The 121,896-nt window shown below is 45.1% G+C and overlaps 5 protein-coding genes and 1 non-coding gene across 14 annotated transcripts; 5 read left to right on the top strand and 1 right to left on the bottom strand.

The window, feature by feature from the left end:
- Nucleotides 1-2,269: 2,269 nt before the first annotated feature.
- LOC132587390 (merlin-like) lies at nucleotides 2,270-34,892 on the top strand. 3 transcript variants are annotated; one of them, XM_060259685.1, is made up of 18 exons: nucleotides 2,270-2,460; nucleotides 5,550-5,666; nucleotides 8,721-8,846; nucleotides 11,295-11,417; nucleotides 18,817-18,900; nucleotides 20,624-20,692; nucleotides 21,605-21,687; nucleotides 22,041-22,116; nucleotides 22,402-22,539; nucleotides 23,900-23,974; nucleotides 25,520-25,633; nucleotides 26,370-26,492; nucleotides 26,998-27,215; nucleotides 29,154-29,259; nucleotides 30,837-30,952; nucleotides 31,634-31,793; nucleotides 32,129-32,311; nucleotides 33,845-34,892. In XM_060259685.1, exons 2-18 carry the CDS (start codon nucleotides 5,577-5,579, stop codon nucleotides 33,878-33,880), a joined length of 1,920 nt encoding a protein of 639 aa, XP_060115668.1. In that variant the 5' UTR covers nucleotides 2,270-2,460; nucleotides 5,550-5,576; the 3' UTR covers nucleotides 33,881-34,892. The 3 variants fall into 3 exon arrangements, with proteins under 3 accessions (XP_060115668.1, XP_060115669.1, XP_060115670.1); XM_060259686.1 differs by lacking the exon at nucleotides 33,845-34,892 and having other exon boundaries at nucleotides 2,282-2,460; nucleotides 31,634-31,786; nucleotides 32,129-32,305; XM_060259687.1 differs by lacking the exons at nucleotides 30,837-30,952; nucleotides 31,634-31,793; nucleotides 32,129-32,311; nucleotides 33,845-34,892 and adding an exon at nucleotides 29,591-29,644 and having other exon boundaries at nucleotides 2,282-2,460; nucleotides 29,154-29,297.
- Nucleotides 34,893-36,091: 1,199 nt separating this feature from the next.
- On the bottom strand, nucleotides 36,092-43,187 carry SBDS (SBDS ribosome maturation factor). Its single transcript, XM_060259684.1, has 5 exons — nucleotides 42,644-43,187; nucleotides 41,516-41,645; nucleotides 40,576-40,776; nucleotides 38,637-38,801; nucleotides 36,092-37,229 (listed from the first exon to the last, which is right to left on the bottom strand). The coding sequence occupies exons 1-5, from the start codon at nucleotides 42,769-42,771 to the stop codon at nucleotides 37,101-37,103; spliced, it is 753 nt and encodes a 250-aa protein (XP_060115667.1). The 5' UTR covers nucleotides 42,772-43,187; the 3' UTR covers nucleotides 36,092-37,100.
- Nucleotides 43,188-43,207: 20 nt separating this feature from the next.
- On the top strand, nucleotides 43,208-65,881 carry LOC132587388 (S-adenosyl-L-methionine-dependent tRNA 4-demethylwyosine synthase TYW1-like). The gene is made up of 16 exons (XM_060259683.1): nucleotides 43,208-43,326; nucleotides 44,230-44,369; nucleotides 46,084-46,206; nucleotides 48,305-48,406; nucleotides 49,223-49,417; nucleotides 49,564-49,845; nucleotides 51,144-51,266; nucleotides 53,822-53,939; nucleotides 54,744-54,796; nucleotides 55,669-55,787; nucleotides 57,039-57,148; nucleotides 57,901-58,078; nucleotides 59,073-59,208; nucleotides 60,810-60,920; nucleotides 62,093-62,260; nucleotides 63,683-65,881. The coding sequence occupies exons 1-16, from the start codon at nucleotides 43,323-43,325 to the stop codon at nucleotides 63,902-63,904; spliced, it is 2,184 nt and encodes a 727-aa protein (XP_060115666.1). The 5' UTR covers nucleotides 43,208-43,322; the 3' UTR covers nucleotides 63,905-65,881.
- Nucleotides 54,105-54,175, top strand: TRNAI-GAU (transfer RNA isoleucine (anticodon GAU)). Its single transcript has one exon. It is a non-coding gene; the product is annotated as a tRNA-Ile (tRNA).
- Nucleotides 65,882-70,128: 4,247 nt separating the features above from the next.
- On the top strand, nucleotides 70,129-79,390 carry PIMREG (PICALM interacting mitotic regulator). Of its 7 annotated transcripts, XM_060258962.1 has the most exons (6): nucleotides 70,238-70,310; nucleotides 73,913-74,216; nucleotides 75,661-75,978; nucleotides 76,966-77,057; nucleotides 77,579-77,625; nucleotides 78,999-79,195. In XM_060258962.1, the coding sequence occupies exons 2-5, from the start codon at nucleotides 73,935-73,937 to the stop codon at nucleotides 77,607-77,609; spliced, it is 723 nt and encodes a 240-aa protein (XP_060114945.1). In that variant the 5' UTR covers nucleotides 70,238-70,310; nucleotides 73,913-73,934; the 3' UTR covers nucleotides 77,610-77,625; nucleotides 78,999-79,195. The 7 variants fall into 7 exon arrangements, with proteins under 7 accessions (XP_060114942.1, XP_060114940.1, XP_060114939.1 ...); XM_060258959.1 differs by lacking the exon at nucleotides 77,579-77,625 and having other exon boundaries at nucleotides 70,129-70,310; nucleotides 73,893-74,216; nucleotides 78,999-79,390; XM_060258957.1 differs by lacking the exon at nucleotides 77,579-77,625 and having other exon boundaries at nucleotides 70,133-70,356; nucleotides 73,893-74,216; nucleotides 78,999-79,390.
- Nucleotides 79,391-93,326: 13,936 nt separating this feature from the next.
- Nucleotides 93,327-120,615, top strand: LOC132587358 (myeloperoxidase-like). Its single transcript, XM_060259635.1, has 12 exons — nucleotides 93,327-93,402; nucleotides 94,194-94,290; nucleotides 96,253-96,428; nucleotides 97,394-97,517; nucleotides 98,700-98,829; nucleotides 100,221-100,424; nucleotides 100,970-101,285; nucleotides 101,881-102,041; nucleotides 104,410-104,662; nucleotides 111,623-111,793; nucleotides 117,005-117,242; nucleotides 120,386-120,615. Exons 1-12 carry the CDS (start codon nucleotides 93,327-93,329, stop codon nucleotides 120,603-120,605), a joined length of 2,166 nt encoding a protein of 721 aa, XP_060115618.1. The 3' UTR covers nucleotides 120,606-120,615.
- The last annotated feature ends 1,281 nt before the right edge of the window (nucleotides 120,616-121,896 follow it).

Here is a 121,896-nt window from a genome sequence, read left to right as displayed (position 1 = left end):
ATTCATTCATTCCCTGAAGTGTCTGAGATAAGGAACAGGATTAGAAAACCACTCCTCTAGAATGGATCACAGTAAAAGGTGTTTGCTTTTGCACATCTCTTCTCTTGCTGAGTGTGGGCTTCTTTAACGTTCTTTGATTATCTTCCCCTTCCTTTTGAATTTAGGCTGCATTTAGGGGTAGGGCGGGATATAAATCGAATAAAGTAAAGTAAATCATACATACACTCAGGCCTCATTTTGGGCAGGAGCTCACAGGAGCGGAGCTCTGGAACCTCTAAATTTTATTGTGCTCTTCCCTTCTTACCCCCCCCCCCCAAATACTTGCTTCTGGCCTCCATGGTTCAACCCCCCCCCCCCCCGTGAGAATTTTGCTGAGCTTTAAGATTTGACAAACTTTCTAATATTTTTCCGCACAAAAATGGGAAAATACCAAAGCAAATAGAGCAGACAGATGGAAATCTTCATCATGCCACTGGCCATATAGGAGAAAGTTACCTAAAAAGTATGATGGGAATAAGATTTTATTATGACAATTATAATTCAAGAAGCATTTTAAGGTAGATGCTGAGCTGATATAATTTAGTCCACCTTCTGGTGATGTCAGGGGTGTGTGGTATATGCAAATGAGTTATGCAAATAAGCTGTGCTAATGAGCTCTGGCACCTTTTTTTCTATGAAATGACTCCTGCATACACTCAACATCCCTAAAATGGATAAATTATACTCTAAACTCCATGGGGCAGGGACCTTGATTTTCTTATTGTACTCTGGGCTTTTTTTGTAGCAAAAGAAGGAATTTAGGGAGGGACAGTGGCTCAGTGGTAGAGCATCTGCTTGGTAAGCAGAAGGTCCCAGGTTCAATCCCTGGCATCTCCAACTAAAAAGGGTCCAGGCAAATAGGCTTGAAAAACCTCCGCTTGAGACCCTGGAGAGCCGCTGCCAGTCCGAGTAGACAATACTGACTTTGATGGACCCAGGGTCTGATTCAGTATAGACAGCTTCATATGTTCAAGCCCAGCAGGAACTTATTTGTATATTGGGCCACAGCCACACTCCCTGACACCAGGCCAGCCAGAACTGTGTTCCTGTATGTGTGTTCCTGCTAAACCCACCCCCCCTTCCCGATTGTACCCTACAAAGCACCATGTACATGCTGTATAAATAGCAAACAGAAATACAATTATGATTAAATTCATTATATATAAGTTTATAAGACGCTAAGAAGCCAGTGTCATGTAATGCTTAGAGTGCTGGACTAGGGCTGAAAAGATGTCTGTTCAAATTTCGCTGGTCAGGTGACCTTGGGCCAGTATTTCTCATTCCACATAAACCACCTCACAGTTGTTGGACCGACACTGAAGAGACCTGGCTTCGAATCCCCACTTTTCATTAAACTGACTGGGTAACCTCAGGCCAGCTGTTCACCCTTGTCCTACCAGGGGTGGAATTCTAGCAGGAGCTCCTTTGCATATTAGGCCACACACCCCTGATGTTGCCAATCCTCCAAGAGCTTACAAGGCTCTTTTTTGTAAGCTCTTGGGAGGATTGGCTACATCAGGGGTGTGTGGCCTAATATGCAAAGGAGCTCCTGCTAGAATTCCACCCCTGTCCTAACCTACCTCACAGGGTTGTTGTGAGGATAAAATGGAGGAGAGGAGAATTACCTAAGCCGCTTTGGTCCCCATCAGGGGAGAAAGGTGGGGTACAAATGAAAGAAATAAATCAAACGGAGAAAGAACGGGGAAAAAAAATGCCCTCGATAAATCAGAAGTGGGTGGCATAAGGTAGGCAGGCTTGGAGCATTGGCCTCAGGTCACCGGGCGAAGCAGCAGGGATAGCGTCCCCCCGCCCCCGCCATGCTGTCTAGTTCCCCACATGGATCCTTTCAATCGCTGCCATTCATCCAGCACCGGCAGTGCGCGCGGTGCTTCATAGCAGCGCACTATCAATATTGATGGTTTCACTTTTATGAATAATGAAGAGCCCCACTTAGGGGGGTGCGTCGGAGGGGAGCCCCTCTCGGGCATGCTGTGAAAGTGACTCCGATGATTTGTGTTCCTCGTGAAACCGGATTGAGGAGGGGAAGGGAAGCAAAATGTTTCCCTCTCCGCGTCTCCCCAGGGCTGGCAGCGTGGGAGGAGACTGGGAGAGAAGAGAAGCGCCCAGCCAGGAAATGCTTCGCACCCCTCCTATCACCTGGGAAAGTGAATGCGATTTTGGAGGGCAGCTGAGCTGACACGCTGCCTGCCTTTGGGAGCAAACAAAGGGGAGGAGAGCCGCTGCCAGATCTGTCCTCCGGTGCTTGGTGTTTTTCCCCTCCCAGCTTGGTTAAATGGGCGAAAGAATGCCATCTTTAGGATTAAGGGTTATTTCTCTTAATTCCTTCATTCAGAGAAGGAATTAGAGAGCCAGTTTGACTCCAGGTACAGCGTCTGCGCTTCCAGGGAAAAAACGGAAGAGGTAAGAAAAATCCCTCATTTAAATAGCTGAATTATTTGCAGGGAGACAGAAAAAGAAATGAAACAAAAAGAAATGAGACAATTAAAGGGGGAGGATTATATAGTTAATGTAAGAGTTATTTCCTTTTTAAAAAAATAAAATAAAAAAAAGAGTGCAAAAAACAAGTGCTGTGACCAAGACTCGTGGGCAATAATTAAGTATTGCCAAAGCTTAAAATTACACAGGGTCTCCATTCTTGTTTCTCTTCAATGCACTTTTTTCTAGTCTTGATATAGGGCGTGTTCTGTTGCTACCTTGTTGCTGAAACCAGCATGGATGTGGGACTGCTGTTGTCTGATCTGGTTTTAACCAGTGGTTGTTTGGTGTGTGTGTTTCCTCCCTCTGGCAGACACAGCGTTCCATCCCTGCCATTTCACGGGGGATGCTAGAAGGCGACCTTTCAGGCAGCTGTGTAGCTGTTATTTTTCCCCAACCTTCTGGGCAGCGATAATTGGCAAGAGTATCATTTTCAAAGCCAGCCTCCCCCATCCCCTCCAACACTTCCCTGATGAAAACAGAGACCTGATTGTCATTAAATGCCCTATGAATCACTGCCCAAGTCCCGCCACCATGCTGCTCAGTCTCACTGCACCCTGTCTTGGGGTGTGTTCACACACACTAAATAATGCGCTTTGCAACTGGATTTTTACTGTGTAAAAATAGCAAAATCCACTCACAAGCAGTTGTTTATTCTGCAAAGCCAATTGACTTTAAAACCTAGAAGGCATTTGTTCTTTGGGATGAATTTGAAAATTCAGTTTCCCTCTGGACAGAGAGGTTTCATTTGATCAAATCTTTTGTGCTACCTAAAATTATCTTTTTTTATTTAGGGCCATTCCAATAAATATTCCATTAAAACTTCTGAAAACGTGGCAACAAATGTTGCTGAACTTCTTTGGGAACAACAAAAGCCACAGAATTAAAGCAAGTACACTTTACCGGACAGGCAAAGAGAGGAGGCATAAACTTCCCAAACATTCTACAATACTGTGAGGCAATCCTTGTATCAAAAACTACAACTATGCTAAGGGAACAGGAAGAACCAGACTGGGTGGACATTCTTAATGAATACTCTTTACCCTGCTCTATAAAAGAAATAATCTGGCAGACCCCAAAAGAAAGACCTAGCACAGCAAAATTAGTTCTTTATCTGCAACCTATACTGAAAGAATGGGGCATTATGCGCAAACAGGACTTATCTGAAATCTCTAGATTTTCATATTTTACAAGACAGGCTTGGTGCCCTCCAGGGCAGGCTACACTAGAGGGATGGTGGCTCAGTGGTAGAGCATCTGCTTGGGAAGCAGAGGGTCCCAGGTTCAATCCCCAGCATCTTCAAAAAAGGGTCCAGGCAAAATGGTGTGAAAAACCTCAGCTTGAGACCCTGGAGAGCCGCTGCCAGTCTGAGAAGACAATACTGACTTTGATGGACCAAGGGTCTGATTCAGTGTAAGGCAGCTTCATATGTTCATAGATCCTGGCACACAGCTGGCATAACAAAGCTAATGGATCTAATGATAAGAAATAAATATATATTAAAGGAAAAGAAAGACTTAGAAACAATAATAGGTAGTAAAATACCATGGTTTAAATACCTTCAAGTGGCACATCTCTGTTCTTCAATTAAATTACCAGACATTATGAAATTGCCATTAACTAAACTAGAGATGATACTGAAAATTAGTGAAACACAAATGAGAGGTATTATTTCAAAAATATATAAATTATTAGATTCCAAACACCAAAAATATATTATATCATACCTAAAACGGTGGCAAAAAGAATGTTCTAGTACGCTTACCTAAGAAAATTGGGGTAGAATTTGGAAATCATTTGAAAATACAACAAATATCACAATAATTAAGACCCTTATGTTTAAATTATCGTCCTTCTGGTATTGTATGCCAAAAACAGTTATCATTTAGTAATAGGGATCTTTCACCACTATGTTGGAAACAATGTTCACAAGTTGGAACATATACACACTGTTGGTTATGGTGCCCTAAAATATATGCATATTAGTTAAAAGTTCAGGATAAGATAAATATCACCACTGGTATAAAAATATAGAAACAATGGTATAGAAACAATTCTGCTAAACTATAGAGATCAGTAAAAATTGACTTCAGTATTGGTGAAAAGAATTCCTTTACCAACATTTGCGGCCAAAATAACCATTGCAGCAAAAGGGAAGCAAGCATCCTAATCTGAATCACTGGCATACGAAACTATGGCAGTTTTATATTATGGATAAGTTAACAGATTTGACAAAAACAGACATAGAACTGGAAAACTCTGACTTCTATACCATCTGGTACCCAATTTTGGACTATCTTATTCTACAAAAGGCAAGCCCCAAGATTGTTACATCGCTACAGTTATGGCAGTAATATAAATGATAAGAAGCATTAGTAATGTAATTTATGGAAGAATGTATATCTTCTAACAGAAGCGAGAAGAAATATTATATAGCAGAGTTACAAAGTGTACTTTTAATTGTTTTAATGTTATTTACATCTATGTATTAACAACCTCTGATTACAGAATTGTATATGGTAATACTGATGGATTACTCTACGTCTGTTTCTTGATTATTTGAAAAAGTTCAATAAAAATTATGTTTAAAAAAAAAGAAAGAAAATTTGTCCTACAATGTATTGATCGATAGAGTTCAAAATATATCATCATCCTCAGGGCTTTTTTTGTAGCAGGAACTCCTTTGCATATTGGGCCACATCCCCCTGATATAGCCAATCCTCCAAAAGCTTAAAAGTAAAGGTAGTCCCCTGTGCAAGCACCAGTCGTTTCCGACTCTGGGGTGACGTTGCATCACTGTAAGCTCTTGGAGGACTGGCGACATCAGGGGAGTGTAGCCTAATATGCAAAGGAGTTCCTGCTACAAAAAAAGCCCTGATCATCCTGATGGCTGCAGAGTTCTGGCTTCTGCGATTTCGCCAGGCGTTGTTCACCTGCTTCTAAATGCGTACTTCGCTGAATTATGCAGCCAGATCCACACACATAACCTTGATTCTTCCATTGTTTGGGGCCAGGTGCGGCTCACCTGCTGGCTGACAGACATGTCAATCACAGGACTGAAAAGGAAGCAGCCAAAGACGTTTAAAGTGAAAGTGATAACAATGGATGCCGAAATGGAGTTTAGTTGTGAGGTAAGTTTGTACATTCCAGAATCGAGCGGTAAAGTTTTCCTCCGAACTGTAACAGATGGTGTGGTGGCTGGATTCGCACACATGCGCCAGTTTTCTAGCATGTAGAAAACCGTGGGCTGAACGCTCTCTTGCTTGCTAGTTTTTAATATGAGGAGTTTTATTTACATGTGAAGTTAAAAGGCTTCCACACTTAAATCCGCCCACTTCCCAACTATGAAAGAATTGTTACTGGGCCACAGTAAATAAATTACTGGAATAAAGGATCATTAGATTCAAGCCCTGTAGGACCTTAGAGACAAACCAGAGTTTCGGAGTGTGGGCTTTCCAGAGTAATAAAAGCTCCCATCATGAGTAGGAATGAAGATCTCTGGGTCCCAGCCAGAAAGTGGGGGGAGGGTGTTGTAGCGAATGCTTGTAAAGAATGCAAATGTACATGTTGTAATTGGCTTGATCAGAGCAGAAGAGAAAGGCTGGGGTGGCAGAAAATTAGCATCTATAGTGAGAAGAATCCAGCGCTTGGGGTTCATTGTTCTGAAACTGTGAATCACTTCAAGTGCAGCAATCTGAAGCCCCAAACCCTGCCCTCCTCAGACTCCATCCCCAAATTTCCAGGAATTTTCCAACTCAGAGCTGGCAACCCTAGGGGAGGATGACCTTCAGTCTCCTCCCTCCACATCATTTTCCAGAGCCAAAGCGGCTGCAGTGGGATGGTCTGTTTGCCCCATGTTGGGGCTCGGTGTGTCCATAGGGTTGCCAGCCTCCAGGTTGCCAGCCTCCCGCTTATGCAACTGATTTCCAGCTGGCAGAGATCAGCTTCCCTGGAGAAAATGGCTGCTTTGAAGGGTGGATTCTAGGGCATTGTACCCTGCTGAGGCCCCTCCCCAAACCCCACCTCCTCCTGGCTCCACCCACAAAGTCTCCAGGTATTTTCCACACAGACTGGCAACCCTGGTGTGCTGTGGTCAGGGGATTCCTTCCCCTGACCCAACACATATCATAGAATTGGAAGGGACCCTCAGGATCATCTAGTCCAGCAGTGGCCGAACTGTGGTTCGGGGGCCACATGTGGCTCTTTCACACATATTATGTGACTCTTGAAGCCCCCACTGCCCTGTCAGATGGCTTAGAGAAGGCATTTCTCCAAGCCAGCCAGCAACTTGGAGAATGCATTTAAAGTTAAAGTTGCTTTCTTTCCACCCTTTCTTCCTTCCCTCAAACATTTGACATTCATGTCTTACGGCTCTCAGACATCTGACATTTATTCCATATGGCTCTTACATTAAGCAAATTTGGCCACCCATGATCTAGTCCAATCCCCTGCACAATGCAGGACATTCACAAATACCTTTCCCTAAAATCACAGGATCAGCATTGCTGTCAGATGGCCATGTATCACACACGTTGTCTAGTCTGGCCAAAAGTAGTGCCCCTTCTCCCTTATATCGGGTGGACAACGGTAGCTCTCCAGATGTTTTTTTGCCTACAACTCCCATCAGCCCCAGCCAGCATGGCCCAGCCATCAGCTGGGGCTGATGGGAGTTGTAGGCAAAAAATATCTGGAGAGCTACCATTGGCCACCCCTGCCTTATATAAATGCAAGGATATAACATGGTTAATAATTCTGCTTGGGAAAGACAAGATGTATCCAGGGGACTGAAGTCTTAGCCACAGCAGACCTTGGTATGGGCACCTCTTTAGCATCTAAGATTTCATCAGGTGCTACCATGCAGACTATCAACCATAAGGTCTAGAAATGAGAAACAACACAAATGCACAAAATCTAAGACAAAAAAATTCTTTGGAAATATGAATTTTAAAGGGGTGGTAGTGCATGGAATATAACAATATACCATTACTTGTTTATCACTGTGAATGAAAGAATAAATAACTCTCACAATGAATATAAAACATCTCATTGGTATTGAGTAATTAAATTTTACTGAATGAATTTGTGTTGAGCTGAGTATCTAGGGATATCGCATTCCCCACTTGCATGTGAAATGGATCAGGGCTCTGTACAAAAAAATAATAATGAAAGGCTGTGTAATATCAGACTGTTTTAATTAGAATGTAAGCACCTCTATTAATCAACTCGATTCATTTTAGAAAACAAGTATTGCAAACAGTACCACAGGCTGTGTTTGCATGTAAATATGGAATACATATAGCCCTGGGATACGGCAGTGTTGAGAAAAAGAGGGTGTTATTTAAATTTATTTCATTTCTATTTCACTCTTCCTCCAAAAAGCTCAAGATGGCTTACAAGGTTCTCTCTGTGGTATATTTGTTGTGTATATGTATGTAACAGAACAATCTGCTCCTCCCTAATATCTGTGTGATTTAGTTTGGTCCTGTTGAGTGGCGCTCGTGTTTCAGTTTCCAGTTTTGTATGTTGGCTGAAGATGTTGGTGGTTGAAGCTGTCTCTTTGCAAGTTAACAGCTCATGTTTTGAGCCAGCTTGTCTCTGCTGAATGGACCCGAGAACGAGTGCCTGAATGAGTAATCTAACCTGGGAACCCACAGCCAAGGAGGGACATTTCATTCTCTTCAGCTTTATCCTCACAACAGCCCTGTATGGTAGGCTAACAAAGAAGGACTGATCAAAGGCCACCGATTCAGCTTCATCACAGAGGCCGATTTCGCACTCACCTTATGCCGCTCTCACGTCCGTCTTCTCAGCGTGGCGACCTCCCGATTTCCCAATATTTGCGTCGGGGCTGCAGCAAACGTTGCTGTTTTTGCACAGCAAACAGAAACTGGTTTTTAGCGGTTTTTATTCGCTGCATGAAAACCACGATGTTTGCTGCAGCCCCAGCACAAATAGTGGGAAATCGGGAGCACGCTGCGCTGAGAAGACGGACGTGAGAGCGGCATAAGGGTGAGTGCGAAATCGGTCAGAGTGATGTTTTGAATGGGATCTCGTTGGTCCTAATCCAATACACTAACCACTACAAGAGGCTGGCTTTGTATATAAAAAGTATTATTTATTTCTAAATTCTGGCTGTACAACCGCTGTCTTCAATAAATATTATTTTTCTGCCTTTCTATTCCTAGGTAAAATGGAAAGGGAAAGACTTATTCGATCAGGTCTGTTGTGCCCTGGGTCTGAGGGAAACCTGGTTCTTTGGCTTGCAGTACTCCATCAAAGGGATAATCACCTGGCTGAAGATGGATAAAAAGGTTTGGAAGCCCTCCGTTTTTCAGATTGATAGCATTTCTCAGGCTGAAAGTGAAACCTGAGTGCTGTTTCCTCCCTAAGCAAACAAAGCTGGTGCTGCATGGCGACCTTGAATATGAGCCGGGAAACAAGAGGATGACATCAAGTCCCTTTCATCAGCTTCCCTTATGTGTTTTCTGTTGCATGCAGATTATGATCTTCCCATTTTAAGTATCCCATCCCTGCTGGCTGCTGTATGACACCCTCTATATGCCAGCCTTGGATGGATGGCCCATACAGCCCTACAAGTATTATTACATTATTATTATTATTATTATTATTATTATTATTATTATTATTATTATTATTATTATTATTATTATTATTATTATTATTATTATTATTATTATTATTATTATTATTATTATTTATTACATTAAATTTCTATCCCGCCCTGTCCACAAGCGGACTCGGGGTGGCTCACAACATTCATTTTCACAAGTTAAAAACCAATAAAACATAATTACAATTTTAAATTTTTAAAAAACCATTTCATGGTCCTGTATCGCTACGATGTACAATATAGGCGGGTTCTTCTTTTCAGACGGTGATCACCAAGTACTCTATATGATGTCAGGTGGCAGCTCTCTCTCGGTTAAATATTGTTGAAACAATTCGGTCTTACAGGCCCTGCGGAAAGTAGAAAGATCCCGCAGGCCTCTGGGAGAGCATTCCACAATTCTGGTGCTGCCACCGGGAAGGCCCTGGCTCGCATCAAACGCAACCTAGCCTCCTTTGGTCCAGGGATGGACAACAGATTTTTTGTCCCTGAATGCAGCGCTCTCTGGGGAATATGTGGAGAAACACATATAGACAGATAGACAGGGACCTGTCTATCTGCGGTCCCACAGATAGACAGGTCCCTGACCATAAAGGGCTTTAAAGGTCAATACCAACACCTTGAAATGGAATCGGAACACAATAGATAGTCAGTGCATCTCTTTCAGCACTGGCCGAAGTAGACTCCCATGGAGCCTGCAGCTGTCTTCCTAGTCAGCTCTAGTGCCTGCCTGTCCATTTTTAAATCACAGAGTTGGAAGGCATCTGGGGGCATCTAGTCCAACTCCCTGCACAATGCAGAAAATTTACAAATATCTCCCCCCGCACCCCCACTGCCCCCAGCCCCATGTCCAGAAGACGGCAAAAAACCCCAAACAAACCCTCCAGGATCTGGCCTGGAGAAAATTGCTTCCTGACCCCGAAGTGTTGATTGGCATTCCCTGGGTGTGTAAGAAAGGGCCACAAGAACTAAGCCCTGATCCAACCCTTCCTGCCCTCCCTCTGAGGATCTGCCTAAGTTCACAGAATCAGCATTGCTGTCAGATGGTCTAAGCCTCTGTTTGAAAACCTCCAAAGAAGGAGAGCCCACCATCTCCTGAGGAACCACTCTAACTGTCAGAAAGTTCTTCCTAATGTTTAGCTGAAAACTCTTTTGATTTAAATTTCATCCTGTTGGTTCTGGTCTGATCTTCTGGGACAACAGAAAACAGCTCTTCAAGTACCTGAAAATGGTGATCATATCACCTCCCAGTCATCTCCTCTCCAGGCTAAACATGCCCAGCTCTTTAGCCTTTCCTTGTAGGTTTCCAGACCCCTCACCATCTTTACCAAATCCCCCCTCCCCCCAAGAAGATCAAGGAGACATACAGCTTTATCCTCACAACAACACTGTAAAGTAGGTTAGGCTGAGAGAGAGGCTGGCTCAGGATCACCTTGTGAGCTTCAAAGCAGAGTGGGGATTCAAACTTTGGTCTCCTTTGTCATGTGTTCTAACCCCTACCCTGCATGAAACATTTTGTTAACCAACCTCTCCCAGTGAAAAAAGGACAAAGTCTCAGAAATATTGTGTTGAGAGAGTGGTGAAGAGAATCAATATCCATGAAACCGAGAGAAAAAAATTCTATAGTAGAAATGGGGTGTGTGGAAAGACGTCCAGGTTTGGGGGAAGAACTGTAAATGCTGGAACACATCTGATCCCAGATGAAGCAACAGAAAATCTGAAACACAATCACAAGTTCTTTGTCACCTTGAACTTATTTAAATATGTGATCCTGGGGCAATTAAAATTGTACTGCTGCCTTCTGTGCATGCCCTCCAGCTGCCAGAGAGAGGGATTTCAAAGTGCTTAGGCAACCTGTGTGAAAAATCTCTCCCCATTTCATCTCACCGGGTGGCTCTCATCAAGCCTTTTTGTTTTTCTCACTCCTTGAAACAGTGGGAAAGAAGAGAGTGTTTTTAAACCCATATTGCAAATGGGATGCGGGTCTGAAAAAGCAAGCAAACAGGCTAAAGCCACCCGCGGAGCTGGTGTCTGAGACAACATTAGAAAGAGCAGCTACTCTACAAACATTCACAGCCCCACCTGCTCTCAGCAGAAGCTTGGCTAATCCTATTCCCTTTTTCACCTCAAGGTTTTAGATCAGGAAATCCCCAAAGAAGATCCGGTTTGTTTTCGCTTTCTGGCTAAATTTTACCCAGAGAAAGTTGAAGAGGAGCTGCTGCAGGAGATCACCCAACACTTATTCTTCCTGCAGGTCAGAAGGTATTTCTTTTCCTTAAAGTTGGTTTTGAAGTTTTAGATGAATTTTCTTTCAGTCCTTCTTTTTGGCTGATGTTAGTTGAACACATGCTGTTGTGCAAACCCTTCTTCCCCAGAAAACATTCATACTTTGTCTTAGATGCTACCGCTGTTTCCTCATCATTCCCAAATGTTGGATCATGAAAAAGAAGTTAATTAAAAATTTGAATGTATCCTGGGAGTCCAAAGCATTTGTCCACAGAGGAGGCTGCCTGCTGCATCTCTGTATGATCCGTTGTTCTAGGCATGCCTCTTTCATACCATTTGCTTTTGGTAAATCTACTCTTCTGCATCAGATGTGATTGGATCATTTAGCTGCTCTCAGGGCAGAGCAGAATTTACTGATTTCAAAGGGATGCCTGCCCAGAAAGAGATGGGCTTTTGTCATAGCATAATGTAAAAATAAACTTTTTAAGAACACAACAATGAAAGTGAAAGTTTTAATTCACGAAGAAATGTTTACAATGATTATCAGAAATTTAAAAGATCCTGTTTGATCCCAAAGCTAGTGGCATTTGTGTGCATCTAAGTTGCTGCCGCTCTTGTTCCCATGTGAAAGCACAGAGAGGCAGACAGAGGTGCCAAAAATAGCTTATCTTTATGGTCCTGAAGGAGCCAACGTGTTCAAGAACTAGAGCTGCGAACCGGTAAGACCCTCTTCTGTTGAGCAACCAGGAAGGCCAGATTTTGCCAGACTCTCTCCAGTATCCTCTGAATTCTTCCCTTTCTCTGTGCCTGACCAGAAGTTCTAGATTCCACCCAGGCTCCATTCTCAGCCCCCGGATTCCTTGAAGATTTCCCCAACCCCAGCTCATCCTCTGGCTGTGCCCAGGATAACAGGATTGTTTTTGAACACATGGAGCTGCCTCAGGTTCTGAGGACAGCTGCACAACATATTCTTGTGATCCCGGTCCTAAGGACGCCCAACTGGCTTCAACAAGGGCCAGGGCCTTTTTGGTTCAGGCCCCCACCTGATGGATTGATCTCCCACTGGAGATCCAGGCCCTGCGGGACTTTTCTAAGTTTTGCAGGGCCTGTAAGATGGAGCTCTTCTGCCAGGCTTTTAATTGATCCAACGGGTGCCCCCTGAAATCATCGCTCCCCCCAGCATCTTACCATCTAGGTGCTTATCTTATGCTGAACACTACCAGCCTATGTGTGGCTTATGACTTGTTGCCATTGCTGTGGATCATGGTTTCTGTTAATTCTGCAATTATGAGATTATTTAGTTTGGATGTAGTTTGTTTGATGTTTTGTAAGGTTTTTTAATGTTGTAAGCCGCCCAGAGCCCGCTTGCAGGATAGGGCGGGGTATCAATAAATAATAATAATTAAATTAAATTATACTGAACCAGACCCTTGACTGATCAAGGCCAGGGTATTATCTGTTCAGACTGGCAGCGGCTCTCCTCCTGTATCACTTAAACTGGCAGTGGCTGAGTGCTAGAGCCTCTGCTTGACATCCAGAAGGTCCCAGGTTCAATCCGTGGCATCTCCAGTTCAAAGGGGAATCAAAAGATCTTCGCCTGGGACCTTGGAGAGCAGCTGCCAGTCCGAGTGGACAATACTGCCTTTGATGGACCCAGGGTCCGATTTGGTGTAAGGCAGCTTCATGATGTTCTTTGGCTTGTGAGCTCTGCTTTCCATGTCTTCAACTTGTGTGGTGGGTCTGATACAGAAGATTTCTGCGTTCCCCACTAATTTTGGTCTGTTAAGACAGTTTCATGTGTGCTGAGGTGCCAAGAATTGGACCTCAGACCTTCTGCATGCAAAACTGCACTTATGCCCTATACTGAGTCAAACCACTGATCTGCATAGCTTGACTTCTCCAACCAGTAGCTGCTCCCCAAGATCTCAGCCAAGAGATAGATCTTTTCCTGCTGCCTGAGCTCCTTTTAACCTGAGATACCTGGGACCTCTTTTGTGCAAAGCAGGTTCTCTTGCTGCTGAGTTACTTCCCCTGGTGTGCTTGATTTTACATATTTCGGTTCGGCTTCAGGCAACTCAGCCTCATCTTCTGCTTCTACTTGGAGCAGTGCCAAGCAGAAGTGGTACCTGAGGTATGAAGAATGCATTGGGGAAGCCCCACCTTACTACTGCCTTTGCAAAGTTTTTGATTACTTTTCTGCTCTGGTTTGCCGGTGTGTGGGAGGCTGTGAAAACCTGACACAGGCATTGGGAGAGGCAAGGCAGTGTGGTTTGTTAGGCCTGGGCAAGCAGCAGATTATGTGCCAGGAAAGGGGCTGAAGACCTAAGGGAATGGTGGGACAATCTGGCACAGTGTGGAGGGGCAGGGCAGGCCCTGTCCCGTTGGCAGGAACGTGATGGGCGAGGATGATGATGGGGAAGAGCATGCAGAGTCAGCAATGCTACGCTGAGGGCCGGTTCGTAGGATACAAAGTCCTGCCATGAGGCTGTTGTGTAGGGCCAATTTTGGAGGGCCGCAGTGTGCAGTTAGAAGCAGCTTCACTCTCTCCCCCACCCCACCCCACCCCTTGTTCTTTGCATCCTGAAAGAGATTTGGAGAATTGCTGTTTGCTCTGGTAGGATAACTTACACAACATCACTATTGTTTCTTGTAAGTTTACCACTTGAGAGATAGGCAGAATGTAATGGCTCCCTGGGGCTATTTCAGGTGGTGAAAACTGGCCAGGTGGGGGTTGCTGAAGCCATTTCCATCTGCATGTTGCTGTTGTGATCAGAACCACATCTGCTCTGCATGGCTGCAGCCTGGTGGAATCAGCTCCTTGTGGAGATCCGGGCCCTACCTGAATTAATGCCATTTCGTAGGGCCTGCAAGACGGAGTTATTCCACCGGACCTTTGGTTGAGGCCGTGGACATCCTTATTTCCATCTGCTTGGCCTCTCTTTCCTGTCATGATGCTATCTTTTTTTTAATCTTATCTCAATCTATTATTCTATCTCTGGGCCTAGTATTGATATATATAATGTGCCCAACTGGAAACTGCCACCTGCGACCACTGTTCCCTCTAAGCTGAATTAGAGTGAGCCAGCTCACAGATTTTTAGCCTCCAGTGTCAAGTCGGCAGATTCAATGAGTCGTTGTTGATACAAAGAAACTATTTTATTGATACTGATACTTGAGGCTAGGCCAGTATTGAAAGACTAAAGAGTATACTGTAGATACATTGCATATAAGGGGTACTTCAAAGGAATTCCTAAGGGGGGGAGGATTATGCAGGGAACATTCACACATTGATGTTACCAATTTGTTCTCAGGCCTGCTTGGCCTTGATCGTAGTGGGCTCCTGACTCCCTTCCGAGCCAGGCCTGAGAAGGCACAGATAAGACTTTCACATCTCTCCATTTCAAAGCAAAGCTACACAGTACAGGAAAGGGGGGGTAGGGAGAGTATGAGCTAGCAGCATTTGAATATACTTTGGTTCTACCCAGAATGCTCTTTGTCTGAGCCAGAGTTACAGACAGACTTGACATCCAGTTCACACATTTTTATCTTAGCTCAGGAAGGATGACCCCAGAGCACAATAATGTATGCAGTAGCTCACAGCTTTAATGCCAGTAGCTCACAAAGTAGAATTTTTGCTCACAAGACTCCGCAGCTTAGAGGGAACATTGCTTGTGACGTATATGTTGTTTGTTTTATTGTATCCTTCGGTTTTACCTTGTAGTTTTTAATTGTTTTGACTTTCGTTATCCGCCCTGAGCCCACTCGTGGAAAAGGGTGGAATACAAATTAACAAAAATAAATAAATGTGTTTGGAAGGCACAGAACCCCATCGCATGTCTGAGGCAAAAGTCCTGGTGGTGGCCATGAGGAATTTGTATCATGTGGATTGGCCCCAAGACTGGAATCAGCGAGTTGGTACATGTTTATATGTAATTGCCTTATACCGATTCAGACTATGGGGGCCTCTAATTAGCTAACCAGCCCAATCTTTGGGTTGAGAGATCAAATAGATAAGAAGAAGAGGAGGAGATTGGATTTATATCCCACCCTTCCCTACCCTAAGGAGTCTCAGAGTGGCTTACGATCACCTTTCCCTTCCCCTACCTCACGCCCTGTGAGGTAGACGGGGCTGAGAGTTCTGACAGAAACTGCTCTTTTCAGAACAGTCTCTGTCGGAGTTGTGACTGACTCAAGGTCACTCCAGCAGCTGCATGGGGAGGAGTGGGAAATCATGCCTGGTTCTCCCAAATAAGCATCTGTGCCCTTAACTACTACACCAAATGGGCTCTTTTGACTTGCTAACATCTTAAGAGATATGCTGGCTAGAACTAGTTTCCCCCATGGAATCTTTTGGGTTTTTGTTTTTTAAATCTCCTCTTCCCTGGTTGTTCTTCTTGAACTCTTGGGGAGGAGGCGAGGAAAGGCCATCTCCTTTGGCTTTTTTTCGTGGATGCTTGTCTTCTTGAGTTCAGCCTGCCTCAGCTTGTTTTGACACTGCGGTATGTAATTAGAGGGGAATTTTTCTAGCTCCAAAAGAAACACAGAAAGGGAGGGGGAGGGCAAAGCAACACACTGGAGCTTGCAGGATTCCCTGGCAGTCAGAATCTGAGATCACGCCTGCATTACGAAGGGTCAAGAGCAGGGAAAATGTTACGATCATTTGGGAACTTGGCTGTGCTAGTTCATTTGTTCAATGATTCATCTTGTGTGCAAGAAAGTCCAGTTGATTTGGGGAACGGCAAGAGTTTCCTTAGGACTGAAACCTTTTGAGGTTTAAAAGTGCAGATGAGCAGATACTGTGATTGTGCTGAACTACAGTGTTGAAGCCAATGTGTAATCCAGCTGCTCCAAGGTGGTATTGTTTGAACTTGTAGGTGGGAACATCTGAGCAGAAAGGACATGCATAAATAGGGTTGCCAAGTCCAATTCAAGAAATATCTGGAGACTTTGGGGGTGGAGCCAGGAGACATTAGGGGTGGAGCCAAGACCAAGACTGTGACAAGCATAATTGAACTCCAAAGGGAGTTCCGGCCATCACATTTAAAGGGACGGCACACCTTTTCAATTCCTTCCTTCCATAGGAAATAATGAAGGATAGGGGCACCTTCTTTTGAGGCTCAATCTTTTTGAAACTTGGGGGGTATTTTGGGGAGAGGCACTAGATGCTATACTGAAAATTTGGTGCCTCTACCCTAAAAAACAGCCCCCCCCCAGAGCCCCAGATACCTGTGGATCAATTCTCCATTATTTTCTATGGGAATAAATCTCCATAGGGAATAATAGAGTTCCCAGCAGACATTCCCCCCCCCCCCGCTTTCTGATGACCCGGGGGGGGGCTCCAAACCGGGGGATCCCTTGTCCCCACCTGGGGATTGGCAATCCTATGCATAAATATTTTTTGTAAAGCCCCAGTGTGTATGAATGCAGAAGGAGGAGGCAACAGGTCTTCTCCTGACATAACACACATCCAATAGAACTATTCTACAAAGCATAGACCCTCCCCCCACCCCCAAGGTTATGGGCCCATTCTAATGTAACAACACATGGTAGGTGTTTGGAAGTCCTTCAGCTTGTGTAGGGTGGCCAATCCCCAGCTGGGGGCAGGAGATCTCCTGGTTTGAAGGCCCTCCCCTCACTTCAGGGTTATATGAAAGCGGGGCGGGGGGAGGGAAATATCTGCTGGGCACTCCATTATACCCTATGGAGACCAGTTCCCATAGAGTATAATGGAGAATTGATCTGTGAGTATCTGGGCCTCCGGAGGGGCTGTTTTTGAGGCAGGAGCATCAGATTTTCAGCATAGCATCTGGTGCCTCTCAGAACATCCCCCCCAAGTTTAAAAAAGGTTGGGCTAGGGGGTCCAATTCTATGGGTCCCCAAAGAAGGCGCCCTTGTCCTTCATTATTTCCAAGTGGAGGGAAGGCATTTAAAACGCATTTGGAGTTCAAATGTGCTTGTCATACCCTTGCTCCTGGCTCCACCCCCAAGGTCCCCAGATATTTCTCGAGTCAGACCTGGCAACCCTAAGCTTGTGCACTCTGCTTTTCGTGTCCCCAACTTTTATGTTGGTTCTAATACTTCAATGTGTCCAACAGATTTTGGACTGATTTGGTCTCTCGCTCAGAAACCAGGGTTCCCAACCATGTTTTCATCTTGCTTTGTAATCCTGGTTTGTAGACAAAAACAAATTGTGGCCTATCAATTTATTTTCCTGATCAAGGGATGGGGGGAATGTGAGCTGTTTGGCTTGCCAAGCCTTTCTGCTGTAACGACAAACCCTGTTTTTGTTTATTATGTGTGAATGCAGCCTATAAGGCGTTTGAGATGCTGCAGTTAAAAAAAAAAGATGCTGGTTAGGGATGATACATGGTTGAAGTTGATAAAGTTGTGAACTGTTTGGACAGATGGAGATGGGGTTTTTTTTGCCATAGGATCGATTGGCTGTGGGTTCAGGACAGAGATAAGGGAATGTTTCTCCACACAACACATTTTAAAAGAAATAAATAATAACTGATTAATGTAGGTGATTGGCTATCACATGCACCCTTATGCTAATAGCCACTTGCATAGATTGCTTTAAAATACTAGTGGAACAAATTCATGGAGGATGGTTCTATCAGTGGCTCATCCTTCTAAATCCATTGATTGAGGATTGCAGTGTGTTTTTTTCTGCTCTTTGATTAGCCTTTGGATTAGTGAGCCTCCACATGCAGGGGCAGTCTGCTGCTGAGTGCCAAACAGTTAGAGAGGCCTGTAGAGAGAGCCAGTTTGGTGCAGTGGCTAAGTGTGTGGACTCTTATGTGGGAGAACCGGGTTTGATTCCCCACTCCTCCACTTGCACCTGCTGGAATGGCCTTGGGTCAGCCATAGCTCTTACAGAGCTGTCCTTGAAAGGGCAGCTTCTGTGAGAGCTCCCTCAGCCTCACCCACCTCACAGGGTGTCCGTTGTGGGGGGAGAAGATATAGGAGATTGTAAGCCGCTCTGAGTGTCTGATTCAGAGAGAACGGCGGCGTATAAATCAGCAGTCTTATTATTATTCATGTTCTGCTTATGGGTTTCCATTAGGGGCATCTGGTTAACAGCCTCTGTTGGAAATTGAATACTGGATGAGAATGGTCCAGCAAGCCAATCCTTAATTTTGTGAGAGGAGCCCAGCATTCTTACTGTGTGGGAGTAGCCAGTCTTTTCTTAATCTTTTTTTAATTTTTATTTTCTTGCGCATGGAACAGACTTTAAGAGCTCTAATGGGAAATGCCTCTTGGAAGAGAGTTACTTCGGGATCCACCTCAAGTATCCTGTTTACCGCAGAACCTTTTCATTTTTAACCCTAAACGGTTATATGACAGATGCCAAGGCAAAGTCTGGGCATGTATTGCTTTGTCTTCAAGCCTCGGTTTTCTTTCTTTCTCCCTGCTCTGTGCCTTAGGTTAAGAAACAAATACTGGATGAAGAAATCTACTGTTCTCCTGAGGCTACAATTTTGTTGGCTTCTTATGCTGTTCAAGCAAAGGTGGGGCTTTAAAATTGCTGGGTTGTAAAAAAAAATGCTCTACATAATTATAGGGTGTTAATTGATGTGTAAAAGCATGGCTCCGGAGTGCTGGAAAAGCAACAGGAACACAGACATGGCAGTTTGCTCCTGATTCTGCACCCCCCCCCCCCGTCTTTTAATATGATTTTTCTTTTAAAAAGAGCGCACCCCAGTGAAGGGATCCTGATATGTTTCAGTGTAGTCTAAAGAAAAGGAGTCAGGGGCATGCCATTAGCTTCTTTCTGACCTGAAAAGAGGTTGTGGACTCCAGAGGCCAGATCTACGTTTGCAAATTTGAATCTGTTTTCTGGCAACCAGTGGTCCTAAAACTGTTTTGAATAGATGGTGTGGTGGACATGTCTACCTCCAACCTGCCCCCTAAAAGAATCCCTGAGGCATACTAATGGAAAATAAGCCAAAAGAATATCCATACAGTTCATTATTTGGATCAGAGAAGCACAACATCCTGGCATGTCCCTCCGATGTACAGGTTCAGTCACTATATGCTTTTGAGCATATCTTCTTAACCATGAAGACCAGGAACTCTGCAATTCTTTAAAATGAACTGAGATGCTCAGAGAGCCAAATTTTATAGCCAGTTGCTACACTCTGCAGGTTTTTTGCACTCCTGTGGAATCACAGCTTACACACAGCCCTGTTCATTATTCTCTCACGCCTCTTTGAAGACTATTACCATAAAGTTTCTAGCCATTCCTAGAGCTTTCCAACCTTACTTCCAGGTTTCCCAAGAAGTGACATTGTGGCACAGTCAACATGGCCATCCCCCAGTTGCCAGGCATGGGCTGGCACCCCTGTGTTATAGCAACAGACTAATGTAAAAATAGATTCTGTGAATCCCAGCTTTCATTTTATAAATAAGTCTCTATCTCTTTCTGTTGCAAAGATCTGCCTTTTCCTTTATATCTTTGCAATGAGTGGAGATAGAGGGGTTGGGTTTTTTTAGGAAGATGAGAACCTGAAATATCTATCATTACAACAATATAGCACTATAACAATATTCTAGTGCCAGTTTGTTAAAGATAAAGAGTCCCACAGTGACGGTGGGAGGAAATGGCTGCTGTGGGGACAGGGTCAGGGAAAGTGGGTGTAATGTACATGAAAAATTCAGATTTTCCTGCCTACACAGCAGCCATCCAGGCATTATTGCATTCTTCCCCAAAACTTTGGATCAAAGCAGCTTTGAGAAAGATCAGATCAAAACTGGGGAAATCCCACATATTAACAGGAATGCACTGCATGCTGTAGAGAAGCAGAGGGGAAAAACCCTTCTCAATAAGCATTGAACTTGGGGCAGATAACCTGTGCAGAAATATCTATAATTCACTTCAATCTAGATGGGTAGCCATGTTAGTCTGTCTGTAGCAGTAGAAAAGAACAAGAGTTCAGAAGCACCTTTAAAGACTAAAAAAAATGTGGCAGGGTATAAGCTTCCACAAGTCATTGCTCACTTCTTCAGACTCGTGAAACCTCATATCCCTCCACAAATTTTCTTAGTCTTTAAGGTTCTGCTGGACTCTTGCTCTTTTCTACATTCACTTTATCTATTGCTGTGAATTGCCATCCAGTTCTTCTGGATGCTGAGGTATCTATTTTCCTGTTTGCAAGGGCGTACGTACGCCACAAATGCAAGATCTGTTTTGTGAAAGGGCTGTAGTCCTGAAACTTTCTCTTTCTATTATAGTATGGTGACTATGACCCCGAACTCCACAAACCAGGCTTCCTAGCCCAGGAAGAGCTCTTGCCAAAGAGTGTAAGTCTGTTTAAATTCACCCCTCAAGTCCATCAAAGCCTTCAAACAGTATTCCTGGAAAAGTAGTTATGCAGTTCTTCCAGGAGAAGATCAGTGAACCATCCTTCCTCAAAACATGCCAAAAACCAAATACCTTTATTGGCATGGAAATAAAAAAAATACAGCATGGTAAATTTACAGAGAGTTTCAGTTATCCTCAAAACATGCTTGCCTGCCATTGCTAGGGTGATCCAGGACAGGATTAGGCAACAGAAGCACCTATTTGCAAAGAACAAGAGGAGGTGAGCATAGAGAGTAGGACTATAGTTGGCCACACACAGTTGGAGCAAACCAAACACAAGAGGTGCCTTCAGGGCTTCTTGGAAATTAAAGTACAAGCACATCATGGGGAAAGTTTGTAGCCTAACCCTTTGCGTGCTTTGCTAGTTTATCTTGTGCAGGAATTATTAATTTAGACAGCGGTCCCCAGTGTGGTACCTGCAGATGCATTTCCTGATATTCTCTTGCTTCCTGAGTCTTGGAGTAAATTCAGAAGGTCTTGTTGGAAATGGAGTGTCGGAACAGGTGACTCTTTGGTTTGCTGCAGCAAGTGAGGTTCTTGTTTAAAAACAATCAGCCATCTTTCAGCCTGTGGTAAGACTTTGGAAGAACGTAAGGAGAGCCCTGCTGCATGAGACAAGTGGTGCATCTAGTCCAGCATCCTGTCTCACACAGTGGCCAGCCAGTTCCTCTGGATGGCCAACAACAGGGCATGGAGGCTGAGGCCTTCCCATGATGTTGACTCCTGGCTTTGGGACTCAGGGGTGTAGTGCTTTTCCAAGATATGTGGGTGTGGGGTGGGGCTAAGGGGGCTCTGCTCCAAGAGAAGCAGCCTTGAGATTTGACTGAAAGCACTCTCTTTTCTTTGTATAGGTCCTCCGTCAGTATCAAATGACACCTGACATGTGGGAAGACAGGATAGCTGCCTGGTATGCAGGACACAGGGGTATAGCCAGGTACCGGCACACCTTTTGCTAGGATCGTATAGTGGGTGGTGGGTGTGGTCCCACTGGGCAGCTAATTCCTGGGAAAAGGACATCCTGTACCTACTTAATGGTCTCCTAGAGGATCATGCCTGCCTCCTATTTGTATAGCCTTACCTGGATTCCATTTCTCAGTCACCTTGCAGTATGACAGACAGATGGGAACCTGGGAACAGAGTGGTTTTTTAAAAATGTAAAAGCTTGAGAATGGTGGGGCTATAAAAATGGAACACAGCTGCTTCCAGCTACCCAAAAGAAGTACAGTTCTTAAATTTTCTGGATTGGAACTTGTATTTCCAAACACAGTTTCTATCCCCTTCCTCCAGGTATGAAGCTGAGATGAACTATTTAAAAATCGCACAGGACTTGGCAATGTACGGGGTTAATTATTTTCCCATTGTTGTAAGTACAGATAGCTTTTCTCTTTTCATGTCGTGCACCTGTCATGTTCAAAAACCTACCTCACTCACAATCTTTTAGTATTTACACAGTGTGGACCACGTGCAAAGTGCCATACAAAACCGATAAACCTATTCAGAAGTCTTAATGAGAAAGACAAGAGATAGGATGGGGAAAAGCTGTTCTACCATGTAATGGCTATCTGGTTCAGCTGCCCCTTGTGGAGATTGACCCCAGGTGTGTCATAGGTTTTCACTCTGGTCTTGTATCTACTACTGTCCTTTGCAGCAGAAGAAGAACCACATGGATTTCCTCCTCGGTGTTGATGCCAAAGGGATCCACGTGTACAGCATCAACAATCGGTTCTCTCCCAACAAGTCTTTCAAATGGAGCAGCATTCGGAACATTTCCTACAGCGAGAAAGAGGTAGGAAGGTGTACCAAGATGGTGTCATGGGGAGAAGGCGCTGCCGGGACAGTGGATTTATGCTGCCATTGAGGGTGGTAGAGTTGGAGTCTGACCAATGCTGCCCTTGTAGATGCTTCTGCTCTGGGGCATCATTTGTCCATTTCAAAAGGTTCTCGGGAAGGAGAACTTCTCTGTGGACCATGGACCATGTTTTATTTGTTTGCTATAATTATGTGCTCTAGAGTCATAGTTCTCAAGTTAGTTTATGCAGGGAAATAAAACCATAAAACTACTCTAAAATGTAAAAGGGCTCTTCATACAAAGTCTTCCACTGATAGAGCATCTGCTGGGTGTACAGAAGGTTCCAGGTTCAATCCCCAACATCTCCAGTTAAAACGATCAGGTAGCAGGTGATGCAAAAGACCTTGACCTATGGGGCCCTGGAGGGCCACTGGCTGTCGGAGGACGCAACACTGACCGTGACAAACCAAGGGTCTGATGGTACAGGGCAGCCTCATGTATTCATGAAAGGAACCAGATCAGTTAGCTCGAAGGAGGACTTCCTCAATTGGACTTAGGGTTGCCAGGTCCAATTCAAAAAATATCTGGGGACTTTGAAGGTGGAACCAGGAGCAAGGTTGTGACAAGCACGATTCCATCACATTTAAAGGGACCAAGTTCCTTTTAAATGCCTTCCCTACATTTGGAAATAATGGAGGATAGGGTCATCTTTTGTTGAGCTCATAGAATTGAACCCCCGGTCCAAACTTTCGTGAATATTTTGAGGGGAGGCATCAGATGCTATACTGAAAATCTGGTGCCTCTACCTCAAAAAACAGCCCCCCCTAGAGCACAGATACCCATTTATACCCTATTGGAACCAGTCTCCATATGGAGTGCCCAGTAGACATTTCCCTCTCCCCTCCCCGCTTTCTGATAACTCTGAAGCAAGGGGAGGGCCTCCAGACTGGGGGATCCCCTGTTCCTAACTGGGAATTGGCAGCCCTAATTGGACTGGGATCCAGTCATGGCAAAGAAAGGGCCCAGCTGCTTGCTCTGAGGGACCCATTGGTAGTAGTTGGAAGCTGGGGAGCAGAGGGCCTCTTGGCTGATCCAGGCCTGATGAGGATGCACCTGTCTGCTTTCTGCCTTCTGTCTGGTGGCTCATTGTTGGTACTCGGAAGCCAAAAGGAGAGAGTGTCTCAGATGGAACTGGGACTAGGTGGGTATTATATCTTGGGAGGGGATTGTCATTTCTGGTTGGATCTTTTCCCTTCCCTGGCACCAGTATGTCTTGAGGTATGTTTGCCTATTTGTCCTTGTGACTTGTTTCATCATGAGATGGACTACGCCCTCTTTTCTCTCTCTTCCTCTCCAGTTAACAATTAAGCCTATTGACAAGAAAGCCGAAGTCTTCAAGTTCTTCTCCTCACAGCCCAAAGTCAATAAACTGGTGAGGGTTTTCTGTCAGCTGCCGCCCTGCGGGCATCTTTCTGTCACACTGGGAGGGAGTGGTATAAAAAAGCCAAGTTCCTGGTGGGCCATTGAAGGATAAAGTAACACACTGGAATGAAGGGGCAAGTGATCTGTTGGTGCAGTGCTCTGCTTGGACCTGATCCAGGAGGCTACAGTGTGATCAGGGGCAAGTCATTTACCTCTCAGCCTTTGTCCACCTGTCAGCAAAATATGAATAATTGTGTCCTCACCTTGAAAGGGATAAGTTATAGGAGTTTTTCTTCTTCTGAGTGACATTATAACTGTGAACGGAACTTTCAGGTAGAGAGGCAGCAGACCTCTGGTTAAAGTTAATTCTTTTTTGAAATTGTATTTCACTTGATTTAATTTATAGCCCATTGCATCCCAAGGACTTGGAGCAGCTTGTGTAATTCCATAACTCCCTGATATTCCAAATCACCCCAGTCTTATCTTCTTCCCCCTGGACACCTGAAAGCCAATTTGAACAAAGCAATCTTTGCAGAGACTTTGGCGAGTCTTCAGGGGGAGGGAATTCCAGGGCAGAGAGGCAGCCACCAAGATGCCTCTCTGCATGTCTGATGAAAAGACAATCGTGCTAGGAAAAGTTGAAGGCAGCAGGCAAAGAGGAAGACCCAGCATGAGAGGGATTGTCTCAATAAAGGAAGTCATGGTCCCCAGTTTGCAATCACTGAGCAAGGTTGTTAACGATAGAATGTTTTGGAGGTCATTAATTTATGGGATTGCCATAAGTCAGAAGTGACTTAACCCTTCCGGTACAAGGTGCTGGTCATCACCTTTAAAGCCCTATATGGCCTAGGACCTGCCTACCTGAAGGACCGTCTCTCCCCACATGTTCCCCAGAGAGTGCTGAGATCGGGAACCCAAAATCTTCTCGTTATCCCCGGGCCAAAGGAAGCCCGCCTGCAATCTACCAGGGATAGAGCTTTCTCTGTAATGGCCCCTTCCTGGTGGAACCAGCTGCCGGAAGAGGTGAGGGCCCTGAGGGACCTTGCTCAGTTCCGCAGGGCCTGTAAGACAACCCTCTTCCGGCTGGCCTATAACTAACCGGCATAGGAAACTAAATGTAGCTCTATTAGACTTCTGTGTTGTTTTAATTGTTGTTTTAATGTTTTTATATTTTAAATGTTTTTAATTGTGTAAATGCCTAAACTGAATATTGTTATGTTGGATTTCATGTGTTGTGAGCCGCCCTGAGCCACCTTGGTGGGAAGGGCGGGATATAAATCATAAATAAATTAAACAAAACACACGCCTTGATGAAATATAGGGGTTGTAGTGTTCTTTTGGATAGGCTGACCCTAGTACTTCAGGGCTTTGTTAGGGCATCCCCAGCATCTTTAACTGTCTGCAAGACAATAGGGGTCACTGGAGAAATTGAATGTCCATGTACTTTGGGCCCTGCTTGTAGGCTTCCCAGAAACATCTGTGTGACGTCTGCTGGAAGCCCAACCTTGGACCTTTGCTGCGGCCCAACAAAAACACTCCTGTTTTCTTCCTGCAGATCATGCAGCTTTTCATTGGAAACCACGACTTGTTCATGAGGAGGAGGAGAGTAGACCCCATTGAGATCCAGCAAATGAAAGCTCAAGCCAGGGAAGAGAAGGCGAGAAAGAAGGTGACTCTGGGAGAAAAGTTGGCTCCACAGCTGCTGAAAATGCTTTCCCAGTCACAGAGCTCTTGATCAGCTTGCAGGGTTGGGAGGCTAGGGTTGCCAGCTCGGAGCTGCAACATTCTTGGATGTTTGGGGGTGGGGTCTGGGAAGGGGAGGGATCTTAGTGGGCTATAATGCCTTAGAGTCCACTCTCCAAAGCAGCCATTTTCTCCAGGGTAGCTGAGCTTTTGCAGAGATCAGTTGTAATTCCAGGTAGGGTTGCCAGGTCCTGGGCTGCTGGCTGAGATGTAGGGTTGCTAGCTCCAGATAGGGGAACTCCTAGAGATTTGGGGGTGGAGTCTGAGAACAGGGGCCTCAGTAATGTACAATGCCCTAGAGTCCACCCTTCAAAGCATCCATTTTCTCCTGGGGAACTGATCTCTGTAATCTGGAAATGAGCTGTAATTCCAGGGGACCCTCAGGTCTCACCTGGAGGCTGGCATCCCTAATTCCACATGATCTCCAGGACCTACTTGGAGGTTGGTTGCTGTAGAGACTGAGGTGGATGATAATGAAGACTTGATTGTTCCTTGTAAATAGCAGATTCCAGCAGACTAGTCCCTTAGCCAAGGATTGTTGTAAACATGATGCTGGGAAAGCAAAAGCTTACCTACAAAATGTTACACTCACAAGAGCATCTTTCTTAAACTGGGATGCGGCTCCTGGCTATGCCTGACTATTGAATGTTACAATTTTGCAGATGGAGCACCAGCGGCTTGCGAGGGAGAAGCAGCTGCGTGAAGAGGCTGAGCGAGCCAAGGAAGAGCTGGAAAGGCGCCTGTTTGAGGTGGAAGATGAAGCCAGGCAAGCCAACGAGGCCCTGGTGAGCCTTACTGAAGCTGGGCAGCAGGGGTTGCCATGGTGACTCGGCCTTGGAGGTGCTCTGAGTTGGTTGGAGCCTGCGATAACTGGAAGCCAGAGTGCATTTGCTGACTGGAGATGAGCTGTTCAGTTAGCTGGTTGCCATCTATGCTATTCTTCAGCCTTGTTTCCAGGTGTAGTGTTGCTTGTTTCCAGGTTGGGGCCTGGCAATCTCCCGGATCTCTAGATTACAAAGACTAGTTCCCTTGAAGGAAATGGCAATTTTGGAGGGTGGACTCTGACATTTATACATCACTGAGGTCCATCCTCTCCCCACACTCCACCCCAAATCTTCACTAATTTCCCAAACTGGAAGCTGTCATTCCTGCCTTGAGGTCAAATTCTGAAAAGTTAAAATCATTTTTTTTAAGTAACAATTCCCAAATACCATAGATGTTGAAAGCATTTTTTTAAAAAAAGAAAATCTCAAGATTGGTTTAGACTGTCCCATTTTAATCCCTCTTCAGCGCCGTTCAGAGGCAGCTGCAGAGCTGTTGGCTGAGAAGGCCCAAATTGCGGAGGACGAGGCGAAGCTGCTGGCTCAGAATGCTGCCGAGGCTGAGCAGGAACGCCAAAGGCTGGAGCTGGCAGCCCGGAAGACCAAGGAGGAGAAGCGCCTGATGGAGCACAAGATGCGGGAGGCAGAGCTCATTGCCATGCAGCTGGTGAAAGAGTCGGACCGCAGGTAGGGATGCCAGCCTCTGGGGAGACCTGGGGGTCTCATGGAATTACAGCTTACTTTCAGACTGCAGAGGTCTAGGGTTGCCAGATCTTACTGGCAGCTGGCAAGGGGGATTCCTCTCACACATGCAAAGATGTCTCCCGGAAGTGAGGTCATCAAGCAGGGCACATTGTGTGGGGATGCTCTAGTACTGGGTAAAAAACTCTGTGGTGCCATAGAGTTTTGTACCCAAATGCTAGAGTGTCCCGGTGCGATGATATCACTTCTGGGTGATGTCATCGCACTGGGCACTTTGAGCACTGACAAAGCTCTGTGGGGGCAGATTGTGTGCCAGTTGGGTGCTGGCAGATTAAAATAATTCCCAAACAATGAAAAGGGAAAAGGTACAGTCACAGATTTCTTTTTACAAGATGAAAACTTTGCCAGTTAAACTGTTTTCACAGTTAATGACTGAGAATATAATTGGGGTCTGAACTCTCTGCTCACAACCTGAGTTCGATTCCGGCAGAAGCTGGATTAAGGTAGCCAGCCCAAGATTGACTCAGCCTTCCATCCTTCCATGGTCAGTAAAATGAGTACCCAGCTTGCTGGGGGGAAAGTGTAAAAGACTGGGGAAGGCAATGACAAACCACCCCGTAAAAGTCTGCCATGAAAATGTTGTGAAAGCAACATCACCCCAGAGTCGGAAATGACTGGTGCTTGCACAGGGGACCTTTCCTTTCCTAGCATGTGCATGTGAAAGAGCTCTGCATTTGTTTTTTCACTGCACCTTCACCTTCCCACCCCTACAGTAGTTTATACTAAATAACTGAGGCAAGATTTAGGGATGGGCACAAACTCCATTTTTGTGGTTTGGTTCATGGCTGTTTTTCAGCTGTTTTTCATAAAGAGCAGGGGTTTAAATGTCTTGGGAGTCTTTTAAACGCCTCTTTTCTGGTCTCCACGCACTGCCAAAAACTGCATCAAAATTTGTGGAAGGTCATGGTGGCTTTTCAGTTCGCAAACATCGTTTTGTGATCCACTAACTGCTCAAAATTCATGATGAACTTTAATTTATCAGCAGATTGGTCCCATCCATAGTAAGACTTATGGCAATTTTGGCTGGATTGTCTACAACATAGACAAGCCATCCTATGCATATATCGAACTGTAGCACTTTAATCTATAATTTATAATATTTTAATGTGTATTTAACTTAACTGATGAATGTAATGTAATTATATTTTAACTGCCTTTTATAGTAATGATTGTATTTTATTGTAATCATGGTATACCATGTTCTGTGAGCTGCCCTGAGCCTGCCTTGGCGGGGGAGGGCGGGATATAAGAATAAATTTATTATTATTATTATTATTATTATTATTATTATTATTATTATTATTATTATTATTATTATTATTATTATTATTATTATTATTATTAACATAGGCCAGCCACCTTTTCTAATTAAATGGTCAAATTACATCAAAATTCAGAGCAAAACCACTTAATGTTACTGATAATTGACATATTGATAAATAACCTATAATGTTTTTATAGTTCTCTGTTAGGAAGCAGGCCTCACAATGAGTAATAAACATATCCAGGAGCACCCTGCATGATTGTTTTAGTGCACTGGTATGCATCTGTGCATGGTTTGCACTTGCATAACTGGCAGCTATTCACCTCTTTTGCTTCCATTTTGCTAAGTATCTCCAAGAAGCCCACTAGTCCCATGAAAACATTTGCCTGCCATTTCCTTGGCATATCAATGATTCTAGTATTCCACCTACCCTTAGATCTCATTTTATTTTTTTAAGCAATACATTTGGTTCTGTACTGAATCATATTTGCCTCTGGCCTCGGAGTCATTGGTCACAAGTTCAGCCCTCTGGTTTAAGAAATGGTTGTGTATTTGTAGTCAAGGGCCTGTATGTTCATGGCAGTGGTTTGGTTTGGCAGGGCCAAAGAAACCGAGCATTTGAAACAAGACCTGCAGGAAGCCAGGGAAGCTGAAGAAAAGGTCAAGCAGAAACTTCTAGATGTCAACAAGGTTAATCATCTTCCAGTAAGTCTGCAGCACATCTGTACTAGAAAAGAGAGCCAGTTTGGTGTGGTGGTTAAGTGTGTGGACTCTTATCTGGGAGAACCGGGTTTGATTCCGCACTTCTCCACTTGCAGCTGCTGGAATGGCCTTGGGTTAGCCATAGCTATCGCAGGGGTTGTCCTTGAAAGGGCAGCTGCAGTGAGAGCCCTCTCAGCCCCCCACCTCACAGGGTGTCTGTTGTGGGGGGAGAAGATATAGGAGATTGTAAGCTGCTCTGAGTCTCTGATTCAGAGAGAAGGGTGGGGTATAAATCTGCAATTCTTCAATTTTCCTTCTTCAAAAAGTAAACCAGCTTTAAAGTTTGCTTAACTGTCAAGGTTCCTTGGCTTTAAAACCCTGAGAAATACATTCCACTGGGATAGCCACATTAGTCTATTGTGATAAAATAATAACTAATAATGCCATTCAGGGAAGGATCTAAATATATCCAATGCAGTCTGGGTGTGTGATAGTGGACAAAAATATCATGTGGTTCTTTTATTTTATTAGGGGAGGTGTTATGGCTCAGTAGAAGAGCCCTGCTTTACATGTAAGTCCCTGGTTCAGTCTCTGACATCTCCAGTTAACAGCACAAGGCAACAGGTGATGTGAAAGACCTCAGTCTGAGACCCTGGAGAGCTGCTGCCAATCTGAGTAGACAATACTGTCCTTGATGGGCCAAAGGTCTGATTCACTATGAGATAGCTTCATGTGGATTCATGGTTTTAAGTGGAAAATGTAAACTGCCTTTGAGTTCTTTTTTGGAGGTGTGCTAAATCAATCAGTCTCTGCTAAAATAATCCAAGTTTTGAGGATATGTTGGAGGAAGGATGATTAAACCAATTTCAGGTAGTAGCTCCTATGCTGGTGTAAGCTATCTGATATTTGTGGGAGGTCACAACTGCAAGGACAGTAAAGATTCCAGGAAACGACCTGAAACCTTGGGAACTCTTGCAGTGTTTCTGCTTGACGCTGAGATGCAATGTCTCTACCTCAGTGCTTGAGACACCAAAATGCCTATCTATAGAAGATCTATCAACGATTACAAGCCATAGAGTTTAAATGGACCCTCCATGTTTAGAGGCAATATACCTGTCCATGCTAGATGTTAGTAACCGTACTAGTAATAGTGGCAGAGGGGAAGGCTGTCACATTCATATCTTGTTTCTGGGATTCCTGAAGGTGTCCGGCCAGCCTCTGTGGACAACACAGATGTTGGACTAGGTAGAGCTTTTGATCTGGTCCAGTAGGCATTTCTTGTGATCCCTGGATCTTTGGCATGTACTTCCCCAAGGTGTGTGCTTGCTGTGTTGCAATAGCATTTTTAAAATTTAGCCTGGCCTTTGGAGGCTTGGATTCCAGGTAAACTATCAAGCTTTGGGCTTGCTTTTTATGTGGCAATTTATTGTTGTTTTTGTTTCAATATTGATTTTAATTCTTTATTGTGAACAATTCTGGAAGAGCTCTCCGCTCCCCACCTTAACCAAAAAGCAGTATGTAAAAGTCATAAACAAATAACAATGCCCCTTTCTTTCTGCCTTTCTCTGCATGCCACTAAGTGCTCCCCGTCCTCCTTGGCTGACACCAGAGATGCCAGTGCTGACAAAGGAGGTGTGAAGTCGGATTTAAGAGATATTGACTTGAAGAGGCTCTCCTTGGAGATTGAAAGGGAGAGGTAGGAGTGTCATCTAGTAGCAGAAGAGGGAGGAGCTCAAAACCATGCAGTGGAGGAAAAAAAGGAAGTCCTGGAAACCATGTGCCAAGAAGAGCGAGTGATTGAATGCATAAATCCCTTTTAATGCAAAAATTACAAAAGAATTACCTGCCCCAGAGGAAGCTGGTATGAAGGAGGCAGAAGATCATGCAGAGATGCAATGGGCAGCCTCCACTGTTGGGGTGGTAATGAGCTCACCAGAAAGTTTATTGTATAATCGACACAAGATACACTAACAGTTGCCTTGGGAGTGTTTGTCCTAGAGGTGGCTCAGCTCAAACAGCACATAAAACCATGGTTGAAGTAGCCAAGATTAGTGTGATTGCCTGAATGTGGGCCACACCACTAGTTGTGATTAGTTCAGTCCAACAGACAACGATATGAAATTGAGTTATGAATCTGTTTCATGTTTTGTATAAATTCAGACATTCTGACTCGCTCTGTGGTGTTTCCCTCTGAGGCTACTGAGAGAAAGATGAACCCCAGTTTCAGAAACTAACCATAGTTAAAACAATATTTTAATTATTAATAAATAATAAAAAAAATAAAAATGTGTGCAGCATACCTGATGATGTATAGGGTATACTTGATCCTGATATTTATATTCATTCATTCCTTAAGTTTCTTTTCTGTGCCCAACAGGTTAGATTACCTTGATAAGAGCCGGAAGTTTGAAGATCGGCTAAAAGAGCTCAAGTCAGAAATCCATGCTCTAAAACTTGAAGAGAAACAGGCTGGGCTTCTCTCACGCTGGAATGAATTGCTTGGGTCCTTGGACCGGTCTTCCCGGAAAATGTACAAGGTTGAAATGCAGTCAAGCTAACTTATTTTTTATAAGTATAAAGGCAATCAATAATGCATAAAGGCAGTCAGTACTGGATCAGACCAAGGGCCCATCTAATTGAGTATGTGCTTTCAATAGTGGCCGGTCAGATGCCTCCAGGACTCCCCTGGAGCCAAGGGTAGCAATGATTTTCTGATCATATGAAGACCTCTTACTGCCTCCCCAGGACTCTTTTGGGGAGGGGGGAAATGGAGCCATGACAGTTAAAGTGGCTTCATACCAGTTCAGGTTTGTAATGTGGATGCACTTTGAGTTGGCACAAAGCTAACTTCTGGTTGATGTGTTCTTTCAAGACCCCTTTGTGGATCGAAGCCTTTGAGGCAGACCTTCTAGACAGTCTTCAGCGGCCTTTCTTGATGCATCCGTTAAATGTAGATGACAACACCTTACTTGGAACGCCAATAGAAAAACCTTCCCTTCAGACAGATCCGTTTGTTGCCGAAAACGTGGGGACAGGAACCAGAAAGCAAATTAAGGTAACTAGCTTTTTAAAAATTCCAATTCAAAAAGACGTTCACCAGTCAGTGTTCCAGGCTAGGGGATCAAGCCTCAGCCCAAATAACATTTATCCTCTATTTCTCTGCCCCCCCCCCCCAAACACCAATTTTAAAAGTCTGGATTAGGACGTTGGAGGTGAGAAGAGCCCTGTAAGCCCTCACCCCAGTAACCTTTTATTTTTTTTCACAAGAATTATCTGATGGCCAGATTGAGGCCCCTTGACTCCAGCATTCTACTTCCCAAATTTCCAGATGTTATCTTTTGAGTTGGTAAGGCCAGAACTATATAACCTGTCCCCAATTCTTAAGTTTGCTTTGGAGATGTGAAAGCCAAGGGAAAATGGCAAAATTTGAGGAAGGACTAAAATCCCTCCTTTTTGCCCTTTTGGAATGAATAACATTTTACTCCTAAGTATACTGTAGGCCCATGATATGTACGTATACTGTAGGCCACTCTGAGCCCCGTGGTGCAGAGCAGTAAAGCTCCAGTATTGTAGTCAGAACCCTCTGCTCATGACCTGAGTTCGATTCCAGTGGAAACTGATTCAGGTAGCCAGCTCCAGGTTGACTCAGCCTTCCATCCTTTTGAGGTCGGTAAAATGAGTACCCAGCTTGCTGGGGGAAAGTGTAATGACCAGGGAAGGCAATGGCAAACCACCCCGTAAAAAGGTCTGTCGTGAAAACGTTGTGAAAGCAGCGTCACTCCAGAGTTGAAAACTACTGGTGCTTGAATTTGTTTAAATACAATATTGGCTTCAATTAAATTGTGATAATGCTTTTAATGTTAATACATTATTAAAGAGTTGTGTTTTCAGTCCTATAGTTCAACTTAATATCTAAATGCTGGCAGCCCTGCCTATTGTGACTGCATGAGAATATTTCTGTCCAAATGATACACATGTTTACTACAGATTAGAATGTGTTTTTATTTTTCTGTACCTCTAACAATGGTGAAAATTAAGATACAAGCGCTGTAATAGCATAGGATGCAGCAGTTTGCAGCTCTTTCTCAAATACTGGGAACAGTTGCAGTTTTTCTAGTACAAAATAAAGTTGTCTACTTTAAATTCTATAAATACACCTAATAGTATAATTTTATATGCCAGTTAATTTATAAATTATGCAGTTTATTAAGTAGTATTTATAATATTTTGGCATAATATTTTCCATTTTTGAGTTATTATAATGTTTTGTTATTTACTATAATTCAAGAATTATAGTTGGAAGGTACTTCTAGGGTCATCTAGTCCAACCTCCTGCACAATGCAGGAAATTCACAACTACCTCCCACACTCCAGTGCCTGGAAGATGGCAAAAAACCTCCAAGATCCAGTTATGTTGTAAAATCCAGTAAATTCCTGTGACTTAAAAATTTCCAGAAACTGTGCATCTCTAGTTTACCTGTGAATTTGGAAAATGTTTGTATTGTCTCAGTTCCCAAACCAGGTGTTCTACCTTTCAAAGGTAGAAATAACTTCCTTTCCCCTCAGATTGTGATTGTTTTCTACACAGGTTCAGCAGCATAAAACAGACGTGATCTACATTTGAAGACCTGGCGGCTTCTTAAGAGGCTAGACTTGGCACAAACAACTGTTATGTGACCAAACGGAAAGGTTTCTTTTGCCCAAGCTGCTGTCATTTCCATAAGAGGCATCGCCAAATGCTAAAACAGAGCAGGAGTAATGGCCCTGGAACAGCTCCTCTGATCAGACCCAGTTTGAACAGTGTTGTTATGCAGGGGTCATTTTGTAGGAAAATAGGTGGTGGAGCTCATTAGCTTAACTCATTAGCATATGCCACCCCCACACCAGCCAAAAGCAACCCGATGCAAGAAAGGAGAGCCCTGGGCGAGGCCTGCTTGTGCTGTTTAGAAATCCATCCAGCCCAAGCAGGCCTCGCTCACCTGGGGCTCTCCTTGCCCTCCCCCACTCAAAAGGCCAGCAAGCCACCTGCCACCCAAAATCACATGAGAAAGGGTAGCGTGGGCTTCTCCAGGGGTTAATGAGGGCTGCTGGGGGTGTGGCTGGCTGGCTGGTGGCTGCCTGCTCTCCTAATCCAGGGATTGTTATGCAGCTGCACCTACTGTTCAATGGACAAGGTAGATGGGGAGGAGGGGGAACCCTCAAAGGTTCAGGAGCTGTGCTCCTGTGAGCTCCTGTTGAATTCAAGGCCTGCTGTTATGTGATATATACCTACTGGGTGTGTTTATGTGCACGCGCAAATCACAAAACATTGTGTATTTATGTGTGTATTTTCCAGTAAGAACATTCTTGCTAATTTGAAGTTTTCTCACGAAATGGAAATAGTGCTATATATTGTGGTCCCAATCCAGCCAAGGTCAGCATTGACTAAGTCCCAATGAAGCAAGTTAGCCGAACCACCTTATTGTAACAGGGCTGCATTTGGTCCTGTAGGTTTCAAGATGCGCGTAGCTGGCTTTGGGGATTTTTTGTTGGTGTTTTTTTTACAAAAAGAGGTTATGTACACTAAGATTCATGTTTGTAAATACTTCTGCTGTTTATTACAGGGTGTTTTAAAATAAAAGTTTTATTTTATTTGACTCGAGTCAGTTTTAAAGGTACAAAATTTAAACTGCCCAAAGGAACCCCTGGTTCAGGTTAGTAAACCAAACAAAGTAACACCTGCATTGACTTCACTGTGCTAAGTTAACAGCCTCCTTGACTGGATTTGTATCCCACCCTACAACAGGCTTAAGTTGGATGCCACTACTGAAATACAAGAAACTCGTGTTTATTTTTTTTTAAACCAACAAACCATGGTCTCTTATCTATCTGTCAACTGGTCATTTTATATCAACAAACAATAAAATGGGTGCCAGAAGCCTGAAGTAGGTCTGGGCAAGACAACAGGACCAAAACAAATTACACCCAGATCCATCTCTTTGTACCTGTTTCAACCGTCTCCTGGTTTCCCTGGTCAATTGGTGGTACAGCGAATGTGGGCAAATTTCAGGCCGGGAGGTAGCATGTACATGGCCACGTGCATCATCTCCTGATTTTGCTACTGAGTACAGCAAGACAGTTGCTTGGAGGAGGAAGGAGAAGGGCACAATATATATATTGTGTCCTGTCTCTAAAAATCTTAAGAGTTTAATTGGTTCAAGGTCACCTCCGGCCTACACTTTTTGGAATGCTGTGGCTGCAGTTCTCAAGCTGTGTCTTCCAAACAGTTCCCTTTCAAGTTTGCAGGCTTTTCACTCTCACTTTACACAACTCCACGACAGGGAAAAGTCTCCACTAGTGACTCCTCCCTGTCCTAAACGTGTGTGAACTCATTCCAAGGCCAGATTCATGCACACACAGGAAAGAGGTGGTAGTGTGAACTGCATCACTTCAGACTGTGGGCAGAGGAACACATTCCAGAAGGCTCCCCTCTATTAAGAATGCCCTGCAACTAGGAAGTCAGGAGAGGAGAGACAACCTTTCTTTCTGCTGGGTTGGTTTCCTATTTGCCAGGCTTCTATTGATGCAAGAAATCTGCAAACCTGGAATCCACTACCAGCAGTCTAACGGGGGTGGCGGAGTCCAGCCCATTCTTCATCACGCTGTATCAGGAGAAAAAAATGCATTATTCGTTAGCACTGCATATAGTTCTCTATAGTAGCTTCCTGTTGTATGTACAAGACATCTTCGTGAGAAGTCCTGGCTCAAGGGAATGAGCAAGTTAAATGTTTAGTCGAGAAATGTTTTTGCATCTTGATGTGACAAGACTATGCAGAGGAAATTAACACTCTCCCAGTTTTTCCATTCAGTGACTTTATTACCACTTTATAATGCCTTCCACTCAGTGTCTTCATTCATTTGGTTTGTCCCTCAAATCATAAATTGTTAAGATCAAGAAAACAACCCCAAAAAGCTTGGAAGTTTATCAGAGCGCTGACTGAGTCATTAGTTAGATCAAAAGGCCACATAGCTAAGAAATACTGACTTTTATATTACTGTAAACATGCCCCTTGCCAGAAGAAAAATAAATTATCTGGACAACTCTTTCTCAGTTGTCAGTGTTTTAGACCCATCAGTGCTTTGTTACGGCTCCTCTGGAATGAAGAAGGGTATTCTGCTTACCAAGCTCTAGTCCTATGCAGGTCTCTGAAGACCAAAGCTACCTATAGAAAGATGGGCAAACAGCTCTTCCTAAAACCCCAGTCCAGAGGCTCTGTAGTGTGCAAGACCTCCATGTGTCTCTGAGAAGTGCTACAGGCTTGCCTGCAAGAACAGAGTTATTTCCCTTCACAGAGCAGCCTTGTGCAGAAGGTGGCTTGCATAGGGGCTGTGGTCTTCAGGAACCCTAGGCAAGGCTTCTGCAAAGCCACCTCCTGGAAAGTCTGTGCTCCAATTTAAATCTTGTTGCTTATTTAAAAGGACTGCCCTCAGCTGCTTCTCTCAGAGATGGTCCCGCCTCACGGAGTTGCTGCCCCTCTCAGCTGAGAGGAATGGCCCTTTGGCACATGGGACACACTTCATTCGCTGTGGCTTAGTCCCTGGAGAAAGATCCGCAAGCCCCAGCATAATTAAACCAGCTGTCTAGTTCTTTGCCTCTTTAGAGTTAAGCAAGGGATAGCTGTGGTCAGACTGGCACCACACCCCAACCCTGGTGAATCAGAGGATGAAGGGGGGGAAAGAAACCCAAATCAAACTTTAACTGGAATTGGAAAACTGTAAAAAGTTAAAACCACAATGAGGAGGATGAGGGCAGCCTTTAATACAGTGCTTGCTGGGAGAGATGGGGGGTGGGAGGCAGCCGGATGCTACTCCAGTCTTTCATCCCCTTCTTCTACGTCTTTCAGACTGAGCACTTCCAGGCTCCCTTTTCCCCTGGTTTCGCACCGAATGAGTTCGTCGATTTCCCGGAAGCAGCCTGGGTCCACGAGGCACACCTGAAACGGTTACACTTGCATCAGACTGTGAAGAATCACAGCTTGCTAATGATCTCCCAGAAGGAGATAAAATGGCAGTGATATCAAGCAACAAGATGACATTCTGCAGACACTGCCTGTGCTAAGCTCTGTGCAGATCCTTCCCCAAATCTCAGCATCTGGCCAAAGGATTCCACAGCAACACCTGGGAGGAAATGTCTCTCTGTGGCAGCAGACCAAAGTTTAGTGTCCTGTTCTCCCAGTGGCTAACCAGATACTTCTAGGAAGCCCACACTGGGGAAGAAAGCAACAACCCAATTTATTGCTCCCCAGCAATTGGTTTTCAGAGGTATACTACCTCTGAGCATATAGGCTCTGGGCTTTTTCGGGAGACATGTGCTATCAAGTCACAACTGTCTTAAGGAGACTCCAGCAAGGGCTTTCAAGACAAGTGGGAAGCAAAAAGCGGTTTGCCACTGACTTCCTTAGTGGTTTCCCAGTCCAAATACCAACCCACCTTAGCTTCCAAGATCTGACAAGACTGAGCTATATCATGCCACCTGCCCCCCACTGGGCTTTTCTGGATAGCATAAATTCATCTCCCCATTCTAAATAAACAAGTGTCCTGAGGGATTTGACCTTGGGTCCACAGAGTGGTAAAGCTGCAGTACTGCAGTCTGAGCTCTCTGCTCACAACCTGAGTTCGATCCCAGCGGAAGCTAGATTCGGGTAGCCAGCTTAAGGTTGACTCAGCCTTCCATCCTTCCGAGGTCAGTAAAATGAGTACCCAGTTTGCTGGGGGGAAAGTGTAGATGACTGGGGAAGGCAATGACAAACCACCCCGTAAAGAAGTCTGCCGTGAAAACGTTATGTGATGTCACCCCGGAGTCGGAAACGACTTGTGCTTGCACAGAGGACTACCTTTACCTTTTACCACCTAGTTCAGCACCGTGTAACCACACTGGTTCAGCAACTACCCTCAGGAAGTCGCAAGCTGTGCACAAAGGCAAGAGCTTTTCCCACTGCTCACTCTTAGCAGAGGTATACTCCAAGCCTGCGTTTACTGTTTCCCTAATTTCTTCAGCAGGCTCCCCCAAGTCATCTGCATAACTGTGGGAGACCCGTCTGCAGCTGTAAACGACAGGTCACAGGGTAGACCTCAAGAGCACCCAGTTCTTTTGCTCAAGTTGCTTCTATGGGCTCATGCTTAAGGCTAACTTTTGCTGGAAAACTTATGTGCATGCTGGGAGTAAGCTCTCAGGGCCCTGAGAAGCATTTTATCCTGAGCCACCTTGCATACACTTGTGCTGTAAACACAACTGCTCATTTCAGGCCTTTAATATTCTGGCACAAACCTCCTCTCACAATTTCCCTCAACAGAAAACTTTTTTTGGGGGGGGGGGGGCGGGGAGGGGAGAGACATCTTACAATTTCCAGCTGTTCGTCAAAATCTTCACTCTCGATGACTTTGATGAGTGGCTTCAGCTTCTCTTTCAGCCTCTTGCCTTCTTTCGGAGGGAGGAGGAAGCGCAGCCTCATGTGCGCCCGCTCGATCTGCATGGTCTCCTTCAGCTGCTTGATCACCTCCAAAGCCTGCAGAGGCATCCCGTCAAATTTAAGACTCTCTCACTAAGCTAAAATTCATCTGATGTTACTCTTTAAAAATACATTGTAGCCCAAGTTTAGTTCCCATGAACAGGAAGTAACAGGACAACGCTTTGTTGTTTTCAGTGCACCTGCCTGGAAGGCTTCCTGTCAGGAAACAGGAAGCTGCAAGATGCAGAAAGATGAGGGTGCCACTTCTAACATGGTGTGGGAAGACCAGGAGTATCCAGAGATCAGGATGGGACCTGGAGCTACCTAACCAACTTTCCCCCCTCTTTAATTAGAGCCCCTGGCCCCAACTAGCTGGGGTTCAGGCTATTTATTTTATTTACACATCATTTTTAAAAACTCCAATGGGGAACCAAAGTGGCTTATTTATCCCCTTCTCCATTTTATTCAACATGTGAGGCAGATCAGGTCAAGGGTGTGTGACTGGTCCAATGCCCAAGTCACTCTGGCTCTTGTTCTACGTCCCTCTCCGCTATGAAATTTCAGAGTGGTAAAGCTGCAGTACTGCAGTCAGAGCTCTCTGCTCATGACCTGAGTTCGATCCCGGCGGAAGTTGGGTTCAGGTAGCTGGCTCAAGGTTGACTCAGCTTCCATCCTTCCGAGGTCGGCAAAATGAGTACCCAGCTTGCTGGGGGGGAAATATAGATGACTGTGGAGGGCAATGGCAAACCACCCTGTAAAAAAGTCTGCTGTGTAAATATCATGATGGGACATCACTCCAGAGTTGGAAACGACTGGTGCTTGCACAGGGGACTACCTTTACCTTTTTAGGAAAGGACTTTGTTAGGGATTGTTAACTTCTGCAACGTTAGTACTGCATGAGCTAGAAGCAAGGTATTTATTGGCACAATGCAGATCTGTAAATGACTCTTAAGTAAAAATACTCTTGAAGTAAAAATGGTATGATGAAAATAAAGCATTCTTCCACATAAGAAAAGAATAAGAGTCCAGTAGCACCTTAAAGACTAACAAAATTGGTGGTGGGGTATCTAGTCCACATAAGAGCAAGAGACGCATTTCCTCCTCCTGAGTACAACCCAATCAGCTATCAAGGAGTTCTTTCAAATGTCTGGGTCTGGAAGGATTACATAAGGAATGCTCTCTCGGACAAACTACGTGACACGCTGCGTTTACTTATAAAGGTGTCTTAGATTACTGTCCTGTAGGAGCTTCTTGAAGCATACTATCTTCCATTTGTGGCTACAGATTCCCTTCTTTTACAAAAAACCCCAAAATAAATAAAACTGCTACTGGGGAACTGGAATTTTAAAGCCTTTTCCCACTAAGCGTCATCTTGTAAAAGATTTCCAAAGTCAGAGATACATTCAGTCTTGCAGGTATGTTGGGTATGAAAAACAGAAAGGATATGGGAAAATACAAAATACACACCGAGTACTCAGCCACGGCATACCTCTAGGTACAAGCTGGTATCCTTTCACAGGAACACAGGAAACTACCTTGTAATGAGCCAATCCATTGGCTCATCTGGCTTTGTGCTGTCTGCTCTGGCTGACAACAACTCTCCAGAGTCTTAGGCAGAGAAATGCTTTCCACTGTAACCAGCTACTAGAGATCTTCTGACTAGAGAATGAGTTTTCTGCTTGCAAAGCAGATGCTTTAAAATCTTTGAGACACTGTGACTGACCCAATCACTAAGTAAGATTTGTGACTGAGCAAACATACGAATCCCTATTGCCCCATTTTCAGCACCCCAATTATTGCAACCATGGTGTCTCATGTGGGGTATATTTACCTGCTGCTTAGTGCTTTTTCCTGGTTTGACTGAGTAGTGAATGTCCTTCATGGCTCTTTCAATCAGGATGACTGTGTAGGGCCTCTTTGTTTCTGGGTTAACACACTTTTCAGCAACTATAGTTGCAATATCGCGAAACATCTGCTCCAGCTGTGTCTGCCGCTCCTTATCAGATACTTGCAACTCCCCTTTTGATAGGATCTGAAAACAAGGCAAACCAAAAGAGAACAATCTTCATGTGCTGAAAGCCTTCGGAAGGAAGCAGATACAGCCTCCAAGAGTTTCCATACATGCCTACATTCATTTCCTCATGTAGCACATGCCTAAAGGTGATGCCTTTTGTTGCCATTGTTTCCAACAATGTAAGAAAAGCTGCTGCCATATCTCAGAAGAGTCCCTAAAACTGACAAAGCATGCCTTTAGTTGTACAAAGTGGAGAGATATAACTCAGTGGTGTAAAATCAAACAACTTGAGGTTGTCAAATTATGGAACAGTTAATGACGAAGAATATCTGAACATTCCACCACTGTATATGTTTATTTTGCTTGTCTACTGTGAAGACTATAAACTGTTGTCAGCTATCCAAATTTTATAAGTGCACTGTGATCTCTGTGTGAAGAACAGGGCAGATGATTGAGTGGAGACTGATGACTGTGCATAACCTCCAACACATGTCCCAGTTCATACTTGTGTAGACTGGGAGCTTACTGGTGCAATCCCACTCCCATCCTCTTGCATTTATCCTACCCCTTTCAAAATTTTGAAAAAGGGCTTTACTTTACGCTTTGGTCTCCCGCTGTGTACATAAACGCTCTAAAATGTACAAAGATAACCTTTTTATAAATAGATCTCTACATAAGCCTCCAGGTGGCATGCATGGTGTTAACCATCAAGAGATGATGTACCAGAGATACAAGGAATCCTCCCCATGAAACTTACAGTCTTGCATATTTCTGTCTGGTCATCTGTACCAAATGCTTTGACAAGGTCCTCCTTCTTTGCCACTTGTCCTTTGGAGACATTCACGAACACGGTATGGGTCTGCAGGACTTCATCCAGATCCTTTTCACTATCAAGAAAGATAATCAGGCATTTACTAAGAATTTATTTTTGTCAATATATATTGAACAGATTTTTTTAAAAGGGGGGAATTGACATGTTTGTGTATAGTTTTACCATTTATATATTGCTATACATGCTTAAGGTTTAGGAAACTGGGGTGGAGATTATCTATGCATTTCAGGACAATATGCCTGCGCAGAACTTGTGTTTTCCAGTGCTAGCCATACTGCTGTCCATGCACAAGACAGACACCAATGCAGGGGCAGGCTTTATTCAAGTCTCCAAATATCCTCCAGGCCCTCAATGGGTGACCCTCCCCCAGAGGTCACTATGACTTCAGGTGCAGACACACACATACATAAAACACACACAAAGAGAATTGCTCTTGAGAGAAGTGTGGCTGACGCAAGGTCACCCAGCTAGCTTTATGTGGAAGAGTGGGGAATCAAACACGGTTCTCTCAGATTACAGTCCATGCTCTTTAACCACTACACCAAACTAGCTCTCAGACCAGAAGACCACAAATGAAATTCAGGGTTGCTATGCAGAGGCAGGCAATGGTACCCCACATCCAAATGCTCATGAAACATCTGAGGAAGTGAGTCTGAGTCCATCAAAACTTATGCTAGAATAAACCTCTTCAACAGTCAGTTAATCTTTAAGATGCTACAATATTTCTAGTCACTGAAAAGCTACTGGGCACCAAAATAGAGGAGGGCAAAGTAGCATGGCGGTGTGGCCTCAGGAATGACCATATGAACGTAGAGATATTACAAGTAAGGAATTTCCACCCATAGCAAAAACTCTGCGCAGCCGTTTGTATCGCTTCAGAATCACTCTGTATACGTTCAGAAATTCCGCTTATTCAATTTTTATGCCCTCATGTGACAAGCCCTGGACACGCCCTCTGCACATTCTCAGGAACACGCAATTGAAAACATCAGCAGGGCCAACTGGTCTTTCACCCCCCCTTCCGGTCCAAGACCAAACGCTTCCGGTACTCACGCGCCGCTTCGCCAGCCCATGACCTTATTCCGGTAACAGGCGATCTCAAAACGCTTCCCCGCCCGCCGAATCCGCACCACGGCCACATTTGTGAGGCGGATTTGGTTGGTCGGCGTGAAAATCGACATCGCGGTAGGGGAAGGCGATGCTCCTACTGCGCCTGCGCGTTAACTGTAGTCTCTACCGCCGAAGCACCTTTAGTCCCGCCTACTAAAGATTGAAAAACCAATAGGCAGGCTAGGCTCAACTCTTCTCCGTTTCCCAAATTATGACGGTTTCGCCAACATCTCGCGAGACACATGAACAAATCTCGGTGCGCTATTTCTAAAGCTGGTCCGTGTAGAAAAGAAAGCTGTCGTTTTTCAGGTTCCGGAAATAAACGTTCCACCCTTGGAAACGGGCGGTTTACCTATAGTAAGCCTTGAAGAAAGCAAGCGGTTTATTTCCCAAACCCAGGTTTTTTTAAAATCATCTGAAAGTAAACTCTTTCCATGCTCCCTAACAATGGGTCATCTGAAAGGACTAAGGGAGTTTACCCGACATGCCCCACGAGGCAAGATGGCTCCCCTCATAAGCTGTTTTGGACGTGCTGGGAGCGCTACTCAGGAGTCGCTTGTTGTGCCTGGCAGCGGAGAACGGATTGTGGTGCTTTAGGCTGCTGCTGATTGCGTCCGGAGACATGGGTAAAAAGGTGGCGAGGAAGGGGGCTTCTTTGATCCTGGGCAGGTTTGTTTTAGAGTCATTTAGGATTGCCAGCTCCGAGTTGGGAAATACCTGGAGACTTTGAAGGTGGAGTCTGATGAGGGTGGGGTTTTCACAGGGAAAGGACTTTAATGAATGTAAAGCTATAGAATTCACCTTCCAAATTGGCCATTTTCTCTAGGTGAACTGATCTCTGTCACCTCGAGATAATCTCAAGAGATCCCCAGCCACCACCTGAAGGTTGGCATACTTTTGAATAAGTGTGCAGATTATTCTTTTTTAACAGTCCTGTACTCGGATGTCTCCTTGGAAGACCTTCTTAATGAAGGTTTAGAAAAGAGAAAGAGTCCAGTAGTACCTTAAAGTATCTGTCTTGATCTATCTCAGTGAAGGGTATATGCCCCAATTTCATACTTGTTTACTTGGTAGCACTCTATTGCACTTCCTTACTACTGAGTAAGTTGTGCATTAGATCTCTGGTGGATTTTCTGTATGTTTTCTTGGATGGAAAATCCACTTAAATCAGTAGGGTTTATTTATGCATATGTAAGTTTCACAACACTCAATTTCAGGAATACAGCTGCACATCCACATGCCTACTCACAGGCCTCCCAGAGGTCAAGTGGATATATTGGAGGCAGTCATGGTTAGCACACTGGCTACAGTATCAGGAAAGTTCATAGTTCAAATTAGATCAGTTTGAAGGAAGACCCCTTTTACAGCCTTTTAGGAAGGGGGTTCTAAGAAGAGTTGGCCTTGATGGAAGAAGGAGGAGAGAGTTGGAAGTTTGATGGTAACAGCATTAACTGGGACGCTTAAGCCTGTTGTGCTCAGAAAGCTATTTCTCTGGGAATTCTAAAGGATGGCTTTGCTTTTTCTTTCAGATGTGACCATGGAGACCTGGAATGGCCTTGGTGCTCAGCTGATGTCCTTGTGGCTGAATAGATTTTATATTTACTCCTGTGCTGCTTTTGGATTCAGCCTTTGGCTCTGCATCCAGTTCATCACAAAAGCCAGAAAACAGGTACTTTGGCCCTTCTTATGGGTGTCAGGATTTCCCCAGTGAGATGAGTCATAGTAGCCACCAAACTATATTTTATTTTTCAGTTGAAATAGACAAGCTCCTTGGGGGTCCAGTTTTTTAGAGCTAACTCACTGGGCCCCAATAAGACAGTTCATTTTACATATTGGAAAATTTCTACCCAATCCTTTCATCCTATGCTGTCTTACAACAGTATTTAAGGGTCAGACTAGACACTGCTGCATCCATGAGTCTGCCATGAGGATATGGCTCCATTTTAACATCTTGATTTTTATTGTCAGCTATTTGACTCTATTAGAAAGGTCATTTCCAGCAACTGGCGATTAAGGATAGGGTCTGTACAGCTCTTCCTTTGCAGTCTTGTTGTGACTTTGAAATTTACTATCAAAAAAGAAGCCATTGAACTGCTGTACTTTTCCTTTCTTTTAATGGTAACTGATACTTTGAAAGCTCATTGATTAGTAATTTTTCCAAGGTTGTTGAAGGCAACCTAAAAAAAAATTGAGTTGAACACCATCATGGTCCTGCAGACTCGTGATGTCTGTGCATTTGTATATGGGGTCAAAAGGACTAAATTTCTCCATGTGTACCTGCTCATCCTCTTAGATAGGACAGCGAGGTCTTTGGTGGGGTCTCATTCACCTATCAGGTGAGTGCTGTGGCAGTGAGAAGGTATTTTGTTTTCCATAATGCCTTCAGTTTTATGGAATCTGAAAACAAGTGAGGAAGAGCTCCCTTGCTTTCTTCTGCTGCTGGGCATTTGGTAAATGAATCTGTTGTCTGTTTAAATTTGTTCTGGTGTTTAATTGTGGTAAAGCTGCAGTACTGCAGTCGGAGCCCTCTGCTCATTATTATTATTATTATTATTAATTAATTAATTAATTTATTTATTTATATCCCGCCCTTCCCAACAAGTGGCTCAGGGCGGGATATAACCTGAGTTGGATCCCAGCGGAAGGTGGTTCAGGTAGCTGGCTTCAGGTTGACTCAGCCTTCCATCCTTCTAAGGTCGGTAAAATGAGTACCCAGCTTGCTGGGGGGGGGGGGGGGGAAGTGTAGATGACGAGGGAAGGAAATGGCAAACCACCCCATAAAAAGTCTGCCGTGAAAACATTGTGAAAGCAACGTCACCCCAGAGTCGAAAACGACTGATGCTTGCACAGGGGACTACTTTTTTTTTACCTTTATCACATGGGTATCTTTTTGCACACATTGTCAGTCTGCTTTGAACTCTGACAAGAGGCCTGGATGCTTGTAAGTAAATAAAGACATGTGAAGTGGAGTTTATAAGCAGGCATTCCAGGGACAGGGTCCATGCAATGCAGTGTGAGGTGAAAAACAGCAGGACACCTTGGCAAAAGCTGTGTCTTGTACAGCTCCTAGCATGGTGGTGAAAAGTGCTATCTAGTCATAGCTGACTTATGGCAAGCCCATAGCGTTTTCAAGACAAGGGATTTTCAGAGGTGGTTTGCCATTGCCTGCCTTGGTGTGGTGACTCTGGTGTTCCTTGGCGGTCTCCTCTCCAAATACTAGCCAGAATTGACCCTGTTTAGCTTCCAAGATCTGAAGAGGTTGGGCTAGCCTGGGCAGTTCCTGGCATTCTGGCTGCCAAATGAACATATCATGATATCTGTTGATCGGAGTGAGATTTAGCACAAGGATTTTGTTCTCTTTTTCTCTTCTGTTTAATTCACAGAATGCAAAGCACCTCCAAACGGTTTCCAAAATCACTGAAGATGATCTTGCGAAAGACCAAACCAGGGACCGCCATGTAACTGGGGTGAAAATTTTTTATGGCTCTCAGACTGGAACAGCAAAGGTGAGTGTTGGGTTAAACTAATGGGAGGGGGGGGGAGACACTTTTCTTGCATCCACATCTCTCCTGTGAATACATCCAGATATGCATGAGGTGGCTATTCCTTTTGAGGGGAAGGCACTTTGTACGAGCTCCGAAGCACTTTTTGCAGCGCTTGTATTTATAGTGAAATACCAGATGTGAAAAGGGACTTTGATCCTGGGCCCAGATGGTGCCTGCCCAAAGTAAACCCTGTGCATCAGCAGCCTGGGGTTCCAGGAACACCCCAAGTTTATGATTCTGAGGCACAGGGGAAGAGGTTCATCTGTGTCTCTAGAAGGACTAGGAGTTGGGTATTGAATCAAGTATATATATATATATATATATATATATATATATATATATATATATATATATATATATATAATTTTTTTGACCACTGTGTGACACAGAGTGTTGAACTGGATGGGCTATTGGCCTGATCCAACATGGCTTCTCTTATGTTCTTAAGTAAGAAGATTGCCTGCAAATAACTTAATCTGAGGCTTCAGACCAGAATCAACAGCTTTATAGGGCTTATTGGCACCTTGTGACACCTGACCCCCTTCAAGCTAATAGCTGTTGCACTGACCTTTCTAGTGCTACTGCCATGGATGACTAGATCAGGCCGGCAGCTTTCTTCTCCAGCAGAGCTGTTCTGTGTAGCACAAAGAATAAACTGCCTTGCTTCTGCTGCTGGAGTCCCAGGTTCTAGATCCATCATAAGAACATAGGAGCCATCCTGGTTCAGACCAAAGGCTCATCTAGTCCAGTATTCTGCTTGCACAGTGGCTAGCCTGTAGAAAGCCCACAAACAGGAAGATTGCAACAGCATCATTCTGCCTGTGCTCCCCAGCAGCCGATTTAAAAAGGCATAATGCCTCTGGTACTGGAGGAAACAAGCATCCATCATGATAACCCAGTCCCCCATGGATTTGTCCACTTCCCTTTTAAAGCCCTCCCAAGTTGGTGGGCATGACCACATCCTGTGGCAGCAAGTTAGCTATATGCTGGGTGAAGAAATACTTCATTTTGTTTATCCTGAATCTCCCATCTTTCAGTTTCAGTGGATGACCCCAGGTTCTAGTATTACAGGAGAGGAGGGACAGTTTCTCCCTGTGCACTCTCTCCATGCCATGCATAATTTTATAAACTTCTATCATGTCCCCTTTTACATGCCTTTTTTTCTTGGCTGAACAGGCCTAAGTGTTTTAACTGATCCTCATTGGACAGTTGCTGTAACCCCCTGATCCTTTTGGTTGCTCTTTTCTACGCCTTTCCAAGATCTACAGTATCCTTTTTCAAGTGCTGTGACCAGAACCCAACGTACTTTATGATCTTCTATAGGAGCATCCGAAATTCATTGCAGCTTTAAAGCAAGTCAGTGTGGACATGGCTGACCCACTTGCTTTAGAATGAAAACTGTTTTTGAACTGAAATTACCTGCAGTTTTCTTTGGCACTTCCTGCAGGCAAAGCAGGTGCTCTGTCACTGAGCTGTGCTATGCCTCCTTCTCAAGTTGCAAGTCCAGATTCTCAGGAAAGGGTCAGGGCATTGGATGTTCTCCTTGATGCTTCTTAATCCAGTGTTCTTTGCAGGGAAGCCTGCAAAGAGGGCACAAAGGCAATGGTTCTTACCTGAACTTTGGCTACCAGCACCTGCCTTAGAACATGGTGGTTCCATTTCACCACCATGGACAATCGCCACTTCAAAATCCTTTATATTTTATTGGGAGCCAGTTATGGAGCTGTTCTCCTTGAACTTGGCTATACTCTTATTTTTCAAAGACCTTTATGCATTTAGCTGTCATCTTGTCTTGCAGCCAGGAGTTCCATATGTTAATTTCACATTGTTTGCTAGAGGCCTTGTTTTCTAGTCTTTTCTGCTCAGAACTGCTTGCCAGTAAGTTTGAGGACTGATTCCAAGTTCTGCTGTTGTGGAAATGGGCTTCTGTGGTATAACCGGAGGCAAAAATGACAAGGGCTTCTGTGGTATAACCGGAGGCAAAAATGACAAGGCCCAGCTTGTGGGTCTCCAGCCAGCCTTCCGCAAATAATCTTTAGCTTTTTGTTTTCCATTTCAGCGGTTTGCATCCATTCTTGCTGAAGCTGTGGCCGGTCTTAATTTGCCAGCAGAAGTCATTGACATGAGAGACTATGATCCGGATGACTCTCTAGTGGAAGAGGTTTGTGGGTTTTTTTTTAAAGTATTTAGGTATTTATATCCTAGCTTTCTCCCAAATAGTGAACGCTGTGGTGCGGAGTGGTAAGCTGCAGTACTGTAGTCCAAGCTCTGCTCGCAACCTGAGTTCGATCCCAGCAGAAGCTGGTTTCAGGTAGCTGACTCAAAGTTGACTCAGCTTTCCATCCTTTCAAGGTCAATAGAATGAATATCCAGCTTGCAGGTGGTAAAGTGTAGATGACTGGGGAAAGCAACGGCAAACTACCCCATTAACAAAAAGTCTGCCAAGAAAATGTGATGTGACGTCACCCTATGGGTCAGTGACGACTGGGCGCTTGCACAGGGGGACTACCTTTACCTTTTCTCCCAAATGAGGGGCCCAGAGCAGCTTTAAAAAAAGCATTATCTCCTTCTCTATTGTATCCTAACAGCAACCACCACTCTGTGAGGTGGCGCTGGCTGGCTGGCTCAGGCTGCTGATCTCCAATAGTAACATGAGGAGCCTGCAAAGTTGGTTCTGCCCCCATCTCCCTTATGCCAAATTCTAGTTTGGGGCAGGGACCTGTCTTCTCAGACTCTGTAATGAAACTGCCCTTTAAGACTTCTGGCAGTTTTTGTGCAATTTCACCAAGTGTCGCTGTGCGCTTCATGCATTTCTACACAGTGAGCGAGTGAGTAAAGGACTGGTTGCATTTTTGTAAGGAAAAAAAAGTGAAATTACTCTTGGTGCATTCTCGGCTCCCAGAGGCTTTCGTACAAGCTCACGATGGGCTGGCCTACTGACAAACTAATGTCTGTTTTCCTCCCGCGGTCTCTTTAGACAACCAGCAAGACCGTCTGTGTGTTCCTAGCGGCCACGTACACAGATGGGAAGCCAACAGACAACGCCGCCTGGTTCTGCAAGTGGCTGGAAGAGGCGGCAAACGACTTCAGAGTCGGCAAGAAGTTTCTGAAGGGTTTGCAGTATGCAGTCTTTGGGCTGGGCAATTCCTTGTACGCTGACCACTACAACACTGTGAGTCCCTCGGGAGTTCACATTTCAGAGCACTGGAGGAGTCTGGGACAATATATGCATGAATTGAATGCCCTCCACTGAGTGCCGGCCACTGCTTGGCTTCAGCTTGCTTGTGTTTTTCTCTCTCCTCGGGGGGCGCGCCGTAGGTGGGCCGAAGCATCGACAGGTGGCTTTGGATGCTGGGGGCCAGCCGCATCCTGTCCTGCACCAAGGGTGACAGCAACGTCGCCAAGAGTAAGCACGGCAGCATCGAGGCTGACTTCGAGGCCTGGAAAGCCAAGTTCCTCGCTCGTCTCCAAGACCTTTGCAGAGGGCAGAAGAAACCCTGCAGTGGAAAATGCAAGAAAGGCAGGTGCAGGTCCAAAAAGAAGGGGAGCCCCGAAGCATCAGACCAGGAGCAAAGGGCCTTGAGGCAAGAGGAGAAGGAGGTGTGTATGTCTGGTCCCAGCATCTCCAGTTCAAGGGTTTCAGGGAGCAGGAACTGGGAAGACTTTTCTCTCCTTAGACCCTGCAAAGCCAGGCAGAGTAGACAAGGCAGAGTAGACAGAACAGACTGTCTGCACCTAAGGTACATTTACACTCACACACAGTTGCACGTGGAGCTGCCTTATAGTGAATCAGATCATCGATCTTGATCTCAGAAATTAAGCAGGGCCAACTCTGGCAAGTACTTGGATGGGAGACCTCCTTGGAATACCAGGAGCTGAGGGGGAGGCAGGCTGTATCAAGCCACTTCTCTGAACTTCCTCCGTGCCCCAGTAGCGGTCACAAGAAGTCACCATGACTTCCAGGCATGCACACACACCATTTTTTTTAAAAAAGTCAGTAATGTCTATTGGGACTGGCAGTAGCTCTCCAGGGTTTCAGCTAGAGGTCTTTCCCACCAGCTACTTCCTAATCCTGGGATTGAACCTGGGACCTTCTGCATGCAAAGCAGAGGTTCTTCTGCTGAGCCCAAAGCCCTGCCTTCTGATCTTTGCCTTCCTTTTCAGGAAGGACTGTAGGTTGGCAGAAGAGGTTTGATCTCTGGCTAGTAAGGCTGGGGAGGACCGTTTCCTGCTTAAGGACATAAGCAGAACCTTGTTGGATTAGGCCAGTGATCTATCCAGTGGAGTATCTTCTTTCACAGCAGCCAGTCAGCTGCCTCAGAAAGCATACAGCTGAGGCCTTACAGCCTAGCACCGGCATTCAGATGTTGCTGCCTCCGTATATGGGCTTCTTAGAGAGCCACCTCCAGTCAGAGCAGATGGCACTGACCTAAGTGGATGAACGAGCCAACTCAGCAGAAGGACAAGCTCATGAAAGGACCCTTTGCCTGGAGCGCATCCCAGGTTCTACTCTTGGCATTGCTAGGTCAAGCATCTCAGGTGCTGGGAGAAGAGCTTCCTTAGCCAGAAGCCTAGGGAAAATTGTTGCTGACTTGAGTAGACAAGATTGTGTGGGGCATACCAATGATCTGACGCAGTGGAAGGCAGCTTCTTGGTTTGCCCCCACCACAACCCCCTTTCGAGGTAGGTTTTTAGGAAACCGGTTGATGTTTTGCCTACAGCCAAGGCAGATCTGGAACCCAGCTTTCCCAGGCTCAGTTCTTTCTCAGCACCCTTCAGGTGTTGGTTTGGGGAGCTTGGGCAAGGATTTTAAAGCGCTGCCGTCCAGAACACTTGGCAGGAAGCTCTTTAATCAGAGAATTATTCCTCTCCTTTCTCTCCGTTGGTCCATGATGCAGGAGGAAGAACTGTTTGAAACCACAAGCGAGGAAGAGTCCGGCAGCGAGGACGGAGGTGTAGGCAGCCCTGTGGTCGACGTGGAGGATCTGGGGAAAATGGTGGGCCACATGAAGAAAGCCCAGGTGACCACTGGCGTGTCTCAGTCCACTTCATGTTGTTGAAGATAATTTTTGTGACGTTAGGCGGCAGCATCTGCTTTATGGGCTGGCTTCCGTACCCGCAAATGCTGTGAACAGCTGCTGTCGTTCGCAGCCTGTGACATACCCTCTATCGATTAACGGTCCGTTTCCGGCTTTCAGAAGGTGACAGTGGCTAGCAAAGCATGCACTAACTTCACTTCAGTGCTGCTTGGCTGAGCAACTCACAAGTGTCCTTCATTCCAACTGTCGTTTTGCCCCTTCTTGCACTTTGAGTCTTTTATGCTGCGGTTCTTAATTGGCTTTCTTTGGCCTGCCACGTGCCCACCCGCCCCCTTTTCTCAATCCCACCTTCTTCTTCCTGCTAATAAACCTGTCTAGGTTCAGAGCATTTGAAAGCAGCTCCAGGCTCTTCTGCTGCTCCGTGACATCCAAACGATCCAGCCAGTCTGTGCTAGAAACCCGCTTTGGGCATCCCGGTAAAGATTGCTTGAATCTGTTGATGAGATGAATAAGAAATCCTTACAGGTGTGTGCTGGTGTCTGTCATTAGTTACCCATCATGCTTGGAGCAAGATGGAGGCAGAACACTTCCTCGATCTCTTTTCTGGTCCTCAGGGCTTGGACCATGTGTGCATTAAACTTTGCATCCCTGGTCTTGGCTTGCTCTCACAGTTTTTTTCATTTTTAGAATTACAGTGGTGCAATAATAGGCTGTTGTGTGCCTCCTTGGATCTCCCTTTGGGTTGGGAGAAAAGTGGGATCTTATTTAGCACTTTAGTAGCATTTCTTGTGTTCAAAGTACTTTGCACATAGTATCTTTTCACCCAGACCACAACTGTAAGATAGGCCAGTATTATCCCCTTTTTTCTGCTGGTGGGGGAGAGTGTGTTTGTATGTGAGAGACAGGGTGCATTCGCACGACACTAAGTGATGCATTTTGCAATTGGATTTTTGCTATTCACAGTAAAAATCCAGTTGCAAAATGCATTATTTAGTGTAGTGTGAACGCACCCAGAAAGAGAGGCTTGCCAGAGGTTGGTGTTGCGGGATTTTTCATGTCCCCGCAGCAACACAAACCCCAAACCTGCACTTAACCAAAACAACCTGCAGTTATCAGAAGGCTAATACATGCTCACCAGTAAGTTTTAAGACCTCATAGATAAACTTTATTAGACTCCAGTTTTAGAAAAGCAAAACAGTTTATTAGACTCCAAGTTTCTCCTTTAGACAGAAGGCTTAAAATATATGGATAGAAACAGTTTAGATACCATTAGTACATTTCAGTTTCTCCTTTAGACAGAAGGCTTAAAATATAGGAAAGCAAAACAGAAAACAGTTACAGTCAAGCATAAAGCATAGTTCTACAATAAAGCAGAAAACATACTGAAAACTTCAGACTTCACCCTGTTAGTTACATTTTCCCATTTAAAATCTAAGTCCCAAGTTCCATTTGTTTGACCTGATCAGCCTAGGGACAGTCTCCTGTCTCTATTCAGATCAGACTTGAAATTAACAAAGGCTTGTTAATTTCTGAGCTGAGCAGTGTGGAGGTCCCTGCCTCTCATGCCATCCAGCTGCTTCTGCTCCAAAGTGCAGGGTTTATGAAGGCTTGAACCTTATCACTTATCTCTATTTCATCTAATGTTATGAATTCCAGAAAACTCCAGCTGCATTTTAATATAAACAATAATATTTGCCAAATAAAAACATTGCCTTCAGTTCACTTCTGCCTTTAACCTACTTATACTACAGATGGCTTGTTCTCTTGCTTCCTGCCATAACATATAAGGATCATACCAAATAGGGAGATTTCTATCCTCAAAAGACTCTCAACTTTACCCTAGGTTTTTTTTTTCCTCTTCTGCTGATCTGTTAGCAATATGAATGCACGGTAGTGCTGAATAGCTTAGAACTGAAGAGCACTTACTGCCCATTTAATAAGAGTATGGGTACTTTCAGAAAGATTTCTTGTAGCCAGTTTCATAAAGAGTATGGTTAAGATCATAAAGAGGGCCATCTTAAAATAAATTCTGCCACAGCTGGCAACTGAGACACGATTTGACCTTGCAGCCTCTTGGGTTGCAATGCAGGGTCTCTCCGCCATTATGCCACACTGGGCATCTCTGCATCTTCCTGGCGGGGCTCTTGCCTTTCATAACCCCCCCCCCCAAAAAACCTTAACTGCTTAATCATGCAAGTTTTAGCAGGTTACGTTTGCATCTTTAGCAGGTTTACATTTGCATCTGAGTAAAAATGGTAGTTTTGAAGAAAAAGCAGGTCGCCTTCGTTTTTAGATGGTGCTCATGTGTGTCCCAGCAGGTGCTGCTCTAGAAGAAGCATTCCTTCCCACGGGAGAGGTGAAGGGAATACCTCTTCTACAAAGGTTCTTGCCAGCTGCGGTTTTCACAGGCTTTTTTCTTTTTTTAAAAAAACAATTGCTTACCTGAAAGATGATCAGAAGTTTTTATTTCATCTATTTAACACAGATTATTCTGCCTAAAAACTGTGGTCCTTTGGGTTCCTTTTTTTGAGATACAGAGAGAGCGCGAACTTGAGGAAGAGGCTTCTCAAAGAGGCGGATCACAGCAGGCCACTGGGGAGGATGAGCGGAGAGAGATGATCACGCCGGCTCTTCGGGAGGCGCTCACGAAACAAGGTGATGGACCCTCAGGATAACTGCAGCATAAGGTGGCAAATAAATCAAGGGGACAAGGATGTTGGTTGCCTGCCGCAAACTGAGATGAGGGCTTCCATCATTACTGTCTTGTACTCTGCAATCTAGCAGGAGGTTCTGCTTAACTGGAGTGTATGTGTAGGGGAGGGACAGTGGCTCAGTGGTAGAGTATCTGCTTGATAAGCAGAAGGTCCCAGGTTCAATCCCTGGCATCTCCAACTAAAAAGGGTCCAGGCAAATAGGCATAAAAACCTCAGCCTGAGACCCTGGAGAGCTGCTGTCAGTCTGAGTAGACAAGACTGACTTTGATGGACCGAGGGTCTGATGCAGTATAAGGCAGCTTCATATGTTCATATACATAACCTGCACTGAAGAATTTAAACATTTGCCCCTAGTTCACCCAGGTTTTGAATTCAAATTTAAAAGAGAAGGTTTAAAAGAGAGATGTTCTGCACAAATTGTGCACATCTTGTATTAAGAGGCACATGGAACCATGAACATGGAGGTTCCCTGTAGCCATTATGTCCATTGCTGGTCTTTTCCCAACTCTAGCCTGCCTTAAAAGCTGTCTGGGATAGGGGACATCATCTCATCTTGTGGCAATGAGTTCCAGGGATTTCCAGGAACAGTTTGGGCGCTTCTTGCTGAATGCGGATAAGCCTTTCTAGGCCTAGAGGTTTGGGCAGGGGATCCCAGCAGATTGCTGAACTGCTAAAACTGCTCACCTGGAAGTATTGTGCAGCCCGGTTCTCTTGGACTAAAAGAAACCAACATCTCTCGATTCAGGTTACAGATTGATTGGGAGCCACTCTGGGGTGAAGCTTTGTCGGTGGACCAAGGTGCGTGTTCTTTTTCCAGACTGTTTCGATATTTGCGTGGATTGTCATGTGGCTGAGGGGCAGGGTAAATATGCACAATATAGATGCCAGGGATGCTGTTTGACAGCTACATCCAAAAAGATGGAGTGCCACATCACATCGGAGTTCTGCGGCTGAAACTCCCAAGTGTCGTGTTTGGTCCTAAGAACCAGTTGCCAGAATTGGAGGCTCAGTGTGGATTGTTGTGCTTCTGGGAAAGAGGGGGTTAATCTTGCTCCCGCCGTTACACTCTTTTCCCCAATAGAAATTGCCCCTCCTTGGAATGCTACCTACCTACACATTTTTATTCTGCCTCCAAGGAGCTCTGAGTAGCATTCAGGGTTCTTTTCCCCTCTCCCCCACACTCGAGTTTTGTGCTTGCAGCAACCTTGTGAGGTGGGTTAGGAAAACAGAGCAGCTGGGCCAACAGAGCGACTGGCCCAACATCACCCAGTGTGTCACCCATCAGTCATGGCTGATTTTGGGGACTTGAACCCAAGTTTCTAAAATCCTACTGGCTTGAAGGAGCAAAGATTTGCACCTGCTGGGGCCTAAAATAATCCGGGGGTGGGTAGGAGGGGCATGCATTTGGAGACAATGCAGCAGAGGAGAACACCGTGGTCCCCATCCTGCTCAGCAGCATGGTCCCAATCCATGTCGGGGAGGGCCTGCAGCTAATTATTGCATTCAAACATCTGGAGGTCCAGCTGTGGAACTTCCACTGGTAATTTGGTCTCAGTGGATTCAGTAATGAGCGGAGATGTTAATTGAAATCTCAGCTTTAGAGGGGCGGGGTGGCGTTGTTGAAAATGGCTTTTTAAACGTCCATTTTTATTTCCCTCTTCTGCCGACAGTCGATGCTTCGAGGAAGAGGAGGCTGCTACAAGCACACCTTTTATGGCATTGAAAGCCACCGCTGCATGGAGACCACGCCTAGCTTGGCTTGTGCCAATAAATGCGTCTTCTGCTGGAGGTAAGCGGATAGGTGGCTACCAGAGAATCTCCCAAGGGCTGGACGGCCCAAGCCCTCAGTTGAACAGGAAATGAGAGGGTAACTCCTCCATCGACTGCGTATGAGACCTGATTTCAGTATGATGTGGGCACGGTAGAAAGGGCCTTAGTCATGGAAGAGCATGGTGAGGTAAGGGGAAAGTGCCTTTGCCTTGCCAACATCTCATATAAATTAACCCTCCTTGTATTCTGACTCCACAAGTTCCATGTCATGAGTTGGTGGGCTGGTCTGGATATATCTGAATAGATACATCTCTGCAGCATTGTTCCCAGGGTTTGTACACAATCAGCTCTGACGGTGCTCACCCGATGACCCCAGGAAGCCCACCAGTACATCAAGAAGTTAACAGCTCTCTCGCACCACTTTTCTCCACCCCAGCAGCTGGTATTTAGAGGTAGACTGCCACTAGGAATGTGGAAATTTCATTCTAAGTGTCGACTAATAGCTGTTGATCAGTCCCTCCCTGACTGTGTCATCTTCTTTTTGAGCTGATGGCCATCACTGAAGCATGTGGCAGTGAAACTAATTATTCTTTGGGTGAAGAATCTCAGTGTGGTATAGAGATTAAGAGCAGCGGACTCTAACTTGGAGAACCGGGTTTGATTCCCCACTCCTCCACGTGAGGCCTGCTGGGTGACCTTGAGCCAGTCACCATTCTCCCTGAACTATGTCAGTCCACCTGCCTCACAAGGGGCCTGTTGCGGGGATCAGGAGGAGAGGAGATTGTAAGCCTCTTTGAGATTCCTTAAAAAAACAAAAGAGGGTTATAAAAATCAACTCTTCTTTTGCCTGGTGGAATGGCCTTGGGTCAGCCATAGCTCTCGCAGAGTTGTCCTTGAAAGGGCAGCTGCTGTGAGAGTCCTCTCAGCCCACCCACCTCACAGGGTGTCTGTTGTGGGGGAGGAAGATAAAGGAGATTGTGAGGCACTCTGAGAGTCTGAGATTCGGAGTGGAGGACGGGATATAAATCCAATATCATCATCATCATCATCTTCTGCCTTGGGTGTTCTGATGCTTCATTTAATTGGGTGGCCCAAATCCCAGTAATAAGAAAGGATTAAGGTGCATCGGCAGGCACCTATTCAGCCATGGGTGGGAGCAGGATGCTGGACTAAGGTGATCTCCAGGTCTGACCTGGCAAGGCTGCTCTTACGTCCTAATAGAAGATGCCATAAAACATGCACTTTTATATTTTAAAAAATTTGTTTTCAGACACCATACCAATCCTGTGGGCACAGAGTGGAGATGGAAGATGGACCAGCCTGAGATGATCTTGCAGGAGGCTATTGAGAACCACCGGAACTTGATCAAACAATTTAAAGGTAGTGTACAGCTGCTTGACACGTTAGCCTTTATGAGGCTGGTTCATGTGTACAGGAGTCTCTGAATGCCTGCAATGGCCACAGGTTCTGACAGTCATTGCAGGCACCTGCAGCAGGTGAGCCTCCTCCTAGGGCTCCTCCGGCCTCGGATTCCATTGAGAAGAGAACCACTACCCAATCACCCTCCTTTTTCTTCTTTCTTTGGTTGCCAAAATGAGCCAAGGAAATTGCAGCTTCAGCTGTTTTCTCCCTCCCTTCTCTCTCAAGTTCCCATTTTATCCTTTCTTTCCTCCTTCTTAGTAAGAGCTTGCCATCCTCTGGTTGCTGCAAATGAACATCAGATTGTCTCCTAGAAGGTCCTGATTTTTTTAAAAGGAATGCAGTGAATTTGTGCTACCGTCTGAAGAAGTCGTAAATACGTATATTTTCACAATCTGCATCAGCTTGTGTAGCGATGACCAAGGAAGCATGCTTTGTTTTAGCAGTGAGATGGTTACGGTGTCAGATTAGAACTGGGGAGATCCAAGTTCAAATCCTCCCCACTCGGCTGTGAACCTCACTGGGTGACTTAGGAACTCTCCCTCACAGGGTCGCTTTGAAAATAAAACAGAGAAGGGGAGAACAATGTCTACTTTGGAAGTAGGGTGGAATAAAAATATGATAGCCCATCTATCTTTCTTTCTCTTCTCCTCTGACCCACTTTTAAATGACATTCTACCTTCCAATGATGCTTTTCCCGTTCTGCTTTGCAGGTGTTCCGGGAGTGAAGGGGGACCGCCTGGAGGAAGGGATGTTTCCCAAGCACTGTGCACTGTCTCTGGTCGGGGAGCCCATTATGTACCCTGAAATTAACCGATTCCTCCGGCTGCTACATCAGCATAGCATCTCAAGTTTTCTCGTTACAAATGCACAGTTCCCAGTGGAGATAAGGTGAGCTCTTGAAAATGGTGGTGGTTCTCGGCAGTTCCCACAACTCTGTGGCTCAGGGATACAAAGCAAGGGACTGTGGCTCAATGGTAGAACCCCTTTTCTCCCCTGGTTTGCATTGACAAATCACTGAGTTCAGTCCTCAGTTTTCCAGTGTAAGGATCTCTGGCAGCAGCAGATCTTAGAATTCAGGGGTGTCAAACATGCGACCCAGGGGCCGAATCAGGCCCCCAAGCAACTGGCTCTTGTCTGCTTCTTTCTTCTTCTTTCTTGCTTCCTTCTGCATCACAATTTGCTTTGCAAGGCTTGTTCAATCGCACAGGAGCTACAGAGCAAAACCTCTATTTTCTCCATTGCTTGATGCTCTTCTACCTTCTGGTCCCCCGGGGAGGGAAGGAAAGAGCCAGAGCTTCCTCTGTCCAGTTCCCAGGATCCCATGGGAGAAATACAAAGAAAGCACCTTTAAGACCCAACAAGTGCTAATGTTTTAAGTTTTTTTTTTTTAAAAATGTAGTTGTGTTTGTCTGTGTCCTTTGAAAAGTTTATATCTCTGCTACCTAATCTTAAATAGGTAAACACATGGCCTGGCCCAACATGGCACGGCCCGACAAGGTGTCATTTGTGTCAGATTCAGCCCTCATAACAAATGAGTTCGACACCCCTCTTAGATGCTGCTGTCAGTCAGAGGAGACAATACTGTGCTAGAAGGTCTTGTCTGTGTGCACATATTCCTGGTTTAAACAAGAAGGCACTGCAGCTCTGTGGCAGAACATTTGCCTGATACATTCAGAAGTTCCAAATATCTCTAGTTACAAAGGGGGATGCAATGGTTTGATCTTCAGAATAATCTCTGGGTGGTGTAGAGAGCTATCTCCCTTTTTTCCATCTCAAAGAATGTTTTGAAAAATATTTTTTCATAGTCCCTTCCTCCCCCAAGATTTCTTTGGGCTGCAGCGTCTGGAAGGGCTTAAGCTTTTCTCTCTCTCCCTCTCAAAAGGAACCTTGAGCCTGTGACTCAGCTTTATGTCAGCGTGGATGCCAGCACCAAAGAGAGCCTGAAGAAGATTGACCGGCCCCTCTTCAAAGACTTCTGGCAGAGGTTCCTGGACAGCTTAAAGGCCTTGGCTGAGAAGGTATAAAGTTCAAGGGACTTTGCTTCCTCTCCAGAGATTGGAAAGGTTCAAGTTTTTAATGTATTGTCATTCACATGCAGACAAGTATGAGATTGCAATTTCGTTGGCATCAACACCAGATTTTTAGACTCCTAGATGCCCAAGAACTTGGCACTTCTTCCTGTGTGAGTTCTGTGCTGTTTATTTCTGCACATGTGTATGGGGTTGGATCCAGAGTAGATTTTCTGCTATAATGGAAGGTGTTGGGGTAATTTGCGTGGGTTTCCTTCCCTGCTGTAGACTCTTCTTCAGGTAATTCCCAAAGGGGTTCCCCTGTCCTCCTGGAGCAGCATTTCATGGAGATCAATAGGCGACCACTATTCCACCATTCCACAGCATTGGTATTTGAACCCATCCCACTATAAATGTAGAGCACTGAAGATCACCTAGCATCATCATTGCATATAGTGCTCAAGAAGAACGAACCACGCTATCTTGGATTCTAGGGAATGAAACTGAAACTGGAAGGATTGTTTTAAATTGTGTAATTCTATGAAAATGTTTAATGATTTTATTGTGATTTTATTTGGCACTATGTTGTTTTTATTGTTGTTAGCTGCCCTGAGCCTGTCAGGGGAGGACAGGATACAAATGTAATTATATAAATAGACAGACAGACAGGAAGGGGAAACAGGAAAGTTCCATTTCATGAATGGAAAATTTAGCTTGGATCCAACCCGTAATCTCCATTGCTCCTTGCGCGGCAGCAAAGATTGCACTTTCAATCATATTTGCGGAGCCGTGAGGACTAGTAACTTGTTTCTTTTGTCATTTCCAATGAAAAGTGGATGTTATTCTGCTCCAGGCAATCATATATTCTGCTTTGTGATCAGGAAACAGGGTTGATTCCTGACTAATTTTTCAGTTGATGGAACTTACTTCCATCAATGAAACTGAACTTTCCTAGTCTCCCCCCTACCCAGTTGTAGGCCATTGATCTCCCTGAAATGCTGCTTTTGGGGGAGGTCAGGGGACCCCCGGGAATTGCATGAGAGGCAAATTGGGGACCTGCAGCAGGATGGGGAACTGGCAGAAGAAATGTTCCTTTTTCTCTTGTATTTCTACTATTGTTATGTTGTTTTGTCTAAAAGCCTATGTGCTCCTTTAAAAAAAAAAAAGAAGGTAGTCACCTGTGCAAGCACCAGTCATTTCCAACTCTGGGGTGACGTTGCTTTCACAACGTTTTCACAGCAGACTTTTTTACGGGGTGGTTTGCCATTGCCTTCCCCAGTCATCTACACTTTCCTCCCAGCAAGCTGGGTACTCATTTTACCGACCTCGTTAGGATGGAAGACTGAATCACCCTTGAGCCGGCTACCTGAACCCAGCTTCTGCCGGGATCGAACTCAGGTCGTGAGCAGAGGGCTTGGACTGCAGTACTGCAGCCTTACCACTTTGCGCCACGGGACTCTTTAGGCTTCTTTAAATGATTGAATTGGCAGAAGTCATCTCTCCCCTGCAAGTCGGTGAAATATTTAGGTTGGATTTTTCCCATGGCCCTGATTATCCTTTTTGCATTCTGTACCAAGTGACTCAATTCTGAATGGTGGTGTCTTTTGCAGCGACAACGGACCGTCTATCGGCTAACTCTCGTGAAAGCCTGGAATGTGGAGGAACTCCAGGCCTATTCAGAGTTGGTGTCTCTCGGCAAACCAGATTTCATCGAGGTGAAGGTCAGTTGTTGACTGGCGGGGGGTGGTTCCCCCCTCTCCAAATAGGCACGGCCATCCTTGTGGAAAAGTGTATTTGCACAAGTAAATGCTCCCTGCAGTGTTCCATCGGTGACAAGGGAGGGAGGCTCTGCTTGGCACGAGATGCCCCAGGAGGCTTTGAACTGAGCTTCAGGGAGGATTTGAACCTGGAACTCCCCCCACCCCATTCTAACACTAGTTAGTTAATTAGTCAGTTTATAACCCACCCTCCACACCGAGGCAGGCTCAGCGTGGCATACAGGAGCCAAACGAGCATAGTTCACCATAAAACATTTTAAAACAGTAAAAAAATCATAGTGCTATACATGCAATGGCAAAATGCACCAGAAGATGGCTGCTGTTAGATTGGTGGGCACAACGTTTTAGTTGAAGGCCTGGTGGAAGAGCACAGTATTGCAAGCCCTGCAGAATTGTAAAAGATCCCACAGGATCTTTTAACCACCCTGGCATTCCTGTAGAAAGGTGAAAATATTTCTGTTCACATTGGCTTTCGGTGGTTAGGGGGCGGGGTTTGGTGGGGGAGGGTTCTTTCACTGGCTGGATTTTTATGGCTGTTTTTTTTAAAATTTCCAGTTGTAAATCCTTTTTGTGTTGTGATTTTGTTGATCTTTTTTTTTTGTATGCTGCTCTGAAACCGTAGAGTTGTTTTTCTCTTTTAAGTTATGACTCATATAAGAAACAATAGTTCTCCTCTCCCTTATGCTAACTGTTGAAGGACTCCGATTTGATAGTTTTGGTGGCACGATGCCCATTTTAAAACGTGGCTCTAATCTTTCGTTATTGATTCATTAAAATGCATTGATCTGGTTTTACACTTGCTGTTGCTGGCCTCCTTTGATACACTAGTGTCGCCTTTGGTTCTGAATCCTGTTCCCTGATTTAGGTGGGCAGCCGTGTTGATCTGAAGCAGCAGAACAAAGTTTGAGTCCAGTGATACCTTTTAAGAACAACAAAGTTCGGTTCTGAGTATAAGCTTGCACATGAAAGCTCACTCTTTGAATAAAACGTACTTGGTCTTAAAGGTGTCACTGAACTCAAACTTTGTCTTATTCCCTGATTTGTAAGCTGCTTTAAAAGTTTTAGGCTACCCAAGGCAAGAGTAAGAATGGATGTTTTCACCCTGTGTTCGACAGGGAGTGACTTACTGCGGAGAGAGTTCGGCCAGCAGCCTCACCATGGCCAACGTCCCCTGGCATGAAGAGGTGGTGCGCTTTGTCCAGGAGTTGACGGCCCTTCTCCCGGACTATGAAATCGCCTGCGAGCACGAGCACTCCAACTGCCTCCTGATTGCCCACAAGAAGGTAGGGGTCTGTGTTTGCCCCGCACACCACTCAGCGACACTCACGTTTCCATGCAGAAAATGCAATAGATTTAATACTTTGTTTTAAAATATGTTGCTAGTCCTTATGGATTCAAAGGGTGGGTGAAATGCTGGTGAAGGAGGACTTGGAAGGGTTTTTAATGGTCCGGAGGTAGCATCTCTTATTACCACCTACCATCCTATGCCTAGCATCTCTTATTACCACCACCACCACTCCATGACTTGCATGATAGGTTATGCAAACCAGCAGTGATATGTATATCTTTCATTTATAATTGCTGAGAGCCAGTTTGGTGTAGTGGTTAAGTGTGCAGACTCTTATCTGGGAAAACCGGGTTTGATTCCCCACTCCTTCACTTGCAGCTGCTGGAATGGCCTTGGGTTAGCCATAGCTATCGCAGGAGTTGTCCTTGAAAGGGCAGCTGCTTCGAGAGCCCTCTCAGCCCCACCCACCTCACAGGGTGTTTGTTGTGGGGGGAGAAGATAGAGATTTTAAGCTGCTCTGAGTCTCTGATTCAGAAAGAAGAGCGGGATATAAATCTGCGGTCGTCATCATCTTCTCTATGCAGATAGATCCAGGTGGGCAGCTGTGTTGGTCTGAAGCAGTAGAACAAAGAAGAAGTCAAGTTGCACCTTTAAGTCCAACAAAATTTTATTCTGAATAAAGCTTTGTTGGTCTTAGAGGTGCGACTTGACTCCTCCTTTGTACGCAGGTTGTTCTGCATCTAAATAATGGAACAGTTGTTTCTGACGCAGCTTTTCTCAGTCGCTTATAAACATACTATTTTTGCATGTTGTTATAAGAGCATTACTGGATCAGACCGAAGGGCTATCTAATCCAGCATCCTGTTTCCCATAGTGGCCAAACAGATGCCCCGGGAGACCTGCAAGCAAAGCCTCCTTGTTTATTGATTCTCACAAACTGGTTTTTGGAGGCAAACTGCTTCTGAGCGTGGAGGTTTCACTGAGCTACTGTGGCTAAGAATGGAAGCTGAACATCTCATTTTAACTTGCTTTGGTACTCTTGGGCCCAGTCTTACACACTCAGCCTACTCTACCTCCCAGGGTGGTTGTGAGGATAAAATAGAAGGGAAAATGTTTTAAGCCACATTGGTCCCCACTGGGGAGAAATTGGGAGTATCAATGAAGTTAATAAAGAAGAACACTAGATGTCACTTGAAAGTAGTAAAACCACACGGCAGACAACTGATGGTTGGATCAGAACCCCCAGGTCCCCCCCCCCTCAAACTAGGGTAATATTTGGCAACAGGACTTGAGGCCATTTCCAGCATGGTTCCTGTGGGACTGCACTGCCCTTTATCTCTCTGTGTGTCTGTCTCTTTCGTTTCCCAGTTCTTAATGGTTTTGGAGGTCACAACCATTGCATCTGCTTCCTTTTCAGTTCAAGATCAATGGAGAGTGGCACACCTGGATTGACTACGATCGCTTCCAAGATCTGGTCCGTGAGTACGAACGGAGAGGGGCAGCCACGACGTTCACCTCAGCGGACTACATGGCTCAGACTCCCCCGTGGGCAGTGTTTGGGGCCAGAGAACAAGGCTTTGACCCGCAAGACACAAGATTTCAACGAAAAAACAAGTCGAAGGACATCTCGGGGTGTTGACGACTTCAGAAATTAGCCTTTTGGAACTGATCTTGATAGCTTCAGTGAGTGCTTCACACCAGCATTCAGACTCTTTGTATTGAACTCACCTGAGCCTTGCCAGCCACAGGGGAAAGGAACATGGATTATTTCTCTCTCTCTCTCTTTTTTTGCAAACTCTGAATTGTTTTTCTTTGATAACTTATTTTTTAAAATGTACCCAAATGAGACTGAGGAGTAATGTGCTCAGAAAAAGGCCAGATTTTGCCATTTTTGAGGCGAGTCTGCAAAACCTTTGTGCTTTTGGTCACCTGGGCTGGGATGACTACCGCTTCTTGTTCTGCTTGCAATTCAAGAGGATTTATTGAATGTGGAAAGATTGTCATCATGTAGTCAGTCCTTGGGCGGGAGGGGCCAATGTGTATTGGATTCACACCTGCCTCCCGGAGTTTGTTTTTAAAGGAGAGTTGATACCTCTTAACTTCTTCCAGTTGCAACATCCTAGAATGGCTAGCCCACCACCAGAAGTTTGGTAGAAGATGCTGTTGTAGCAGGAAATCAGAGTAGAAATCCCCACACCTCTTTTGGACCTGTATGCTTGGTTCCTCTGAATGGAGTCTGGCATTGTTTGCACCTGGCTTTGCCATTACACCCAAGGCAGACCTTGAGAATTTGAGGTAGGTTTGCATTTCTGGCACGAGGCAGTCTGAGCAACAAACTCCAGATGACCTCTGGAGACCCCCTTCCCTTTTTTTGAAAAGCTTTATTTTCTACCCCTGGTAGATGGCACTTTCTCAACTTCTGAGGGCCTGTTAAACTTACACCAGTTTAACTGCCGGGGGCATCTTTTACTCACCCTCTTTGGAATCCTGGGAACTGTAGTTTGGTGAGGCTGTGGCTTTATGCAAATCCTTAACTTTTTCATACCACTGTGGTGCATAGGACTGCACTCAACAGGGGCTGTTCAGTTTGGGTCTGTGTTTTGGAGAAACCAAAAGCATCAGAATGAAGGAAGCCAAGGTCCCCTACATGATTTTGCTCCTCCTCCTCAGTGCTTCCAGCATTTGACACCATTGATACATTCAGATGGATGTTATATGCTCTTTGGGACTGGAGGCTGTTCTTTTTTGTCCATACAGTTTGCACAAAGAGATACCTGATTTATTTAGAGCCATGTATAATTAGAATGGAGCAGTCCCATTTTACTATTCTCACCTCCATGGTGCTGTCCTGCCACAGCTGTGGGCTCAGGTAAGGTTGACGGATGCTTGGAGCTGGAGGTGTCTTGCAGATGTTTCCTGCAGTTGCTCGCTGATTCCTTTCCTGGTGATTGGCGGCTGTAAAAATAGGACACACGGCTAGCTGGGATTGGAGCCTGTCTTCATCTGTATTTTTAAAATAAAATTTTCTCCAGGATCAAAGAGTGTCACAGCCAGGGCTTTTTTGGTGGAAAAAGCCTGGCAGGAACTCATTTGCATATTAGGCCACACCCCCGGATGCCAAGCCAGCTAGAACTGCATGCCTGCTTACAAAAAACCCCCTGGTCACATCACCATTCCAGATTAAACCCAGCCTGCCTTTTTTTTTTAAATTACCTTAGTTTTTTGTTTCTAAATTATTGCCTTAATATTTCAAAAATAGTGTTTCCACTTGAAAATCCTTATTATTAGTGTCCCTGGGATATGTCCGTATCTCCCTGCCCCTCCCCCACTTCAAAAATATTTGCTACACTGTAGGAAAAACGAAACATGAGGGAAATGAATGTAATCTGAATTTTAAACCAGCTTTTGTGAATGTGAAACAAAAAATATGAGTTTTTCTTTTAGGACTGAAAGGGCTGTGCACAATAATCTGGCAGTCAGCCCCACTGAACAGAACTTAGTCCTGAGCAAATGTACATAAGGCAGGTCTGTTTTCTCTAATAGTGCTATCGAAGCACAACCTAGGCGTGATTTGACTGCAACAAGTGAACAAATAAAGGTATTGTATATTTTGACATTCATATGGAAATTTGCATAAAATTGCTTTTCCGCCCCTGATGCAAAGGAGCATATCTCTGCAAAGCTGGGAGAACTTTGTAAATGATGTCTAACGAAAAGAAGAAAAGCATTTGCTGCTTTGATCAACACCTGTTAGCAATGTGCTTTTGTTCTTGCGAACAATAGATGCCTGCAACACCCATCCTTTGGCCCATGAATCACACTGAAATAATTTTTTTGAAAAGCCTATGATAAGTGTTGAAAGTGCTCTACAGAACCCATGACGCAGCAGAAGAGCGTCTGTTTTGCATGCAGCAGGTCTCAGGTTCAGTCCCCAAGGTCTTTAGTGGGGTGATCTCAAGACACTGGTGTTGGAGGAGATCTCTCTTTGGGCTTGGTGTCCTGAAAAGTTACTCCCATTCAGAATAGACAGTACCAGGCTAGGATGACCAATCGTGATACAAGATCACTTCAGCGATTCAGGAAAGTCTCAGAGGTTGGGTCAACAGTGTCAGGAAAGACCTTTTTTCAGCTAAAACCTTGCAGAATTGAAACAATACTGGCTCTAAAAGACCTAAGGATTTAGCATAAGGCAACTTCAGATGTTTGACTGCCAATAGTTGTTCAAGATCAGCTGAAGGAAGATGCCCCCATTTTCCACCATTTCATGGATGAGAAATTAAGGGTGTTCTCATTCCAAGGATTGCTAACTTGCTGTATTCCGTATGAACATCCTCTGCAGCTGCTTCCCCTGTGTTGATCTTGGAAGCAACGCACGTTAGTAAATGGACCAGCGTGCTTTTCTGTGGGTGCTAATATTCTCTCTCGGGATGGGTTTCTCTTGGCTCGTTCCTCTTCACGGCACACCTGCGGGGACTTTGGTTTCTGTTTTTCAGCCCTGGCTGTCTAGGGCTGTTCCCCAGCGGTTCCTGACTTTGACCAGCGAGGTCCTTACTCAGGCTTCCCCTCTTCCTGTCACATGTCTGTGATGTCACACAGCTTGCAGCAAAATGGTGCTCAGCTCTGGGAATTCCATCAACAGCCGGAGGAGCAGAACCTTGACTTACTGAGTGGCGGGAGGGAAGGAGAAGTACTTGAGACAGTAAGGGTGAGTGGTTGGCTGAATGCCCCTCTGTTTTCATCCGTGAAATATCAGAAGGCATGAGCTCATGAGCCCAAGAGGCACAGTGCCATCTCAGATAGAAGGAAAACCAGCAAGAAAGCAGTGTATTCTTTATTTACTACTCAAACGACCATTTTCCAAAGAGCAAGCCAACAGGAAGGTCATAAGCTTCTCTGGGCCTATTAAACTGTTTATTTTTTTTTCTTTTTCGAAGCCTGATTAAGCTGTCCATTCATCTCACTTCTGTTGTAAGATAATACATTTACACAGCAATGTGGCAAAGGTTGCCAGCAGCAGGTTAGGAAGCTCCTGGAGATTTGAGGGTGGAGCTTGGGAAGTGACCTCAGCAGGGTATAATGGCACAGAATCCACCCTTCAAAGCTGCTGTTTTCTTCAGGGGAACTGATTCCTGTGGTCTGCAATTCCTATAATTCCAGGATGTCTCCAGACCCCAACTGGAGACTGGCAACTGGCAGCCTTACATGGGACTCCAAATGCTTCCAATTATGTACTCATCTGAAGCACTTCTTCAGCCTCCCCCTTCAAGCACACCGGGGAGGGGCTGTGGCTCAGCGGAGGAGCAAATGCTTGGCATGCAGAAGGTCCCAGGTTCAGTCCCTGGCATCTCCAGTTGAAAGGATCAGGTCGGAAGTGATGTGGAAGATCTCTGACTTGAGACCCAGGCGAACCGCTGCCAGTCTGAGTAGACAACGCTGGCTTTGATGGACCAAGGGTCTGATTCAGTAGAAAGCAGCTTCATGTGTTCATGCCATCTGAACTGTTTTCAAAGCTGCCTCACTGGGCCAGAGGCTATGACTGTAGCAAGAAAGGATCTTTTCTGTGAGATCCTCGTTCTAATGGAAGGAATTAAACATCAAAACTTTTCTTTCCTTTGCTGCCTGAACTCTGGCAGCAGGCAGACAGGGCTTAATCTTATGCCCTTTTTTCTCTCTGCTTTTAAAAAAAACCCTGAAGAAGAGCTTTGTATAACACAAAAGCTTGCATGCCCCATTGTGGATAGTGGCTGACTCTTAAAAATACGGTTGACAGCTCCAGGTTGAAAAATAACAGGATGGGGGTGGGTTTGGGGAGGGGGGGACCTGAGTGTGTAGAATGCCACAGGGTCCACCTTCTAAGGCTGCCATTTACTCCAGCTGAACTGATGTCTGTTGGTTGGAGATCAGGTGTAATAGTGGGAACTCTCCAGCCAACACCTGGAGGCTGGCAACCCCTATAATGTGTTTTATAACTATGCATATTCTAAGCCAATTTGGGTGCGGCAAGGAAGCAAGGTGGCTAATAGATGTTTTAAATACATAAAACCACGGCCTTTTTGTAGAAAAAGCCCAGCAGGAGCTCATTTGCATATTACGCCATACCTCCAGATGCCAAGCCAGCCAGAACTGCATTCCTGCTCCAAAGAAGCCCAGCATAAAACTATACTATCTCTTCATTCTTTGTTTTGGGATATGCCCTGTGTTAAAAGCTTCCTTCCATTGTGACACTGCCCATTGATTCCTACTCACTGCTTCCTGTCATTTAACACAGCTCACTGCTTGTCATTCCTGTCATTTAACACCTACTCACTGCTTCCTGTCATTTTTAATCCATAAAAGGATGAATCTGTAAGAGGAGCTGATCCCTTATCCCATGTCTGCTAAACTTGCTCCAAAGAGTGCTTGTTGAAGTAGCAAGCACGGAGGACTAGAAGCTTTTAGCGAGTGATGCTCGATTTCTGTGTTTCATGCTCTTTTTTGGATGAACTATGCTGAGCAGGCCTTGAAGTCTAAACTAGTGTGATGCCCTTCTGTCTCAAACAACTAGGGTTGCCAACCTCCAGGGAGTTATACAGAAAGATGGCTATACAGAAAAGTTATATTGTAACAAAAGAAAAAACTATAAAAGTAACAACTGTTGATACAAGTCTTGGCTTGCTACTCTATATTTTTAAACAAGCAATTTATTATAAATATTGACAGAAAAACACTGCACACTAGATGCCAGATTAACAACACTGGGCAAAATTACAATAGAAGGTTGATGTTACAGCAGCAGCAATGAATTACCTAGGTAACTATCCATTTCAGTTGCCTTCTTCAGGCTGCAGTATACTAGGTAAAGCCTTTAATTCAATAATAGAATGCCCATTGTTTCCTTCAAATTTATATTTAGACACTCTCCAGCTTTTACAATTGTTGTATAGACAGTTGCAGTTGGAACCTCAGAGATCAACAGTCTTCCATTAGGGGTTACCCTTTGTCAGATTCAAAATGTCTCTGTGCTGTTACTTTTATACAGTTTTTTTCCTTTTGCTACAACCTCCAGGGAGTGGCTGGAGGTTTCCACTATATCATAACAACTGAATTTCAGGTGACAGAATCAGTTCTCCCAGAGAAAATGGCTGGTTTTGGAAGGTGGGCTCTACAACTGATTATAGCCTACTGAAGCCCCTCCCCAAACCCCGCAGCCTTTCCCAACCTGGAATTGAAACCGTAAATATAACTCATCTAATTAGTTCTCAACCGCTATTAACGCCTCGTCGTAAAGAGAAAAACAGGGATCTACATTTAAATTTAATATATGCAAGTGGTGTAATTAAATATAACTAAATGAGCAGGAGCTTGTTCAGAGTGCTTTCGGTTCGGAGTAACTAGAATCAGCTTTCACATTCTAGGTGTTGAGTTTGAATCTCTCCTAATCCCATTGCAATGATGGCCTGGAAGTCACACCCTTTAATTCTAGATGCCCTAAAACTCCCCGGATTTGTTGGGATCGGGGAGCGCTTTTGCTCTTCCCAAGACGCTTGAATTTAATACTGCGTTTTCGCATATTTTTAAAGCAGGGGTTTAAACTCACCGCTCCCTACTTACAGACCAAGCTGGCCGATCTTATGTCTCTTTATTTCTTAGTAAACCCGCTGGGTTTGCATGCATAGCACATAAACGGAGGCGGTAAAGCAGCAAACTCATCTACAGTCAAAACCAGGCCTTGCGGCCTCTGTACATGCCCAGAAGCACTGCTCTTGTTAAATTGACAGTATTTCCGAGATTTTCAACGCCGGAGTTGCAACGTGAGAAGAAACACCACCCGGATCCTCTATGACGTAACCAGAAAGCTCAAAAGCCCTTGAGCGCACGCGGAGTGCCCCTCCCTCCCTTGCTTTGGTCTCGCTAGGATCCCTCCGACCAATCAGGAAGAGGGGGCAGAAACCAGCCAGTCCGATCAAAGCGGGAAGGAGGCGGCGCCTAATTTGAATTCTTTTAAGTAGAAGAAAGGATAAAACGCAATCCCTGATTGAGGTTGCTTGCGTCTAAGAGCCGTGTGGGTGAGTCCTGGGAAGTTCTCTTGGCTTTTACAGACTGTGTTATTAGGTAAACTGTTTTACATACATTCGTATCAATGTTCCCTCTAAGCTGCAGAGTCTTGTGAGTAAAAATTCTACTTTGTGAGCTACTGGCATTAAAGTTGTGAGCTACTGCATAAGTTATTGTGCTCTGGGGTCATCCTTCCTGAGCTAAGACAAAAATGTGTGAGTTGGAGGCTAAAAATCTGTGAGCTAGTTCACACTAACTCAGCTTAGAGGGAACACTGATTCGTATGTAAGGGTGAAGAAGCAGTGCTGATAAATGGCTGAAGGTTGTGCACTGGCTAGGTTTCCCACTAAACTACGTTTTAGTGCCAGCTGCATCCTTATAACATTTTTAAAGCTCTGTTAGCTAAATAGAAAGAGCCCCGTGGCGCAGAGTGTTAAAGCTGTAGTACTGCAGTCCTAAGCTCTGCTCACGACCTGAGTTCGATCCCTGGCGGAAGCTGGGTTTTCAGGTAGCCGGCTCCAGGCTGACTCAGCCTTCCATCCTTCCGAGTCGGTCAAATGAGTACCCAGCTTGCTGGGGGGAAAGTGTAGATGATTGGGGAAGGCAATGGCAAACCACCCCATAAAAAGTCTGCTGTGAAAACGTGAAAGCAATGTCACCCCAGAGTTGGAAACGACTGGTGCTTGCACAGGGGACCTTTCCTAGCTAAATAGAACTCCATGTACAGTGGCAGTCTATCTCTGAATGCCAGGTGCTGGGCAACAAACAGTGGTGCTGAGCTGCTGCATTCAGCATGTTCTTTTGTTATCATGCCAATAAAGGTTATTGTATTGTATTTTGTTGACTCCCCAGTAGCATCTGGGTAACCATTGACAGAAACAGCAGTGCTGACCTAGATGTCCCTACTGCCCTGGTTCGAGAGGGACATAGTACAGATATCCCAAGATGGAGCTTCTGTGTTTAAGGGCAGCGTACCTGATGCTAGGGACAAAGCAGGGAGTGCTCTTAACAACCTGTCTGGCTGACCACTTACAGAAACTGGATGCTGGTCAAAATGGCCCAAGTTGACTTGACTCAGCGATTCTCCTCTTATCTGTTTCTTGTAAATACATGCCTGGGACCGTTATGGTGCAATCCCCTTTTTCCTGCTCCAGTGGAGCGCGTTAATTTGAAACCAAATTGAACTCTTGGGACTGTTTTGAACATAATGATTTAGTCATGATGCAGATTTAATGATAACAGGATGGGTGGGTCTGGATTAGTGCTGGGACTCCCCCCCCCCTTTGGTGGATAACAGAATCAGCCTAAGTGGATTGGTTTTTCACATGGTGGTTTTCCTGATACTTTGTATATTTCTATGTAGTGGGTGGGTGATATATAAAGCTTACATTGCAATAATTTAACGTTTAAGATTTCCCCTTGTAGGAATGTACTCCCCCCCCCATTCCTTTCAATTTTTTAATGGAGAATTTTTGCTCTTAAAAACAGGAAATCTTAACACATGGCTGAATTGATCAGGAAAGATATGGGAAGAGAGGAGTCAGGGAGAAAGAGAAGGGAGCTCTATAGTGCAATCCTAGAGTTATTCCCATCTAAACCCAATGGGATTGCTCTTGAGGAGGGATTGCTTGCCTTTTCTTTAAGAAGAGCTACTTCTGAATAAAAATATCTTGAGCAGTCAATTACATGTTATTGTCTTTTAGGTAACTAAACTGATATTTTTCAATACTGAAACTGTCGTGTTTCAATATGATTTTTTAAAGTTAACTCCTCCTGCCAGTGAGTGGAATGGCAAAGTATACATTCTTGAATAAATGTTTGAGAAAATTTGCACACTCCGAACTTAAGCAAAGAATGTGGCATTTTTCTTAGAGACTCACAGGTTTGTTGGCACATACGCTTTAGTTGGAGGGGCTGTGGCTCTGTAGTAGAGCATCTGTTTGCCTGGCAGAAGGTCTCAAGTTCAATTCCCAGCCCTCTGTTTAAAAGTATCAGGTAGGAGGTGATGTGAAAGACCTCAGCTTGAGACCCGTCTGAGTGGACAATGCTGACTTCGATGTACCAAGAGTCTGATTCAGCATAACTCAACTTCATGTTAGAAGGCCCGAGACCATCAAACTATAATAAAAATGTCCTTTGTCTTTGCTGCCGCAGCACACAGGGCTGGTAGTGGGGCCATGGCATGGCATGGTGGAAAAGCAGCAGTTTTGTATGTAAAAGTTCCCAGATTCCGTTTCTGGTATTTCCAATGAAAAGGAACAGGATGGACATGATGAGAAAGATCTCTGGAGAACTGCAGATGGTCAGAGGAGACAAGACCGAAATCGATAGTCCCATAGTCCAATTCAGTGGAAGGCTTTGTGTGTTTGCCTACTTCTTATTTATTTAACAATAGGGTGAGGGGAAATCCATCTGTAAATTCCAGCGGATAGAATGAACCCCCCAAAATATTTAAAGGATACATGTGTCTATGGCACTTTTTGGGGAGGGACGGTGGTATTGTATAGCCTGATTTCATCAAAACTTGGAAGCTAAGAAGGGTCAATACTTGGAAGAAAGACCACCCAGGATGATCCTGCAGAGGAAGGCATTGGCATATCACCTCTGCTGGTCACTTGCCTTGAAAGCCCCTGGCTGGGGACACCCGGAAGTCAGCTGCGACTTGCTGGCACTTTACACATACGCGGCACGTTTGACAATGTTCTTGAGGCTATGCTCAAACTTCAGTGAAATCTGGCTCACTAAACAGTAGCATTAAGACTCCAGCAGTAACAGGAAAGGAATTATTGGCTGAGTTCTACAGAGCATGCCGTGTCTCCATATGGGACAACATGAGAGATCATTGACTTTAATGCAAACATCCTTTTGCAGATACTTTCTTGCACAGTTCAGGGAAACCTTGGTCAAATAAGGGACTTTTTTTGGCCATGGCTGACTAAGCAATTCTTGACAAGCTTAGACACAGGTTCATAATAGATTTATTTGCCTCATGTAGACCCCCTCTTTTCTCCCTCTGTGAGGACCCAAAGCAACTGAAATTATTCACCTCCATAGACTGAGTTCTTCACGATGAATGGTGTATGAAACTTGGCTGTGGAAATTTCACTGGTAGGGGTGGCCAACGGTAGCTCTCCAGATGTTTTTTGCCTACAACTCCCATCAGCCCCAGCCAGCATGGCCAATGGCTGGGGCTGATGGGAGTTGTAGTCAAAAAACATCTGGAGAGCTACCGTTGGCCACCCCTGACCTACTGGATAGGGCAGGTGATAACCCTGATGAAACATAACCCCGTTCTGTCCATTTCTCTCCCTCCCCCATCTGTGTGCCATGTTGTGAGGCTATTTGTATTGCATTTGTTGTGAATCTGCATTTGGAGTTCTCAGCATTTTTAAAAACATCTCTTTTAACTTTGTTTTAATGCCAACAGTCTCTTTGTATATAGTTCTAGTTTTAACTGTATACTGAGTATGCCTTAGTTTTGTTCATACAGCTATAATTTTTTGTCTGTGTGACTTGGGTTAGGATGACAGGAGTAGGAGGGAAATATTGTGATAAACGTGTGGAATAACAGCTTGAATGGGCTTATTTTCTAGGCTTTCCTTTAATTTGTTAGGAGAATTCAGAAAGCAGAAGTGATGGCGTCTGTGTTTCAAAGTATGGGGTCAACTGTTGGTTGGAGGAGCCACAAAATACTGGCTGACTTTGAGGAAAGTCCAGCACCGGACAGGTTTAGGAAGCGGTCCTCTCGCAACCTGAATGCCGTTCGGATGTCCCTGCGGAAGAGAATGCCCTTAAAGCCGGTGGAGATGAACTTTGATGAGAACCCGACATGGGAGAGCTTGGAAGCCAAGGAAAAGAGTCAAAATCTCCAAGCGCTCACAAGAACAGCCAAAAATGTCTTTGGGACAGTGTCTCAGGTACCAATGATGTGTGGAGAAAGTGGGTGTTGAATGTCGGGTTTGACGCGTGGGATGAGTTGAATAAATTTGTGCATATTCTGCACTGCTAACTTTCCTCATGATTATTTTATGTTGTTGATTTATCTGTGTGGTCTTCCTTATGCACAAAGGGTGCAATTCAGATTTTGCTAAAAGTGATTCAGAATCCCTTATCCCTTCCCCCTGCCCCTTCAGTAGGATACTAACTATTCCTGGTTTGTGGATGGAGAACTGAAACAAAGAGAGCCCAGTTCTCTCAAGAACTGTCCACAGTTGACCTGAAAGCCAAATCCTGCTCTCTAGTTCCAAGCCCAGTGCTAATTTAAGATATGGGACCAACATAGTAGGGAGAGGAAAGGCACAAAATAGGGTGATGCACCAGTGATGGAAGTAAACATGGCCCCTTTGGTTGATAGTAATTGTGAATGCAGCTTCCTCCAAGCCATGAAGTGAGTACCACTGCTGTAGCAGTCCACAATAAGTGTGCTCACGTCTGCAGAGCTGTGATAGACCTCTATCATGTCTTTGGTGGGGTATAAACACTACTTGAGCACAGGTTGTGCTAACATTGGAGGATCCTGGCCTAGTTAAACCAGGCCAAACTTAGCCCAATCTTGAAAGCATGTTCTTATGCCACAGTGTGTGTGTGTATATATAAAATGTTTTGCCACTGTGTGACACAGAGTGTTGGACTGGATGGGCCATTGGCCTGATCCAACATGGCTTATGTTCTTATGCAAGCAGGGTCAACCCTGGTTAGTACTTGAATGGGAAACCACCAAATAGGTCCAGGGTCGCTATGCAGAGGCAGGCAATGGCAAACCAGCTCTGAATGTCTCTTGTCTTGAAAACCTGACGGGGTCGTCATAAGTTGGCTGTGACCCTTTGGCAAAAAAAAAGAGGACAGGAATTGTAGCTGAGAAGCCAATAATCTTCTTGGCCTGCAGAAGGTCACAGGTTCGACCTCCAGCATCTCCAGATCAGGTAGATAGCAAATTATGTGCAAGACATCTACCCATGACCCTGGAGAGCTGCTTCCAGTCAGAGTAAACAACACCAGCTGTGATAGACCAAGGGTCTGATCAGGTATAAAGCAATTTTATGTGTTTGTGGGTGAACAGGGGCAAAGCCCTAAATAGCTAATAGACCTAATACAGTGTAGTGGCTAAGAGACAGATTTGCAATCTGCGCGGTCCCTGGTTCAAATCTCCTATCCGTCACAAAACTCATTAGATGCCTTATGAGTCATTCGCCCTCAGCCTTGGTGCAATCCCCTCTCCCGCTGCAATATGGAAATAATACAGATCTGCCTTACAGGGCTGCTGCAAGGGTTTCAGCAAGTATGTTACTGCCTATAGTATACGTTGCTATATAAAATGTTAAGTGCAATTGTCCTTCAGTATTGACTCTTTCTATATTGCAGAAAATCCACAAGAGCTGCCAGGGCTCCACACAGACTCTGGTGACTGCTTTGGCTAAAGCCTCCATGACTGGTGATGGGGGTTCCACCAGAACCCGGCGCAGCTCTCCTCACACTCCTCGGCGCAAAAGCAACAGGCTAGCTGCCATATCTACCCCGACATCCAGTACCAAGATGGTGCCCGAATCTGACCAGAGGTCTTCTTTTCAATCTGGCTCCCGTCGGCTTAGAGAAGATCCTCGCCCTCTCCGGAGATCCAGGAGGACTGCAGCCTTGAGAAGTCCATATGGTTCTCCTGTCTGCTCAGGCCTCAGGAGGCAAGTTGGGTGTATCTAGAGCTTGTTGGCCCAGAAGGGATTGAAAGAAAGGTGTTGGGGAGGAGGAAACTCTTATGTGTCCTGCAGAAACCAATGAGAAGGGGTATGGCTACCATCAGGACTTTTTTTTGTAGCAGGAACTCCTTTGCATATTAGGCCACACCCCCTTGATGTAGCCTATCCTCCAAGAGTTTACAGTAGGCCCTATACTAAGCTCTAGGAGGATTGGCTACATCAGGGGTTGTGTGGCCTAATATGCAAAGGAGTTCCTGCTACAAAAAAATGTTGTAGGGCTGATGGGAGTGGAAGCAGTTTTTTGCTCAGCAGCTCCTGGGGAGAGCCAGGTGCTTAGTGATTCAGCATCTGCTTGGCTTACAGAAGGCCCCAGGTTCAACACCTGGCATCTCCAGCTAAAAGATGGTAGGTGATGCAGATGCCAGTCAAAGGAGACAATATTGTCATTGTTGTTCCAAGGGTCTGATTCAGTATAAGGCAGCTCTACAAGCAGAAGATCTTTGCATTCAACCCCAGGCATCTCCAACCAAAAGGATCCTAGATAGCAAGGCTGGGAGTTTACTGTTGGAAGACCCTGTGTCAAGTCAGTAAAAACTTCATATCTGAGGTTCAGTGCAATTAGATCAGCCACTGAAGGGAGGTGTTCATCAGGTTGTCTGCTAATAATGTTCTTGGTTCAACTCCTGGAAGCATTCTGGTAGAAACTATGGGGTCTCTCAAGCCTGGCAACCAAAAGCAATTTGGGGTGATTGGGCAGGCCAGTGTGGTGGGGATTAGTCTGGACAGACTTGGGTTCACATCCCCCCCACTCAGACCTTGTGCCAGTCATGTTCTCAGCCTGGCCTATCTCACAGTATTGTGAGGAATGAATGTAGGAGGAGGCAGGATCCTAGACTAGATGGACCATTGATCTGATCCAGAATGGCTGCTCTGAGGTTCATCCCACCCTGCTTCCTTGCCTTTCTCTTCCAGGCAGTTTGATTGTGACTTAGAAATGATCTCCACTGGCATTCGCCAGCTGAAGCGTCTTTCCCATGCCTTCAATGATATCATCGCCCAAGAAGAAAGGTGAGTTGGGCTGAAATCTAGGAGGAAGGCAAGCAGGGTTTCCTTTCCCCAGATGTTCCTCTGCTGTCGACTGGCTGTTACCAAATTATTTTAGTTTCTTGATTGATTAGAAGCATTCATAGACAGCTTTTCCCTCAAGGCAGTCAGAACAAATGCCTCAGGGCTGGCCTGGGGTGCGTCTCCCTGAAGAGTGTGTGAATTATGGCTCTGACTTCTACCAGCCTTTCCTTCATTCTGTTGAGATGGAAACAGCTGTTGACTGTGCTTCAGTGAAACCTACTGAGAACATCAGTGGTTTTTTAAGCACCAACATTTCCGTCACTTTTGGATCACAGACTCTTCCTGTTAAGTGTGTTTGCGGAGAGTTAGACCATTCGCAGTTCTGTCGTATGTTGCACAGCATTTTTATTCTGATTTAAATATTTCCAAATTAGTTGATGACTAAATATAGCGATCCGTTTAGGCAGTTAACTTCTCGTGAGTGTTACATGTTACAAATCCTTATTCCTTCCATCTACTAGTGATATGACAATCTCTCTCATTTGTAACTGAAGATAAAACCATCCAGGTAAAATGTTCTGTTTACTTGCTTGAGCACTCTAACACACACATGTTGCCTGCTTGGAGAAAAGCAGCTGTTCCTTAACAGGAGACATAACTAAGGAATCTAAATTCAGTCCCATAGCCACTTAGTTTACTGTGGTGTTCACAACCCTAAATAATACTTGTGGATTTGATGGTCTCCCTTAGATTCGGCTGAACTGTAACCTTGAAATAAGCTAGTGGCTCTCAAATATTTGCTTTGAGACCATTTGCTATAGAATCATTGTGTACTGCAAATAATTCTGGGGCATGTTTTCAGGCCAGGCCTGGCCCTCCATTGCGGTGAGAAGACCAGAAGTGGGTTGGGCGGCCTCTTTTTCACTGGAACATGGCCGTCTTACTAAGGAACTTTGATAGGGTTCCTAGTATGTCATTTGAAAGTCACTAATCTCAGGAAACAGCTGCTTTTCCAACTGATGCCCCAACTCTTATCTACTAACTTCACTACTCACCAGTTACTGGACTAACTTGGATTGTAAAGCATGACAGGAATGGTAATTCAGTGCCTTGTCTAATAATGGTGTTTTTCCCTACACCAGAATGCACCTGAAATGAAGAGGGAATTCTACACTTAACATTTAAACTTGGCAACTAGAGATGTGATGCCTTCAACTTCAGCAGTTTGAATGTTTATGAACACGTCTTGACATTGTAGTGGGTTAGGGCCTTGCATGAAGCAACCTCCGGTTGCACTGTTATCATTTGTTCACCTTTGAGTTTTTAATAATGAAGAAGTTGTGGTTGATCTATCTCAATTTCAGCTTTGTCCACTCAGAGGTAAAAACCTAAATCCCCAAAGTTACAGCATGGATACAGGACAACATCCTCCCTCCCCTACCATCTCTGTTTGCTTATCCAAATTTATACTGATGCTCAGCATTGGTGTTTACCGCCCCCCCCCCAAAAAACCCACACATTTTATTTACTGGGGGGGCGGGGTCAACATTATGGTTTAAAGCATTTGAAGGTGCTCTATAAATAGATTGCAGGGCCTTTTTTTGTAGCAGGAACTCCTTTGCAAATTAGGCTACATCCTCCTGATGTAGCCAATCCTCCAAGAGCTTACTCTAGGCCCTGTAAGAAAAGCCCTGTAGGGTGTAGCCTACTATGCAAAGGAGTTCCTGCTACACAAAAAAGCCCTGAATATTTGACATTCTATTAGGTGTACTTACTAGCTATTCTGGACATTTTCCCAGTTCTTAGATCCGATGTCACTTTGAAAGCCATTTTCCAGCTCTGAAGTAGGCTGCTGGGTAGGCAGACTGGTAACTTCCCTTTGTGCAGTCCTTCCCTTACTTCTGTGAATGATCCTTTCTGCATTGTTCTCCCTGTCCGTAGAGATCAAGCGATTGCCAACTATTGCCGCATCATGACGCAGAATGTACAGGCTGCGCATTTGCAGTCGCAGAGTCGCTCCCGTTTGGCGTTCAGGAAGAGAGCGTTGAGACTGCAGCGAGTGCTCAGCAGATGGGCCGAAATCCGCTGGAAAAACTACTAACCTGTGAAGATGTGAAGGATGGACTTGTGTGTGTTTGTGAAGGCTCTTTTGTATCTGTGTTTAACTGACTCTACTCTGCATAAGCTTATGTCGAGAAAAGCTAATTTTTTTTATTTTAACTGAAAAGCTAACTTTTAAATTTTTACCTTTGTACATCAATTGTTTGTTATGCCATAATTCTGTATAAATGCTTTTTATAATACATTTATTAAAATATGAAACAAGAAAAAAAGGAGGAATTTAACTGCCACACCAAGAACTCAGATGCTTCTCTAAAGGCCAAATTGCTCTGCAGAGAAACTAGCAAAAAAGTAGTCATGCGTATATGAGTGGATGAGAGACCCAGCATGGGGGAAGTGAAATCCCCCTCCTTGTTTCCTTGATCTGAAATGCTTCCTCACCCAGCAACTTGAAGCTCCAGCAGAGAACAGAGAAAAGAAACTAACAGTGACTTGAACTTTCCAGTGCTTAATTCAGCCATTTCACCTTCCCCAGTCCCACAACACCTGTCTGTATTTGGGGTCTGCTACGACTGCTCTATGCTGTTAAATTACATGCTGACTCTCCACTTATGGGTCCCCAATATTACAAAAAAATTGGGTCTATCCTACAAGATGATTTTTTCTTTTTATTCCTTTCCCACCACCACCCATTTTTCTTTCTAGTATCCTGCCATTTGTCCTAAAATCTGCCTCTGGGGACCTCACAAGCTGAATGTACTGTGGGCTGGAGTTCCATAGCAACAAGCAGAATGAATGCCTTCTTTCCCCTTCCTCTGCTGCTGCAAGTGGAAGAGCGATCCCTGCTGGTTGCCCCAGTGCCCCGTCCTCCGGCAGGTTTTGAATATGAGTCTCTAACAAGCCTTAGAAAAAGAGCTTCAGGGCAAGCAAGCGTTCTCCTTGAAAGGGCATCTGCTGTGAGAGCCCTCTCAGCCTCACCCACCTCACAGGGTGTCTGTTTGGGTTGGGGTGGGGAGAAGATATAGGAGATTGTAAGCCGCTCTAAGTCTCTGATTCAGAGAGAAGGGTGGGGTATAAATGCAGTCATCATCAAGTAGGTGTGGTTCGGAAAGATCCGCTCCATTAACTTGTTCCACAGAATCTTCCACTAGATCAGGGATCCCCCATATGGTGCCCGTGGGCATCATGGCACCTTTCCTGGTCCTACCCAGTGTTTTTAGGACATGATGGGGCTAGGCAGGGTGCTGCCCAGCAGGGCTTCTGATTAGCCACTGACAATCTCATTGGCTTATGCAGAATAAAATAACATTGGGTGGTAGCTGCCATTACAGTCATTTTTTTTCTCTTTAAAAATTACGGTACTTTTCTTGTCCTCTGCCCTTGGGCTTTTTCTCTCATGGTGGTCATTTTGTGGATGTGCCAGCACACTGTGTAAGAATTACAAAGGAGCCTTCATATATTCCAAATAAACTTTCATAAAGGTTGGGGCCCTTTGCACTAGCTCAGGGGTGGCCATACTGTGGCTTGGGAGCTACATGTGGCTTTTTCACGCCTGTGTGGCTTTTGAAGCTGCACTGCCCCATTGGCTGGCTTGGAGAAGGCATTTAAAGTTCAAGATGCTTTCTTTCCATCCCTCCCCGCATCTATTTGCCTTCCTTCCTGCCTTCCTTATCTTGCAACTCTCAAATATCTGACATTCATGTCCTGTGGCTCTCAAACATCTGATGTTTAATCTATGTGGCTCTTATACGTTGAGCAAGTTTGGCCACCCTCACACTACAGTCTTAAATATCCAGGAATTATACATTAGTCTCTCTAATGCGTATGTGAGTGCCAACAAGTCGCAGCTAACTTAAAACGACCCCAGCAAGGGGCTTTCAAGGCAAGTGAGAAGTAAAGGTGCTTGTCCATTGCCTTCCTCTGTATAGCCGCCTTTGGTGGTCTCCCATCCAAGCAACTTTTTTCATCCTTTTTATTTAAACAGAAAAGCTACTGGGTTTGTGTGTTACAGTTATCTTCTGCTACAGCAAAGCACAGATTCGTACAAAAATATATCTGAAAATATGCTTTCCTTAAGTCTCCTCAAATTAATCCCAAAGCTTCCCACTTAAACCTCAGTGATTTCTGCTAAAATTAAATGTAAAATGACAGCCGTAAAAAGGATATAGAAAAGTTGCAAGTAAAGGCATTAAACTCCACAGCTTCACTTATTGCCCTTATTTAAAAATAATACCAGGGACATTAACCCGAAGGGACTGCGCTTGGGAAAGGGCTCTGAGAGAGAGAAGGAAATAATGCAGAAGGGGTTTTTTTAGAAAAGGAAATCATTGACAGCTAAAGTATTTTTTTAAAGGAAATCAACACTGAAAGTACTAATTTTTTAAAAAAGAAATCAGACCTGGTTCTCCCAGATTAGAGTCCACGCTCCTAACCACTATACCAAAATGGCCTTTCTTCAGACAGCTGGATTTTTCTCAGGCCTGGGGATCACTAGCGGGTTGTCATTAGCTGAGTGTAATGCTCTTTGGGGGACATACTGAGAGAGGTGGTCCTGTAGATATGCTGGTCTGAGACCATTAGAGCTTTAAAAGTCAGTACTAAAACCTTAAACCTGATCTGGCACTCAACTGGAAGCTAATGCAGATGGCAGAGCACTGGTTGAATATGTGCCCTCAATGGCATACCCATGAGGAACCACACAGCTGCATTCTGGACCAGCTACAATTTCTGAATCAGCCTTCTCCTGACTGAAGGCTTGGGAGAGGGAGACATTTTTTTAAAAAGCTGGAGAGGAAGATGAAAATAAATCCTGTCAGCTTTCAAATTCTTGCAAATCAGGGGAGTGTTGTTATTTAGCCTTGTTTGGTGGTCGTGTGTGGGGCTCTCTTTGCTCTCCCCCAGCTCAGTTTTAATGCCTTTTTCCTCAGAAGACTGCTCTCTCACGTTCACTGAGGCTTTTCTCTCAATTAAGTGTGCACAGGATAAATGATTGACTTGCCACTCCTCTTATGCATTCTTCCTTGCGCATGTCCCTTTTCTGCTGTTGTTTTTAGCTGTGGATGAGGCTCAGATCCTTCCTCATATGTACAGATGCAGCTTCCTTATACTGATCCTTGGTTCATCAAGGCTCGTACTGTCTACTCAGACTGACAATGGCTCTCCAGGGTCTTGGACAGAGGTCTCACATCACCTACTCAGGGCCAGCCCTAGACTGTCTGGCACCCTAGGCGAGGCTGACTTCTGGCCCCCCCCCCTGCACTAATAACATCACCAAGTCATATGGGGGGCACCCAATTTGGGACCCCCAGAAGGCTAGCGCCCTAGGCAATCACCTAGTTTGCCTAGTGGCAGGGCCGGCTCCGCACCTACTACCTGATTCTTTTTACTGGGCATTCCAGGGATTGAACCTGTAATCTTCTGCATGCTGAGCAGATGCTCTGCTACTGAGGCACAGCCCCCTAACTTCTCTTAATATGAAGCAATACTATAGGTCAATATGTGTGCAGGAGGAAGAGGGCAGCTGTTGCCCACAGATGACTGCCAAGACGGTGGGCATCCTCCCTATGTTCTGATTTCTAATTCCATAGCTAGAGTGCCATTTTAAAAATCTCTTGAATGTTTATAATAAACTGAGATTCATGTACACACCTTTACCGCAGCTGTTGGATTGTTCTACCCACAAGACCGGAAAAACCTTTCTACCCTATTAAATGCCTTTTCTGTTTCCATAAATGCTAAAACATTTGGTTGCTGGTTGGCATTTCCTGTGCCTTTAAAACATCTTTTCTGATATTCTTTAGTACACATCCTTCCATAAAGGCAGCCTGAACCAAGGAAATGTATTTCTACAACAGTATTCAATCTCTCAGCTATTGTAGTCGCTACAGAAAGTCTAATGCAGAAGTCACAGTGGCAAAACTTTGGGCCATTCTTATGGATTTTTGTCTCTTTGAGAGAGTTTCCATCATTGAAAACTGGTTTCTATTTATGCATTTAAACCAGAGGTAGGTGCATTCTGGCCCTGGTTAGTTGTGTTAAAGCCATGAAGTCTGGGCTAACTTAGCAGGCTTGTCCAAGGAATACCTCTTTATCCCATCTTAAACTGCTGTTTGACCTGTATGGCTCAAGCTAGCCTGATCTTTGGAGGATAAGAAGGGTCAGTCCTGATTAGCATTTATGGTTTTATCTGTTTTAGCTGTTTTAAATGTTTATTCTCTTATATGTTTAAATATTGCTTAATTTTATGCTGGATCTATTGTTGGAAGCCGCCCTGAGCCACCCGTGGGAAGGGCGGGATATAAATTCTAAATAAATAAATAAATAAAATGGGAGACCACTAAGGAAGTCCAGGGTTGCAGGCAATGGCAAACCACCTCTGAACATATTTTGCCTTGAAAACCCTACCGGGTTGCTTTAAGTCAGCTGTGATTTGATAGCACTTTCCACTACCAAACTGCTATCTACCGTGTTTGGTGCTCTTCAAAATTCTCACAAAGGCATCAGATAGCAGTATGCCCCAATTTGGTACAGGTGTAGAAAAACCACATGGAACATGGTTCAGATTCTTGAGAATGTTAGTATTTATGTAAAACAACAAGCTTACTTCTAGCTTTTCTGTGTGCAGAGACACCTTTGAAAGTATGTGCGTGCACTACCAGCTGACATATTAGAAGGCTGATTTCTATGTGGTTGGGTGAAGAGTTTGTGTGTGTGCTTCAGTGCCCTACAAAATTCCTAGCCCTCCCCTTTATTAGAAGCAGGATAAACCACCTCTAATAATAAAAGGATGTGTTTGGCCCTCCATCTCTTCTTCTGTCTGGCATCAGAAAATAAAGCCAGGAGCCTCAAAACTGGCTGCTAGTATAAAACAAATGACAATTAAGCATTGTTCTAATGATTTGTGCCTCTGGATAGAATTTTATTTGTGCTATCTTTGTGGAAATTATTTAGCACAGATGGCAGACAGGTCTTGTGGGTTATGCACTTTAGTAGAGTACTGTTTTCTGTGCTGCATTTTGCCAACTCTATCTGCCCATCAGTGGCTCCACCCTTCCAGCTGTGGGATGTTGGAAAATAATGTTCAGTTTGGTCATCCTTGTCTGAACCATTTCCAGCTCTACAATATCCTAGGTGTAGCGACTAGGCTTCCCAATCCCCAGGTCCCAGAGGGGGATCCCCCGGTTTTACAGGCTTCCCCCCTCCCCCAGCCAGCTGGCCAGCGGGGGAAGCCCCACCCCCACAGCCATCATGCACCTCCATGAACAATTCCCATAGGGAATGATAGGGAATTGATCTGCGGGTATCAAGGGCTCTGGGGGGGGCTGTTTTTTTAGATAGAGGCACCAAATTTTCAGTATAGCATCTGGTGCCTCTTCCCAAAATACCCCCCAAGTTTCAAAAAGATTGGACCAGGGGGTCCAATTCTATGAGCCCCAAAAGAAGGTGCCCCTATCCTTCATTATTTTTTATGGAAGGAAGGCATTTAAAAAGATGTGCAGTCCCTTTAAATGTGATGGCCAGAACTCCCTTGAAGTTCAATTATGCTTGTCACACCCTTGCTCTTGGCTCCGCCCCAATGTCTCCTGGCTCCACCCCCAAAGTCCCCAGGTATTTCTTGAATTGGACTTGGCAACCTTAGTAGCGACTGGATACCATACCTGCAAGATAGCTGCTATTTTGTCCATGGGTGGGATAAGTGGGTCTCTCTCTGCCCTGAAGTTCTCACAGCATCACAGTTTTTGTGACTTTTTATGGTACAGAAACTTTCCAAGAGAAGAAGAAGACTGCAGATTTATACTCTGCCCTTCTCTCTGAATCAGAGCAGCTTACAATCTACTATATCTTCTCCCCCCACAACAGACACCCTGTGAGGTGGGTGGGGCTGGGAGGGCTCTCGCAGCAACTGCCCATTCAAGGACAACTCCTGCAATAGGTATGGCTGGCCCAAGGCCATTCCAGCAGCTACAAATGGAGGAGTGGGGAATTAAACTACGTCTTCTTGGGTAGACTCTAGGGGGATCATGTGTTCCCTCAGGATTGTGCAACCCAGAAAACTTTCAGGAATGAAGATTCTGCAAAGAGCGAGTAGGTTCCAAAATTAGAAACAGAGTATAACTCCCTTTCCATTTCTGTGGTTTGTTAGAACAAAGATTTTGGTTTTAATGTTAGTAAACTTTTGCTTTTTAAAAACTAGGTATTATACAACTCAGTTTTTCATTTGAGTCTACCACTCTGCAAAATATTATATGTTAACCTCATAGTTTCCCATGTACTAAAGACAGCAGCGAGCTTACTTAGGAATTTCTTCCTCCCAAGAACAGCTGCAACAATAACAGAACAGAGTGCTTAGGAGCATGAACAGAGTATATTTTTCCTCTCCACCCAGCGGGCACTGCCTGGGTTCAACATATATGGATCATCACGTACAAGGTGTGAAGGCAACAGTTGTCTCATCATTACTTGCAGCTGGTAGTCAACAGGAACTGTGCCTCTGTACATAGAAGGTCCATTCAGCTGTCATGCTGAAGATCCTTGAACAGGCTGACACATTTGCCTAATTCAGGGGTCCCCAACTCTTTTTTTTTTTTTGAGCCTATGGGTATCTTTGGAGCTCTGGCACTCTGTGGTGAACACAACAAAATGGCTGCCACAAGACAACTACTGCAGGAGGCGGAGCTAGGGTTGTCAGTTCTGTGTTGGAAAATACCTGGAAACTTTCTGAGTGGATCTGGAATAGGGCAGGGTTTGAGGAGGGGAGGGGCCTCATAATGGGACAATGCCACAGAGTCCACCCTTCAAAGCAGCCATTTTCTTCAGGGGAGCTGATCTCTGCCAGTTGAAGATCAGTTGTAAAAGTAGGGCTTTTTTTGACTGGGAACGCACAGGAACACAGTTCCGGCTGGCTTGGTGTCAGGGTGTGTGGCCTAATATGTAAATGAATTCCTGTTGGACTTTTTCTACATAAAAGCCCTATGTGAAACAATGGTGACATCAGGAGGTATGGCCTAATATGCAAATGAGTTCCTGGTGGGCTTTTTCTACCAAAAAAGCCCTGTGTAAAAGCAAGAGATCTCCAGGCCTCACCTGGATGCTGGCAACCCTAGGTGGAGCCAGCCACAAAATGGCAGCTACAGCTCACTATTCTGTCTATCTCCAAGGCTCCACACTTCTGTTTGTCCTCAGCTTCTCTTGAAAGGGCCAGGAAACCCTTGAAAGAGCCGGGGAAGGGCCAAGACAAACAGAAGTGTGGAGCCATGCTTGATCCTTGGAGACAGACAGAGCAGTGCCAAATTGAAATTGTATCCCTTGGTGAGCTGCCTGAAGAAGGATTCACTCTGAAAGTGGACAGAAGCAGCAGTCCAGTTGCAGCCACACCAGTTTGGGAACTGCAATCACACCTGCATTGGACTTCATGAAGTCCTACAAACAAAGAAAAAACATTGTATATTGTAAAATGAACTGTAAAATAATTCCAAATTACCGTAATATGTGAAAAATATTGTGGTTTAAAACTTTGTTTTCAATATATGTATTAGTTAAAGCTGTCATGGAGTGTTCTGTTATATACCTTACTCATACCCATGAGCTCTCTGGTTTCACATAGCTGTGACTTGATGGCAGAAAAAAATCGTAATTAAAATCAAACAATCATACTATCTACTCAAAGGCATTAAGGGTGGGATGCGAGTGGATGGGCCAGTTTTAATACTTCTAAGCACGGCTTTTCTGGTAGAACAAGCCCAGCAGGAACTCATTTGCATATTAGGCCACACCCCTTGATGTCACCATTGTTTCAGATAGGACTTTTTTGTGGAAAAAGTCCAGCAGGAATTCATTTACATATTAGGCCACACCCTGACACTAAGCCAGCCGAAACTGCGTTCCTGTGCGTTCCTGCTCAAAAAAAAAAAAAAAAAAAAAAAAAAAGCACTGCTTCTAAGATAGTGTATGTCCAGACCTGGATAGCCCAGGCTAGCTCAATCTCATCAGATCTCAGAAGCTAAGCAGGGTCAACCCTGGTTACTGTTTGGATGGGAAAGCACCAAGGAATGGTATGGTTGCTACACAAAGCCAGACAATAACAAACCACAAGTCAGCTGTGACTCGATGGCAACCACAATAACAAATGTTCAGGCCACTTCTGGATGGAGGTATGAATAGTCACCTCAGCCGCAGCACCGTGGTGAAGAAATGGATAGGAGCAGCACCCTCTGTTGTGTCTTCAGAATTTCCAGTATTCTGACTGATCAATCATCACCTTGGCAGTAGTAAAATTCTTCTTCTTTTTTTTTTTTGCCAGTTCAAGGTTGTGAGGGGTTAGTGTCAGGTGTGTGAGGCTGCTTTATGACTCAAGGCAGTACCACCAGTCCCACATTAATTCATGCTCAGTAAACATTCCCCCTCCCCACAAAAAAGAAACTTCCTGCAGCTGCTATCAGTGACCCTGGCCAATTTTGACTGTGAGAAAGAAAAATTGTGTCAGCAGTGTATAATAATGTTAACAGTTTCCTTTTTCCTTATGATACAATGAAAGAATTTGTCTTCATTCAGTTTCAAAGCAATACAAGAAAAAGATTTAATGATTAATATACCTTTCTTCACACAGTCCTTCAAAAGTGTATGTTAAAGTACCAGTGATGAAAGATCTAACCTTCAGGCATCTGTCAGAATTAAATCCCTTTTAGTACCGGGAACAATACTGGTTGTCTCTCAGGAATTTCCCTCAAAACCATGTACTATCTCATTCATAACTATCATTAAAACGTCTTCAAAATGTTTAGAATGCTTTTTGGTCAGCCCATCTCAGCCTAGTCCCTTTTGATGTGTTTTTTTTAAAATTGCCTGGGATATTTCTTGAACTGTGGTTGTTTGGTTTAAAAATGTTCTGCATTCTGGCATAAACTTTGTAACTGGGATATCTTTTAGATATTCTCTTATTCCTTCCGAGACAGACTTCTTTTTGTATAGTCCTGAAAGAGCATTAATAAATTGTTCTTGTATTTCTTTTTCTGCATATGTGATTTAATCTCCTTTCTTAATACATTATTACTCTTTTTTTTTCTTTCTTTCTCCTTCCTAAGATAATATGCCAAATATCTGCCAGGTTTGTTCATATGTTCAAGGTGCCTTTGTTTTATGAATTTTAATTTTTTTTTTCTGTACATCTTCTATTTCTAGCATATCTAATTGGTTTTCTAAACTAATTTCTGCTAGCATATCTTCATTGGGATTTTTTTTTTTAAATGCTTTTGCTCCAGTCTCTGGATTTTCAGGTAATGTCTTGGTTTGTTCGGTTTGTTCTCTTTTCTTCTTAGTAGCCACTGCTAATAATCGTGAAAGCTTTGTTTGCTTCCTAAACCGTATCTGAGGACATTCCTTCTGTGTTATTTATTTTGAAAAATTCTTCCAGATATTTTTATACAGGTTACAGAGATCAGTTCACCTGGAGAAAATGGCCACTTTAGAAGGTGGAGTCTGCAGGAGTGTCAAATTCATTTGTTATGAGGGCTGGATCTGACAGATAAGACCTTGTTGGACCGGGCCATCTTGGGCCAGGCCATGTGTGTACCTATTTAAGATTAGGTAGCAGAGATACAAACGTTAAAAAGGACACAGAGAAACACAATTAAATATATATTTTTTAAAACATAAAACGTGCTTAAAACGTTAGCACTCGTTGGTCTTAAAGGTACTTTCTTTGTATTTCTCCCATGGGATCCAGGGAACTGGGTAAAGGAAGCTCTGGCTCTTTCCTTCCTTCCCCAGGGGATCAGAAGGCAGAGGAACCTCAGCCAATAGAAGGAAGAGAGGCTTGGCTCACTCTGCCTCCCCCCTTCCTCCCCAAGGGAGGAGCCTCAGCCAATGGAGAAAATAGAGGTTTTGCTCCGTAGTTCCTGTGTGATTGAGCAAACCTTGCAAAGCAAGCTGTTATGCAGAAGGAAGCAAGAGAGAGGGAGAAGGAAGCAGATGACAGCCAGTTGCTTGGGGACCCGATAGGAGCCCTCCGGGGGTCTGATTTGGCCCCTGGGCTGCGTGTTTGACACTCCTGCTCTATGGCATTATATCCCAATGAAGTCCCTCTGCTTCCCAAATCCCATCCTCCCCCCCCCCCACTCTAACCCCAAACCCCTGCTCCATATGTTTATCCAATCCCCTCTTGAAGCCGTCTATGCCCGTAGCTGCCACCACCTTCTGGGGCAGTGAATTTCATGTGTTAATCACCTTTTGGGTGAAGAAGTACTTCCTTTTATCCATTCTAACCCAACTACTCAGCAAATTAATTGAGTGCCCATGAGTTCTTTTATTGAGCGAAAGGGAGAAAATTTCCACGAAAGGAATCTGCAATTGCAAGGAAATGAGGTAAATCTTATAAAGGCCAAATCTGTCATCTCTATGTTTATTTCAAAGTAAACTCTATTTCTTGCTAAATGACTATAAGACTTTGAAAAGTTGGTATCACTGGATCAAGTTAATCAATTTTGTGGAATACATTTTAAAAGTTTTAATTGGATTTTGAATACATATGCAATAAAGTAGAAAAGTTGGTTTTATACCCTGCTCTTCACTACTCAAAGGATTCTTAGAGCAGCTTACAATCAACTTCCCTTCCTCTCCCCACAACAGGCACCCTGTGAAGTAGGTGGGGCTGAGAGAGCTCTGAGAGAACTGTGACTGGCCCAAGGTCACCCAGCTGGCTACATGTGGAGGAGTGTGGAATCAAACCCGGTTCTCTGGATTAGAGTCTACCACTGCTCTTCACCACTACAGCAAGCTGGCTCTAGTCATTATATTGCAGTGTCTGTTCCTGTCAAATCACAAGCCAAATAACCTAAAAGGGAGGAGGTCTGGATGGATATGGATCTTTGGGCTAGTAAAAGCCAGAAATTGGGACTGGTTGCCAGACTGTTTCTGTGTAGAAGTTAGCAGCAACATTTCTATGCTTGAACTCCATGAATGTTGGACCACTAGATTTTTAAATTTAGCTATACAGGTCAACAGCAGCTGTGCTATAGCTTCCATCTGGGACATATTCTGAAGGGAAAGGGCTATAGGGACATCTTGAAAGACTGACATTCTGGAACCTTCCACAAGAAAAACATTTTTACTGGTTTGTGCAAACTGAATAGATTCAGTTTAAGCTGGTTTGTCTTTGTGTAGAGTTTATGAAGCCGGAAGGTTGTGTCCCACTTACACTGTGTTCCCCCCAACTCTCTTCATTTGATGTTTCAGATCTAATCAAAAGTAGAGATTTGGGCGGGATAGACATGTCAAGGAGACAAAGACCATTTCCTCATGCTCAGGTACAGATAGGCTTCCCAACCCTCCCACCCTGGCGGGGGACCCCAGGATTTCCACCATCTTCCCCCGCTCCCCCAAAAAACGGAAGCGGGGGGAGGGGGTGGAAACGGCGCCGGGGAGCATGGCCAGCCACCGCATCCTGGAGCCGGCGAGGCCGCTGCACCGCTGCTGCCCCCTCCCCTCTCACCGCAGCTGCTCCTCCGAGATGAGCCCAGGCTGAGCCCATCTCAGAGGAGCAGCCAAGAGGCGGCAGCAGCGCAGGGGAGGGCGAGGCAGGCCAGGAGCATGGCGAGCCACGAATCTGGGCCCTTCTAGGACCCGGACTCGCGGCTCGCCACGCCCCCCGCCCGCCTCCACCCCCCCTCTGCTTCTACCCCAGAGCCCGAGCGGGCGAGGCGGCAGCGGCACGGCGGCCTCTTCTCTGCTCGCCGTGGCTGCTCCTCCGAGATGGGCTCAGGCTGAGCCCATCTCGGAGGAGCAGCCACAGCGAGCGGAGAAGAGGCCGCCGCGCCGCTGCCGGCTCTTCTCCGCTCACCGTGGCTGCTCCTCCGAGATGGGCTCAGCCTGGGCCCATCTCGGAGGAGCAGCCACGGTGAGCAGAGAAGAGGCATCAGCTGCGCAGCGGCGTCGCACGCTCCGAGACGGGCGGCTCGCCGTTTCCCCCCCTCCCCCCTAGCCCCACCCCAGTGTTTCCTGGCTCCACCCCCAAAGTCCCCAGTTTTTTGGGGGGTTGGACTTGGGAACCCTAGGTACAGAGGGTATTAGTTTTATGGCCCACTGCCCCTCAGAGCCACCCTGGGTTCCAGTTTGTATATACAGCTTTCTTCAGCTCCATTGTTGATGTCACTGAAGGGATTCATTTGTTTTTTAAAACCAATGCCCTGTGTCATCATGCCAACTGCTCATGGTAGAGTTATCAGGCAAGCATAGTTATTCCCTGACCCCAGGGGGCATCCCCTCCCATAGTTCAATTGGCCAGAGGGGGGAATGGCACAAGAATGGGGGGCATCAATCTTTGTGAGCCTGGAAGTGACATCAGTGTTATAATATAGTGGGTTCTAGAGTCGCACGTAATGATAACAAGCACTTTATTAGGAATCACATAGTAAAGGCTACAATTCAAGAATGGGGATGGGGCCTGCAGGTCCAACTTATATACATCTCTAGGTTCCCGCGCTAGCACATCATTGGGTCATTCAAACTGGTGGGGGCTTGTGATTGGTCTAGGGCTGCAGGGATTTGGATCCTGCAGCCCTTTGTTCCCATATCCCCAAGCTCAGTCTGCCTGGTTCAAATGAGCCGGCAGGAATATCCAAGTCTTCCCTTGAGTCCACCTACATAACAAGCGTGAAGCTGGGGATGTTCTGGCATTTGTGTATGGCAACTGGCAGGGGGACAAGGGCTGCCAGCTCTGGGTTAGGTTATACCTATTGATTTGGGGGAGCGGAGCCCACAGAGAGCGGGGTTTGAGGATGGGATGGGCCTCAGCAAAATACAGTGCATAAAATTCACCTTCCGAATCAGCCATTTTCTCCAGGTGAGCTGATCCCTGTTGTCTGGAGATCAGTTGTAATGCCAGGAGATTTCTAGAAGTTCGCCACACTAGAGGGCCCTTGTTGACAATGCACTGATGATGCCCGGGACACTCCGGCATTTGAGGAAACTTCTATGGTTTAACCATAGAGTTAGAGTTTTGCTCAAAGGCCAGGGCATCCCCAGAATCCCTCAGCAACACACTGACATAACTTCTGGGTTCATACCTTCAGGTGGGACCTGGAGATCTCATTGAATTTACAGTTGAACTTCAGACAACAAAGATCAGTTTCCCTGGAGAAAATGGCTGTTTGAAGAATGGACTCTATGGTCCCTTCCCTCCAGGCTCCACCCTCAGATCTCCTGGAATTTCCTAACTCAGAGCTGGCAACTCTGGCTGTATGTATCAACTATCACCTTTTTCTACATAGCAACAGACCTTGTAAGCAGTGTGATGGATCCTTGCCAGGCAAAGATAGGTCTGTCTTTCACTCCCCCTGCCCCAATGTCAATTAATTACCTGTCAACCACTAAGAACAAGGAAATGAGCACCCTGTATTTGACCCAGGAAAAGTGCAGCAAATATTTCCTTTTGGCCCAAATCATCCCTCCGGTTCTCTCCTCCCAGAATAGCCCCAGAAAGTACCTGCCCGCATTTCTGAGAGTATAAAAAATTCAGCCGCTCCGTAGGCACCACAGCCTGGAGCACAGGGCGGCAGGTGAGCTTTTGAAATTCTTACTCTTCCCCTTTTTGTCTATCAGCATACCCATGAAGCTGTCATGCTGAGTCTATCAAGGTCAGCATTGCCTGCTCTGACTGGCAGTAGGTCTCCAGGTCTCACACTGCTGACTACTGGATCCTGGGATCCTCAGGCCGGGGCCTGAGGCAAATCAGTGCAAATAAAATCTGGCATCCATTGTCTTGTTTTTGTTTTGCAAGGAAGATCTATTTGGCTATATCCCAGCACACGATGGTTCCGCACGCGGTCTTGCTTCCGCTTACTGTTGACTTGCTGAGATTGGCTTCCCCTGTGTTGCTCACAAAGTCAACCTGCTGGCATCTTTATCTTCCATTCCATCGCTTATATAAATATGTTAAAGGACTTTATTAAACTTCCCTTTGATTAGATCAATTACACCTGTGGTTTCTTTATTAACTCTTCTATAGAAGTACAGATGGCAGCTTTTCAGTTCAAAGCAAAGGCAATTATTTGCATTTCCCAATAACGGAGCAGGATCCAGAAAGCCTCCAGACAAACAGACCAGCATTCCCTTAATGCATAGCCCCACTTAGTTAAAAGTGGCTACCAAATGGGCTGGGGATTGCAGCTTAACTGTCCAAACCCTTTATGTTTTTTGGTCTTTTTATTTCCAGAGATGAAGCAAATCGTCACATTTCTGGGCCTTTCGGTGGCCTTGACTCTCTTGCCATCATCCAGATGTTTGCCAGATGGTAATTTCCCCATTTTTTTCTTATCTTTTCATGGTTGTATAGTATTTGTTGTGGGTTTTCGATAAAGATCTCTTGGAATAATTGCTTTAAAAACAACTACAACAAAAGCATGTGAGTAAAAGCAATTTTTCATAAATCAGCTTGGCTTTTCAGGGAAACAGTTTTGAAGGGAAGAACAACAAAGCTGAGATACCTTTTTGGACTGGGGGAAGAGTTTATTCAGCTTCCCAAAGAAGTAGGTGGTTTGGCTTGGAGAACTGATTTAAAGAGAGAACTGCCTTCTCTAAGCCATCTGATGGGGCAGTGGGAGCTTTGAGAGCCGCACAATATGTTTGAATGAACCACAGGCCATCTTTGGTGTAGTGGCTAGAGTGTCAGATTAGGGACCTGGGAAATCCAGGTTTGAATCTCCATTCTGCCAAGGAGGCTTGCTGGGTAACTGTGGACCAATCACATGCTTTCTGTCTAGCCTACCTTACAGGGCTGTGGTGAGGATAAAATGGAGGAGAATAATGTAAGCCACTTTGCATTTTCATTGGAGAGAAAGGCAGATTACAAATGAAATCATAATTACATCAATATACACATTTCCCCTTAATGCTGGAGCTCCCTTCTTTCCATGAGAGGGGAAAATCCTCATGTACAAGCAGCCTAGGCTTCTAGCAGAGATTAGATTTTGACCCAAGGATTCCTGGTTTGTGAAAGTGCTGCCATGAAATATTGCCAACATTTTCCCTCTGCAGTGCTGCTACAAACTAATCTCAGGTTTCTATCCCTCTTCTCTTTTGAAGTTGCTGCTTCTGAGGTATTGGACATTCTGACTGTTTTGAGCAGCATTCAAGATGCCAAGCAGATGGTGGACGAAGCATACAAGTTCTCTCGGGAGAGGTGAGGTTCCTTATCAGGAAGATGTGTGAAAGAGGTTTATTATATGGCACCAGTGCTACGCTGGATGCCTTCTGGAGCCCTCAGTGGGGCCAGGACACTGTTGCCCCCCTAAGCACCAAGAATGTAGAGAGCATCACTTTCCCCAGACAGAGACTTTCATATACCTTGTGACTAATAGCCACTGATGGACCTCTGCTCCATATGTTGATCCAATCCCCTCTTGAAGCTGTCAATGCTCGTAGCTCCCACCACCTCCCGTGGCAGTGAGTTCCATGTGTTAATCACCCTTTGGGTGAAGAAGTACTTCCTTTTTTCTGTTCTGACTAGGCTTTCCAATCCCCAGGTCCCAGCGGGGGTTCTTCCACTATCCCAGGCTCCTCCCCTCCTCGTCAGCTGGCCAGCGGGGGCAGCCCTGCCCCCAAAGCCACCATGTGATTTTTCCCCTCCGGAGGCTTCAGTCTCCGATTGGAAAGGCTTCCTCATGGGATGGGGTGTCTGTGTTACTTGGAAGAAGTTGGCAGCAACTCATGAGTAGAGAGGCCAATCCCTCACTTCAGAGTCACCAGAAACGGAGGGGAGTGGGAAACGTCTGCTGAGCACTTCATTATTCCCTATGTGGAGATCAATTCTCATAGGGTATAATGGGAAATTGATCTGGAGGTTTCAGGGGCTTTGGGGGAGCTGTTTTTTGAGGTAGAGGCACTAAATTTTCAGTATAGTCTCTAGTGCCTCTCCCCAAAGTACCCCCTAAGTTTCAAAATGATTGGACTAGAGGGTCCAATTCTATGAGCCCCAAAAGAAGGTGCCCCTATCCTTCATTGTTTCCTATGGAAGGAAGAAGGAAAAAGGTGTGCTGTCCCTTTAAATGTGATAGCCAGAACTCCCCCAGTGTCTCCTGGCTCCACCCCCAAAGTCCCCAGATATTTCTTGAATTGGACTTGGCAACCCTAGTTCTAACCCGACTACTCAGCAATTTCATTGAGTGTCCACAAGTTCTTGCATTCAGGGCTTTTTTTGAGCAGGGACGCACAGGAACGGAGTTCCGGCAGGCTTGGCTTCAGGGGGTGCAAATGAGCCACTTCTGAGCTTTTTCTACAAAAAATCCCTATGTAAAACAATGGTGATGCAAGAGGTAATGCCTGATATGCAAATGAGTACCTGCTGGACTTTTCCTACCAAAAAAGCCCTGCTTGTATTTATTGATTTTGTTTTTTGTAATCAGTATTAGTACACATAGCTGTTTGGGGCACATTTCAAGGTGAGGTTGTATGTTTAGTATTGTTCTGTGTCCAAGAAGAAAACTGCAGATTTATACTCCACCCTTCTCTCTGAATCAGAGACTCAAAGTGGCTTACAATCTCCTATATCTTCTCCTCCCACAACAGACACCCTGTGATGTGTGTGGGGCTGAGAGGGCTCTGACAGCAGCAGCCCTTTCAAGGACAACTCCTGTGATAGTTATGGCTAACCCAAAGCCATTCCAGCAGCTACAAGTGGAGGAGTGGGGAATCAAACCCGGTTCTCCCAGATAAGAGTCCACGCACTTAATCACTACACCAAACTGGCTCTCATGGTCCCTTTAATTATTCCAGTGTTAGGAGTAGGGCTGCCAGCTCCAGACTGGGAAATACCTGGAGATTTGGGGAGTCAAGTCTGAGGAGGGCAGGGTTTGGGGAGAGGAGGGACTTCAACTGAGTATAATGCCATGGAGTCCACTTTCCAAAGCAGCTGTTTTCTCCAGCTGAACTGATCTCTGTCGTGGCATCACCTAGAGAGCAGATGAAATACCAGGGGATCTCCAGTCACCACCTGGAGGTTGACAGCCGGGTAGGAATGCAACATCAGCAGGAGGCCTTGGTCTCTAAGCCTGTTTGTTAGTAAGTCCAGGGCAATGGTTGGCCATGGACCCCTGATCTGATTCAGACAGGTTCCTCTTATGTTCCTGTCTCCTCCTTTTTTCAGAGCAAAGGAAGACTTGAAAAAAGTCCACGCCAGCCCATCAGACTTCCTGAAACATTTAAAGGAGCCTGTGGCACAGACCAGGAGTGCAATTCGCTCTGCGGCTTACGAGGAGACGGTTTTCAGCCTCCTCAAAAAAAACCTGGAGAAATCTTTGCATCAGCGGTTCAACATCACAGGTATTATGGTGAATTCAGTGAAAGTTTTCACTAATGATTTTTAAAATCAGAACCTTAAGAATTAACCTCTGCTGCACACAAAAAAGCTGTGCTTCAGCAAAGCAATATGGAATTCAGGCAAGGAGGAAACCCTTCTATGTTGGTTTATTTGGAGAGTTTATATGCTACCTCTTTTCATGTTGCTGAAGCAGCATGGGTGGAAAAAAAATCACAAGTCATTAATAAATACACACAAGGCTTTTTTAGAGCAGGAACACACTTCTGCCTGGCTTGGCTTCAGGGTGTGTGGCTTAATATGCAAAGGAGTCCTTCTGGGCTTTTTCTACCAAAAAAGCCTTGTGGGAAACAATGGTGATGTCAGGGGTGTGTGGCCTAATATGCAAATGAGTCCCTGTTGGGCTTTTTCTACAAAAAAGCCCTGAATACAAAGAACATAGCAACGCAACATGTATGCTAAATTTATTTAAAATATTGGTGCCCCACCTGTCTATGAAACACATAATCTGAGTGATTTGAATTAGCTGTACTAGGAGACTCCAGTGTGTTGCCTTTGGGTGCCATGGCACCTGCCAACACCTTTCCTGGCACCCACCAAATGCTTTTAGCTTCTGATTGGCTGGGCAGATTAAAAGGCATCCTGTTAAAAAGAGTTTCTGCCTGAAATGTTAATAAGCTGCTGTTAGAGTTCTACATTACCTCGCTCCGTGCTATTTTATGACTGGCTTCACCTCCTCTGGCAGCCATTTTGTGGTTGCATTGGCCACAATTCCAGAGGTGCCCACAGACTCAAAAAGGTTGGGGAACCCTAAGCTAGAGGAGTAAAATCAGGAAAATTGTATACTTAAATCTTATTAGCAATTTCAAAAAGGGTTACAGAAGTAACCTTTATAAGTCACAAATGCCAAGTATCCTTTTCCAAGTAAAAGGAAGAAGCTGGCAACATTGACTTCTGATTGATCATTTAGATATACTCAGCAACACCCAGAAGGAAATTATCTCCAAAGCCACTGGATGTGACTATCTCACCCGGCCTATGAGATGTCCAGAGAACAGCACTTACCGGACTATCACTGGAGAATGTAACAACAGGTAGGGAGATGTGGCATATGAGACTCACAATTAGGACTTGCCGTGGTTTTATTTTTACAGTGAAATGCACCTGGGCAGGAAATCAGTCTGAAGTGGTAGAGCTGGGACACGTGCGTTTTCCCTGTGAAGCCTGATTCCCATAGCAAGTTGTTTTTTTCCAAAAATGAACCAGGGAGTCCAATTCTATGAGCCCCAAAAGAAGATGCCCCTATCCTTCATTATTTCCAATAGAGGGAAGGCATTTAAAAGGTGTGCGGTCCCTTTAAATGTGATGGCCAGGACTCCCTTTGGAGTTCAATTATGCTTGTCACAACCTTGCTCCTGGTCCCACTCCCAATGTCCCCTAGCTCCACTCCCAAAGTCCCCAGATATTTCTTAAATTGGACTTGGCAACCCTAAGCCCTATTCATCTCCCTCACCCACCATGCCACAGAGACACCTAAATATATGGCTTATAGCTGCTGCTCAGCTCCAAAGGCTTTCCCTCCTGCCCCACCAAACAATGAATGATGAGCTGCTACAGGAAGGGCCCTTCAGCATCTGATGCCTCAGGATGCCTACTCATCATGAGCCTCCTTCCTAAGCTCGCCATCCCTGGTAATGACCATGGGTTGCCATCCCTCATGATGAGGCCTGTAGGTCTCTCAGAATGACAACAGATCTCCAGACATAAGGTCCCCTGGAGAAAATGGAAGCTGTGGAGTATGACCTCTACTATGGTATCACATCCCTGCTGCTGAGTTCTTTTGCCTCCCCAAACTCCACCCTCAGATCTCTAGGAATTTCCCCACTTGGAGTTGGCAGCTCTATGACCAGGCCTAGTTTTCCCTGTTCCTCCTACAACAACGCAAAAGAGCCAAAAGCAGTCTACTATTTATTTATTAATTTATTAAAACATTTGTACTTCACCTTTCCTTGTGGCTCAAGGTGGCTATAATGCTTAAACGAGTTCCGTGCTCTCTGAAAGAGTTTCTTCTTGTCCTCTTAAAAGCCAACAGACAAGATGGCAGGTGAACCTCCTTGGGTAGGGATTGTCATAACTGGGCATGGTCACTGAGAAGGCTCTAGATCTTCATGACAACCTTTCTACCTCAGCCTTGGGCAGAGCTTCACGGCCTGTAGGGAAGAGGGATAAGTAAGGAAAAACCTTTCAAACTAAATTCCCTCCCTTTTTTATTCTAGGAAACATCCACACTATGGAGCATCCAACCACGGCTATGCCCGCTGGCTACCAGCAGAATACGAGGATGGCAAGTCTCTTCCCCGGGGCCTCACTGAGGGGAAACTTTATAATGGGCATCCTCTCCCACTGGTAAGTGCTTAAAACAAGGTCATCCTAAGCAGAATTAGCACAGAAATCAATGGGGTCAGAGAGGTGGAATTCTGCTTAGGGGGCATTGTAAGAGATCCTTGGACTTCCTTGAAGCAAACTCCAGAATAATTTTATTTATTTGTACATTTTTAAAAAATTATACCATACACTTTCGCTTTCAAACATTCCCAAAGTGACTTTCAAACGTTTTAAATAAAAATGTCAAATCAATGTCAATGAAACTGAACTATTCAAAATAAGGTCGAGTCACAGTACACATTTCCCTTTCACCAGGGCTTTTTTGGTAGAAAAAGCCCAGCAGGAACTAATTTGCATATTAGGCCACACACCCCGATGGCACCCCATTGTTCCACACAGGGCATCTTTGTAGAAACAGCCCAGCAGGAACTCATTTGCATATTAGACCACACCCCTGGATGCCAAGCCAGCCAGAACTCTGTGTCCTGTGTGTTCCTGCTCAAAATAAGCCCTGCTTTTCATTATGAAACCATCACAAGTTAAGTGGTATCAAAAAGCTCGAGGAAAGAGTGTGGACTATAGCCTGGAGTAAGGTTGTATGGCAGACTGCAATCCAGATCTGCAGGAATTCATTTACTTATTAGGCCATCCCCCTGACACTAAGCCAGCCAGAACTGCATTCCTGTGCGTTCCTGCTCAAAAAAAGCCCTGGATTTGGGAAATCTGGTGTTCGATGCCTTTAGGATATATTTATTCTTCCTGCAGTCAGAAAACCAGAAGCCTCATTAAAATGATTATGTTGTGTCTTTCACTCACACACCCTGGTAGTGGAAAACAAATATTTTAAATCAAAACATGAAGAGAGACAACAGGAATAGAATCAGGACCAGGTGGCTGAAGTAGACAAAACTGGGTTGGAGGGTCTACAGCTTTTTTTGAGCAGGAACCCAAAGGAATGCAGTTCCAGCTGGCTTGGTTTCTGGGTGTGTGTGGCCTAATATGCAAATGAGTTCCTGCTGGGGTTTTCTACAAAAAAAGCCCTGGGAGGGTCCAATAATGTGGCTCAGCAAACAGCCATTTTATGGGTCCTGGCTGTCATACAAGAAAATTCTAGGCCAGCAGCCCCTTAAAGACCAATGAAGTGAGATTTTTACTCATGAAAGCTTATTCCCTGGGAAACTGAGTTAGTCTTTAAGGTGCTGCTTTTGTTCTGCTACAGACTGACATGTCTACCTACCTGAAATTTGCTGTCCTATCCACATATAATGAAGACCCAAAGTGCCAGTAGGGTGTAAATGTCATATATCAAAAGAAAACATCTGATTTTTCTGTGCTTCGCTGCTGAGGTTGGATTGGGCTTCTTTCATTGGCTCCAGGACCAGATTTGATGGCTCTTGGGTCCTTCTTCACAGGTGCGGGAAGTTTCCAATGAGATCATTGCCACTGCCAATGAGAATATCACAGATGACCAGGAACGCTCCCGGGCTTTCATTCACTGGGGCCAGTGGGTTGACCATGACATGGATTTTGCACCTATGACACCCACCAATGTTGAAGATAAAGAATCTCACTGTGGCACCAATTGCAAATATGAGCCTCCATGCTTTCCTATTACGGTAACCAACATTTCTACATTATCAGTTCTCAGAGGGAAGGAATATATATATTGATGAAACCATGGTAGAAACTGGAGGATGCCTATTGGGTGATGACTGTGATGTCACCAACCCAACTTACTTTCTGCCTAATCCCTGGAGCAGTTTTGCAATTTATTTTTATAGAAGATGATTACCATTTAAAAATAAACTTTTATTTGCCACTTTAAGTCTTAGTAACTCAATGTTTTGTTTTTGCTGTTTCTTAGTTTTTATTGTAAGGTACTCTAAATGCCTTATTTTCAGCTGTGTGACATGGCTATTAGACGAGAAGAACAGGAAATGAATGAATGAATGAATGAATGCAGTATTTGGCCTTATGCTCCATATGTTTGCTAGGTGGAACACTAGGTGTGAACTGGGCTCATCCACTGTAGGTGAAGAATGATGTGTTATGTCTTCTTGAGCAGACAGCTATGACAGTTCAGCCACTTTTAGTGTGCAATGTCAGCCCATCTGTACAGGTGACATGCTTTAATTCAGTGCAATCTTACCGTTTTCAACAGTTTCCTCCTGGGGATCCACGACTACGCGAGCCGGGAGTCTGCATGCCTTTCATTCGGACTGCCCCGGTGTGTAATCCCATGACATTAGTCCGTGAACAGATCAACGGAATCACCTCATACCTGGATGCAAGCATGGTGTATGGGAGTGAAGATCCTTTGGCTAGGAGTCTGCAGAATAGAACAAACTCTCTGGGCTTGATGGCACTCAACCAGAACTTCACAGATGGAGGGCTCGGGCTGCTGCCCTTTGAGAACAATTCCAAAAGTCTCTGTCTGTACACAAACAAGACAGACAACATCCCTTGTTTTATAGCAGGTATGTCTTGGCCAGGTCATTATGGTTTGGTTTTTAAACACGAACATTAGCATCAGGGGTCGTTTTGTAGAAAAATAGGTGGTGGAGCTCATTCAGGGATTGTTATGCAGCTGCACCTACTATTCAATGGACAAGGTGGGAAGGAGGAGGTGGAACTCTCAGAAAGGTTCAGGAGCTGTGCTCCTGTAAGCTCCTGCTGAATCCGAGGCCTGATTAGCATCAATAGCATACACTGAATCCCACTCGCCCATCTTTTATATACCTTGCCTTCCTCCCTAGTGAGGACCAACTCAAAGAGACTTACATCATTTTCCTGCCCTCCATTTTATCCTCACAACAACCTGTAAGGTAGGTTAAGTTGAGAGTGTGGGACTGGCCCAGGCTCACCCAGCAAACTTTCATGGCAGAGTGGAGATTCAAACCAAGATATCATAGATCCTAGTCTTTCCCTCTGGCTACTACACCACACTGGTCAAGTGGGGATATGGTGGAAAAGAGCATTTCTTTTTGCTTTCTAGTTTGGCGACTCCTTAGAATTTGGGGGGAAATGCAAAAAGAGAAAGGATTGTGTGTGACCTGTAGATTAATTTTGCAGGGGACAAGCGAGTGACTGAAAATCTGGGACTGACTGCTATCCACACATTGCTTATCCGGGAACACAACCGCCTGGCAATGGAGCTGAAGGAACTGAACCCCCACTGGGAAGGAGACAAGCTCTATCAAGAGGTCCGGAAGATCATCGGAGCTGTGAATCAGGTATTTGCCTTCCTCCCAACCCGAAGGGCTCTTCTGCCTTTGTTTTCCTCAGAAATCTTATCTGTGCATGCCATCCAATGAACATGGGCAGAGAGGCTCTTGCTCCCATGAACCTTTCCCCCTCCACCCTCCCACATTTTTATATGTAGCTGCATTGGCTCATAGACCTCTCCTGACACTCTGACATGACATCTCTTTTCCCTCTCTCTCTTTTTTTTCCCCAAGTTAAACATTTTTATTGAGGTATAAAAGTAGCTTACAATCCATAACACAAGAAGTTTACCGTGAAAATTAACAGAGATAACGTCGTAAGCTTAATAGACAAAATACAGAGCAAAAACAACAACATTTAAAAAACAAAATAAACAAAATACAAACAGAAGGTAATAATAATTATAGTTGTTATAACACAGTATTTAAAAATAAAATAAGATCAGGGAAAGGAAAAAGGAAGATATAATACCCTTTAAGTAACTTGAAATTAACTTGTTAAAAAACAAATTTTATAACAACAGGAAATCCTTATACATTTTATTTTTAGAATAAGAGTTAGCATAAAATGGATTGGTGTCAAGCTTTTCCAGAATGGGAAGCCAAATTGCCAGATATTTAGCGTAGGCTTGGTATGGATCTGAACCAAATTGAACAAACACAAAACACTTTTCAGTATAAATGTAAAAATTTCCAAAAACCTAAACACCGCTAAAGGGATCCACTGAGTTCGAGGGTCGTGGCCAGAATATACCAGGACATACCAGTGCTGGTCAAAAGGCACCGTCTGAAGAGGGCCATAAATAAACACCAGTAAAAGGTACCTTTTCCCTTTGAAAAAACAAATCAACAATATTAACAACATAAATCTTACCAAACTGTTCATTGTTTCCTACCAGGAAACAATGCAACTTTACTCAGTATATAAGAAATATACAATCTAATATGAAGGGAGCAAAAGGAAGGAACATCCCAGCTGTTCCCTTAACAATGTGACATAATAAGAGGAAAGAAAAACCCCGCTCCCTTAAACCAGAACAAGATGGCATGGGCAGTGCAAATACGACTGTTCAGTAGCAGGAGATGGAAGTAACAGGAGGTGAACTGAACGTCCATGAAGAAGTCAGCGTCGTCTTCTTGGCTTGAAAGAAAATGGTGGGTTAGTTGAACGAGATGAAGTAGCCCCACCTGAGTCAGGAGATGAAGGAGAGTCAATGTTTAGTTGTTTAAGGAGATCACAGTTTAAGGAGATAACAGAAGCTGTTAGCCGAAGGCCCTAGTGAACAACCAGTATCTGGATAGGAGAAGCCCAGCGAAAGCGTATTTTGTGTTCAAATAGTGAATTTAGAATCAGCTTCATTTCTTTCCTATGCTGCAGGGTTTCTGGTGAAAGATCAGCTAGAACCAAGATCTTTTTGCCCTTGTAGAGTAGACCCTCTTCAGATCGGGCTCTCTGTAAAATCAGGGTTCTGGTCCTGGAGTCTGGAACCGTGGCAAGTATGTCTCTTGAAAAGTCTTTTGACTTGGGCTGTAATGCCCCCAGACGGTAGGCAGAATCAATAAGAGGGGTGACTCCATCTTGGAGGTGGAGGGCTGAAGCAAGCCACGAGGCTAAGAAGGTTTTTACCTCCTGATTCTCTTCCGCCTGTTCTGGCAGGCATCTAAATTTCAGGTTGGCAGCCCTTAATCTGTTATCCAGGTAAAGCACCTTCTCATGGAGCCATAAGTCTGAGCTTTGCAGGGCTTGTACAGCCTCATGGGCCACCGTAGCCATTTCCAGCGCTGAGTCTGCAGTTTGAGTGACTGCTGAAAGTGTTTCATTAATTTTTTTTAGTTCTAATTGCAAGGGGGTAATAGCTTTGCTGATCTTTTCCCCCATTGTGACCCCTATTGAGACCTCCAAGCGTGAAATCGCCTCTTGAAATGTTTGGGTCGTTAATAGAGAGCCCTCTTCCTGAGCAGGGCCGGGGGAAGGGCTGGACGCCATTTCAGAGAGAGGTAAGGGCCCGGGGCTCGTTGGAAGAAAGTTTAATACCTGCTGCGTCGGTGTGGCTTTCGCAGGAGTTTTCTTGGCTGCCTTGGTGTTCCCTGCAGTTCGTTTGCCCATGCCAGGTGAAAGAAATGGTTGGGAACGGGAGCGGGAGAAGCAGGAAGGGACTGTGAGCCGGGAGCCACTGCTTCAAGCGTCCGCCATCTTCCGCGTCGCCGCCCCTCACCCGCCCTCTCTCACCTCTCATGTTTCACCTCATCATCCAAGTTTTAGATTGCGAGCTCCTCAGGGGAGAGATTTCTCTCTAGTTCTTTCCTTATGTTACTCTGAAAAGCACCATGAATGGAGCAGCATAACTTTAACAATACCTTCTGGGTTCCATCGCAGGTGGTCACATTCCGAGACTATATGCCGCTCTTACTGGGCGATGAATTTAATAAACAGTTGCCATTGTACGAGGGCTATAACGACTCTGTGGATTCCACCGTGGCAAACGTGTTCTCCCTTGCCTTCCGATTTGGCCACAGTTCCATCCCACCCTTGGTGTCCCGTTTGGGTGAAGACTTCAGACCCCTGGTTCCTTATTCCTATGTACCACTTCATCTCACCTTCTGTGCTTCATGGAGAATCATCCGGGAAGGTGAGTGTGGACTTTTTGCCTTGGTTGTTGAAGTGCAGCAGACCTCCTCCTTACAAAATAAGAATGAAGATCATGTGATGTGATAGTATCACTTTACTCTGCTCTGGTAAGACCTCACCTGGAATATTGTGTTCAGTTTTGAGCACCACATTTTAAGAAGGATATAGACAAGCTGGAATGGGTCTAGATGAGGGTGACAAAGATGGTGAGAGGTTTGGAGACCAAGTCCTATGAGGAAAGGTTGAAGGAGCTGGGCATGTTTAGCCTGGAGAGGAGGCAGCTGAGAGGTGATATGATCACCATCTTCAAGTACTTGAAGGGCTGTCATATGGAGGATGCTGTGGAGCTGTTTTCTATGGCCCCAGAAGGTAGGACCACAACCAATGGGTTGAAATCAAATCAAAAAAGTTTCTGGCTCAACATTAGGAAGAACTTCGTGACTGTTAGAGCAATTCCTCAGTGGAACAGGCTTCCTCGGGAGGTGGTGGGCTCTCTTTCCTTGGAGGTTTTTAAACAGAGGCTGGATGGCCATCTGACAGTGATGAAGATTCTGTGAATTTGGGGTAGGTATTCATGGGTTTCCTGCATTGTGCAGGGGGTTGGATTAGATGATCCTGGAGGTCCAACTCTATGATTCTATAAGAGGTTCAGAATGCATTCTATTCTTGGTCCTGTAGAAGATGATTAAACAAAGTGCAGATCTGTTTCCCCCTGAAAAATCAGTCAATCAGTAATAAATCCTGATATAACACTGACACAACACTTTCAATATGTATGGCTTCATACCTATGGGGTTAGGAACACATTCAATTAGCAGTTTGCACTGATCCCGCTTGTGGAGAAACGCCATCTGAGAGTGTTGGTGCTTCATCCAAAAAGGCAGGGATCAGTAAATCCATTCAGCAGGCTTTGTAGCCTTCCCCTCACTCCCCCCCTCCCTTCCAGAGCCAAACCAACAACGCTAGGGGGAAAGTCTCCTAGAGAGGCAGGAAGTGCTGTTGTTCCTTGCATGTGTTAGGCAGGAAGAGAAGCAGATTTGAACTGGAGCTCGAGCAAGCATGTGGTGAGCAATGGAGGCTCCTGCCTGGGGGCCCCCAGGCAGGCAGACAAAGTAAGTCATTTTCTTAGGCAGATCAAGTATAGACCAGGGACAATACGATGCGTTTAAAAACCACCTTTATTTTGTTATGCTGTTTGCTGTGCTTTGCTGTGCGGTGCTAACTTTTTAAAGGCAACTGTTTTTGGGTTTGTTTTTCTTTTCCTATCTTTTTCTCTTTTTAAATAAATATATTTTTACTGTTTAAATGCTGGCAATCAATCTCTGTACCACCTAGATCCCCAGACCGCTTTAGACCACGCTGTTTTTGAGAAGGGGGCCCCGGGGAAGGGGGAAGGCATGCAGTTGGATAAGGTGCCAATCCTCCAGGGGTGCCCCAAAGAAGCGCTGAGGTCTCTGTGAAACCCAAGTGCAGGGTGGCAGAGGACCTTGAGGCCTGGCCTCACAGCTGGAGAGGGGGATTGGGAGTCCTGTTCCTCTCAATCCGAACCCCGGGACTGAGCAGGTGGTGGCAGCGAGCCCAAGGGGCAGGAGGAGAAATAGCTCCCTCCAGGAGTTGGCGACTCCATAGGGAGCTGACGGGACCGGGTCTGAAGGCAGAATCGGGCCGGTTCCGCCACACTTGGCGGCAGCGGTGGGATAAGAACAAACAGAGAACTTGATTGGCCAGGCATTTTTGGTTTTTGATGCGTGCAAGCACCCAGAGGAAGCAACAGCGGTTTTGTTTTATTTTCGGGTCAACTGGAGTAGGGAAAGTTTAGCTAGTTAGGATGGAGCGTGCTAAGATGCTGGAAATCCTGAAGATGACAAAGCCACAGCTCCAAGAAGAGTGTGCAAGGCACAAGCTGGAGTGTGACAACATGACTGTAGTAGATATGAAAGACCTCCTGTTGGAGTATCATCAGCATGCAGGGGCACTTGCAAAAGTGTTTCCCACCCAGTCAGAAGAACTCTTGCGGCTACGGTTGGAACTGGCAAGAATCCGTACCAAGGCGTACCAAGAGCGCAGACAGGAGGAACGAGAGAGAGAGGAACGACAAGCAGAGAGGGATGCAGTCCGCAGACAGGAGGAACGAGAGAGGGAGGAAAGACAAAGAGAGAGAGAGCTGAGACAAGCAGAGATCCGCAGACGGGAACAGGAAGAGCAACGTCGCCATGAGCTGGAGGTGCTACGTCTGGAAGCTGAACTAAGCAAAGAGATCCAAGTCACCCCCAAGGACTTTGCAGTGTACCAAGAGGGAGAAGACCCCTCCATATACCTCTCCAACTTTGAGAGGGCAGCCAAACAGTGGGGGATTGCAGAGGAGGACTATATGTCTTACCTCTGTAGCAACCTGACTGGAGAACTCTCAGCCATCTATCACAGCATGCCTATGGAAGATGGGGGGATAACTTTTGCAGGCTATAAAGCCACTGTATTTAAAAGGTTTAAACTGGGGCCAGACCACTCCCGAAAGCAGTTCAGGGGTTTGGCTCCACAAGAAGGTAAATCCTATCCTGAATGTGGGGTAATGAAGGAACAAACAGTTCCAATGTTATTGGGCCGGGATTTGGTGGTTGGCCAGTACTCTATCAAGGCTGTACCCCGCAGCCAAACCCCCAGGGGAAAGTGGGAGGGGGAAGGCAACTTTAAGGAAGCCACCTCACCACCAACCAGGGAGGGGGAAATAGCCCAGGTTACTGAGGACGAAGAGAGGGCAGTCACCCAGGAGGGGGAGGACCAGCCTGTCTCAAGCCCTGGAGTAGGGTGTTCCCAAGGGGAAGAGGGGTGTAGCTTTCCCCAAGTGCAGCAAGAGGCTGTGGATGTTCCTAGCGAGGAAGGGAACCTGTCTAGCGTAAGGGATGTGCATCCTGAAGAGACCGAGGTGGAGGGTGGAGATTTCACAGGAGGTTCTGAGAGCAGCAAGGCTAATGTGGGCTCAGAGGAGCACATAGCTGAAGGCTTGGGGGAACGGGAGCGGTTCCAGAAGGGGGTCCGGAGCGGCCTTAGGTGGGAACCGGTTCACCAAGTAGCTGTGGATCAGGAAGTGGGATCGTCCGAGACGCTCTCAAAACAGGTCGTCTTGAAGCAGGGCAGACAGGAATCCTGGGAAGCTGTGGAACCTTCCAGGCAGGAAGGGGGTCAGTTGGGTAGTGCTGAAAAACCAACCGAGGGGACTGAGACCCCAAGCCAAACCCTCAGGGGAAGGTGGGGGGAGGAAGGCAACGTTAGGGAAGCCACCTCACCACCAACCAGGGAGGGGGAGGACCAGTCTGTCTCAAACCCTGCAGGAGGGTGTGCCCAATGGGAAGAGGGGTGCCAATTTCCACAAGGGCAGCAGGATGCTGTGGAGCGTTCCAGGCAGGAAGGAGCTCAGTTGGCTGACACTGAAAAACCAACTGAGGGGGCGGAGAACCCAGATCAAACTTTGGCTGAGTGTTCTGGAAACAGTGGGACTAGGGGTGGCTTGAAGGAACAGATGATAGGAAGTCTGGGGGAGCCAGAAATGTTCCTGTCTGAGGTTCAAAGTGACCCGAGGCTGGAACCACTGTGTGAGTTGGCAAGGGACCAGAAAGTGGAGTTCTCAGAAGCTGAGACAGGGGATAGGGTGATGGATTTCCTGCCCCTTCATACTGGTGAATGGAAAGTGGAATGGGGGGGACCCCATGTGATTGTGGATGACCTGGGCGATGCTACTTATGTGGTAGCTATGGAGAAAATGGGAAAGGCAGTTCAAGTGGTGCAGGTGGATGCACCACAGCCAGTCTCTGCAAGGTCCATGGTGTTGCAGAGAGGTAGGAAGGAAGGAGACAAAAAGAAGCTGGGACAGCAATTGTTTGGGGCCCCAGAGGTGGGTTTCTGGGAGGTCAGAGTGGACAGAGGGAACATTCCACCAATGAGGGATAAAGAAGCAACTGTGTGGGAACTGGGCAGTTTCCAACCTCATATGTGGGGCCAGGAATTCCCTCCTTTGATGGGCCACTCACCCCAGCAACAGCAGCAACGGAGGGAGAGCACCAAACTCCAGAGGTGGTCCTGGGAAATAGAGGAGTACATCTTAAAGACTGGACATTCCTTCCGACTGCAGCAGTGCGACTTGTCCAGAAAGGACATGGACACCCAGGTTGTGGGACTTTGTGTATTATTGGAGAAATACCTGAATGTTTGTGAAATATTTTGGTTAACGGGTTTCTCCTTGTTTGTTTGGATTCTGCTACGGGGTCACCTCTGTAGGAGGCAACCCCTCCGGCTCAGAATTTAAGGAGGGGGACGTGTGGAGAAACGCCATCTGAGAGTGTTGGTGCTTCATCCAAAAAGGCAGGGATCAGTAAATCCATTCAGCAGGCTTTGTAGCCTTCCCCTCACTCCCCCCCTCCCTTCCAGAGCCAAACCAACAACGCTAGGGGGAAAGTCTCCTAGAGAGGCAGGAAGTGCTGTTGTTCCTTGCATGTGTTAGGCAGGAAGAGAAGCAGATTTGAACTGGAGCTCGAGCAAGCATGTGGTGAGCAATGGAGGCTCCTGCCTGGGGGCCCCCAGGCAGGCAGACAAAGTAAGTCATTTTCTTAGGCAGATCAAGTATAGACCAGGGACAATACGATGCGTTTAAAAACCACCTTTATTTTGTTATGCTGTTTGCTGTGCTTTGCTGTGCGGTGCTAACTTTTTAAAGGCAACTGTTTTTGGGTTTGTTTTTCTTTTCCTATCTTTTTCTCTTTTTAAATAAATATATTTTTACTGTTTAAATGCTGGCAATCAATCTCTGTACCACCTAGATCCCCAGACCGCTTTAGACCACGCTGTTTTTGAGAAGGGGGCCCCGGGGAAGGGGGAAGGCATGCAGTTGGATAAGGTGCCAATCCTCCAGGGGTGCCCCAAAGAAGCGCTGAGGTCTCTGTGAAACCCAAGTGCAGGGTGGCAGAGGACCTTGAGGCCTGGCCTCACAGCTGGAGAGGGGGATTGGGAGTCCTGTTCCTCTCAATCCGAACCCCGGGACTGAGCAGGTGGTGGCAGCGAGCCCAAGGGGCAGGAGGAGAAATAGCTCCCTCCAGGAGTTGGCGACTCCATAGGGAGCTGACGGGACCGGGTCTGAAGGCAGAATCGGGCCGGTTCCGCCACACCGCTGTTCAACTCTAGAACCACCCCCTCCCCACTCCCACCCCCAGCCATCCTCTAAAAAGGTAAAGGTACTCCCCTGTGCAAGCACCAGTCATTTCCGACTCTGGGGTGATGTCGTGTCACAGCATTTTCATGGCAGACTTTTTACAGGATGGTTTGCCATTGCCTTCCCCAATCATCTACACTCCCCCCCCCCAGCAAGCTAGGTACTCATTTTACTGACCTCAGAAGGATGGAATAAGAAGATGATAATGGATTTATATCCTGCCCTCCACTCCGAATCTCAGAGTCTCAGAGTGGCTCACAATCTCCTTTATCTTCCTCCCCAACAACAGACACCCTGTGAGGTGGGTGGGGCTGAGAGGACTCTCACAGCAGCAGCCCTTTCAAGGACAACCTCTGCCGGAGCTATGGCTGACCCAAGGCCATTCCAGCAGGTACAATTGGAGGAGTGGGGAATCAAACCCGGTTCTCCCAGATAAGAGTCCGCGCACTTAATCACTACACCAAACTGGAAGGCTGAGTCAACCCTGAGCTGGCTACCTGAACCCAGCTTTTGCCGGGATGGAGCTCAGATCATGAATAGAGCTTAGGACTGCAGTACTGCGGCTTTACCACTCTGTGCCACAGGACTGCTGGCATTCCTCTAGGTCCCTGATATATCCGGGGCAACACTTTATTGATATCCCTGGTTTGCACTGGTGGGGGGGGTGTGTGTGACAGGGGAAGATCCATCCTGCTGATGGACAATTTTGTCTGGATACAATCGATTGTCTGTCGCAATCTGCCTGGTTTTATACACACAAGAGATCAGGGCCTGAAAGAGCTTCTTCCTCTTTCTCTCTCTCAAAAAAAGATCCAGCATGATGAAGAGTTCTGGAGGACTTGAAAACCTGCGTAGTGTTTTGTGTTATTTTTGCTTGGCCCCAATAAAAACCTCCAAGTGGTGTCTGGAGGTCTCCTAGAATTACAAGGGATCTGCAGGTGATAGAGACCAGTTCACCTGGAGAAAACAGCTGCTTTGGGATTCTATAACACACTGAAATCCCTTTCTTCCCCAAACCCTACCCTCTTCAGGCTTGATGCCCAAAATCTCCAGGCATTTCCCAACCCTAGATCAGGCAACCCTAGGTATTCAAGGTGGTTTCATTTAGCCATTGTGCTTTCATTGAGCCAGTTTGGTGTAGTGGTTAAATGTGCGGACTCTTATCTGGGAGAACCGGATTTGATTCCCCATTCCTCCACTTGCACCTGCTGGAATGGCCTTGAAGAAGGAGATTGTGAGCCGCTCTGAGACTCTGAGATTCAGAGTGAAGGGCGGGATATAAATCCAATATCATCATCATCATCATCATCATCATCATCATCATCATCATCATCATCATCATCATCATCATCATCATCATCATCATCATCATCATCATCTTATTATTATTATTATTATTATTATTATTATTATTATTATTATTATTATTATTATTATTATTATTATTATTATTATTATTATTCATAGCTGTGTCCTAAGTGAACTTGATCTTGTCCAATTTTAGAAGTCAAGCAGGGTTGGCCCTGGTCTGTATTTGGATGGGAGGCCACCAAGGAGGTCCAGGGTGGCTGTTTGGAAGCAGGCAATGACAAACCATCTCTGGACATCTCATGCTTTACAAGCCCCATGGGTTTGCTATAAGTTGACTGTGACTTGATGGTAAAAAATAACAAAAATAAAAATGGATTACATACTTTCGCTTCTGGATTTTGCTATGGACCAATGAAGCTAACTTCAGCCTCTGTTTCCTCTCTGCTTCAGGGGGCATCGACCCTCTTCTCCGTGGTTTCCTAGTCGGCCACTCCAAGCTGATGAAGCAGAACCAAATGATGGTTAAGGAGCTCCAAGATCGGCTTTTTGAGCAGGTGGAAGGAATAGGCCTTGATCTGGCATCTCTGAACCTGCAACGGGGAAGAGATCACGGCTTGCCTGGTAGAAGAGATCCTTATCAGTCTTTCATGCTTTGGTCTGGTCCTTTTGTCATCACACTGTTTTGCACACATCAACCCAGTCCCCCAAATGTTAAGTTCCAGGTAGGGTTGCCAAGTCCCCAGCGTTGGCCAGCAGGGGACTTTTGCATGTGCAACGCAATGGCGTCACCCAGAAGTGACGTCAACGCGCCAGCGACTTTAGGGGTTTCAGGGAAAATTCTATGGTTTCCCCAGAAGCTCTAGCCATTTGGAGAGAAAACCTCTATGGTACCTATTATACCATAGAGTTTTCCCTCCCAGATGGCTAGAGCTTTCCCAGAAGGAGTTTTCCCAGAAACGCCTAGAGTGGTCACCACGTGACGTCGCTGTTGTGATGACATCACTTCTGGGTGACGTCAGGGGAGGTTCCCCTCACCGGCTCAATGTGGGCTGGTGGGTTGGGAGCCTCCTGGGTGCGGGAACCCCCGCCTGGACTGGGGGCTTGGCAGCCCTAGTTCCAGGACAACAGTTTAGACAGAGCTCCATTGGGAGGAGAGAGGGAGAGCATGCATAGATTGTACAAATTTGATTTTACTGTAATATCTCTTTATGGATATAATTGTTGAGGAGATAAGAAGGAAGGAAGAATGTGGGGAAGACAGTGCCACCCAGAGCTTATAAGGCTCTTTGTAAGCCGCCCTGAGCCTGCCTTTGGTGGGGGAGGGCGGGATACAAAAATAAATTTATATTATTATTATTATTATTATTATTATTATTATTATTATTATTATTATTATTATTATTATTATTATTATTATTATTATTATTATTATTATTTTAAGCTTCTGGAGGACGGGCTACATCAGGGGTGTGTGGCCTAATATGCAAAGGAGCTCCTGCTAGGATTCCACCCCTAGTGCCATCCCAAAGCGTCATCAAAGGCAGCCCACCCAACCCACAAACCATAGAGCCATTCTTTCTTTCAGAGTCCCTACGTGTGGAATCTTTCTCTCTCTCCTGGTCAGGAGGAGACAAGGGAGACAGACAACCTTCCTGTACTATTTAGCCTGCCAGCTAAGATCTGCCTGTCAAGCCCTGCTGTCTGTGCCCCTGCTGGAGACGGGGCCTTTTCTGTGCTGGCACCTCACCTCTGGAAGGCTGCCCCCCCTAGAGGCTTACCTGGTGCTGACTGCACTTTCTTTTAGGCACCACAGGTTTTAAGGTACCTGCTTTTTAAATGGTCTACTTCAAGGCTATTCCACATTCTTATTTTCCTAGCTCGTATGTTCCCATTTCTTTGTTTTCCCCCCCTGTTCCGCACATGTTTTGCTCCCTTCTGTGGTCCATTCAATATTATACTGGTTTATGATTATATTGGAAAAAGACCCCCAAGTATTTGAAAGATTTCACCTGTTCAATATTATTTCCCTTGAGGCACCAGCTTTGTGGTTTCCAGGACTTTGAAAATATTATAATTTTGGATTTTACATAGTTTATAGACAGGAAATTTGTCTCGCAGTATGAAGTAAAAGCGAGTAACAGGCACTTGAGGCCCTTCTGCGAATATGACAGTACAACTGCATCATTAGTGTAGAGCAATAAAGGGATAACGGAAGGCCCAAGTTTAGGGGAATGACCATCAATAGCATTTAGAGAGGGAGCCAGATCATTCAGGAAAAATTAAACAAATAAGGGGCTAGAATACAACCCTGTTTGACTCCCCGATTAGAAATGATCTTTGAAGTTAACACCCTAGGTCGTTATATCACACTTGACAGCTATTAAGGGAATACATTTTACAAATAAGAAAAAATAGGCATTTATCCAGACCCATGATGTCCAATTTGTTCCAGAGAAGATCCCTGGGAATAGAGAAGATCCCTGGGAATAGAGTCAAATGCCCCTTTTAAATCAAGGAAGGCCGCAAACAGCCTTCTTCCACCTCTACTACTGTATTTCTCTATCAGATGGTTAAGAAATATACAGTGGTCCATTGTAGACTTGTTGGGACAAAATCCAATCTGTTCCCTAAACTGCAGGTTTTTATATTGGACATAAACTGGTGTAACATAAAATTGACCACTAGAACACACGGGGAACAGACATCCCCCCTGAAAATGTAGGAAAGCCCTCTGTTTCATGAATAGTTTTTCATGCTATTTGTGTCCCAATGGCTTATTTTTAATGGCTTGCTTTGAATATTGTGGCCTAGTTTTACTTGTAAACTGCCTTCAGTAGAACTCTGAAGAGGAAGCACAGAAATATCCTGAATGAATAAATAAATGTATGTAATTCATTCATGTTACAGGGATTTTGGCTTAACTGCAGTAGAGAAAGGGTTATGCCAATGACTTCCTAGAAAAGGTGGGCTTTGAGGAGTGATTTGAAGAAACCATCCGCTGTTCCTAGAGGGATTTTGGGCAGCAGGGGAAACAAGGATAGGAGGCAGATTTGGTTGAGGGATCAGAGGACCCTTGGCTGTTTGAGGATTAGGGTTGCCGATCCCCAGGTGGGTAACACAACAAAAAATGCAAGCTAATGACCAATTTACTAAGTATATAGAAATCAGTCCAAATGTCCAAAACATGTATATTCAAGTCCCAAAGAAGTGTGGTGACAAGCCAATTGATTAAGTACTTGTTTCTTTCCAGTCTTCATCAGACCTGGGACCACTAACAAAAAGAAAATATTATACAAAAATATCAGAAGGACATTCAGACACCACCAACCCTCTTCCAGTGAAAAAATATATCATACTTATATATTGATTCAATTATATAGATTCTTTACACAATTTTTTTTAAAAAGGGACGCAGAGCGTCTCCAGCATCAATTTCACATCGGCTACAGCTCAGTATGTGGCTTCTTGCGCACCCTAATGGTGCAACTAACATGTTTAAAAAGGCAAACATCTCATTTACAGCTGCCATTACACAAACCTCTTAAAGGTAAAGTAACATATTTCTAATGCAACATGCTAAAAGACACAAACACCACAAACTATATCACAGCAGATACAACACACAAAATATTCCATTCAGAGAATGTCAAATCCCATAATTTATACAAAAATATGTTATCGCATAGGCAAATTATGCACAGCACTCATAATATTATAAAGAAGACCATTCATAAAAAGCATGTCAAATCATTGGTCATATTCAGTCCATATGGAGAAATGCAATTCAACTGGTGTATCCAGTATGCCTCTTTTTGCAGCAGAATCTTGTGCACGTCTTCATTTCTATCCGTTTGTTCATATTTGTATAAGGTGAAAAAACAAAAATCTTCATAGTCATGATTCTTTTGCATAAAATGGCTGACCATAGGAGCTTCAATCACATGGTTCCTAAGTCTGCTCCTGTGTTCCAGAATACGTACTTTAAGGGCTCGAGTAGTGCTGCCAACATACCTTAGGCCACACCCACAGATGATCAAATACACAACACAGCGGGTAGCACATGTAGAGTAATGATTTAGAACAAATGGTCTAGTCTTTTCAGCAAAATAGTACTCTTTGACATTCATAGATAAATGACAAATTGCATACCTTTTACAAGCAAAGTGCCCTTTAAGGGTATGATTGACTGATTGGTATTTTCTAGATCTTACCAATTTATCCCTAATGGAATAAGTGTGATGCAATCCTATTTGTGGTGGCATTTCACAACCTCCAATATCACTTACAATGTGCCAATGCTTCCTTACCACAATACAAGTTCTGCTAGACAATCTGCTAAATTCTAGTCCCCATTGTAATCTAGTATTTCTCATCCTGGGATTCTGTTTTCTATCTAGATTAGCAGCCCTTTTTCTAGCCATCCTAACATCTTTTTCTGGATAGCCTCTACCAACAAAATGAGATGCCAATTTATCACTATCCTCAAGATAATCAGACATTAGGGTACTATTTCTTCTCAACCTTACAAACTGGCCATATGGTATATTCTTTTTCAAAGTACGTGGATGGAATGATGAATACTGTAAAAAAGCATTCCTATCTTAGTAAATTGATCACTAGCTTGCATTTTTTTTGTTGTGTTATCCATTATAGTGACCTCTCTCGGATTGTATTCAATCCCCAGGTGGGGGCAGGGGATCCCCTGGTTTGGAGGCCCTCCCCTCACTTCAGGGTCATCAGAAAGTAGGGGGAGGGGAGGGAAATGTCTGCTGGGAACTCAATTATTCCCTGTGGAGACTTATTCCATAGGAAATAATGGATAATTGACCCGCAGGTATCTGGGAATTGGGGAGGGGGTCTGTTTTTTGAGGAAGAGGCACCAAATTTTCAGTATAGCATCCAGTTCCGCTCCCCAAAATACAACCCAAATTTCAGAAGAATTGGACCAGGGGGGCCAATTCTATGAGCCCCCAAAGAATGTGCCTCTATCCTTCATTATTTCCTTTGGAAGGAAGGCATTTTAAAAGATGTGCAGTCCCTTTAAACTTGATGGCCAGAACTCCCTTTGTAGTGGCTCCACCCCAATGTCTCCTGGCTCCTCCCCCAAAGTCCCCAGATATTTCTTAAATTAGACTTGGCAATCCTATTGAGGGTAGGGGATTTTTCTCTCAGATTTGGCATTACCTTTCACAGTCTTAATGTTCTTCTGATCAATATCTGAGCACAGTTTCCATTATGCTCCACTTTGGGTTTTAGATAAAACCAGGAAATGTGGTATTAGGGGTAAAACCCTTATGATTTCCCATCAACCTGTTAATTTTTCAGGAATCCTGAAAACTCAGTGAAAGGAAGATTCGAAAAATATTCCTTATAAAGTAGGGGGCAACCCCCCCCCCCCATACCAGCTCAAATCCCCTTTCTATACAGTCTTCTAAGGTCTAGGAGACTGAGGCCAATTCCCCACTAGCCTTGCCGCAGCCTCACACTCTTTTTTCCTGTGGTGCTTCTGTCTGACTTTGCACACACAGCTGCGAAGCTGCAACGTGCCCTGCCTCTTTCCCAAGTTCTCTCTGGGGCTGTAGGACTCTCTGAAAACCAGATTTTGAAGCTGTGGAGAGAACTTGGGAAAGAGGTGGGGCAAGTTGCAGCTCCAAGGCAGCGTGTGCAAAATCGGGCAGGAGCACTGAGGGAAAAAGAAGTGCAAGATCGCAGCAAGGCTAGTGGGGAATTGGCCTGACTCTCTCCTCTTCTAATCTATACCTGGCTACTGTTGCTTCCGATGCACTCAGCATCTGGATAAGGGCTAGAATAACAGTCACTTTCTTCTCACAGGTTACAATGCCTGGAGGCGGTTTTGTGGCCTCTCTGAACCACACAACGAGACTGAACTTGCTGTTGTGATGCACAACCCTACACTGGCAAAGAAGTTCACTGAACTTTATGGGACACCAGACAATATCGACATCTGGATTGGGGCAATGGCCGAACCCTTTGTTCCCAATGGAAGGGTGGGCCCTCTCCTTGCCTGTCTCATTGGGAAGCAGTTTCGAAACACCCGAGATGGCGACCGGTAGGTTGACTTCCAAGTCTCTTAAATCTGTTAATATCACTAAACTTGGCGGCTTCGTCCACTTATTTGTTTTTCAAAAAAATTATTTAGAATCTCCTCAAGTTGGCCTCCCTTACTGCAGCTTCTCTCTCTATCTCAGGGGCGTCAAACATGCAGCCTGGGGGCCAAATCAGGCCCCCGAGCAACTGGCTGTCTTCTGCTTCCTTCTCCCTCGCTCTTCCTTCCTTCCGCTTAACAGCTTGCTTTGCTAAGCTAGCTCAATCACACAGGAGCTACACAGCAAAATTATTTTTTTTCCATTGGGTGAGGCTCCTCCCTTGGGGAGGAAGGCGGGAGGAGGGAGAGTTTGCTTTGCCAGCTCTTATTTTAAGTTTTTAAAAATCTTTGTGTTTGACTGTGTCCTTTATAAAGTTTATATCTCTACTGCTTGGCATTATATTTTATGACACACATGGCCCAGCCCGACAAAGTCTCATTTATGTCAGATCTGGCCCTCGTAACAAATGAGTTTGACACCCCTGCTCTCTCTGGTCTAGCTCTTAAGAAGCTCATTACCCTGCAGCTCCAGCTGGGTTCATTGTCCCCTGACTGATGGCTACTGTTATTTACATTTTAATTGCTTTTAATCTACTGAATTATTTTGTATTTTTAGTATTGGATGCAATCCGCCCTGAGCCTGCTTTGCTGGGGTGGGGTGGGGGGTATGAATAGAATAAATAAATAAACTTTCTCACAGGCACTCAAGGTGGATTACATATAGCGAGCCAGTGTGATCAGCACAATGGAACATTCGATAACCAGTGCATTGGGATTTTAGAAGTCTGGAACCATCAGAGAGAGCTGAAGCAGAGCAAAAGTATTGACATGGCACATCCAGGGGTACAGAAATTGCATAATAGGATGCCGCTTAAAATAAGCTATATGCAATTTATGAAAGCTGCAAAACCAAGGGTGCCCACTGACAAGATTGGGGTTGCTGTATACTTTAGAGGATTCTCAGTTATGCGGGGGGGGGGGAGTGAATTAACTGAAAGAAAAAGTCTCCCCTGCAATGCTCCCTCTAAGCTGTGGAGTCTTGTGAGCAAAAATTCAACTTCATGAGTTACTGGCATTAAAGTTGTGAATGAGTGATTGGGCTAGTGCATAAATTAGTGTGCTCTGAGGCCATCTTTCCTGAGCTAAGACAAAAATGTGTGAGCCAGAGACTAAAAACTTGTGAGCTTAGCTCACACTAACTCAGCTTAGAGGGAACACTGCTCCCCTCCATAGTCTGATGAACTAGGCATGGAGCAACCTGGAAGTCTCCTGGAATTACAACTGATCTCCAGACAACAGAGATCCTGTGGAGAAAATGGCTGCTGTGGAGAGTGGACTTTATGGCAGGGATGGCCAACGATAGCTCTCCAGATGTTTTTTGCCTACAACTCCCATCAGCCCCAGCCAGCATGGCCAATGGCTGGGACTGATGGGAGTTGTAGGCAAAAACATCTGGAGAGCTACCATTGGCCACCCCTGCTCTTTGGCCATTATGCCTACCTAATTTGTATTGTAAATAGTTCTTTTGTTTAATTAAAAATAAAATTGTTTAAAAAAAAGATTACCCAAAGGTTGTAGAAACCTGGAAGAGGATTGTAGAAGGAGAGAGGTCCCCTATTAGATTTCTCTCATACTTCTAACTTGGAAAACTATGCAGTGTGGAGAAAGTGAATAGAGAGAATTCTCTCTCCTATTCATGGCCGCTCAGTGAAGTAGATGGGCAATAGATTCAGGACAGTCCAATGGAACTACTTCTTCATGCAAAAAAATAAGTAAGTGATGGAATTCACTGCTACTGGATGTTATGACGACCAGTAGCAGAGAGTTATTGGGAGGAGAGGCCCCTCAGTGGTTAGTGATTAAAAGGAATGTCCATATCCAACAGCAGTTGACTTCTGAAAACTGGTGTCAGGAGGCAACACTGGGGAAGGACTTGGCCTCCGTGTCGTGTTCATTGGCCCTCCAGGATCAACAAGTGGGGCGGGACTTACTTATTCACTTCATTTATAGTCCACCTTTCTCATTCAGGTGATTTTTGAAGACATTTGAGATTCCAGCATTTTGAAGTTCATCTCAGGTCACGCTCATAGTGAGCATAATGTTGCATGAAAGCTCCTCCAAATAGTGCAGGCATCCTGTTTTCCATTTTCAGGTAGCCGGCTCGAGGTTGACTCAGCTTTCCATCCTTCTGAGGTCGGTAAAATAAGTACCCAGCTTGCTGGGGGAAAGTGTAGATGACTGGGGAAGGCAATGGCAAACCACCCTGTAAAAAGTCTGCCGTGAAAACGTTGTGAAAGCAACGTCACCCCAGAGTCAGAAACGACTGGTGCTTGCACAGGGGACCTTTCCTTTCCTGTTTTCCACAAGGGGATATTTCCTGAGTGGGCTTAATTTGTAGAACGTTTTAAGAACAGAATGTGCCACATCTGCCCATCTCCTAACAATCACCAGTACTAGTCACCTGGTTGTTTTTCAAGATGACAGCACTTTAAATACAGTGCTGTTCTTTGCATTGCAGGATTTGGTATTTGGGGTGGTATTCTGGATCTGGTGCGCTTGTTTTTGCTTGCAGATTTTGGAAAAGCTTCTAACCCATAAGCATCAAACATAAGTGGGAAGATATAAGTGCAACTCAAGTTTGGAGCCATCTCAGAAAGTTGAGGCTGGCGCATGCCTATCAGCCACAGCTCAAGTGCCCTCTGCCGCTGGTCTTCTCTACGATTAGCAGTGGAATAAGCTATACATGTTAAGAAAAAAGAGAGACTGATTTCTCACTAACCTTACACCGCTCTCACTCTCCTCTTCTCCGCAGGGCTGCTGCTGGATTTCACACAAACTGCCCCGGACCAGCGAGTTGCTCTACCTCTCTTCAAGTTCCCTCCACAGCAGGCAGAATCCTCTGAAAACTAGTTTCTATCTGCCTCGGAGGGAACTTGAAAAGAGGCGGGGCAATTTGCCGGCTCAGGGCAGCTTGTGCGAAATCCAGCAGCAGCCCCACAGGAAAAAGGAGCAACGAGACTGAAACAAGGTGAGTGGGAAATTGGTCAGAGTGTAAAGTCCATTAACCTTTCCCTCTTTCCCCTCTGCTGTGCTTTCTTCGCTTGCAGATTCTGGTGGGAGAACCCTGGTGTTTTCACTCCTCAGCAACGCCATGTTGTTAGCGGTTTGTCATTATCTCGCATTATTTGTGACAACACACACATCAAAGAGGTGCCCATGGACATTTTCAAGAGGAACCAGTATCCCAGAGATTTTGTGAACTGCACACAAGTCATGGGACTTGATTTGTCAGCTTGGAAAGAAGAGAATGATGTTGGCATGAAATGAAGAGAACAGGAGCAGCTGTCTGACCTTGCTTTGAGATAGAACTCAGGAGAGCTAAGCCCCAAAATGGGCTTTCCAAGGCTCATCCCTACAAATATCTAAAGCACCTGTTTATATGGACCAAGTGACTTTTCATCATTATAGTATGAACACAGTGAGCCCTATACACCGGAGACTGGATGAAACAAGGACTTTGTTCCTCTGTTGAGCTTGACCCCAAGAACCTGGGGAGGGATGTAGCTCAGTGGTAGAGCATCTGCTTGGTAAGCGGAAGGTCCCAGGTTCATTCCCTGGTCTTTCCATCTAAAAAGGTGAGGTTGCAGGCGATGTGAAAGATGTCTACTGGTAATCCTGGAGACCTGCTACCTGTTTGAATAGACAAAACTGACCTTGATGGACCAAGGATCTACTCCAGTATAAGGCAGCTTCATATATTCAAGTAATCTGTCATTTTTAGAAATTATGGGGTTGAAACCAGGGTGGGGTGTTTTTTTTACCCATTGCTTCTGTTTTCAGGTGTTCTTTGCACTGTATAGTGTACTGTTTGAAGTGTCCACAGAGCGTTGCTGAAAGTGAAGCCTTTACCTGCTGCTCTTTTTTGCAGTGTGTTCTATGAACAATTTAAGAAGAAGAAGAGCCTGGATTTATATCCTGCCCTCCACTCCAAATCTCAGAGACTAAGAGTGGCTTACAATCTCCTTTATCTTCCTCCCCCACAACAGACACCCTGTGAGGTGGGTGGGGCTGAGAGGGCTCTCACAGCAGCTGCCCTTTCAAGGACAGCTTCTATGAAAGCTATGGCTGACCCAAGGCCATTCCAGCAGGTGCAAGTGGAGGAGTGGGGAATCAAACCTGGTTCTCCCAGATAAGAGTCTGTGCACTTAACGACTACACCAAACTGGCTCTCAAGAGGGTTGAATTGCAGCTTCCAAAACATGAAAGGAATAGAACTGGGAAAGTCTGCTTATCCCTAAGAGAAATCGTTCTGCAGACCAAGTTCCATGTAGCCCAGAATCCTATTTCACAGAAAGGCCAACCAACTGCCCCTGGAGGCCAAAGCATTCCTTTGCTAACGGCTCCCCAGCACTGGCATGAAACATAGGGTTGCCAGTTCTGGGTTGGAAAATATGTGGAGATTTTTGGGGAGGGCAGGGTTTGTGGAGAGACGAGACCTTGGCAGGAGAAAATGCCATAGAGTCAGCCCACTCTCCAAAGCAGACATTTTCTTCAGGGGGACTTATCATCTGGAGATTGAGTGGGAAACCTCCAGGTGGAAAATTCTGAGAGAACTGTG

The sequence above is a fragment of the Heteronotia binoei genome, chromosome 18, assembly GCF_032191835.1.
Source record: "Heteronotia binoei isolate CCM8104 ecotype False Entrance Well chromosome 18, APGP_CSIRO_Hbin_v1, whole genome shotgun sequence".
NCBI classification, from domain to species: domain Eukaryota; kingdom Metazoa; phylum Chordata; class Lepidosauria; order Squamata; family Gekkonidae; genus Heteronotia; species Heteronotia binoei.
This window is presented reverse-complemented; position numbering and strand designations above follow the sequence as displayed.

Bases quoted from the DNA above. Each gene is read 5' to 3' on its own strand.
- LOC132587390 (XM_060259685.1), top strand. From the start codon at position 5,577: ATGTCAATCACAGGACTGAAAAGGAAGCAGCCAAAGACGTTTAAAGTG. The intron at 18,901-20,623 runs GTGGGGCTTTAA...TTTCTATTATAG, and splicing joins CTTATGCTGTTCAAGCAAAG to TATGGTGACTATGACCCCGA. The intron at 22,117-22,401 runs GTAAGTACAGAT...TGTCCTTTGCAG, and splicing joins TTAATTATTTTCCCATTGTT to CAGAAGAAGAACCACATGGA.
- SBDS (XM_060259684.1), bottom strand. From the start codon at position 42,771: ATGTCGATTTTCACGCCGACCAACCAAATCCGCCTCACAAATGTGGCC. The intron at 38,802-40,575 runs GTAAATATACCC...ATGCCTCTGCAG, and splicing joins GAAAAAGCACTAAGCAGCAG to GCTTTGGAGGTGATCAAGCA. The intron at 37,230-38,636 runs GTAAGATGTCTC...TAACCGTTTCAG, and splicing joins TTGACGAACAGCTGGAAATT to GTGTGCCTCGTGGACCCAGG.
- LOC132587388 (XM_060259683.1), top strand. The intron at 54,797-55,668 runs GTGCGTGTTCTT...TTCTGCCGACAG, and splicing joins AGCTTTGTCGGTGGACCAAG to TCGATGCTTCGAGGAAGAGG. The intron at 62,261-63,682 runs GTAGGGGTCTGT...CTTCCTTTTCAG, and splicing joins TCCTGATTGCCCACAAGAAG to TTCAAGATCAATGGAGAGTG.
- PIMREG (XM_060258956.1), top strand. From the start codon at position 73,935: ATGGCGTCTGTGTTTCAAAGTATGGGGTCAACTGTTGGTTGGAGGAGC. The intron at 74,217-75,660 runs GTACCAATGATG...TCTATATTGCAG, and splicing joins TCTTTGGGACAGTGTCTCAG to AAAATCCACAAGAGCTGCCA. The intron at 75,984-76,961 runs GTGTATCTAGAG...TTTCTCTTCCAG, and splicing joins GGCCTCAGGAGGCAAGTTGG to GCAGTTTGATTGTGACTTAG.
- LOC132587358 (XM_060259635.1), top strand. From the start codon at position 93,327: ATGAAGCAAATCGTCACATTTCTGGGCCTTTCGGTGGCCTTGACTCTC. The intron at 101,286-101,880 runs GTATGTCTTGGC...TTAATTTTGCAG, and splicing joins CATCCCTTGTTTTATAGCAG to GGGACAAGCGAGTGACTGAA. The intron at 117,243-120,385 runs GTAGGTTGACTT...CTTCGCTTGCAG, and splicing joins AACACCCGAGATGGCGACCG to ATTCTGGTGGGAGAACCCTG.